Here is a 144,179-nt window from a genome sequence, read left to right as displayed (position 1 = left end):
ATCTCCGATTTTGACATTTTCACACGCCCACAAAATGGATTACTCACAAAACTGTGCGTAAAATATTAGCTGCTTGTGTCTCTTGAATGCTTTTTTTATTAAATCACATATATTCAAATTGCCTCAGTCGCCTAAATGGATGCTGAATTTTATTTCTCAGGAAAAATGAGCACGCCGCTGAATTGTATCTGTAATAGAAAAACACATTCTGATTTATTCGAAAAGAAATACTCAGGGTATTAGGCCCCTTGATTTAATTATGAGTGTAGAAAACATTCGGTGCAATTTGAAGTTCAGAGGGCCTTCCGTTCGGGGAATTATTTTCAGTGGTGGAGAGATCAGAATCTTTACAATCACACTTTCCCAGCCTTTAAATAGCCTAATAAGAATTTTCTTTCACATCGAAAGCTCACGAAACATTAATCTCCTGACTTAAGCGCTTGTGATTCGTCCTCCCCTCCGCCTCACGGCACTTTGATACGTAACCGTAATTTATTTCTTTGTTTCCCCCTCTAGCCTGTAAGCTCCTTGTGGTCGGGGATCCTGTCTACCCAACTCTTTTCTACTGTCCTCTCATGTGGTCAGTGCTCAATAATTACCACTGATGGATTAAAATATCCTCTAAAAGGACTTGCCAGCACAGAGAGAGGTATGTTGCCTCTTCTGTCCCCAAGGGCCGGATCGATGAATCCGTGATATTTATTGAGCGCTCAGTGCGTACGGAGCCCCGTGCTAAGTGGTGGGGAGAGTACAATTAAGCAGATGATTGACTATAAGTTGCTGAGTCGGCTGCCGTGTTGCACACGGAGCCGGTAAATGCTCCACTCTGAGCAAATTAAGCGGCGAGAACCGAAAGCTTCTCATTCTCACATATCACTCGTCATCCTGTGACTGTTTGTCTTTTCTCCCAAAGATTGAGGCTTCCCGTCATCCCATTTAAGCTACAGGCTAAGGCTTCTCCAAACACCGCCCTTTATTAAGAGTGGGAGGTGAGCGGTTCTTTTTCGGGCTCTGCTTTCACGGCTGATGATGCAAAATGTTTGGGGTTAATTCTTACGCGTATAGATTTTCCCCAGAGTTGAGAATGAAATGGAATAACTTTGTTGTCTCAGCCAACGTAGAAGGGACCCACGTAAGCTCCGACTGTGAGAACTTTGTCAATTATTCTCTTAACAATGATAATGTTGGTATTTGTTAAGCACTTATTATGTGCAGAGCACTGTTCTAAGCGCTGGGGGAGATACAGGGTCATCAGGTTGTCCCACGTGAGGCTCACAGTCTTCATCCCCATTTGACAGATGAGGGAACTGAGGCACAGAGAAGTTAAGTGACTTGCCTAGGGTCACACAGCTGACAAGTGGCAGAGTTAGGATTCGAACCCATGACCCCTGACCCCCAAGCCCGTGCTCTTTCCACTGAGCCACGCTGCTTCTCATTGTATGTACTGTATGCAGAACAGGCTACTAGGCACCAGATGTTTGATTATCTCATCTGTAAAATGGGGTTTAAGACTGAGAGCCCCAAGTGGGGCTACCTGATGACCTCGTATCTACCTAAGTGCTTAGAACATCGCTTGGCACATAGTAAGCGCTTAACAAAGGCCATCATCGTTATTATTATTATTACTATTAGTTGGCACGATCCCCGATCTCAAAGGGCATACGATCTAGCGGGAGACAGACACAGTGGAAACTAAAAGTGGGGAGATGAAGCAGGGTTTGAAGACTTATACTCAGGTCCACCTAATTCCTCTAGACTGTAATAATGTTGGTATCTGTTAAACGCTTACTATGTGCAGAGCACCGTTCTAAGCGCTGAGGTAGATACAGGATAATCGGGTTGTCCCACGTGAGGTTCACAGTTAATCCCCATCTTACAGATGAGGTAACGGAGGCACAGAGAGGCGAAGCGACTTGCCCCCGGTCACACAGCTGACGAGTGGCAGAGTCAGGTTTCGAACCCATGACCACTGACTCCCAAGCCCGGGCTCCTTCCACTGAGCCACGCTGCTTCTCCGTAAGGTCGTTGTGGACGGGAAATTAGTCTACAAACTCTGCAAGCGGGTACTCTCCCAAGTGTCCATTACAGTGCCCCGCACACGGTTTGCGCGAAATAAATGCCACCGGTAAACTGGTTGACAGATAAGTGCTACAAGGGTTTGGGGAATACCCGACCGCTTAGGTGAAAGAACGAGAATAATCAGCAAAGACCTCCTGAAGGAGGTGTGATTTCATTAGTATGGGAAGATGAGTGATTGATTAGGAATGACCTTCCGGAAGAGGTGTGAGTGATTTCATTAGTGTGGGGAGAGGAGAGCTTAATCAGGAAAGACTTCCTGGAGGAGATGGGATTTCAGCAGGGGTTTGATAATGGATAGAATTTGTATGATTATTATCGTGATGATTAGTGATCTGAGCCATTGATTTAGAAATCCAACTGAGGGTTTTAGAGGCAGGGTGGCTCGGTGGAAAGAGGCCGGGCTTGGGAGTCAGAGGTCATGGGTTCGAATCCCGGCTCCGCCACTTGGCAGCTGCGTGACTGTGGGCAAGCCGCTTAACTTCTCTGGCCCTCAGTTGCCTCATCTGTCAAATGGGGATGAAGACTGTGAGCCTCACGTGGGACAACCTGATGACCCTGTGTCTCCCCCAGCGCTTAGAAGAGTGCTCTGCACATAGTAAGTGCTTAACAAATATCAACCTTATTATTATATCCTCTCATAGAAGTAACAAGCCCAGGGTTTACGAGAGAAAGGGAATATGAATGTGACCGGGTATGTGTGTGTATGTATGTGAGAAGCAGCGTGGCTCAGTGGGAAGATCACGGGCTTTGGAGTCAGAGGTCGTGGGTTCGAATCTCAGCTCTGCCACGTGTCAGCGGTGTGACTGTGGGCAAGTCACTTCACTTCTCTGTGCCTCACTTACCTCATCTGTAAAATGAGGATTAAGACGGTGAGCCCCACGTGGGACGACCTGATTCGCCTGTGTCTACCCCAGCGCTTAGAACAGTGCTCTGCACATAGTAAGCACTTAACAATACCAACATTATCATTATTATGATTATTATGTGTGTGTTTGTGTGTGTGTGTGTGTATGGTGGGGAGGGGGGGACGGGGAGGGAGGGAGGGGAGAAAGATGTGGCACCTGAAAGTCCAAGATGCCTCCAAGTACAGACATTCCTGATTCCTTCTCAGAAACAGTGGCAAGTGGTGGAAAATAACTAAGTTAACTTCCAGGTATACACGGGGGGCTTAGTGTCTAGCCCTGGGAAGGCAGGGGAAGATCTGTGAAAGGTACAAATCTCCGTCAGCAGTGAACCACTCTTGGAAAAACAGTCTACAGACATTCAATGGCCAAAAAAATCCTGCCTGAAATACTGGGAAATCCTTGTGAGGTTCCCAGCGGGGCTGCAGCCCTAATTAGAGTTTCAGAATTCACAAAGCCCCAGTAGACCAAGAAATGGAAATCTAAATCAAGGAGGTCCGCAGACGTTCAGCAATCAATGGTACTTATTGATCACCTACTTTCTGTAGATCACAGCGCCGTGCAAAAGAGAGAAGCGGGGTTCCTGCCCTTAAGTGGGTTTGAAATCCAAAGAGGGAAGACAGACAGTGATTGACCAAAAAATCACCGATCTATATGTATACACACACGCATACGGTACATTCTCATCTATGGCTATGCTGTATATGAAGCCTATGGTTTGCACGGCTGTGTACGTGTGTATGTGTTTCTGCATAAATGCATGTTTGTGTACGTATAATGTAATATAAATACGTACACTTGTATGCTCCCGTGGTCCCGGAACGCCCTCCCTCCTCACCTCCGCCAATCGAATTCTCTCCCCCTCTTCAAATCCCTACTTAGAGCTCACCTCCTCCAAGAGGCCTTCCCAGACTGAGCTCCCCCCTTTTTCCCTCTTCTCCCTCTACCCCCCCCCCACCTCTCCGCAGCTAAACCCTCTCCTCCCCCTTTCCCTCTCCTCCTCCCCCTCTCCCTTCCCACCCCCTCGGCACCGTACTCGTCCGCTCGACTGTATATATCTTCATCACCCTATTTATTTTATTTAATGAGATGCACATCACCCTGATTCTATTTATTTGCCATTGTTTTAATGAGATGTTCTTCCCCTCGACTCTATTTATTGCCATCGTTCTCGTCTGTCCGTCTCCCCCAGTTAGACCGTAAGCCCGTCGAAGGACAGGGACCGTCTCTATCTGTTGCCGATTTGTCCATTCCATTTGTCCACTTAGTACAGCGCTCTGCACATAGTAAGCCCTCAATAAATACTATTGAATGAGTATACTTGTACACTTTAGATACGCTTGATTTATTGGTAGTGAGCATGATTACTGATCTCAAAGAGCCTGCCATCTAGCCGGAGACAGACACAATGTAAACCGAAAGTGTCCGTTTGTGTGTGTATATCCTGCTTTCTGCAGGATCGGGCAAAAATTCAGCCCTCGGGCTTACTGGCCTTGTGGAAAGAGTGTTGGCCTCGGAGAAGGCCCTCAGGTTCCGATACCAGCTTCACCACCTGACTGCTGTGTGACCTTGGGTAAGTCACTGCACATCTGTGTCTCAGTTATCTCTTCCGTCAAATGGGGATTAAGCCCTATATGAGATAGGGATCGGGTCCCCGCTGATGATCTTGCATCTAGCCTGATGCTTTGTACAGCGCTGGGCAAATAGTAAGTGCTTAAAAAATACCGCAGCCTCCACCTCCAGAAAAACAAAACCAAAAGCAGCGTGGCTCAGTGGAAAGAGCCCGGGCTTGGGAGTCAGAGGTCATGGGTTCGATTCCCGGCTCTTCCACTTGGCAGCTGTGTGACTGTGGGCAAGTCACTTCACTTCTCTGAGCCTCAGTTCCCTCATCTGTAAAATGGGGATTAAGACTGTGAGCCTCAGGTGGGACAACCTGATTACCCCTGTATCTACCCCAGCGCTTAGAACAGTGCTCTGCACAAAGTAAGCGCTTAACAAATACCGACGTTATTTTTTAAAAAAAACGAATCCCAGTGTTTCTTGGAACATTTTCACATTTTGTCAGTTATAAAGTCTCAGGACATTTGGTGGTCAGCGATCCTTAATGTCTTGTTGCTTTATTCTCTTCACATTCATTCATTCAATCATTTAATAGTGTTTATTGAGCGCTTACTATGTGCAGAGCACTGTACTAAGCACTTGGAATGTTATTCCCTTTAATTGCTTGTGCGCTTTTTTGTAGTTTATTTTGTTGTTGTTGTTGTTGTTGCTGTTGTGTTTTTTTCCCTTGGGCATCGTTTGATTTTTGTGCAATTTGAATGTATTGTACATTAAGCCTGTAATATCCAAAAGTCCCCAACGTGAAGCCAAGTTTCCCCGACTTACATTACAGAGTAAGGATTAAAAAAATCACCAAGGAAACGAGAGACTTCAGAGACAATTTATTCTTTTAAGCCAGACCAAAGTTTAATTTAGATTAAAATCCTGGAGGATATAATTCTTCACAAAGTCAGTAATGTTCTCCTCATTACCTGTTAATGATAGTCTAATTCTATCAAAAGGAATTCATAATAATGTAGCTGTATGTCTGAAATTCAACAATTTAGAGTGAAGATGACACTATCCCGAAGCTTAAGAAAACACATTAGCTAAAGCTTGAATAAATCACTTAAAAATCAGCTATTTTCGTGTCTAATACTTTACCACCGTGGCCAGTTCTCCCGGCTAAATCAAAGCTGAGGGTTCCTGTTATGCCTAGCGCGAGGAGAAGGTTAAATGTGATTGAGAGGCGAAGACACGCCCAGGAGAGGATAATCACGTTGATAGCAGGGTTTTTTTAACAAACTGAAAGGGCCTAGTAAGTTTGGAAAAAACCTGCAGTAGAGATTCCTAGCAGTGAAGTGAAAATAAATGAACCGATCAGTTTAGCCAAAACATGTTTTTTGGCTCTGTGTTTTAGGATAATAATTATGGTATTTGTTAAGTGCCGTTCTAAGCGCTGGGGTAGATACAAGGTCAGCAGGTTGTCCCACGTGGGGCTCGCGGACCTACTCCCCATTTTACAGATGAGGTAACTGAGGCACAGAGAAGTTAAGTGATTTGTCCAAGGTCACACAGCAGACAAGTGGCGGAGTTGGGATTAGAACCCACATCCTCTGTCTCCATGTTCTCTCCACTAAGCCACGCTGCTTGTCAATAATGGTATTTGTTATTGCTTTCTATGTGCCAGACACTGTCCTACGCCCTGAGGTGGCTACAAGTCAATTGGATACACAGCCCCTGTCCCATGTGGGGCTCACAATCTCATTCCCCATTTAACAGACGACTGAGGCTCAGAGAAGTTAATGGACTTGCCCAAGGTCACACAGCAGACAAACGGCAGAGGCAGGATTAGAACCTATGACCTACCGGCTCCCAGGTCTGTGCTCTATCCGCTACGCCACGCTGCTGCCATGGCAGGGGTGGTGAAAATTCCCCTGACCTTGTAGACCTGTCTGAAATAAAAACACAGTGCAGGGTCACAAGGAGAAGTTGTATCCACCGCCTCAGTGTGTGTGATCAGATTGTAAGTATCGGTGAACATGGGGTTCTATAAGAATGCAATCCCCAAGTTGTGGGAGAACTGATTGTACCTTCCTGACTCGGCCCGTGATCTCATCACCCATTATTCTAACTCTGACGTTGCTACTTAGGGACTCGTGGAGAAAGGGCATAATGGTGATTTCCTTCCTCGACACATATCTTCTTGGTGGAGATAAAACTAATAATAATAACCATGAGGGTAGTGTTTGTTAAGCACTTACTGTGGCCCCAGGTCCATATTAAACACTGGGATAGATACAAGATAATCAGTCAAGACACCATCACCGCCCCACATGGGGCTCATTGTTTTAATTAGAGAACCCCCATTTTACAGATGAGGAAATTGAAAAGTTGTGACTTCCCCAAGATCATGCAGCTGACAAATGGAAGGGCCGCTATTAGAATCCAGGCTCCTGATATCTAGGCCTGTGGTGTTAACACTAGATCCCGCTGAAGGTCGTCAGAGCTAATCAATCAATGGTGTTTATTGAGTGCTTACTGTCTGCTAAACACTGCACTGAGCAATTGAGAGAATGTAATGCAAAAGAACAGGCAGACGTGTTCTCTGCCCATAAGAGCTTATATCCTGACTGGATTATTGTGTCAGCCTCCTCTCTGATCTCCCTTCCTTCTGTCTCTCCCCACAGCACTCTCTTCTTCATTCCGCTGCCCAGATGATCGTCCTACAGAAACGTTCTGGGCCTGTCACCCCCCTCCTCAAAAACCTCCAGTGGTTGCCTGTCAACCTTTGCACGAAACAAAAACTCCTCACTCTTGACTTCAAAGCTGTCCATCCCCTTGCCCCCTCCTATCTCACCTCCCTTCTCTCCTTCTACTACCCACCCCGTACGCTCCGCACCCCTGCCGCTCACCTCTTCACGGTCCCCCTTTCTCGCCTATCCTGCCGTCGACCCCCTGGCCCACGTCCCCGCGCTGTCCCGGTACGCCCTCCCTCCTCCCCTCCGCCAAACTAACTCTCTTCCCCTCTTCAAAGCCCTACTGAGAGCTCACCTCCTCCAGGAGGCCTTCCCACGCTGAGCCCCCCTTTCCCTCTCCTCCCCCTCTCCTCCCCTCCACCTCCATCCTCTGATCTTCCCCCTTCCCCTCCCCTCAGCACTGTGCTCATTTGTATATATTTATTTCCCTATTCATTTTGTCAATATGGTATATATCTCCTTTATTCTATTTATCTTGATGATGTGGTCTTGTTTTCATTTTGTTCTGTTTTGGTTTGCTGTCTGTCTCCCCCGTTTAGACGGTGAGCCTGTCATGGGGCAGGGATTGTCTCTATGTGTTGCTGAATCGTACACACCAAGCGCTTAGTATAGTGCTCTGCACATAGTAAACGCTCAATAAATACTATCGAATGAATGAAATCTAGAGGGGGAGACAGATCTGGATATGAATAACTACGCAATTTATAATATATAAAGATAGGTACATAAGTGTTGTCGGGTTGGGGCAGAGAGGCAGCATAGCCTAGCACATAGAGCACGGCCCTGGGAATCAGAAGGACCTAGGTTCTAATTCTGGTTCCGCCACTTGTCTGCTGTGTGACTTTGGGCAGGTCACTTCACTTCTCTGTGCCTCAGTTTTCACGTCCGTGAGTCCCATGTGGGAAAGGGACTGTGTCCAACCCAATTTGATTAAATTAATCCCCGTGCTTAGTATGCTGCCCGGCACACAGTGAGTACTTAACAAATAGCACTGTTATCATTATTATTGTAGGGGATGAGGTGAATCCAAAAGCAAATATGACCCAGAAGGGAGATCGAGCCGGGAAAAAGAGGCCTTAATCGGGGAGATGCTAGAAACTAAAAATCCAGAAATTATTACTAGGAGAAAAACTCCTGCTTTTCATCGACGTGCCAAGAGAGAGGTATATTAAAGGAACAGAGGTCCTGGAGATATGGAGGAAGATGAAGACGACCATTATGTCTCCCACCCCTGCTGGGCATGGAGCCTCCTGACCTCGTGCCGCCATTTTGGGGCCAGATTTGTGGCTCAAAATGAGACTTTGGCCGGTCCCATCGGCCGTAGCCACTAAAGTGGCCTCCTTCACTTTGCAAGGGGCTTGCCCAAGGTGGGGTGTCAGAGACATGGTGTTGAGTGGGAAGAACAAAACCCAATTTCCACCCCGGCCCTTTAGATTGTTCCGTTTCATATCATCTCCGGGAAGTAATGTTCTGCTAGTAATACTTCTGGTATTTTTTACGTGCTTACTCTCTGTCAAACAATACCGAAACAGCATGGCAGAGTGAATAAAGCTTGGGCATCAGAAGGTCATGGCTTCTAATCCTGGCTCTGCCACTCATCTGCTGTGTGACCTTGGGTAAGTCACTCTACTTCTCTGGTCCTCAGTTACCTCATCTGTAAAATGGGCATTGAGACTGTGTCCAACCCGGTTTGCTTGTATCCACCCCCGTACATAGTACAGTGCCTGGTACCTAGTACTTGAATACTACAATTATTATTATTACGATTAAGCACTGCAGTAGATTCAAGATCATCAGCTCCCACACGGAGCTCACAGTCGAAGCAGGAGGGAGAAGAGTGGCGAATCCTCATGTTACCGATGAGGGAACCGAGGCACCGAGAAGTTGGGACTTGACCAAGGTCATACAGCAGGTAAATGATGGAACTGGGTTTAGAACCCTGGTGCTCTGGCTCTCCCAGTCCTGTTCTCTTTCCAGTAGGCCTCGCCGCTTCTAGCTGCCGGACCAGTGACCCACCTTCTCCAACCACTCACCATTTCGGATGGCTTCGGCCAGAGACAGAGGCTCCGTTGGAGGCAGCATCCCTTTTATGAATGCATATGGATAACCCTATAACAAGATAAAAATTTATTCTGTCATCATTTTCTTTCAAATATCATATTTGAGGATTAATGAGTGGCTTTTCGCACGATAGGAAAAACCACCCCCCTGTGCAGATAAACTTCTCTCATATTCAGCAGGTTCTTGACGTTTAAAAACAGCTTGTCACTCAGTCTCCTGACTTATGACAGGGTGAGATAGGGTAATTAAATGCACCATCTCTGGATCAAAGTCGAGTGAATTTCCCATAATTTAGAGTTTTAGCAGTGCAAACCAAAATGCTTTTTTTTAAAAAAAAAGTCTAACTATCCATTTCACTGTGGCTCTGGTGCATAGAAAAAAAAAGGGTGTCAGGTGGGGAAAAAAGAAATCGAGATGCAAGGATTTGCAGAATTTGCCCAAATTCTCCATACAGTGGGTTTAAAGACCCAAGGAAGCTCTTTGCTCTTCTCATCTGCAGCTCTCTGCACACTGTAAGTGCTCAATAAATACAATTGACTGATTGATAATCTTCACGACTTCGGAAATCCTATCGCCCCCATGAGTCTTTCCCAGATTGATTTTCTTCTGCCGAGCTCGGTTCTATTACCCCAGTTGCCATTTTAGCATTTAAGTATTCAAAGTCACCTGTGGCATCGTGATAGCTATTCAAGCGTGGTGTACTGGATAGAGCATAGGCTTGGAAGTCAGAGGTTGTAGGTTCTACTCCCGGCTCCACTCCTTTTCTGCTGTGTGACCTTGGGTAAGTCACTTTACTTCTCTGTGCCTTGGCTACCTCATCCATAAAATGGGAATTGAGACCAGGAATCCCACATGGGAAAGGGACTGTGTCCAACCTGATTTGCTTGGATCCAATCAAGTGCTTAGTTCAGTGCCTGGCCTGGCGGAGTTAGCAAATACCACAATGATTATATATAATAATAATAATGTTGGTATTTGTTAAGCACTTACTATGTGCAGAGCACTGTTCTAAGCACTGGGGTAGATACAGGGTAATCGTGTTGTCCCACGAGAGGCTCACAGTTAATCCCCATTTGACAGATGAAGGAACTGAGGCACAAAGAAGTCAAGTGACTTAAATTCAATAGTATTTATTGAGCGCTTACTATGTGCAGAGCACTGTACTAAGCGCTTGGAATGAACAAGTCGGCAACATATAGAGACGGTCCCTGCCGTTTGACGGGCTTACGGTCTAATCGGGGGAGACGGACAGACGAGAACAATGGCGATAAATAGAGTCGAGGGGAAGAACATCTCGTAAAAACAATGGCAACTAAATAGAATCGAGGCGATGCACATTTCATTAACAAAATAAATAGGGCAATGAAAATATATACAGTTGAGCGGACGAGTACAGTGCTGAGGGGATGGGGAGAGGGGGAGGAGCAGAGGGAAAGGGGGGAAAAGAGGGTTTAGCTGCAGAGAGGTGAAGGGGGGTGGTAGAGGGAGTAGAGGGAGAAGAGGAGCTCGGTCTGGGAAGGCCTCTTGGAGGAGGTGAGTTTTAAGGAGGGCTTTGAAGAGGGGAAGAGAATCAGTTTGGCGGAGGTGAGGAGGGAGGGCGTTCCGGGACCGCGGGAGGACGTGGCCCGGGGGTCGACGGCGGGATGGGCGAGACCGAGGGCAAGTGACTTGCCCACAGTCACACAGCTGACAAGTGGCAGAGCTGGGAATCGAACCCATGACCTCTGACCGAGGGCAAGTGACTTGCCCACAGTCACACAGCTGACAAGTGGCAGAGCTGGGAATCGAATCCATGACCTCTGACTCCGAAGCTCAGGCTCTTTCCACTGAGCCACGCTGCTTCCCGTATCATATATATATATATATATGTAGAGATATATATGTAGTATATATACACATTTGTAGATATATCTATATATGTAGATATATATATGTAGATATATACATGAGATGCACAATAAGAAAAATAATAATTGTCATATTCATCAAGCACTTACTTTGTGCCAAGGATTGTAATAAGTCATAGTGTAGGCAAAACATAATGAGGTCAGATATCATCTTGTCTTATGCCATCGAGTTGTCTCCGACCCATGATGACGCCACGGACACCTCTCTCCCGGAAAGCCCCACCTCCATCTGCGATCGTTCTGGTAGTGGATCCACAGAGTTTTCCTGGTAAAAATCCAGAAGCCGTTCACCATCGCCTCCTTCCACGCAGTAAACTCGAGTCTCTGCCCTCCACATTCTCCCGTGCCGCTCCTGCCCAGCATGGGGGAGTTTTGACCTGTAGCAGGTTGCTTCCCCCTCGCTAGCCATTGCCCAAGCTAGAATGTTGGTATTTGTTAAGCGCTTACTATGTGCCGAGCACTGTTCTAAGCGCTGGGGTAGACATAGGGGAATCAGGTTGTCCCACGTGGGGCTCACAGTCTTCATCCCCATTTTACAGATGAGGGAACTGAGGCACCGAGAAGTGAAGTGACTTTCCCACAGTCACACAGCCGACAAGTGGCAGAGCTGGGATTCGAACTCATGAGCCCTGACTCCAAAGCCCACGCTCTTTCCACTGAGCCACGCTGCTTCTCCAATGGAATGGCCAGGCCTCCGCTTGACTCTCCGTCCCATAGCTGAGACTGGTAGAGGACTGGAAATTCTCCAGATGTCACCCGAGAGGGGGGCCAGATATTAGGCCCCTAATAAATGCTGTCTGCTGGCAGCCTGCACTTAGGAAGGATGATTATCCAATAATAATAATGTTGGTATTTGTTAAGCGCTTACTATGTGCAGAGCACTGTGTATCCTATAGCTCTAGTGTGATGTTAATCATCTCTCCAGGTGTCCTAAAACACCTGAGAGATGGACTCACCTGCTGCAGATCTCAGCTAGTACTAATAATAACGTCGGTAATTGTTAAGCGCTTACTATGTGTCAAGCACTGATCTAAGCGCTGAGGTAGATACCGGGTAATCAGGTTGTCCCATGTGGAGCTCGCACTTTTAATCCCCATTTTCCAGATGAGGTAACTGAGGCACCGAGAAGTGGAATGACTTGCCCAGAGTCACACAGCTGACAGGTGGCAGAGCTGGGATTAGAACCCATGACCTCTGACTCCTAAAGCCCGGGCTCTTTCCACTGAGCCATGCTGCTTCTCTGCGACCTGAGGTTAGCTTAGTTGCTCTGGATTTCGGTAGTGAGCTGCACGCTGAAAAGACAGGTAAGCGGTGGAGTAGAGATTAGAACCCAGGTCTCCTGATGCCCCAGTCCCGTAGACCACACTGCTTTTTAGCACGTAATGTTTTGGCTATTGCTTGTGATCATAATGGGGGAAAAAAAGCATTTTATATTACGTCACTTTCCTTTATCCTCTAAACGCAGTAAGCCTTCTCTGTAGGAGAAGGGAAAATTAAAGAGGCATCTGTTGCAATTCGACTTGTTACTTCTTTTTTTAAAATCGATGAGACCTGGATTTTTAATATAAATGAAGTTCTGCTCTAGCATTGGTAACTCAAAGAAGAATCCATGTACATGGAATATTTATAAAGTCTCAAAGATATTAGGTAAGGAATAAATTATCCCCTAGAGATAAGTGGATCTTTAATGAAATCAGCTTTTTGTGTTAATTGTAGCATTCAATTTATCAGATAATTAATTGCAGAATAAGACCTACTCTATAATTACAGCATCAGTGCTGAACTTTTTTTTAATCTACTTAAAAGCATTATGCTATTTTACAAACAGCAACTATATGAGCCAAAGATTAGGAGTCAAATTGGCAGTTAAGTGTGTATCTGTTTATGACTGCTGGACTTTCAAGCCTGTGCTGATGGCTTTCTTTTATTAAAAAACAACCCCCAAAACTATGGGATATTCTTAACTCGGATCATAAGCTGATTTCAATTCTTCCAAACTGATAATCGTTAAGCGTGAAGAGTTTCTGCTAGTTTTGTAAATACAATTCCTTTCACAATCAGGTATTTTTTTTTTTTTTAATGGAAAGTCTCTCTCTCTCTCTTTCTTCCCCCCTCCGTCCCTTTCTTTTCATTCTATTTTCCCTATATTCAGTGGTAGGAATAGTGTTTACTGAGGAGTCACTTGATGTGTTGCAGCTTGGAAATACTGGATAATTAAGCATCCTTTCCTTTACCTGCAGGGTGCTTTCACGCTAATGGCAGTGACAAGCGTAAAAATATTTACAACTTAAATGGTAAAAAAATCCCAACGAAAACTGAGTATATAGGAGTTTATTGCCATTGTTCTCGTCTGTCCGTCTCCCCCGATTAGACCGTAAGCCCGTCAAAGGGAAGGGACCGTCTCTATCTGTTGCCGACTTGTTCATTCCAAGTGCTTAGTACAGTGCTCTGCACATAGTAAGCGCTCAATAAATACTATTGAATGAATGAGTTCTAAAAAGTTATACAAAGTCTGAAGATCTAGAGGTGGATAAAAGTATAATATGGTTTGGGGCTAGAAAAGAAGAACAGCTCCTGCTTCAGTGAGACATTGTCCAAGGAGATTGTGGGTAAATTTCCTTTTCTTATGATTTCCCTTCCCTTCCCTTCCCTTCCCTTCCCTTCCCTTCCCTTCCCTTCCCTTCCCTTCCCTTCCCTTCCCTTCCCTTCCCTTCCCTTCCCTTCCCTTCCCTTCCCTTCCCTTCCCTTCCCTTCCCTTCCCTTCCCTTCCCTTCCCTTCCCTTCCCTTCCCTTCCCTTCCCTTCCCTCCTTCCTTTTTCCAATACAGACCCTTACCACGTTGATTCATGTAACATATGTTCTTTTCTTGGAGTTACAAATGACACAGATGAAAACTACTGACATCAATTTAGACTTAACTTTTCTCATTACTGTTCAAGAGTCTTCCTGACAATTTGAAATTACTTTTGCGGAGACACCTACTCTGTGAAGTTCAGATCACAGGGGGAATATGGAATCCAAACTGCGAAGAAATGTATTTATTTATCCTTGCAGAATTTGGTAGTAAAAATTAAGGTTGTGAGATCTTATCCACAAAGGACTGTACTCCCCAATACACTTTTCTAAACTCCTATAGAATGAATCGTAATGATTTTTCTAACCTCTGCTGTCATAATGTCTCTTCCCGAAAGTAAAATAATCCTTTCCTATTCAACTCCATATATTTCTACCTGGCCAGAATTAAAGGAATTGGTTAATGCCTGAAAAGAATTTCTTAAACGGATTTAATTTTTCATATGACCATTTTTCTTTCTTTTTTTTTAATCTACTCCTCATGATTTTAATTTACTTTGATAATTTCAAATGATGGGATCGAGGTGAACAGGAGAAACGGCACAGAATAGTGAATAGAGCATGGGTCTGGGAGTCAGAGGATGTGAGTTCTAATCCTGCATCTTCCAGTTTCTTGCTGTGCGACTTTGGGCGAGTCAGTAAAGTTCTCCGTGAATTAGATACCTCTTCTGAAAAATGGGGATTAAATTCCCCTCCCTTCAATTTCTACTGTGAACCCATGGGGGACAGAAAACAACGTGATTAGTTTGATGAAGGATGTGTCCTGAGAAGTCCACCTTTATACTCATTACTGTCACTGGTGATGACCTAGCCAAGAGATAAATTTATATTGGGCAGAGGATGTCTCTCCCAATTCAGTTGTACTGTACAATTCCCAGTGCTTAGTGTGGTGCTCTGCACACAATGAGCATTCGATAGTATTTGAATAGTAGAGCATTCAATAGTATTCAAAAGCATGAAGAGCCTTTGATGCAGAAACCATTATTTGATAGCACGTCTTCTTGGAAGGTTGAGTGATCTGATCACTAAACCATATTCATTCATTCGCTCAACTTATTTGTTGAGTGCTTACTGTGTGCAAAGCATTGTACTAAGTGCTTGGGAGGTACAACACAACAACAGATAGACACATTCCCTGCCCACAGTGAGCTCACAGTCTGGAGAGGGAGACAGACATTAATATAAATGAATAAATAAATCAAATTACAGTTATATAAATATGTCCCGCGGGCTGGGAGGGAGGATAAATAAAGGGAGCAAATCAGACGGAGGCAGAAGGGAGTGGGAGACGAGGAGAGGAGGGCTTACTCAGGGAAGTCTTCTTCGAGGAGATGTGCCTTTAATAGCTTTGAGAGAAGTTCTTTGGGTGACGCATCCGTTCTAGAATAAAGCTGTATCAAATATAATAAAGCCTCATAACTTGGAGATCTGAGCATGGGTGACTTTTATTTTTTTTCCTCACGTATTTGGTTCTGTTCTCTCCTCTGTTTCATGGAGGATTTTAATTGATGTCATTATGATACTGTGAGTTGATTATTGTAACTTGCTGTTTACCAGATGCTAAACTTAATTGATCAGCCATATTTGCCTTATTCTGCATCTAACAGCTCGACTCCCATGTTAACGTCTGTCAGCACCTCCTTCTATTAAATATAAAATCTTATTTCTGAACTCTACCACTGTTTATAAAATAAGGTAAAAATCAAAATTAGATTACACTCCATACATCACTGTGCTATTTTTGTTCGAGAAACCGAGAGATTCGCTTTGCTATGTATTAAATTCAGTGCTCTCTCAGAATGCTGCACTCTTCATTACATTTTTTTTCTATTCAATCCAGAAATTGGTTAATGCTCTCTTTTATGAGTTATTTTGCAGAAACGGAATGATGAAACATTGCCTGCAAGTAGCACTATCTACTTTTTAAATTGTATGAATTCCCAGGAGAACCAATCATTTAAAAACTGGTACAGAAAAGTGATCATCTTGGCAAACAACATTTTTGGCTTTGGAATCTGTTTATTAGTTTGTAAGGATGGTTGCGGACAGGGAATGTGTCTGCATATTATTGTAGTGTACTCTCCCAACTGCTTAGCACAATGCTTTGCATCCGGTGAGTGCTCAATAAACACAGTTGAATTTGAGCAACCACAAAGGGCCATCCAGTGTGCTCAACTCTTGGGAAATAGACAACAAAGAGGAATCATAACCCAGCTCTCCAGGTGCTTTGACTTAAAATGCGTGAAGAAATTATTTTTTCCATGACTCCAATAGAATGGATTGGACAAAATATGCTCAGTTCTATTCTAATTTACATTTTTTTTCATTTTGGGGAATGAGGGAGCCTGTATCTAACATGCATCTGTCTGGATATGATGTGAGATAATGATAACAATAATAATAATAATGATGGTATTTAAGTGCTTACTAGCCAAGCACTGTATTAAGCCCTTGGTAGGTACTTCCTAAGTAGGAGGCAGAACAGAAATGGAATCCTTATTTTACAAATGGGAAAACTAAGGTATGGAGAAGTTAACTGACATGGCCAAGGTCTCACAGCAGGCAAGTAGCAGAGCCGGGACTAGAATCTAGGTTTCTGACGGCCAGGCCATTGCTCTGTCACACTAGGCCTCACTACATCTCTACTCATTGGGTGAGAAGAAGCAGGACACATGCTCCCAAAATTGGTATAATAACAAAGGATTTCATTAATGTGGCATGTGTAAAGGATTTTACCCCAGAACTCGTAGAGAACCACATGTGGCCTGGGAGTCAGAAGGTGATGAGTTCTAACCTTCTCCAAGAGGCCTTCCCACACTGAGCTCCCCTTTTCCCTCTGCTCCCTCTGCTCCCCCTCTACCCCTCCCTTCACCTCTCCTCAGCTAAGCCCTCTTTTCCCCTCTTTCCCTCTGCTCCTCCCCCTCTCCCTTCCCCTCCCCTCGGCACTGTACTCGTCCGCTCAACTGTATATATTTTCATTACCCTATTTATTTTGTTCATGAAATGCACATCGCCTTGATTCCATTTATTTGCTATTGTTTTAATGAGATGTTCATCCCCTTGATTCTATTTATTGCCATTGTTCTTGTCTGTCCGTCTTCCCGATTAGCACTCAATAAATACTATTGAATGAATAATTCTGGCTCTGCCACTTAGCCGCTGTGTGACCATGGGCAAGTCACTCCACTTCTCTGTGCCTCAGTTACCTCATCTGTAAAATGGGGATTGAGACTGCGAGTTCCACATGGGATCTGGACTGTGTCCAATTCGAGTTACTCGTATCCACCCCAGTGCTTAGTAAAGTGCCTGGCCCATAGTAAGCGCTTAACAAATACCATAATTATTATCATTATTATCCTGATAAAGTTGTGCTGTTTCTTATCATATACTTGTTCTTTCTCTTGCTCTCATAATTAACAAATGATTCTGATCTATCTCTCTCTTATGTTAGAACACAAGCTCCACGAGGGCATGAAATGTGTGTCTATTCTCAGTTTTCCCCTTCCACTTGCTTAGGAAAGTATTTCTCATTCAGTAAATTTCCCCAAAATAGCACTAAATGAAGAATGACAATTCCATGTATCCTTCATTTTGAGCTGAGAAAGTGACCTATGAATGAAGTACAGTTTCAGAAATGAATGAATCAATCCCTTTTTGGAGCATTTTCCTCAGCTTGTTGGTCAGTCTGTTCCTCTGACAATTCTAAATAATTAAAGTTGGACTTTTTTTACGTGGCATTTAAGTACTTACTATGTACCAAGCAATATGCCAAGCGCTGAGGTAGACACAGGCTAATCAGGTTTGACTCAGGTCATGTCCCAAAGTGGGGTGTTTGTGTTCTTAGTCCCCATTTTAGAGATGACGAAATTGAGGTCCAGAGAAGTCAGGTGACTTGTCTCCGAGGTCATAGAGCAGACGAGTGATGGAGCTGGGTTTAGAACCCAGGTCCTCTGACTCCCAGGTCTGTACTCTTTCCATGGGTCCATACTTTAGGTGCAGAACATATAGAACAGTGCTCTGCACATAGTAAGTGCTTAACAAATGCCATTTTATATATATATAGAGAGAGGGAGGGAGGGAGGGAGAGACCACTGTTCTAAGCACTGGGGTAGATACAAGATATTCAGGTTGCCCCACATGAGGCTCACAGTCTTAATCCCCATTTTACAGACTAGGTAACCGAGGCACAGAGAAGTTAAATGACTTGCGCAGAGTCACACAGCTGACAAGTGGCAGAGCTGGGATTCGAACCCATGACCTCTGACTCCCAAGCCCGGGCTCTTTCCACTGAACCACGCTGCATAAATCCCCTCCATCTATCTTGTCGGAGTCTTACACAAATCCTACTCTCCTCCATGCTGAGATAGGCCAGGAAAGGTGAGGTGATGGTGGAGGGGATGAAGAAAAACAGCTCTGGGAACAAGTGGCCAAAGTACAATTCCTAGAATGAGCCTATGTGTTCTCAACCCTGATTGGCCAAATGGATCATACACAGACTGATAGGTCTGAGATAACCAGAGAAGTTCATTCTACAGCACTGCTAGCATCTCTTTAAACCGCCAAGAGCGATAAAAGAAAATTACACTCAGGAAGTAATTTGATATTCTAGAGGACAGAAATAACTCCCCATTGTGTGAAGACAATTTTAGAGTTCAAGAATGAGTGTGTATAAGTGTGGTGAAAACTTGGGCCCTCAAAAGTGTCCTAAGTAAAGACAGATACACTTTGAAAGCAGTTCTCATTCAGATATATTCATTTAAGCCAGTCCTCCCCTCTTGCATGTGTACGTAAATAACTATATATATAGTTATAGTTATAAGTATAACTATAACTGTATACAACTATATATATATAGTTATAAGTATAATATATATAAACATAGTTAAGTATAATATATATATATATATATATATATATATATATATATATATATATATATATATAAAGAGAGAGAGAGAAAACCTCCTCATGGGTGGGGAGAATGATTTGTATCCTGTTTTTTTTTTTTACTAAGTGCTTAGAACAGGACAGTGTTCATTCAGGTGTTTAAAAAAAATGCCATCATTATTACGAGAATTGAAATATTTTTCCCTTCTAAATACAGAACAATTCATTCAATAGTATTTACTGAGCGCTTACTATGTGCAGAGCACTTTACTAAGCGCTTGGAATGTGCAAATCGGCAACAGATAGAGACAGTCCCTGCCCATTGACGGGCTCACAGTCTAATGGGGGGAGACGGACAAAAACAACAATGAGACTTTGGATCCAATGTCCCCTTTTCAGCAATTATAAAGAACTCAAAAACCTGTCAGTTTAAAATACAATGGTACAGTCTCTCATCATATCATTTCCTGGAATTCCCAGAAACACTGAAGAGCAGATTGTGCCCAGCCAAAAGTCAGTCTTCTCCTTACGCAAGCTCTTACAATCTGAGAGACGATCTCTTTAACTATGCCGACTCCAGTTCGTCATCAAAGGATTGGAAAACCTGCTCCAGACATTCCCGTGAATGACGGAACTCCATCCTGTTGGCTACAGTAAGGGAACCTGTTAGTTACAGAAGAAGAAATTAACCATTGTGTCATTTAGAAGTTTTTACAATTAAAAGTTTTAGTCCTGGAGGAGCGGCAAGACAATTAAATGAAATGCTAACAACAAATTAAATGCTTTATAGGTCAGTCATTCCATTAGGTCTCTTTGGGGAAGCTGTTCTCATATAAAGCATGCCATAACCTATTTGCATAATGATTCTATCGTAACGGTGCCTTCTGCTCTTTTATGGTGTGGTGTTTATCCTAGCGCGTGGCTGATATAGGAGGAGTGCAAAGGACGTAAAAGAAACTATTTATGGCTAAAATGTGCTGCTGAATTCTACCATTAAACCAGGTAGTATGCATTTTTTAAAAGAAATGTAAAATGCGACTGGACAGAAGGTGTTTCTGCACAGACAAAATAAGTATTGAGCCAGGGGTCAGATTGCTGAGACAAAAATAGCCTTTTCTCGAGGAGGAGGTGCTTAATCTGCACCGAATCACTCACTTAGTTCATCCCAGACAGTCCTCAGTCACTGGGTAATATCGTTCGTCCCTCCGCTTCACGGTGAGTGCCTGAGTATATCCGGACACCATGCAAGTCTCCCACAACTGATGTTCACAGACCTGGTAGACTCCTTCCCAGACAATTATAGAATCATTAACATGAGTCTTTCAGATTCAGGGACAACAACGATGATTTCAGCAAACTGCCTACATGTTGCTTGCTCTTTTTGTAGTGGCAAAATGATTCGAGTTAAACCGAGGATGTCCTGGCTCCTCAAGATTCAGCCCTTCCCATTTGCTCAGCTATTTCCTTCTCCAAGCAAAGCAATCATAACCGTTTACTGAGCACCCAATTTCTGCAAGACCTTATGAGGCAATGGTCTTGTGGAAAGATAGCCATGCCGCTTTGGCACACAAAAAAAATCATGTTTCCAAATGAGGAGAGGTGGTGGCCATGTCTTTGCTTGTATCTCATGCTCCCAAGTGTGGAATGCAGTGCTTAGAATACAGATGCTCAAATACCATTGAGGAAATGATTGTACTATTGATTATGCAAGGAGAAGCGGCATGGCCTAGTGGATAGAGCCTGGGCCTGGGAGTGCAGAACCTGGGTTCTAATCCCACCTCTGAAACTTGTCAGCTCTGTGATACTGGACAAGTCACTTCACTTCTCTGTGCTTCAGTTTCCTCATCTGGAAAATGTGGGTTAAGATTATGAGCCCCATGTGGGACATGGACTGTGTCCCATCTGATTATCTTGTATCTACTCCAGCATTTAGTTCAGTGCCTGGCACATAGTAAATATCCTAATAAATACCACCAAAAAAACCCTCCTTTCACTGCTCATAATTTCTTCCTTCATGGAATGAGTGAGAAAAAAATAAAGAAAATAGAACCTGACCCTGACATTGTTACCAGCTATTGAATTCATAGAGATAATAACAACAGTATTTGTTAAAGGATTTACTATTTGTCAAGTACTGTACTAAGCACCGAGGTAGATGGAAAATAATCAGGTCCCAAATGGGACTCCCAATCATGTAGGAGGGGGAAGAGGTGTTCGATCCTCATTTTGCAGGTAAGGGAACTGAGGCACGGAGTAGTTAAGTCAGTTGTCCAAGTTGACACAGCAGACAAGGGTTGGAGTCAGAATTAGAACCCGCATCCTCCTATTCTCTGGCCCATGCTCTTTCTGTTAGGCAATACTTTTTCTCTTACACCTTGATCTGTTCAGATTTCAGACGATGACAGTAATAATACTAATAACAATAATAGTGGTATTTAAGCTAATCACCCCAGCTCCTGTCCTCTTTAGCAAAGATGATTAAGATTTAGGCGAATGGGGATAGGCTATCAAAATACACTCTGCCCAACCCAAATTGTTTCTAACTGCCAGATGTGCAATTCTTCAATAATCAAAAGCTTGAGTCACCTGACATTTGCTTGGCAGGGAAGATTCTCCTTATTTAAAAAGTTAATTCTCGTATGAATTGAAGAAACCATCTTCTCTCAGAACAGGGAATGGATTACCTAAAGCCCCATTTCATTGGCCATTGGGGGCTAAATTGCTTAATTTGAAAGTGGATTGTCAGGAAATCCCATTTTTGTTCATTCAGCATCGGCGTGGCTCAGTGGAAAGAGCACGGGCTTAGGAGTCAGGGTTCATGGGTTCTACTGCCGGCTCCTCCAGCTGTGTGACTTTGGGCCAGTCACTTAACTTCTCTGTGCCTCAGTTACCTCATCTGTAAAATGAGGATAAAGACTGTGAGCCCTACGTGAGGCGACCCGATTACCCTGTATCACCCCCAGCGCTTCGAACATTGCTTGGCACATAGAAAGCGCTTAACAAATACCAACATTATTACAAGTAGGGATGAGGGCAAAGAAAGTGGGGTTTATCTGGGAGTCATCTATGTGATATATGTGATTCAGGTGATTTATTTATTTATTTGATTGGATTTCACACATCCCTGACACTGAAAACACCCAGATGAATGAAGCAAGTCACTGGACACGAAGGAGACCTGAGGAGAAGCTTGGAGCCTCAGGATCTCTCGAGTCAGATCTGATTTTCTGCGAGGCCCGAAAGGGGTCAGTCAACCTGCTGACCAGGTGGCTAGTAGCCGCTGTGGCCCTGAAAATGTAATGAGAGTTCAATATTAATCCTCCATCGCCTCTTGTTACCTACTTGTTTGTGATAGAATTAACTGCCGATAACAGAGGCGGAATTGATTCCTTCGAGCTTTCTTCTGTAATTACCTGAACGGGATTTGGAGCGGATGCAGGAGTATGAGCCCGGGGAAAGTCCTTGAGAAAGAGGTTTCGGGACAATATTGAAGTGAAATGTGGCCTGAAGAGACTGGGGGATCTCCACATCGCTCTTCTCTAGGTTTAACCGATCACTGTCCTACATGTGGCCCCAGAATCCCAGGCCCGTGATACAGGAATAATAATAATACATTTGGTTTTGTTAAGTGCCTACTATGTGCAGAACACTGTTCTAAGCGCTGGGGGAGATACAGGGTAATCAGGTTGTCCCACGTGAGGCTCACAGTCTTCATCCCCATTTTACAGCTGAGGTAACTGTGGCCCAGAGAAGTTACGTGACTGGCCCACAGTCACACAGGTGACAAGTGGCAGAGCCGGGATTTGAAACCATGACCTCTGACTCCCGAGCCCATGCTCTTTCCACTGAGCCACGCTGCTTCTCAAGACCTGGAAGTCAATCAAGGGCTCTACAAGGATCGAGGCCCTTTATTGATTAGGCAGACACTACCTCGCCCTCTTGACTGTAAGCTGACTGTGGGCAGGGAAAGTGTCTGTGACACTGTTATATTGTACTCTCCCAAGTGTTCAGTACAGTGCTCTTCACCCAATAAGTGCTCGGTAATTACGACTGACTGACCGTAGGAGTACAGTGGAAATAGAAGGTATACTTTCTACCCACGGGGAGCTTACAAGCCCAGAGAGGAAGGTAGATACAAAATAGTTTACAAAAAGAAAGAAAAGACTAGAAGGATTAATATGTAAAAAAGCAATTTGCGGTATAGCGTTCTAATTGATGGGCTCAAATGTGCTATGAGGGATTTGACTGCGTAGGTGCTGAGCTGGTAATTGGGAAGATATAATAATGTTGGTCTTTGTTAAGCGCTTACTATATGCAGAGCACTGTTCTAAGCGCTGGGGTATACGGGGTAATCAGGTTGTCCCACGGGAGGCTCTCGGTCTTCATCCCCATTTTACAGATGAGGTAACTGAGGCCCAGAGAAGTGAAGTGACTTGCCCACAGTCACACAAGCGGCAGAGCCGGGATTGGAACCCATGACCTCTGACTCCCAAGCCCGGGCTCTTTCCACTGAGCCACGCTGCTTCTCTTGGGGATTAGAATGATTTACTGGGAAAGCCTCCTGGTGGATCGGGAGCCATTTCTGGAGGCTTTTGGTGATGGAAAAAGCTGTTTAAGGTCTAAGATGGATCTGGGCAGGGCAAGGCTTGGTGGGTAGGCCAGCCAATCCACCACTGAAGCAACACCCAACATTCATCCATTCATTCATTCATTCATTGAATTATTCATTCATTCATTCAATAGTATTTATTGAGCGCTTAGTATGTGCAGAGCACTGTACTAAGCACTTCGAATGTACAAATTGGTAACCGATAGAGGCAGTCCCTGCCCTCTGACGGGCTTACAGTCTAATCGGGGGAGACGGACAGACAAGAACAGTAGCAATAAATAGAATCTAGGCACTAAATTGGGAGTCCTGTCAACCTCCTCCTTGCATATTCTCATGGGGAACACTAGAACTGAAAATGCCCCCCCCCCCCCCCGACAGATTTCCTACATTTATCAATGATCAGGCGGCTTCAAATGTGAAGAAAGAATTCTCAATTCAGCTAAATTATTTCTATAGCTTAAGAATTTTTTTATATATTTTCATGATTCAAATTATTAAATTTTCCTTAATCAAGGAGCTGTACATTGATTGTTGCGAATTTTCTAAGTTAGAAAAAGTGAAACACACTCTTAGATGGGAGTGTGAGCCCTCTAAAATCTAAAATAATTAGGAGACATTATTGTCTCGCAGCAGAGCTAACCTTTCTGAGCAAAGGGATGTTTTTTTCTGAAGACAACGCAGAATCGTTCAAGGTTCAGAGACACTGAAACAGTCGATCCTACAATGTATCAGGCAGATTAGCACATGCAAATTTTACAATCCAAAATTGCCTTTAAAACCAGCATTCTTGATAAAGAAATTCAATCCTTCATGATCTGATCTGCGTGAATTATGGCTGACGAGGGAGAGACCTGCTTTGTGGAAAGGTTACCTTGAGATAATTAGAGAGATTTTTGCAAAGAATCAAATAGATTTCATTTTCCTCAGGGTTTTTTTTTAAACAAGATTGAGTAAAATGGGCTTTACTGAATTCAAGGATGTATATTAAAATGAAACCTGGGACCTTGAACTCACGTGAGAGGAGAATTGGCTAAACCATTCCACAAAAGGTAAGGCAGAATTGTCTCATACACTACTCTTTTGGCAGTATGAGAAATAGTCCTTCCTCCTTGCTTTGAGAAAATTTCTTCATCAGGTAAGTTATTTTTTTTTTCCCAGAAATTTCCTTGATTTCCTTATTTGGATTTATGTCTTTAATTTACACTTAAAATCTGAAGAAGTTGCTTTTCTTTCTCCATATACATCAGGCTGGTGAGTTTATGGGGGCAGATAGTAAAAAGCCCTAAATACATAATTCAAGATACAAGAACAACTAGGATTAACTGGAATTAAACTCAACGTGGTACAGTCTGCTTAAAATACTCCGAAATTATGCAATCCTTCATCTTAACCAGTTGGGAACACCTAAGCAGTAGTGGGTGTAAATAGATTTGTGTGCATAAGATAGAAATAGATAATCTAAAGATCGGCTGCGAAGATGATGCTCCCATCGTCACTTAAGCCTCTCCTTTCCTCTTCTCCCACTCTTCTCCCTCTCCCTTCTGCGTCGTCCTGATTTGCTTCCTCGGTTCTTCCCCCCTCTCAGCCCCACAGCACTTAGAGAAGCAGCGTGGCTAGAGAAGCAGCGTGGCTCGGTGGAAGGAGCCTGGGCTTTGGAATGGGTTCCGTCATGAGTTCGAATCCTGGCTCTGCCACTTGTCAGCTGTTCGACTGTGGGCAAGTCACTTCACTTCTTTGTCCCTCAGTTACCTCATCTGTAAAATGGGGATTAACTGTGAGCCTCATAAGGGACAACCTGGTTACCCTGTATCTCCCCCAGCTCTTAGAACAGTGCTCTGCACATAGTAAGCGCTTAACAAATTAACAAATACCAACATTATTAAATGTAAATTTTTATTTGTATTTATATCTGTCTGCCTCCCTCTAGACTGTAAGCTTGTTGAAGGTAGGGAATGTGCCCATTTATTGTTGTATTGTACCCTCCCAAGTGCTTAATACAGTGCTCTGTATGTAGTAACGACAATAAATTCAGCCGAATGAATGAATGGAGCAGTTAGATAGGTGCCCATATAAGTACTTTTGCATACGTGACCCGATCAATCAATTGTATTTGAGTGCTTACTATGTGCAGAACATTGTATTAGCACTTGTTGTTGTTGTCTTATGCTGTGGAGTCGTGTCCGACCCATAGCGACGTCACGGAGAAGCAGCGTGGCTCATTGGCAAGAGCCCGGGCTTGAGAATCAGAGGTCATGGATTCGAATCCCAGCTCGCCTATGTCAGCTGTGTGACTGTGGGCAAGTCACTTCACTTCTCTGGGCCTCAGTTCCCTCATCTGTAAAATGGGGATTAAGACTGTGAGCCTCATGTGGGATAACCTGATTCCCCTGTATCTACCCCAGCGCTTAGAACAGCGCTCTGCACATAGTAAGCGCTTAACAAATGCTAACATTATTTATTATTATTTATTATGGACACATCTGTCCTAGAACAACCCACCTCCATCTGCAGTCGTTCTGTTAGTGTATCCGTAGATTTTTTTGGTAAAAATCCGGAAGGGGCTTACCATCACCGCCTTCCACCCAGTAAGCATGAGTCTCCTCCCTCGACTCTCTCCCGTGCCGCTGCTGCCCAGCACGGGTGAGTTTTGACTTGTAGCAGATGGCCCTTCCGCTCGCTGGCCACTGGCCAAGCTAGGAATGGAAAGGACGGGCCTCTGCTTGACTCTCCCTCTGAGACTGGTAGAGGACTGGAAGCTCTCCAGGTGTGACCCCGAGAGGTGATTAAGCACTTAGGAGAGTCAGATACAAGAGTCCACAGAGATTCCAGTTTAATAATAATAACTGTGGTATTTTATACGCACTTACTGTTTGTCAACCACGGTACTAAGCACTGGGGTAGATAATAATAATAATAATAATAATAATGTTGGTATTTGTTAAGCGCTTACTATGTGCAGCGCACCGTTCTAAGCGCTGGGGTAGACAGAGGGGAATCAGGTCATCCCACATGGGGCTCACAGTCTTAATCCCCATTTTACAGATGAGGTAACTCAGGCACAGAGAAGTTAAATGACTCGTCCACAGTCACACAGCTGACAAGTGGCAGAGCCAGGGATTCGAACCCATGACCTCTGACTCCAAAGCCCGGGCTCTTTCCACTGAGCCACGCTGCTTCTCATATAAGCAGGTTCCCCATGGGGCTTATATTCTAAATAGGAGGGAAGCTAAAAGTCTTTTCCTTTTCTATCAACATAACGTATTTTTCCATATCAGGAAGCAATATGGCCTAGTGGAAAGATCACGGGCCTGATATTCAGAGGACCTGGATTCTAATCCCAGATGTTCCACATAAATGCTGTGTGAACCTGAGTAAGCCACTTTATTTCTAAGTTTCCTCATCTACCAAATGGGAATTTTAAACCTGTTCTCCCTCCTACTTAGATTGTGAACCCTATGAGGGGCCTTATTATCTTGCATCTAACTCATTGCTTAGTACAGTGTTTGGCACATAGGAAGTTCTTAACAAACGCCACTATTGTTATTCTTCCTTTCAGTGGTAGTAATAGTAATACTATATTGTGAAGAATCTTCTGAAATTGGATTAGGCCCAATAATTGTCTTTTCACATTTAAGTCAGTAACCTCCCACATGCTGTAGAAAATTCTTTGGAAGTCGTTCTCACCTATTCTTGGTGAGAAGAAATGAAGAAGAAAGGGAAACAGTTAATTAATGAGGGGTTGAATGGAAAGTGTCACTCTGGGAATCAATAGACCTTACTATTAAGAGCTGACTATATGACAGTTACATTACTAAGTACGGGGATAGATACAAGCAAATCGGGTTGGGCAAAAGTCCTGTTCCTCATGGGGCTCATTGTCTCAATCCCCATTATACAGATGAGGTAAATGAGGCACAGAGAAATGAAGTGATTTGCCCCAGGTCACACATCAAAGTGGCAGAATCAGGATTAGAACCCATGACCTTTAGATTTCCAGGCCCAGACTCTATTTCCTATGCCATGCTGCTTCTCTAGCTGGCTGATATGGGAGAAAGCCACCTACTTAAGCAGCCCTGTCCTCCTATCGGTTTGTTGTTTGTTGTGGCCCAGTGGGAACATAAAGGGCAGAGACAAGAGAGAGCAAATAGGAAGCCCCGTGGCCTAGTGGAAAGAATACAGGCCTGTGAGTCAGATGACCTTATTCTAATTCCACTTTCACCGCTTGCATCCTGTGAGACTTTGGGCAAGACATTTAACTTTCCTTTGCCTCAATTTCCTCCTCTGTTAAAAGGGGATTTCAATATCTGTTATCCCTCATACTTAAGCTTTGAGCCCAACGCGGGATAGGAAATATGACCAATCAGGTTAATCTAGTAAGTGCTTAAGAAAATTTTTTTTTTATTACAATTATGACTATTTTCATTAATAATGTTGTTATTGCACTCTGCAAGTTACTAACTCTATCAGTTCCTCTGCAAGCATCCTACGTTCAGAAATTCTGGGCCTTTATTTTATTTTAAAGGCATTTGTTAAAAGCTTCCTATGACAGATAATTACTCTGCCCCAACTTCAAGGCCTTTATTGAAGGCCCATCTCCTCCAAGAAGCCTTCCCAGACCAAGCTCCAATTTTCCTCATCTCCTAATCTCTTCTGTGGCACCCTGACTTGCTCCCCTTGGTCTTCCCCCCTCCCAGCCCCACTGTACTTATGTACATATCTGTCATTTCTTTATTTGTCATTTCTTTATGTGTCTCCCCCGCACCCAAGACCATAACCTCACTGTGGCTAGGGAATGTATCTGTTTATTGCTGTACTGTAGTCTCCCAAGCGCTTAGGAAAGTGCTCTGCACACAGTAAGTGCTCAATAAATACTATTGAATGAATGAATGAATGTTCTAAACCTTGTGGTAGATACGAGCTAGGCCAGATATAATAATGATAATATCGGTATTTGTTAAGCGCTTACTATGTTCAGAGCACTGTTCTAAGCACTGGGAAAGATACAGGGTAATCAGGTCGCCCCACGTGAGGCTCACGGTCTTAATCCCCATTTTACAGATGAGATAACTGAGGCACAGAGAAGTGAAGTGACTTGCCCACAGTCACACAGCTGACAAGTGGCAGAGCCGGGAGTCGAACCCAGACGGGAGTCGAACCCAGCCGGAAGTCGAACCCTGTCCCTGACTCTGTCCCACTGGAGCTCACAGTCTAAGTAGGAGGGAGAGCAGGCATCGAATCCTCATTTTGCAGTTGAGGAAATTCAGGCACAGAAAAGTGAAGTGACTGGCCCAAGGTCACACAGCAGACAAGTGGCGGAGCCAGGATTGGAAGCCCGGTTTTCTGGCTCTCGGGTCTTTGCTTTATCCAATAGACCATGCTGCTCTCCATGGTTGAGGCTCATCCATCATTCAATCATTTGGTCATATTTACTGAACACTCACTGTGTACAAAGCATTGTACTAAGTGCTTGGAAGAGTAGACTACAACATCAAATAGTCACATTCCTTGCCTACAGTAAGGTCACAGTCTAGAGAGGGAGACAGACATTAATATACATCAGTAAAGTAATTACAATCGTCCCAGGTGGAAAACTCCAGGTTCCATCTTTATGAAAATTGAAGCCTTTTATCGAAATGTGGTTGAGAGTCACCAATGTGAATCCAAGAATAGTTAGAAGGACTAGATTGTAAATTTCTTGAGGGCCAGGGATCATGTCGACTCTATTGTGAATACTCCAATGCTTAATACGGTGTTTTGTACACAATAAACACTCCGTGCATGCTATTGATTGATGGGTTGAGATGCTCCCTAAATTTTGAACACACCAGTGACAAACAGATGAGGGTCAGGATTTTCATTTCCTTATGCTTTCCCCATAGCTAGTCACTGATTTTGTCCTAAGAATCACCCTGCATCGTGAACATCTTAGTGCCTGGATATTTTTGGAGAAGTGTCATTGCAGAATGTGACCACGCCATGGGTTTTGTGCCCTGGGAATGTAGACTGTGTTTTGTTTTGTTTTATTGCCCTGCTGTGAGACTCGCTGACAGGAGATATATCTTACAAAGAGGTTCTAAGAAAATATGGCATTTTGGTCCGAATCCTGGAGGGATGCTGGATCTGAATTTGCTAATAATGCCAAGCAACAGAAAACACTCTTGAGAAAAAGAAAAGCTCAAAGAATATTCGGAACTTTCCTAGCTCCTCCTAGTCCCTCTAGGTAGAGGGCCATTTGCCCACTTTTAGATGGGACAGTTTGGTTTGCAGCCGGTTTGTCCCCTCTCTATTACAGAGCCATCCCCCGATGCCTTCATATCCGTTATGTTTATTTTCAGCTCCCTGCTTTCTTCTGCCTCAGCTCCTGCCGTGAAGTCCCATGGCCCGGAGTGGGTTCTGTGTTTATAAGGATCTGAGGGGATGGAATGTGGGCCTTGGAACCAGGGGGAGGGAGATCAGAGGTTTCCCTGGGGGATCCAAAATGAACTGGATTTCAAAGCAATGTCTATAGCTTCATTTACCCATATGAAATCCCAAAGAAACCCACCATTTTTAGGACCAGGGAATGGTGCCTGTGCAAAAGAGATGAATATTCTGGCATTTGTGGTTTGAAATTTTGCATTACCGGTGTGAAAAGAAACTCTCAGGAAGAAGGTTTAAATAATTACATAGAAATCATCGGATCGAAATGCAGGTCTGCCTTCTGTTCTGTCTGAAGCATTTTCAACCTTCAATGGAGTGGATTTTTTTAAAGCATGAAACCAATCAAGAAATAGTAGTTATTGGGCATCAACTAAGTATTGAGCACTGTACTAACTACTAGAAGAGTACAGTAGTAGACATGATCCATGACCTTAAGAAATTTACAGTCTATCGGGAGAGACAGACACTAACATAATCTACAGAGAGAAGGAAGAAGGATAAAGGGATGGCCACTTGATTGAGTGGTAAGGAAAGAGGTACATAATTGAGATATGTGCTCAAGTGTGATAAGATGTTGTGAATACAGAAGCAGCGTGGCTTAGTGGAAAGAGCACAGGCTTGGGAGTCAGAGGTCGTGGGTTCTAATCCCACCTCTGCCACTTGTCAGCTGTGTGACTTTGGGCAAGTCACTTCACTTCTCTGTGCCTCAGTTACCTCATCTGTAAAATGGGAATTAAAACGGTGAGCCCCACGTGGGACAACCTGATTACCTTGCATCTCCCCCACCTCTTAGAAAACTGCTTGGCACATATTGAGCACTTAACAAATACCATTATTATTATTATCATTATTTAGTTGACTGTAGTCTCTTAAACACTTGGGGAAGCAGCGTGGCTCAGTGGAAAGAGCACGGGCTTGGGAGTCAGAGGTCATGGGTTCAAATCCCCACTCTGCCACTTGTCAGCTGTGTGACTGGGTAAGTCACTTAACTTCTCTGTGCCTCAGTTACCTCATCTGTACAATGGGGTTTAAGACTGTGAGCCTCACGTGGGACAACCTGATTAACCTGTATCTACCCCAGCGCTTAGAACAGTGCTCTGCACATAGTAAGTGCTTAACAAATACAAACATTTCATTAAACACTTAGTCTATCATTCCCATCATCATCAGTGGTATTTGAATGTTTACTGTGTACATGCCCCACCCACAATGAGCTCATAGTCTAAAGACGGGGAGAAAGACAGGGGAATCAGGTTGTCCCTCGTGGGGCTCACAGTCTTCATCCCCATTTTACAGATGAGGTCACTGAGGCACCGAGAAGTTAAGTGACTTGCCCAAAGTCACACAGCTGACAAGTGGCCGAGCCGGGATTTGAACCCAAGACCTCTGACTCCAAAGCCCGTGCTCTTTCCACTGAGCCACGCTGCTTCTCATGAATTATAGATATAAGTGAAGTGGGCCTGAGAGGTGGGAGAGAACAAGGGAAGCAAGTCAGGGTGAAGCAGAAGGGAATGGGAGAAGAAGAAAGGAGGGGGTTAGTCTGGGAAGGCCTCTTGGAGGAGATGGGCCTTGGATAAGGCTTTACAAGGGGTGGAAAGTAATTATGGGATTTGAGGAGGGAGGAAGGACGTGGGCCAGGAGTCAGTGGCAAGACAGGCGAGACCCAAGCTCAACGAGAAGGTTGGCACTAGAGGAGGGAAGTGGGTGCACTGTGTTGTAGGAGGAGAGTAGTGGGGAGGTGATGGAGTGCTTAAAGCCAACGATGAGGAGTTTTTCTTTTATGTAGAGGTGGATGGGCAAACACCGGAGCTTTTTCGCGGAGCGGGGTGACATGTCCCGAACGTTTTTTGTACAAAGGTGATCTAGGCAGCAGAGTGAAGCATGGACTGGAGTAGGGAGAGAAAGGAGGCTGCTGCAGTAATCCAAGGGGGATAGGATGAGTGATTGGATCAGTGAGGTATCAGTTGGGATGGAGAGGAACGGGCAGATTTTAGCGATGTTGTGAAGGTGGGACCGACAGGATTTACTGAGGGATTAAATATGTGTGTTGAATGAGAGGGAGGAGTCAAGGATGACGTCAAGGTTACGGGCTCGTGAGATAGAACGGAAGGCGGTGTCGTTTACGGTAATGGGAACGTCAGGGAGGAGGACCGGGTTTGGGTGGGAAGACAAGGAGCTCTGTTTTGGACATGTTAAGCCTCAGGTGACGGGAGGACATCCAAGTAGAGATGTCTTGAGGCCAAGAGGAAATGCAGACTGCAGAGAGGGAGAGAGATCAGGGCTGGACATGTAGATTTGGGTATCATCTGCACAGAGGTGGGAGTTGAAGCCGTGGGAGCAAATGGGTTCTCCAAGGGAGTGAGTGGAGATGGAGAATAGAAAGGGACCCAGACTGAACCCGGAGGGCCCCCCACAGATAGAGGGTGGGAAGCAGAGGAGAAGTCCACGAAGGATACTGAGAATGATCCACCAGAGAGATAAAAGGAGAACGAGAAGATGATGGAGTCAGAGAAGCCAAGTTTGGTTAATGTTTCCAGGAGAAGGGGGAGGTCCACAGCGTCAGAGGCAATTGAGAGGTTGAGGCAGATTAGGTTGGAGTAGAGGCCATTGAATTTGGCAAGAATAGTTAAAGCCGTGGGACTGAGTGAGTTCTCCAAGAAAGTGGGTGTGGAAGGAGAATAGGCCCACTCCTTGCTCTTTCAGTAAGCCATGTACCTCCTCCTCAATCCTTAGGTCTTAGATGGTTAGCACCAGAGTGGGGCAAGGACTTTCTGACCTGAATATCCTAATGTGGCATGTAGTAAGCACTTAATAAATAAGGTAATAAAATATTCAAACATGAAAAATAATGTTGGTTCAAACATTATCATTTTCCAGGAGGAGAGTCAGGAATCCAAAGCAATTCTGTGAAAAATCTGTCTCAGCTAGGCACCTTGTCGTGTGGGAAGGGAAAGTAGACAGACAGAGACCAAGGTGACCCTACTCGGTGTCATTTTGTCTCACTTCCCCACAACTTCTTTGCTCTCATGATGTTAAACTGATTTGAAAGGAGGAGATAAGGAATAATCTCTGAACATTTCCCCCTACAGTCATTCTCATTCATACTTCATGGCCCCAAAATACAGTCAGGTATCATCTCACTCCTCAGGGGAACGAAAGTGTAAAAGCATCAACCATTAAAAGCGATTTTTCTCCCCGGACCTCATAATAAGAGGCATTGGGGAAAAAGCATCTGGAATTATCTATGAATCGAAACTTGAAAACCTGAAAGCTTCTGTGCAGGCTCATTACACCCATTATCTGTCTTCATTTCCTGGCCTTTTTCAATGGTATCATTCACCATCTCCTTCTGGACTCCTGTTAGTCTCTGCTTCATTAACTGCTAATGAGTTGAGATACAATACGACATGTCTTTCTTCTATCTTCTTACACTTGTTCCTTGTATTTGCAAGGGAGTCGGTGGAGAAAAAGCCGCCGAGTTTATTAAGATCACTTGGTCTGATATCGCCGCTGTGGATTTGGTTGTGTGGCCATTTCCAGTATTAAAAAAGCCATATCTCGATGATAAAACAACAGGCTTTAAATCAGTAGTCTCATGTGGAGAATGTTAATTAGGGTGGGGGTTGAGGACTGAAGATTTAGTGCATCTCCTCCACCTGAGGTGCAACCTGATTTTATTAGGTTTTCCCCCCAAGCTGACAGAGGAGATGATTATCATTATCAGATTTCTAAGCACAATTATTTATACTTCACAGAATCTTCCAGCAAAGTTAGGTTTATTACTTTTCAATCCCATTCCCGAAACTCCAAATTCTCGGCAACATTTTCCTTAAGTCCATCAATACCTGCTTATTTTAAGTTTTTTAAACACACACCAAAAGAACTCCCTTTCGGCCTGCAAAGTTCCCAGACCTGCTTCCACTGTATTTTGAAATAAATGATGAGGCCAGAAACCACGCTTTTTTCCCATCTCAGCAATTGAGAACACATTTAGTTAGCTTTCTCATTGCCCCTCCAGTGCTCCCGTAGAGTTGAGAAGGTCTATTGTCTTTAGTTACATATAATCATGATAATAATAATTATGGTATTTGTTAAGCTCTCACTACGTTCCAGGCACTGTACTAAGCGCTGGGGTGCATACAAATAAAACGGATTGGACCCAGTCCCTGCCCTACATGGGACTCACAGTATTAATTCCCATTTTACTGAAGCGATAACTGAGGCACAGAGAAGTGAAGTGATTAGACCAAGGTCACCCAGCAGACAAGAGGAAGAGCTGGAATTTGAATCCAGATCCTTCTGACTCCCAGGCACGTGCTCTTTCCATTAGGCCAAGCTGCTTCTCTATGACAATCATGTTGTCATTAAGATAATGGGAGGCTATTGCTTGGCCACTAGGCTGACAGAAGATTGCTCTAATGCTTTTCCAGTCAGCCTTTAGTTGTGTCGGGACCTCCCCGGTCAAACCTACCACGTTGTTTTTCCAGATTGGAGACAGTAATAATAATCATGGCAATTGTTAAGCACTCTTCGTGTGCCAAGCACCGTACTAAGTTCTGCGGTAGATACAAGCAAATTGGGTGGGACACAATCCCTTGTCCCATGTGGGGGTCACAGTCTCAATCCCAATTTTAAAGATGAGATAACTGAGGAAAAGTTAAGTGACTTCCTCAAGGTCACACAGCAGACAAGTGGGAGGGCCGGATTTAGAACCCGTGACTGTCTGAGTCCCAGGCCCGTCCTCTAACCACTTTGCCAATCTGCATCTAGTAGGAAGAGCAGGGGTTTGGTAACTAATCAATCAGTCGGTTCTATTTATTGAGTGCTTACTTTGTGCAGAGCACTGTATTAAGCGTTCCTGATATTTGTAAGCCCCAACAGATTATGGAAAATTGCACTGGAAGGAATCCATCTACCAGCTCTGCTCTGTTGTATTCTCCCAAGCTCTGCGTACAGTAAGCGCTCAATAAATTTGATTGATTGAAGAGCAATCCCAATAAGGGGAGGAGGGAAGGGTAGGGATAGTTATTTGTCTCCCTGTTCTTGCAATTTTTCCACTGGCCCTACCAGAGACAGAACTCTGGGTAGTTGGACCCTGGGCTTAAAATCCTTAATGACATTGCTGATGTTTATGTAGCCGAAGATAGCTATCGCTTTCGGTTTTCCCTATCCTCACTCTGAGTAAATACCCCTATCCCTTGCCAAGCTGAAGGTCAGAAGTAAAGAATAGCCTTAATACTAATCTTAACTTGGTCAGTTCTCTTCCTTCAGGGGATATTTATTCAGTCCTATTTATTAAGCACTTAATGTTTATTTTAATTGAGAGCTCTGCACAAGAATTCTTAGGAACTGAATGCCTCAGCCGTTTCCTACAAGTGATTCTGATTACTGTTCCTGAGAAACAGAGCACTCCTCCGTCGGCCCAACCGCTTCAGCCCCGAGTGGTTCTGACTATCAGGTTAGCGTTACAGAAGCACAAGGCAAATATTCCTTGTAGCCTACTGAGCCCAGCTTCATTCAGATTTTCTCCCGGTGTTGTATTATCTTCCCAGCAAGGGGTTTGAATCTTTTCCTTTTTTTTTTAAAGAAAATAGTTTCTCAAATCTGCATTACCTGATAAAGTAGAATCATTTCTTCAATTAAGGGTGGATTATGCCTAAAGACTCCTTCTTGAGCACTGGTTAAAACGCTACAGTGGGAGAATTTGGGAAGTCTTCAGGGAATCAAGTGATTGAGTCAAGCCCCAGACTTGCTTTTTCTGCAGATATTTCCCCTACAACTGTCTCATCGGTTCTTCCTCCCTCACTTAAAGACTCACACCAGCCCCTCTCTGTTTCCCCCACTGGATTGTAAGCTCCCTGAGGCTAGGGATCATGTGTATTCCTTCTAATTTGCTCCACCATTTGCTTAGTACAGTGATCTGCACCAAATAGGCTTTCAGAAAACCCTGGAGGATTTACTGAGTAGATAAAGTCCTTAATTTGTAAATAAACTGAATGTTAAATTTAAAAAAAAAAAAAACTTTTGTAAATTGCAGTGAATGCATTACTCATTTTTTGCTGATTTTTTGTTGATTATATTCTATGAGAATTTGAATAATATGTGTTAACTTGGGATTTCCAGATCACTACCTGTTAAATCAGGAGCCCCATGTGGGACAGGAACCGTGTCCAACCTTATTAACTTGCTTCCACCCTGGCACATAGAACGATGCTTGACACATGGTAATAGCTTTCCAAAATACCACAATACAGCATTAATGATAATCATCATCATCATACTTTCAGTGTGTATGACTGACACAGTGATATTGTGTTCTAGGCCATGCTGTTTCACTGTAGGGAAGCAGCATGGCCTAGTAAAAAGAGCACATACTTGGGAGTCAGAGGACTTGGGTTCTAATCTCTGCTCTGCCATTTGCCTACCTGTGTGACCCTGGGATACTGAATTCTCATTTCCTATTCAAATCCCAACCTGTCCGGTTGGGCAGGGAAGGCGTCTCAACTCCTTTCCCTATTTCCCCTCCCACAGCCACTTTAGCTCTTCCGGCTCACCTAAGCACTCATCACCAGCGTGATCCAACGTGGCTCGGTGGAAAGAGCCCGGGCTTGGGAGTCAGAGGTCATGGGTTTGAATCCCGGCTCTGCCACTTGTCAGCTGTGTGACTGTGGGCAAGTCACTTAAACTTCTCTGGGCCTCAGTTACCTCATCTGTCAAATGGGGATTAACTGTGAGCCTCATGTGAGACAACCTGATTCCCCTTTGTCTACCCCAGCACTTAGAACAGTGCTCTGCACATAGTAAGCGCTTAACAAATACCAACATTATTATCAGCATTTTCAGTGATATGTATTGAGCGCCTATACTCTCCTGTAGACTCTCTTCCATTTCCTACCTCCCCTAAACACACTTATGTACACATCTATAAACTATGTTGCTTCCTCCCACTTGTGATATATTTTAGTGTCTGTCTTCCCCTCTAAACTGTCTCTATCTGTTGCCAAACTGTACATTCCAAGCGCTTAGTACAGTGCTCTGCACATAGTAAGCGCTCAATAAATGCTATTGAATGAATGAATGAATAATTCATGAACTCTGAGTGCAGGGATAGTGTGTATTGTATTGCCCTCTTTTAGTACAGTGCTCTACTCGGAGTAATCCCTCAGTAAGTACTATTGATACATCATCAGTGGTATTCATTGAGTGCCTACCGTGTGCAGACCACTGTACTAAGCGGTTGGGAGAATACAATATAACAGAGTTGGTAGACATATCCCCTGCCCACAGTGAGCTTACAGGCTAGAAGTATAGAGACATTAATTTAAATACCTAATGCATGATTTTTGATATGCACCTAAATGCCCAAAGTGCATAGATGACACAGAAGAGAGAGGAATCAAGTTAACACCAAGACCAGTGTTCTTTGGTTTTGTTTTTTTTAAGTGGTATTTATTAAGCACTTATTACGTGCCAGGCACTTTACTAAGCACTATGCTACAAAACTACTATTCAAAGCTAATAGTTTAGATGGGTGTAGCTAAACATTTGAATAAACTGAAACATTTCCCATTCCCTTAATAATGATGACCTTTACTGTGAGTTGGACACGGTGCTAAACCCTATGGTAAATGCAAGATGATTAGGTATTATGCAGTCCCTGTTGCTCATGAGGCCCACAGCGTAATATAGAAGTAGGACATGCATTCCGATTGTACAAATGAGGAAATTGAGCTCAGAGAAGTTGTGATTTACCTAAGGTCATACAGCAAGTATGGAGTGGAGCTGGGAGAAGAACCTGATTCCAGTCGCATGCTCTTTTTTTTTTTTTTTTATGGTATTTGTTAAGTGTTTATTATGTGCCAGGTGTTGCATTAAATCCTGTAGTAGATAAATGCCAATCAGGTTGGACACAGTCCGTATCCCACTCGGGGCTCAGATTTCATCCCCATTTTACAGATGAGGTAACAGATGCCCAGAGAATTTAAATGATGTGCCCAAAGTCACACATCCGACAAATAATGAAGCTGGGATGAGAATCTACACTGTTCATTCATTCATTCATTCAATCGTATTTATTGAGTGCTTACTGTGTGCAGGACACTGTACTAAGCACTTGGAAAGTACAATTCAGCAATGAAGAGACAGTCCCTGCTCACACCTGGCTTTCAGTTGAGAAGAGGGGTGACAAATGTCAAAACAAGTAAACAGGCATTAATATAAATAAATAGAATTATAGACATATACATACCAAAACAAGCAAACAGACATCAATATAAATAGATTATTTCTCCCCCTCCCCGTCGCCCCGACTCACTCCCTTTGCTCTACCACTCTCTCCCCGCTCCACAGCACTTCTGTATATGTACATATCTATAATCTATTTATCTTGATGCCTGTTTGCTTGTTTTGATATGTATATATCTATGATTCTATTTATTTGTATTAATGCCCGTTTACTAGTTTTGACATTTGAGGAGGGAGGGCGTTCGGGTCCAGAGGTAGGACGCGGGCCGGGAGTCGACGGTGGGACAGGCGAGAACGAGGCCCAGTGAGAAACTCAGCGGCACCGGAGGAGCGGAGTGTGCGGGCTGCGATGTGGAAGGAGGACAGGGATGTGTGGTAAGAAGAGGAAAGGTGATGAAGAGATTTGAAGCCTAGACCTGTGCTCTTTCCACAAGGACACACCTCCTTGTTCATTCCTTGTTGATTATTCACGTGAGGAATCTCATTTAAAATATGAACCAAAGCAAATCATTGGCTTTCCTGTTAATATGGCGCTTCCCTCCTCTAAGCAGCAACCTGGTGCTCATCCTAGAACAGGTCTAGATAGCCCACCTGATCCAACCTGATTGATGCCCCCAGTAATGCTCACGAAAACACTGAGGTCATTCTGTTATCCTGGTCACAGACGCCCTGGCTCCAGAATTAAATAGTGGAAGCAACTACTCAGCGCTAGTCCGCAGAGGAAAAATCTGGCCGAACAGCTGTTCAGTAGGCGCCTGAGAAATGAGTTGCTTCTTTTACCTTTCCAAAGATAGGGGTCTCAGAAGAGCCGGGCAGGTAATGAAACACCCATAATTGCCTGTTAGCGCTCCCAAAGCAAACAAACAATTTGCAGGTACATTGGCTTCACGGGTCCCACGGTCATTCTAGGGCCTACCCGGCTGCCGGGAAGTAGTCTTATTAGGAAATGAGATCACGCTCCGTGATGGGCTTAATACTGTTTTGCAGGCAGGGGTGTTGTTTGCATACACGTTTTTCACCTCAGCGAATTTCACACTGCATCTTTATGTCTGGGGTCCCACTGGTTTCCTTCATTTTGGTCAACCTCTATCCTTCGTTGCCATTTAGTGAGGATGCATTTTTTTCTTTTTTTTTATTTCTGAGAATCGACTCCTTGGGTCTCAGTTTCTCTTTCTAGCTGATATGTATAGCCGATCTGCTTGAAACCAGATTGTAGTCTTTCCTGAGAAGACAGGCGTTTAAAGGGGAAGTGAGGGCTGACTTCCTACTGGCCTGCAGATATTAATCCGGACTTCGTGGCAGAAATTTAGGCTGGAAAGCTATTGCAGATAGAGGGTTTGAATTTTCTCCCTTGGCTGTCAAGAGGCTACCCGTCGGCGTACGTCTGTCTCAAAGCACGTCTTTCACTGTTAAAGTCTAAATGACCCTTTGTGGTGATCTCAGCTGCTTTGTGGGAAGGGAACTTTTCTACCAAATCTCTTCCGTTACACTCTCCCAAGCTCTTAGTACAATGCTCTGCACACGGTAAGTGTTCGATGAATAGCACTGATTATTTAAGGAAATGCAATGTTCAAGAAATACCTGGGAGTGGGTAAAATTGATCACCCAACTGAACGAAAATCAAATTATTTCCAATTTACTCAGTGTGGGCAGGAAATAGGACTGCTTATCATTATATTATGATCTCCCAAACACTTATTATGGTGCTCTGCACACAGTAATTTCTCAATAAATACAATTGAATGAATAACTGGGAAATAAGAAGAGAATCAGGGTGACTTAGACCCTGGGCTTGGGAGTCAGAGGTTGTGGGTTCTAATCCTGACCCTGCCACTTGTCAGCTGTGAGACTTTGGGCAAGTCACTTCACTTCTCGGTGCCTCAGTTACCTCATCCATAAAATGAGGATGAAGACTGTGAATCCCACGTGGGACAGCCTGATTACCTTCTGTCTACTCCAGCGCTTAGAAGAGTACTTGGCACGTTGTAAGCGCTTAACAAATACCATCATTATTGTAATCAGTAGTATGTATTGGGCCCTACTCTGTGAAGAACACTGAACTAAGTACTTGGAAGAAAACAATATAGCATTAATGAGCACGATTCTTGCTCTCATGACTTTAAAAGAATAAACACTTCACAAAACCCTATTATGTTATAATTTAAATGAAATCTCTTTACTTCATATCCTTTACATTTTCCAATTCCATCTCAATAAATAGTATTGATTAAGTGCCTATTCTGCACAGAGCACTTAGTACAATAGAGGTCAAAGACATAATCCATTCCCTTTAAGAGTTTACAGTCTAGATGGGGAGAAAAACAATTAAATATTTACACATGAGGTAGTGCATACATCCTAGAATACGTAATTTTTTCCAAAATGCTGTGGGTGTTTGCGAGTGTCTAAATGCTGAGGTGCGGAAATTGACTAATTGGTTGACTGATGGCCTGAGGAGGTAGCTGGGGGGATATGACTCAGGAAGGAGGGAAATTAATTAGGGAAAGCCCCCTGTTAGATGTGGAATTACAGAAGGGCTTTGAAGGCGGCTGCCTAGTGGATGGAACACAGGCATGGGATGCAGAAGGACCTGAGTTCCAATTCTGCCTCTTCCACCTGTCCGCTCTGTGACCTCGGACAAGTCACTTCACTTCTCTGTGCTTCAGTTACCTCATCGGTAAAATAGGGATTAAGAGTGTGAGCCCCACGTGAGACAGGGACTCTGTTCAACCTGACTATCCCGTATCTACCGCAGTGCTTAAAACGGTGCCTGGCACATAGTAAGTTCTTAACAAATACCATTTTAAAAAAAGCAAATGTCGGGGTATAGCTGTGGCCTGGGAAATTTAAAGTCAGGAAGAGTTTCAGGAGGGAAAAGGGAGTGAACAAAGGTTGGGTGGCAAGTAAGTAAATTTGAGTAGTGAATCTATATCTTCAATGTTAGGGATTTTTTTTCTCCTACAGATTCCATCCACTATTTTTCCCTGTGGTCTCTTATAAGCATATTGTTTTCAAAGACGTGTGGGGCATTGAGGAGCGACTCAGAACTCTTAGAAAAATGTGTAGCTCTGGTGCCACGTTACCTGTAGAGATTTAGAGAGCCAGAGCAGGAACTGTCAGATGAATCAAAACATTTTCTTTGTGGATGCCAGAGAATTCATCTTCCAACGCTTCACGATGACCCACGATGAGAGGTAATTGTTACATCCTAAGCCCCCCACCTGCACTTTTCAAACAGAAAACAGGAATCGTGAAAGGAAAATGGGGAACATTTGATTGCATCTCATCTTTAAGAGCCCCAGAGGTTGCTCGATCCAAAGGGGGCTTTTTAAGGTTTGGATTTTACCTGGATGTGTGCTCCTTTGATGCATTTCAATTGGTGTGAAAACGTGTGTGTTTATCCAAAGATGCATTGCAGCCAAAAGCCAATTCAATAGTGATTACATTTACACCTGTTCCTGCGCCAGGAAGGTAACATCCTAGGGGAACTATAAATAATCTGGTTTGTAGTCAAGCACCGCTAAATATACTTATTGGGAAAGAAAGCTCAATTAGTCATCCGGAAGATTATCAGCTATTATTTGCAAGGTTCTAATTTTTAGGTTCTGGGATAATATGAAGTATTCACCTTTATCAATGTGAAAAATGTGTTTATATTTTGTGTAGCACATATGCTTATATGGCAAAAGGGTTACAGCACGTTCGCTTGCTATACTTTGAATTATACATCAATGAAGGGGCAGGTCTTGAAATAAATCAATCTCCTCATATGTGAATGTGGATGAATCTGCTATTTTCCTGCATGCTATTTCTGAGTACTGTTTGTGTGAAATAGGTAAAGCACCACTCTAATAGCAGAATCATTTCAGCTCAGAGTGGTTTCTATCATCTCGTTTTTGTTATAATCACACGAGGCCAATTTACTTTCTATCCTACAGAGCCCAATTTAATTCATTTTTTTTTTCTCCTGGTGCTCTACGCTCTTGATTCCAAAATATTTCTAGAAGGCACGCTCGTGCAGGGTTATATTTTGGAGAGCCTTTTGGGAGAGTCACACCAATGATAATGAAAACCCAGAGGGTTACTCCATCATTCTAGCTCTTAATTATCATCAAACACTCCTTAGTGGAATTACAAGGGAAGTTGGAAATAGGTTGTGGGCAGGAAATGTGTCTCTAGTCTGTAAACTTGTTGTGGGAAGGGAATGAGTCTGTGATATTATACTCTCCCAAGTGCTTAGTATGGTGCTCTGCACACAGTGAGCACTCAGTAACTACGACTGACTGACTGTCTGAAATGTGTTATACGAAGCTCCCAAGAACATTGCTGTGCAAACAGTAGGCACTCAAGAAATACGATTGATTGATCGATAATGGGTGATAGCCTAAAAGAGAAATATGTGCATTTCCATCTCTTAGAAACCGAGACAGTTGTAAGCATTCCAAAATGTAGAAAACATCTGTCATGCTGAGAATGAAATTGAAGAAAGGCCTTTTCCAGCCCGTAAACTCCTTGAGGTCAGGGATTGTGTCTGCCAACTCTAATGTGCTCTCTCTCAAGTGGTCCGTGCAGCGCTCTGCCCACGGAGTGAGTAAGCTCTCAGTTAATACTAATGATTGATTGATTGAAAGTAATTATCCTAGGGGATGTAAATCTGTACTAGTGTCAACAAAATGACCACCAGAGACACAGACTTTGGACTCAGGGGAACAGAGATCTATCCGCTGAATGTAGCAATCATAATAACGGCACTTGTTAAGCTCTTCCAAAGCATTCCATCGTTTCACCCCCTCTTACCTTACCTCCCTGATCTCTACTCACAGCCCAGCCCACATATTTTGCCCTTCTAGTGCTGGCTTACTCACTGAGCCCCGATCTCGTCTATCTCTCCGCCGACCTCCTTTTCATGATGTCCCTCTATCGTAGAACTCCCTCTCCCCTTATATTTAGCAGGCCGCCAGGGTCCCCACCTTCACAACCTTGATAAGGTTACATTTCCTCCAAGAAGCCTTCCCTGATTAAACCCTATTTTCCCTGACTCCCTCTCCCTTCTGTATCATCTATGCACTTGGATCTGTGACCTTTGGACATTTGATTTTCATCCCACCCTTAACCATGCAGCATTTCTGTACATATCTACAAAACCTATAAGATACCTTATTTATACTAATAGCTCGTTCCCTCTCTGGACTGCCAGCTTGTTGCGAGCAGAGGATGAATCGGCAACTGTTGTACTCTCCCAAGCACTTAGCACAGTGCTCTGCACATAAGTGCTCAAAAAATCCCACTCTTGATGTTGATGTTGATTCATTCATTCATAGAGAAGAAGCGTGGCTCAGTGGAAAGAGCCCGGGCTTGGGAGTCAGAGGTCATGGATTCTAATCCCGGCTCTGCCGTTTGTCAGCTGTGTAACTTTGGGCAAGTCACTTAACTTCTCTCTGCCTCAGTTACCTCATCTGTAAAATGGGGATGAAGACTGTGAGCCCCACGTGGGACAACCTGATCACCTTGTATCCTTCCCAGCGCTTAGAACAGTGCTTTGCACATAGTAAGCGCTTAACAAATGCCATTATCATTATTATTATTATTATGTATAGAGAGCTTACTGTGGGCAGAGCACTGTACTAAGCACTTGGGAGAGTACAGTACAACAATAAACAGTACTATTCCCTGACCACAGTGAGCTCACAGAATAGAGCTGGAGAGACAGACATCTATACAAATAAATGAAATTACAGATCTGTACATAAGTCCTTTGAGGCTGGGATGGGGGAAGGAACAAAATGATAAATAAAATGCCAGATATGTACAGAAGTGCTGAGGGGCTGGGAGTGGGGGAAGATTAAGGGCAGTGCAGAAGGCAGTAGGAGATGAGGAAAAGTGGGGCTTAGTCTGGGAAGGCCTCTTGGAGGCGGTGTGCCAACCACTGTACTGAGCCAGAGTCAAGATAATCTGATTGGATAAGTCCCTGTCCCTCATGGGCCTCACAGCCTAAATAGGAAGTAGTAGGTGGTAGATAATGAATTTTCTCCATGTGGCTTCACTGCAGAAATGAACCCATTAGCTGTATGAATGGTGGAGCTCTTCATTCAATTCAGCAGCTCTGAGTTGTCAGGAAGGATAGATATGGAGCTGTCAATCATGAAAATAAGTTCTTGACTGGGATTGGTGTTCTCTGAACTCTACGTAATTCCTCAAAATTACTGAAAAGCATGTGATAAGAAGCAGCGTGGCTCAGTGGAAAGAGCACGGGCTTTGGAGTCAGAGGTCATGGGTTCGAATCCCTGCTCGGCCACTTGTCAGCTGTGTGACTTTGGGCAAGTCACTTAACTTCTCGGTGCCTCAGTTACCTCATCTGTAAAATGGGGATTAAGATTGTGAGCCCCCAGTGGGACAACCTGATTCCCCTGTGTCTACCCCAGCGCTTAGAACAGTGCTCGGCACATAGTAAGCGCTTAACAAATACCAACATTATTATTATTATTATAGCCAGGTACCGCCTCACAAAATGCTATACCCAAACTGTGCTGCTTTTTAAATGTTTCTCTGGACAAATCAGAAGCTGTCAAAAACCCTGAAGGACTTGGGCTACTGCTAAAGGTATCAAGCTGGTCTTCTGAACCTCAGTAGTCAGGGAAACAATATCTCTGTGAAACTGGTAAATTCCCTCTAGACCACGAGCCCCTTCTAGACTTTAAGCTCTCTCTAGACTATGAGCTCCCTCTAGGTTGTAAACTCTTTCTGGACAGGGGATGTGTCTGCCATCTCTGTTATATGTACTCTCCCAAGAACTTATTGCAGTGTTCTTCACAAACTAAGCGCTCTACAGATACAATTGATTGATTGTTCATTCATTCATTCAATAGTATTTATTGAGCGCTTACTATGTGTAGAGCACTGGACTAAGCGCTTGGAATGAACAAGTCGGCAGCAGATAGAGACGGTCCCTGCCGTTTGACGGGCTTACGGTCTAATCGGGGGAGACGGACAGACGAGAACGGTGGCGATAAATAGAGTCGAGGGGAAAAACAAGGGGAAGATTGTGGGGTAGACTGGTAGAATCAAAACCATAGAGCTGCAAGGCTTATAATGATCATTCCTCCTTCACACCCATAGGGGAATTGCAATCCAAAGACCCGCTTTCTATTTGTGTTTCCTTCCCAGTCACCTCACTGCTATCTTGGGCATCTTGTCTAATTTCTCAAGGCCTCAGTTTTCCCTCATTTGTTTCTTTGGAAAAATTGACTACATTTAGAAAAAAAAAATGGATTTATTTTTACATATAACAGATCTTTTTTACATGACAGAAATATTACTCTTTATATAAGCCTGAACTAATCAGAGTTTCATAGCATTTCTGTGCTTTTTCTTTTCACTCCAATATATATTAGAATTGGAAAGTACTATTTTTGCCAGAATTGACACTAACCACAAAATATAATATCAGAAAGCGATAGTGTTTCCATTAAAAAAAAATCCAGGTCTGGAAAGATCAATAAATCTCAGTTTTGAAAACAATTTAAAACTGTAATGAAACATTTTGTACTCTCATTGAAAGTATGTGTTTTGATGGCACAGGGTCTTGATCAAGTAACCCAAGGTAGATACGTTTCTCTAGAATGGGGCCCAGTGGTTCACAATGAAAAATTAATAAGTCATGAGTAGAGTAATGGTCAAAGGAAGAATGATATTTTCCTGATAGGATTATATGTGTTTTCTGAACTGTTAACTTCCTTAAATCTGATTGTATATTATATATAAATTAGTTTAGCTTGGCATTTTCCTGGGGGTGAAAAAGAATTCATATATTTCCCCTGTCAACCCATTTTTAATATTAGCGGTCTTCTTTTCATCTTCACTTCATCTCACTGTAAAAGTTTTAAGCATCTTTTCTTTCTTTTTTTTTTTTTTTATTTCCAAGAACTTCATCGCTGGCACAAATGTTTAGAGCAAAAAGAAGAGATTAAGAGATATTAGCTGCAGTGGTATGTTTTCCATAATGGAGTAATTGGGGGTATCATGAAAGTTCATCCTGGTAGGGATATAAGAAACCAAACCTTGTGATGAGCTCCTTTTATTTCCTGTTGAAAAGCTGATCAGGCCTAGCACTCTCATGAGAATAAGGGCAGTCATGGACTGGATAGTGTGGAAGAGAAGTGAATTGAAAAGGTGAGTGGGGGTCCATGAAACTATGGAGGAATTGGGTTGAACAAATACCTGAGTTGGCCTATCAGATTCACTCATCCCAGGTCTCAGAGATTGAAAGCACCCAGAATGGTGGCTTCCTGGACTGGCTACCTTGCCCCCTCCTACTTCACCTCCCTTCTCTCCTTCTCCAGCCCAGCCCACACACTCCACTCCTCCGCCACTCACCTCTTCACTGGGCCTCATTCTCACCTGCCCCACCGTTGACCCCTGGCCCATGTCCTACTTCTGGCCTGGAATGCCCTCCCCCCTCATAGCCACCAAACTAGCACACTGCCCCCCTTCAAAACCCTACTGAGAGCTCATCTCCTCCAGGAGGCCTTTCCAGACTGAGCTCCCCTTTTCTCTGCTTCTCCACCCCTCCCCATCGCCCCGACTCCCTCATTCTGATCTACCCTTTTACCCGCCCCACAAATATGTGTATATTTGTATATGTTTATTATTTTATTTATTTTATTAATCATGTGTACATATCTATAATTCTATATGTCTATTTTGCTGCTATTGATGCCTGTCTATTTGTTTTGTTTCTTTATCTTTCTCCCCCTTCTAGACTGTGAGCCCACTGTCGGGTAGGGATTATCTATCTGTTGTCAAATTGTATTTTCCAAGCACTTAATATAGTGCTCTGCACACAGTAATAATAATAATAATGTTGGTATTTGTTAAGTGCTTACTAGGTGCAGAGCACTGTTCTAAGCGCTGGGGTAGATACAGGGTAATCAGGTTGTCCCACGTGAGGCTCACAGTTAATCCCCAATTTACAGATGAGGTAACTGAGACACAGAGAAGTGAAGTGACTTGCCCACAGTCACACAACTGACAAGTGGCAGAGCTGGGAGTCGAACCCATGACCCCTGACTCCGAAGCCCAGGCTCTTTCCACTGAGCCATGCTGCTTCCCCCAAGCGCTCAGTAAATTTTAGTGAAAGAATGAATGGGAGCTCTTAGAAACCCGACCTTTCCCAATCCCCATTCTCCACCCCTCACCTAAAAAACCTGCTCCTTTCCTCCCACACCGCCCCCACCCCGAGTCTGCCCTCTGTGCGGAACCAAGGGTGGATGGGAGAAGGAGGTGAGCTGAACCAAGCGATAGTGGGCATCAGAGAAAGAGGATATGCAAGCCCCGCGTTCTAAGAGGGAGGGAGAACCAGTATCTTCTCCCTATTTTACAGATGAGGAAACTGAGGCATTATTAACCAATCAGCCTAATTGGATATTGCAGAGGCGATACTAGGCCACCAGAGGTTGATTACTGACAGGAACCCGCATTACCCACCCTCCAATCCACTGCCAAGAGCAGGTTAATCCATCACTCCAGATGCCTTCAGAGCCACCCCTGATCCAGCGACCCCAACTTCCCAAGCCTACTTAAACCATTCACTGCCTCTCCTCCCTTCTGGCCGTCTATCACTGCAGAATTTAAAGTTGGCCCACAATTCCGTTCCCTGAGGTGACACTGATGGATGCCCGGTGAGGATGCTAGCTCAACCGATAAAATCCAACTCTGTGCCCCTTGGCCTAGCTCACCTGACCTGAACAAGACATTCAGCTTGGTGACCACCCATCAATTAATCAGTGTTATCTATTGAGTGCTTACTGTGTCAAGAGCATTCACCTTTCAGCATTCTGATTTTCAGATCCTTATAAAAAGTCATCTTCTCTCTGCATAACACTTAACTTAGGCGGTGTGGTTTTTTTTTTCCTGATGAAAAGTAATGCTTTATGCTTTATAATTTCCTACAGATGAAGATATAGCTTTCCCTATTGACTGAGCACTTCAGCTTCTCAGCTACTGAACACAGTTTTTCCACTTATATGCACAGATTATTTTATTGAGCCATACAAGAATACATTTCCTACCCTAGAAACAGGGCTCAGGCAGACAAAAGCCGGGCAACATCATATATTCAAGGAGTCATAGAAAAAAATCAATAAGACAATCCTATAAATCCTAGGAACATAAGGGCATCATTGACTTACTACAAATATGCCATGGAATTAAGGAAGTTTTTGAGGCCAATTTGCCATGATATTTTTCATATGTGAAGGTGGAACTTGTCTCTCTGAATTTGGAAATGCCGTATGGTGGAACATATGTGTGGCAATTAGTCTTAGAAATGTTCTGAGAAGTCCATTATATGGATCCCAAAGAGTTTCAACCCAACCTTTTCATTGGATCTCTGAGGGGGCGAATTCTTCTATCCTAATGAAATGTTACAATTTCCGCTGGAAAATGAGAAGAAAAGACCTGATCGCGACTTGATAGAGCCAGCTGGAAAAAAGCAGTCAGAAACCTGGTTTCACGTTCCAGATCTTTCTGTTAATTCATCAGGTGACCTCGACCAAGCTATCTTACCATTGCTCTACGTTCTGATTAGTAAGTAAAGTAAAACAAATACCACAGTGCATTGATTTTTTTACGCTGAGCTGCCAGTCTGTGTTCTCTTTTAAAAACGCAGTATTATAATTGGTTTGATTCATTCCAGTTTTACACTTTTAAAATGCTTATCCCCCTTTAGACTGTACACTTTGTACTTCCCCAAGAGTGTGGAACTGCAGAGCACGCTCAGTAGCTATCCTAACTACCAGTATGGCGATATTCTGAATAAAGGCATTGGAGGTAGTAAAACCTAACTCAGGATTGCGTTAGGGCTCTGTTGGAATCAACAAGGAAGAATTCCATTGGCCAGTGTCTGTGCAGGAAGGGAGAAATTGATAGCTGGCAATCAATCAATTGCATTTATTCAATCTCAACATCGTTGGTATTTACAGAGCACTGTACTAAGCAATTGGGAGAGAAGCATGGTGGGAGGCTGAAGGACCCCCCTCACTAATCTGCTCTGTGACCTCGGACAAGCCACTTAACTTCTCTGGGCCTCAGTTACGACATCTGTAAAATGAGGACTCAGACTGCGAACCCCATGTGGGACATGACCTGTGTCCATCATGATTACTCTTTATCTGTCCCAGTACTTAGACATTTAGAACAGTCCCTGTTGCAGAGTAAATACTTAACTAATGCTAATATATCTATAAGAGCTGGTAGACAGGTTCCCTGTTCGCAATAAGCTTAAATTCAGAGGGGAATGAATGATCATATAACCATTAAGTACACCTTTATATGTCAGACCACTGATTCTCTAGCCAAGAATTCAATTTTGACTGTATTCACAGGATGCTTGGAGGAAAAGTGTCAGTGTTGTCCACCCAGACATCCATTTAATATTTAGGAATGGATTCATTCATTCAGTTTCATTTATTCGGCACTTATTGTGTACTAAGCACTTGGGAGAGTACAGTGCAACATCAAACACATTCCCTGCCTACAACAACTCACAGTTTTTTTCTAAATTCCCCCCTCTCCATCCCTAATTTTCATTCTCCTTTCTCTCTGTGGATTGCTCATCTGCGAATTTCTCCAAATACCTCTTGAATCTACCAACCCTCCTGAATCTGCTATTGCTATTGTGTTTCCCTCTTCCTCAGTACATTGTTTTGCTCCCATGAAAGACCATCCTCCATCTTTTAGCTGGTTCATTTAGTTCCATGCTGTCACATGGGTGCCTTCCCATCTTCTTTGCTTTTGCAGTGCCTGAAGACGTTAGCGTCATCTCCGGACTTGTAGATTTCCCTGCATACTTGCTCTCCCCAGTTGATGTAGAAAAACGTGAAACGAAACCACCCTAAAACAGGGCCTGGGCAATCCCAATATCTGTCATCTAGAGCTGTTAATCTTATATTCACCTCTGCAAATAGCACAGTGTTCGGCATAGAAAATGCTAAATAAACACTTTCATTATTATCCTAGGCACTAAGGGATTAGTGGCTGCTTAACCTCCATTTACTATTTTCCTCATCTATAAAATGGGATTTAGATACCTACTGTGATAGCAAACCCTATTTAGGTGTGGGAGAGGGGCTCCGTCTAATCTGATCAACTTGCACCTGACCACTTCTGAGCACATTCCTTGACACTTGGTTAGCACACACCCTCTCTCTCTGTTGTAAAGTAAAGACAACTAAATCCAAATATAGTTTAGGGGGGAGAGGGAGAATTGCACATAAGGAAACAAGACCAGATTCCCTTTAGCGGTCTGCTGAAAATTGCCATGGTCAGGAGAAGAGATTGGGAACCCTTTTCCGAACAAATATTAGCCAACTGTAAACTGGAAAGAAGGTAGTTCATCTCTGTGTTCCTCCACAAAAACATGATAAAGGACTCTGACCCAGCTCTCTTTCACAACCACCGCCAAAGCTAGTCTCACCGCCCAAAGGATCTCCCACATTTTGTCAACTGGAAATTCACAGTAGTATATCGAAGCCCTCATTTTCATAGGAAAAATATCCACGTTCCATATTGTCTGCCGCGATGTAGATTTACTTTTCACTTAACCGATATTTAGAAAATGTAGGCAATGATATACTAGCTGCAGCTTTACAATGTAAGTTAATTCCTGAGCAATTTCAATATCCATCAAAAGGATAATCAGTAAATATCAAATTGCACCATGGTGACAGGATTTACTAATTATTTAAACTCCGGCTGCACGTTGCCAGTTTGTAATCTGTGGAGAAATTAAATAACTGTGGCTTGGACCTATTCATTTTGATTCAGCAACAGATAAATAAACAACCCCGAGAGCCAAGTGTTCATTAAAACTGATGAACTGCGATATTTTTCCCTTTTTGCCTTTGATTAATAGGATGTACATCTATTGACAGTGCATGTTTTTCCCACAGTGTCCTGTCACTTCAATGTTGTCAATAAAATCAGATTTTCATTGAGAAACGAATGCACTTTGAAGTACTCTCGGAACATTTGTAAAACTTGGCCCTCTGATTCCCCCACCCCCACAGAGAATGGATTTAATTCAAGAATATTTTTTTTTTCTTTGCTTCTAAAGTCCCCAGGTTCCATTCACACACTACCATTTACAATTAGTTTATAGCATTATCACCATCTGACTTATTCCTCTTACCCACCCCCCACCCCCATCCCCAGCTGTTGAAAATGGGGTTTTGAAGCTGTTATTTTTCTCTGACTGTCTTGTTTTTGTGTTGCTGAGGAAGGGAACATTTTATTCGCAAAAATGCAAGCTCATAAATAGAAGTGTGCTATGTGAAGTATCCCAGAGAGAAGAAACCCTCCACTCAGGCTATTTTCTTCATCTCTTGACTTTCATCGGTTTAAACCACTTCCACTTTTGAAACACCTGAACAGGTCTGATGATGATCTATTACTACAAATAATGACAATTATGGTCTTGCTTATGTGCTTACTAAGAACCGAGCACTGTGCTAAGACCTAGACTAGATAGAAAATAAACAGACTGGACACTGGCCATGTCCCAGGTACCTAAGGGGTACTTTACCCCCTTTTTACAGATGAGGAAATTGTGGCTCTGAGGGGTTGTGACTTGCTCAGGATCCCACAGCAGGTGAATGCCAGAATTAGGACTAAAACGAAACCTAGCAGTAATAACTGTGATATTTGTTAAGGATTTACAATGTACTAATAATAATTATGATATTTGTTAAATGCTTACTAAGTTTCAGGGACCGTGCTAAGTCCTGGAGGCACTGTCCTAAATGCTGGAAGCACTGGGTTGTAACAGGATAACCGGGTTGGCTACATTCCCCGTCCCACATGAGGCTCACCATCTAAAGGGGAGTGCGCTGTGGGCAGGGAATGTGTCTGTTTACTGCCATACTGTATTCTCTCAAGCGCTTAGTACAGTGCTCTGCACACAGTAAGTACTCAGTAAATATAATGAAATGAATGAATGAACGGGGAGGAAGAGCAGGTATTCAAATTCCCATTTTACAGATGAGGACAATGAGACACAGAGAGTTAAAATGACATGCCCAAGGTCTCATAGCAGATAAATCACAGGGCTGGGATAAGAATCCAGGTCCTCTAAATCCCAAGCCTGTGCTCCTTCCAGGAGTCTGTGCTGATAATAATCCTGGCTTCAAGGCTTACCGGCCCATGCTCTTTCCATGACTTCATGCTGCCTCTTCTCTATTCACATATTGGTTTCACAACTGGTTCCCACTAGAGGATATTACATGTTACATGATATGAAGGTGTTACATGCCTGATGTGTATGCATCGATTATACACATTTATGCGTGCCCGCAGGCACATACCTAGATTTTATATAGATACACAGATATTGTCTGTCTACACACACACAAATATATATGTTCTACTTTGCATCTGTTCTTTAAATTCAGGTCATGGCCACCTTCATTTCCCTGGTTCCATTCACTCGTGCAGAAAAGCAGTCCAGAGGTGACTCCACTTCATTGCCCATAATGTGATTCTGTCGGGCAGAGTTTGTAAAACCTTTTGCGATTCACTGTGGATAAACAAACGGTACAATATAAATGCAAATAGTATTCATTCATTCCTTCACGTTTAGGTCTTGGAAAGAAGGAAACGGAAGGGATGACCTCAAACTGTATCTTGCCTTGGAAGTTATTTATTCATTTAGTTTTGGGTGGAGGGGAGGGAGGGTGGATCACATGGTGTTTCATTCTCATGGAGGTTAGCTGGTTTAACTCTCAACTATTTTTCCAAGGATCGGAGTGACTATTTGCAGATCCTCTGGCATGGAATTGTTCTTATCGGAGTTGGTCGGTCCCTTTCTTGAACAAGCGATGTCAGAGCTCCAAGACCCTTGCCTCGAAAGCGCCGTCCAGTCAGATACACAACTCCATTGTGATTCCTTCTTTGTAACTCACTCATATTCATCTCACTGTTTAAAGGAAATATATTATCTAACTTATAGCGGCATAACTGTGCTCCCAGGTCTCTTCAAAAGGCATTTAGGCTGATATATGGGTAGACTCTAATAGCCACAAAGGAGGAAGATTTGTGTGTGCAGTTTAAAGCCAGAATATTTTAAAACAGAAATACAATTGAAACGACAAGTAAAGTACCATTTACTCATGTCATATAGTGTGGGCGGAAGGGTAGTTACATGACAAGCCATAAAGAAAAACTCTGAAGTCCTTCTAAGCGATATAAATATACTCAGTTATAGGATTAAGATATTAATACATTCTTGACGGTATCAAGGTTGAAGATTAACAATCCAACACATGTTACTGATTTTGGAGACCAAGATATTAGATTATGTTTTGCTTTCTTAAATGTGACATGTCAAACATTTGGGAATAGAAGAAAGTTCCATTCTGATCGATAAAATGGGCTAAATTTGGGAATCAGTCAATCACTGCTATTTAGCGAGCACTAGCTGAAAGAACAGCACCGTACTGAGAGCTTGGAAAAGTACGGTACCACTACACTCTTCCTATTTGTACTAGATTACTGCATAAGCATCCTTTCTGATCTCCCAAACTCCTGTTTCTCCCCACTTCAGTCTATATTTTACTCTGCTGCCAGGATTATCTTCCCTCAGAAACGTTCTGGGTATGTCACCCCTCCTCCTCAAAAATCTCCAGAGGCTGCCTATCAACCACTGCATCAAGCAAAAACTCCTCACTCTTGGCTTCAAAACTATCACCTTGCCCCCTCCTACCTCACCTCCCTTCTCTCCTCCTCCATCCCGCCCCACACACTCCACTCCTCTGGTGCCGCTAACCTTCTCTCTGTGTCTCATCCTCGCCTGTCCTGCCGTCGACCCCCTGCCCACGTCCTTCCTCTGGTCTGGAATGCCCTCCCTCCTCAAATCTGCCAATCACACTCCCTCCCTTCAAAGGCTTACTGAAGGCTCACCTCCTCCAGGAGGCCTTCCCAGACTGTCTCCTTTTCTCCTCAGCTCCTCCTCCCCTCTCCATTTCCCCAACTCGCTCCCTTTGCTCTAACCCTCTGCCCGCCCCACGGCACTTTTATATATATGTACATATCTATAATTGTATTCATTTATATTAATGCCTGTTTAGTTGTTTTGATGTGTATAAACACATATATATACACACACATATATGTATATGTGTATATATATTTATTTGTATTGGTGCTATTGATGCCTGTTTACTTGTTTTGTTGTCTGTCTCCCCTCTTCTAGACTCTGAGCCCAGTGGGGGCAAGGATTGTCTCTCTCTGTTGTTGAATTGTACTTTCCAAGCATAGCAAAATGAGTAAACAGGCATTACTATAAATAAATAGAATTATAGATATGTATATATATATATATATATATATATATATATATATATATATATATATATACTAATGTTGTGGGGTGGGGAGGATGGGTAGATCAAAGGGAGTGAGTTGGGGTGTTGGACAGGAGAGAGGAAAAGGTCTGGGAAATCCTTCTGGAGTAGGTGAACCTTCTGTAGGGCTTTGAAGTGGGGAAATGTGATGGTTTGAAGGGAACAGTGCTCTGCACACTGTAAGCACTCAATAAATATAATTGAATGAATGAAGTAATTAATTTGGTAGTTGCTGTCCATCCAAAAAGCAACTCTGTTGATCCAAGCACTTGGTCCTATCCCAACCTGACTACTGCTTCCACCTCTTTGCTGACTTCTCTGCCTCCTGTCTCTCCCAACTCCAATCCAGACTTCACTCTGTTGCCTGGATCATTTTTATTTTTTTAAACACATTCAGTCCATGTCTCCCCACTCCCCACAAACCTCCGTTGGGTACCCATTCACCTCCGCACCATCAAATTACATCATCGCTACCTTTAAAGCATCAGCTTGTCCCCTCCTACCTCACCTCGCTCATCTCCTACTACAGTCCAGCCTGCAGACTTCTCTCCTCTAGCACCAGCTTCCTCACTCTGCCCTGATCTTGTCTATCACACTGCCCTCCCCTTTCCCATACCCTCTCTCTTGCCTGGAACTCCCTCCCCCTCCATGTATGCCAGCACACCACCTGCCCCATCTTCAAAGTCTCATCGAGGTCACATCTCCTCCAAGAAGCATTCTCTGTTTAAACTCTCTCTTCCCCAGTTCCCTCTCCTGTCTGCATCATCTGTATACTAGGATCTGTGAACTTCAGTCATTCGATATTTGCCCCACCTTCAGCCCCACACGACCTATGCACATTTGTGTAAATTGTATGTTATAAAATATTTATACTAATGTCCGTCTCCCTCTCTAGACTGCAAGATCATTGCAGATGGGGAAATGACCCTAATGTGTTGAACTCTCTCAAGTGCTTAGGACATTGTTCTGCACACAGTAAGCACTGAGTAAATGGCATTGATGATGATCACTCCCTTCCCACAAGGGGTTCATCATCTACAGGGGGAGACACGTTGTAATAAATTACCGACAAGGAAAAGAGGAGAGTACCAGAATAAGTATAAAAGTGTGGTGTTGTGTTTCCATTTGAAAGTTTGCAACATTACTTCAGACCTAAAGCCATCGATGATCTCACTGCTAATTTAGCACCTTCATTCAATCATTTATTCATTCATGCACGCATTTACTGAGCACTTACTGCATGTAGAGCACTGTATTAAGTGCTTGGGAAAGTATAATACAGCAATAAACGGTGATTCGAGCTCATATACCTTGTAAGGAAACGAGGGTCAGAGATTTTGACCCTAGGCTTGTAAAGAGGTTCAGAGGATTTCAGCATCTTATCCATACACACGCAGGTTCAAAGTCAGTGTTCTGAGAATTCCCCTCTCCAACTGCAAGATTTTCCAAATAATCATTCCCAGAGGCATCAGCCCAACAAGAAACTTAGAATCCATCTAAGGATTAGATTCCCTATCCTCGGCACTGATGATTCTTTTTCATGGGGTTTTTGTATGCATATTTAACTGCTTATTTTGCCCCCTTATCTTGAAATACATAACCAATTCCTACAGTATCATTCTATGCACCTTATTTGGGAATTTATTTTTTTTTTAATCTGTCTCTTCCCCTTCAGATGGTGAACTCCCTTAAGGGAGGGAATGTGTCTTTGTTCTGCTGAACTCTCTCTCAAGCGCTGACTACAGTTTTTTGGGTTTTATTGTTACTAGGTAGGCACTCAAAATGCACTGGCCCCAAGGGGTTGACACTGTAATAGGGATTACACATAAAAAAGTATTTACAAATCAGGTCATCAAGCAAGTATCTTATACAAGTGACTGTGCTTTTATACAAAAGTGTTGCTGGGTATAGTAAAAAGAAGGATGGCATATTTTCAGAAGATAAGATACCCAAATGTAACTGGTCAAATTCATAAAATTATGAAATGAGCCATGTCTTAGTTTATCCACCAGTGGAACAAGTGATTAGTCATTGGTTTTGGTTATTCATTTACACCCAGAAACAGAAATATATTTGAAGAAACAGCATCCTCAGAAGTGTGACGTAGTGGATAGAACATGGGCCTAGGAGTGAGACGATGTGCGTTCTAATCCTGTCTCTGCCATTTGCCTGCTGTGTAACCTTGGGCAAGTCACTTAATTTCTCGATGTCTCAGTTTCCACACCTGTAAATGACAATTAATACCTGTTCTCTCTCCTATTGAGACTCTGAGTCCTATTTGGCACAGGGACTGTCAGACCTGGTTATCTTATGTCTATCTCAGTTATTATTATTATTATTATGTTTCATTTTCCTTTATTGTTGCACTAAACCTCCTTAAAGGAGTTATGCTATATAACTTTAAATCAACAGCAAAAAAGCTACTTGGGATTTTAGTTGATAATTCAGGTCATTTCCTGCTGTGTGAAAGAAATTATTTTTCTGTCCCTAACTATATGCTTCATAGAGAGAGGGTTTTGACAATTTAAACTCTTGACCTCTCACATTTAGTTCCACTGGTGGGGTTGCTTTCAATCTTAGGCTAGAGCAGAAAACAATTATTTGCCCCTATGACTTCTCAGCTGCCGGACTGTTAAGAATAAAATTATTTTTTAACACATTATGGGAATCGCTCTATTGAGTTTCATGGAAATGTAAGTATTTTGGAGATCAGATGTAAAAGTAGGAGTAGTTCCCCATAGTCATCGTTTTTATCCCATCCCCTCAACCTCTGCCATTTCTGTGCTTTGGGCCACAGTGTGCCTTAGTGGAATGAACCCAGTCTTGGGAGTCAAAAGTTATGGATTCTAATCCCATTTTTGCCACTTGTCAGCTTTGTGATTTTGGGCAAGCCACTTAACTTCTCTGTGCTTCAGTTACCTCATCTTAAAATGGGGGTAAAAATTGCAAGCCCCACGTGGGACAACCTGTTTACCTTATATCTTCTCCAGCACTTAGAACAGTGCTTGGCTCATAGTAAGTGCCTAACAAGTACCAACATCATCATCATTATTATCATGATTATTATCACTTGGCTACTCATAAGTACAAGAAAGGTATTATCTTACATGTCCTATTACTGAAACCCTAATTCATGTTCATATCCCCTTTTTCCTTCTCCCTCCTGTCTGTAATGCTCCTGGTTAGACAACGAGCATTTTCAAGATTAAGATAAGTTATTCTAATTGTATTCTACTCTCCATTCACTCCAGTAGGTCTGCTCTAGAGAGGCTTCACAATTGGATGCAGATGGGTCAAAAGGTTTTGTACAGATGCAGAGGGGTTAAAGGGCTTAATGAACGAGTCAGCAGGCAACCGTTAATTTAAATAAAACTCCAATGGATGCAAAGAGAGGCAGGCTCTTGCCCCGCCTACTCAAGTTCTAGAAACTATGTGAATCAGAGCTTTAAGTTCTGATGATCAAATTTTTCACCATTTATTTGAGTGGACAAGTCACCTTCTGCAATGGATTAGAAGTCTGGAGCAAGACATCTTTGTGATAAATTTATGAAATCCTCTAATATCTCATATAAATGCAATGATATTTTAATTATACTTTTAGCACTTTAGCATGTTAGAGTCAGATTAACCCCAGTTCAATCAACAGTATTTGAGTCCTTACTGGGTGCAGAACACTAATCCCAGCTCCTCCACTTGTCTTCTGTGTGATCTTGGGCAAGTCACATCACTTCTCTGGGCCTCAGTTTCCTCATCTGTAAAACGGACATGATATAGTGTGATGAATTGGTTAGAGTATGGGCCTAGGATTTAGAGAATGTGTGTTCTAATCCTAACTCTGTCACTTGCCTGCTGTGTTAACCTTGATCAAGTCACTTAATTTCTCATTGTCTCACTTTCCCCACCTGTAAATGACGATTAATACCTGTTCTTTCTCCTGCTGAGATTTTGAGTCCTATTTGGGACAAGAACTGTTAGACCTGGTTATCTTATGTCTATCTCAGTTGTAGAGCCCCATGTGAGCCCAGTGCGGGACAGGGACCAGCACCGTGGCTCAGTGGAAAGAGCCCGGGCTTGGGAGCCAGAGGTCATGGGTTCGAACCCCAGCTCTGCCACTCATCAGCTGTGTGACTGTGGGCAAGTCACTTAACTTCTCCATGCCTCAGTTACCTCATCTTTAAAATGGGGATTAACTGTGAGCCCCAAGTGGGACAACCTGCTTAGCCTGTATCTCCCCCAGCGCTTAGAACAGTGCTCGGCACATAGTAAGCGCTAAACAAATACTCACATTATTATTATTATTACTCCGGTGCTTGGCACACCGTATGCCCTTAACACATACCATAATTATTATTATTAAATTCCAGGGTCACTTGGACATGATTCCTGCCCTCAAGGGACTTACAGTCTGGAGTCTGGACTTTAGGTTGGACTGACTAAGCCCCTCTCCAAGAGAGCAGGAAAGGACCACCAATCTACCAAGTCTTTTATAACTGGGTCAGGTGAAATATCCTGACCCAGCAGCTGAGCAAACAGGAAATATCAGGTAGTTCCTAACTTGTATCTTCCCCAAAGCTTGGAACAGTGATTGGCATATAGTAAGCACTTAACAAGTATCATTATGATACATTCCTGGGTGCAAAGTTCTTAATGGATTATTAGAGGGAAAGGTGTGAATGTTAAAAGATTCATTCCCGATGATACACTTGAAAGTCAAGGAGGATCATATCTCCTTGAGGCCTAGATCTAAGCTCACAGCACGGTTGAGGCCTAGATCTAAGCTCACAGCACTTATGTCCATATCTGTAATTAATTTGTGTATATTAATGTCCACCTCCCGCTTGAGACTGTAAACTTGTTGTGGGCAGAGAATGTGTCTGCTTATGGTCATACTGTAACCTTCCCAAGCACCTAGTACAGTGATATACACACACTGTAAGTGCTCAATAAGTATGACTGGAGGAGGAATGAATGAATGAACAGTCAGGGCAACGATGGGCTTGAGGGGTCGGTTGTCTAAATCAATACAGCATTGCTTAGGTTCTTAGGTATTTATAAAACTAGCAGCATGAATAGCTTCTTAATAAACTATCCATTTATTCCAAAGTGTTTATAATCAAGAATTCTTTTTGAGTGGAGTTGCACTGTCATTAAAATCTCTGCAAATTGATTCATTTATACGGGAGGGGCAGAGTGGCCAATTGGGTGGATCATGTGCCCAGGAGCCAGAAGAATCTGGGTTCTAATCCCGGGTTCATAGCTTGTCTGCTGTATGATCTTGGGCAAGTCACTTCTCTGTGCCTCAGTTACCCCTTCTGAAAAATGGGGGTTAAGACTATGAGACCCATGAATGGGACATGGACTGTGTCCAACCTGATTAGCTTGTAAGATTGTGTCTGCCCCAGCACTCAGCACAGTGCTTGGCACATAAAAAATGCTTAACAAATATTGTAAAAAATTACATATGTTTAGACATGTATTTCTTCCCTCTGGACAGTTTATTCTTGACATACCCCAATTTATCCCATTGTCCAGAAATGCAGTTTACCACTATTGTATTCTCTACAAAATAGAAAACAGTGCCAGACACTCCAGATCTTAAAAATGACAACATAAGGGGCAATATTTTGGGTTTCCAATGTGGCCAGGAATCATATTGTATTCTCAGCCACAACACTTGTATGTAAATTTCTTCATGTTGTTGTCTTTGAATAAGAATGCCAACTATATATTCTATGAAATTGCCAAACTATTTTTTTTGTTTGTTTTTCAAGAATAACAGCCATATTTACTCACCCAGAAAAACAAAATCAAATCAAAGAACCCAAGTCCTTCTCCTCTATTTCATATTTAGAACTAATTTCCTTGCGTTTACTTCACAGTGATTTTCCTGCAATTATAAATTAAAACAACAAAATGATTTCAAGGAGAGGTGTCCTAGCAACAGCTTCCCATTCACAGTGACACTTAGGTTAAAGGAAAAATAAATAAAAAAATATGAATTGTATTTTCTCTTTACCATAATGAACCTCAGAGTGGGTAAAGATGGGATGGTCTTACATCAGTGACTGAAGGAATAAGCCAAATGTGTCAATTTGGATTAAAAAAAAAAAGCAAAACATCCATGTTCAGCCCAGCATTTCAGATTAATTGTCAGCACAAAAATTATGTAAACGTAATTAATGTTCAGACTTGGAGTCACTTGAGTAACACATTTGCCTATCCACAAAACAAATGTGTTGTCAACTTTTGTGCAAGGGCTGGAATTTTAAGATTGCCATTACATATGATCCAATCAGCCCATCTTCAGCTTATCAGCTAAATTAAATGATTAATGTTTATGACCCTGGGGTTTTTTTGATGTTTATCACTTGTCATTTTTGTAAACCCCTTTTATAGAATCTTGACTTTTTTTTTCTCTTGGTTGCATGCTGCCTTATCAACTTTGTCTCTAGCCTGGCAACCACAGTATCTCTCCAAATTCAAATTTGCCGCAAAAATTGGTCATTTCTATCCAAAATGGCAATGAGGATATGTCAAACCCTGCTGTCTGGGAGTATCCTTGAGGGGCATTTTGCCTGTAAGGGTTTTGATTAACAAACTGACCCTCCATCCCGTCACACTGTGGGTAATATAACCAGTGGGAGTAATTGGACTCTGAACTTTGAGAAGCAGCAAGGCCTATTGGAAAGAACACAGGCCTGGGAGCTAGAGGACCTGGATTCTAATCCTGGCTCCTCCATTTGTCTGCTGTGACCTTGGGTAAGTCACTTCACTTCTGTGAGCCTCACTTTCCTCAACAGTAAAATGGAGAGTAAGACTGCGAGCCATATATGGGACATGGACTCTGTCCAACCTGACTAACCTATATCGACCCCAGTGCTTAATACAGTGCCAGGCACAGAGTAAGCGCTTAACAAATACCGTTAAAACAAATAGTCCTCCTGAAAAACAATACAGTTTCTCAATCTGTATTAGAGCGGTTGTCGAGGCCAAATCATTCCCCAGAAAGAGGGTAAACCAGACATTTGGGAACGGAAGAGAAGAAATTAATGGCAAGGATGGTGATGTCAAGAGAGCAATGTGGTCTAGAGGAAAGTGCATGGGCCCGAGAGTCAGAGAACCTGGGTTCCAATCCTGCCTATGTCACTTGTCGTCTGTGTAATCTTGGGCAAATCACTTAAATTTTCTGTGACTCACTTTCCTCAGCAGTAAAACTGGGATTAATTCCTACCCTCTGCTATTTGACTGGAAGCCCCAGGTAGGGCAGGGACTTTGTCCAACCTCATAAACTAGTAACTACCCCAGGGCTTATGGCAGTACTTGATACTTAGTAAGCACTTAACAAATACCATGAAAAAAGCAATGAATTAAGTAGCCCAGAAGGGCAGACACAGACAGGGATCAATCACTCAAGCCAGTCAACTGCTAATATTGAGTGAACACCTACTGAATGCAGAAGACTGCATTAAACACTTAGTAGAGAGCAGTAGTGTTTGAAATCACTATTCCTGCCTTTGAGAATCTTTACAACCTCGTGTTGACATTCACTCTCACATTCTCAAGGCCCTTGATTCGGTAACACTGAAAGGAAGGGAAAAGAAAAACCCAGTCAGTTTGTAAGGATACAAGTAGGTAACTGTTCACACAATTCCAAGTTATAATAACAAAGTGCTTCTCCCATGGAATGATGTGACTTGGGAAAGACTTTGAGACAGTTAACGGGAATTCACTCTCTCTCTCTCTCTCTCACTCTCTCTCTCTCTCTCATTCACACAGACACGCACACACATGCTCATTTAGCTAGAAGGCAAGTTTCCACCACCCAATTTGGGTGGACTGTGATGGCAGGATTAGCAAATGCTTCTCTGAGTTCACAAGCCTACCTATACATAGCACATTAACCCTTTAGTTATAGCCATTAAGACATTCTGCTTTTCAAATGTATAACATTTCCATCTCCCATCTCTTCCTGCCTTCAGGACATCTCTACTTGGATGTCCTCCCATCACCTCAAACTTAACGTCCCCAAAACAGAGCTCCTTAGCTTTTCACCCAAATCCTGTCCTCCCTCTGACTTTTCCATTACTGTAGATGGCACCACCCTCCTTCCTATCTCACAAACCTGTAACTTTGGTTTTATACCTGAGCCTTCTCTGTCATTCAACCCACACATTCAAACCATCTCTAAATCCTGTCAGTCCCACCTTCGCAACATCGCTAAACTCTGCCCTTTCCTCTCCATCCAATCCGCTACTGCCTTAATACAATTACTCACCGTAACCCCCCTGACGTACCGCATCAGTCTCCTTAATAAACCTTTCATTCATTCATTCAATAGTATTTATTGAGCGCTTACTATGTGCAGAACACTGTACTAAGCACTTGGAATGCACAAATCGGTAACAGATAGAGACAGTCCCTGACCTTTGATGGACAATTTGGCAACAGATAGGGACAGTCCCTGCCCATTGACGGGCTTACAGTCTAGTCGGGGGAGACAGACAAAAACAATAGCAATAAATAGAATCAAGGGGATGTATATCTCATTAACAAAATAAATAGGGTAATAAAGATATATACAAATGTGCGAATGAGCACAGTGCTGAGGGGAGGGGAAGGGAGAGGGAGAGGAGCAGAGGGAAAGGGGGGAAAAGGCTTAGTTGAGGGGAGGTGAAGGTGGGGAAGGGGGACCTCCCAGCTTCCTGTCTCTTTCCACTCCAATCCATACTTCACTTTGCTGTCGGGATCATTTTTCTACAAAAACGTTCAGGACATGTCACTCCGCTCTTCAAAAAGCTCCAGTAGTTGCCCATCCGCCTCACATCAAACAGAAGCTCCTCACCACTGTCTTAAAGCACTCCACTACCTCACCCTCTCCAACCTCACCTCACTTCTCTTGTACAGACTCAGCCCGTACATTTTGCTCTTCCAGTGCTAACGTTCTTACTTTGCCTCCATCTCACCCGCTGATTAGCTGCCGACCCTGGACCACATCCTGCCTCTGGCCTAGAACGCCCTCCCTCCTCAAATCCGACAGACAATCACTCTCTCCCGCTTCAAAGCGTCATCGAAGGCACATCTCCTCCAAGAAGCCTTCCCAGACTAAGCCCCACATTTCCTCATCTTCCGCTCCCTCTAACGTCGCCCTGATTTGCTCCCTTTGCTCTTCCCCCCTATCCCCGTCCCACAGCGCTTATGTACATTTATTTGTATTGATGTCGGTGTCCCCCACTTTAGGCTCGTTTTGTGCAGGGAACTCTTTTTCCAATTCCAAGCACTTAGTACAATGCTCTGCACACAGTAAGCACTCAGTTGGTGCCACTGATTGATTGAACCTACTGCATGCTTAATAGTATAGAAGCAACGTGGCTCAGTGGAAGGAGCTCGGGCTTGGGAGTCGGAGGTCATGGGTTCGAATTCCAGCTCTGCCACTTGTCAGCTGTGTGACCTGGGGCAAGTCATTTAATTTCTCTGTGCCTCAGTGACTTCATCTGTAAAATGGAGATTAACTGTGAGCCTCACGTGGGACAACCTGATTACCCTGCATCTACCCCAGTGCTTAGAATAGTGCTCTGCATATAGTAAGCGCTTAACAAATACCAACATTATTAGTATAGTAGTGGAAAAACAGTAACAGTCATATTAACAGCAGGACTTAGGAAGTGCCTACCCAGTGCAGTGGTCTGTTCTGGGAGTTTGTGAAGAACAGAATAAAGAGACATTTTCCCTACCCTTGCTCTACTGAGGGAGACAAATATAAAAATATTTATGATTAGGGTAGTGAAAATTAACAACTGAGCATACATATACACATGAGTGCTGGGCTGTGTATTTCTTCAATTCATTCAATTGTATTTATTGAACGCTTCCTGTAGTAGAGAACTGTACTGAGTGCTTGGGAGAGGACAACGCAACGGTTGCCTGCCCACAACGAACTTGCAGTCTAGAGTATATAAATGAGGTATATTTATATAAATATATGAATGTCAAGAGGTTATGAATAAGTTCCTAAGTTGCTAGAGTTGGCTGAAAGACTATTACTGCTGAAGGTGCTGGGAAATCTGGTTGGAGGAGAGGCTAAAATAAATAAATAATGATAATGACGGCATTTGTTAAGCACTTATTATGTGCCAAGCACTGTTGTAAGGACTGGGGAAGTACAAGGAAATCAAGTTGTCCCACGTGGGGCTCACAGTCTTAATCCCCATTTTCCAAATGAGGTAACTGAGGCATAGAGAAGATAAGTGACTTTCCCAAAATCACACAGCTGACAAGTGGCGGAGCCAGGATTAGCACCCACGACCTGGGACTCCCAAGCAAGGGCTCTTTCCACTGAGCCACGCTGCTTCTCACTGAGGCACGCTGCTTCTCTGTGTCTGATGTGAGCAGGGAGGAAGTTCCAAGATGGGAAACAAAGCGAGTGAAGGGATAGAGGGAGGAGAATTGAGAGCGAGGTCAGATTGGGAGGAGGGAAGACTATGAGTTGGGGAAGAGTGGCCGATGGGAGCGGATAGATAAGGTTGGGCTCGATGGTGGAGACCCTTGAAGCCGCCTGTGAGATGATTTTATTCGACGTGAAGACATAGAGGGAGCCAGTGTAGGGGATTTGAGACGAGGAGAGATGTGGACCCTGACGGGTCAGGAAGGTGGTGGGTTTAGCGGGGTGAGGTGTGGATTGGAGTGAGGAGAAGCTGAAACTGGGAACCCAGAGAGAGGAGACCATCACAGCAGCCTAGCCGTGGAAAAATCAGAGCCTGCACCAAGATGGCAGCCGCCTGGGGGAACGAAAGAAGCAATGGGTTGAACCTGAGACTTGAACAAGGGTGTAGAATTGAAGATGCACCAAGGTGGCTGGTTTCTTGGATGGGGAGGATGGTGGTGTTAAATATCATACTATTACATTTTAAAATCTGCTCTGTCTTGCATCAACCTGTAATTTCAGGACAGATAATTAGCATTCCTGTGTGGTTTTAGGCAGTCTTCCTGCCTACTTGATTACATTAGATCTTCAATGTCAGTGCTTGCCCTCCGTAGAGGGGCAGCTGGAAACGGGTCTTAAGAGCTTCTCTGTCTCACTTAATTTTTGATTTATGGATCGAAAAAACTTACAGGAAGGAATTAATGATTTTTTCATAGCTGCTAGTATTAAAGTTAATAGGAACAATTGTAATCTTATTTATCCATTTCAAGAAGTCATTAATAATTGATTATCCCAACCCTCACCCCATGATTGTTCTCTAGAGTACCATATACATCCAGAGTATGTTTTGAAATACAATGAACTGCATTCATTTCTAGCTGAACCGGTCAAAGGCCTTGAAATATGAGTGAAGGTATCACTCTTCTGTTGGCAGAAGGATGCATTACTTGATCTAATGATTTTCTCTGTGTTTATGAATTGTACAGATTTGAGCATCGATATTATGATGTTTAACAGTATATTTCTACATTTGAAAATATCAGAGTATTAACAGTAAAATCACAGCAGTAACTACTTTTCCCAGTTGGTATTTTCCACTGGGAAAGGCAGAGTGCTACACTTTATGTAAATTAAAGCGAAAAAAAAAAAAAAGTAATAGACTGTAAGCCTGTTGTGGGCAGGGATTTTTTCTCTTTATTGCTGAATTGTACTGTCGAGTGCTTAGTACATTGCTCTGCACACAGTAAGTGCTCAATAAATACAGCTGAATGAATAGCACTTACAATGTGCCCAGCATTGTACTAACACTGGAGGTAGATAGAAGATAACTGGGTTGGACACAGACCCTGACCAATATATGGCTTATGGTCTTAATCCTCAATTTCTGGATGAGGAAACTGAGGCATAAAGAGATGATTATTTATATGACTGTCTGTCTCTAGATTCTCTAGACCCTTTTCTTTCTGTTTGCAGGGAACGTGTCTATCACCTCTGGTATATTGTAATCTCCTAAGGGCTTAGTACATTGCTCTGCACACAGTAAGTGTTCAATAAATATGATGGATTGACCGATTAAGTGACTTGCCCACGGTCTCACAGCATACAAGTGGCAGAGCTGGGATTAGAACCCAGGTCTTCTGATTCCAAGGCCCATGCTCTGGTCATGCTGCTTATTTTTACTGTTTTTTTCCTGTTTCCTTTCTCCCCTTTCGGGTGATTTTCTGCCCTCTTCTCCTTCCTCCTTCTCCTTTCTTCTCTTCCCCTTCATCTACCTACACACCCCTGGCCCATTGTGTACTCTATTTTATTTGAAACAATGTTGTTCCATTGAGAAGTGAGCATGAGTATTCTATTGATCAATTAATAGTATTTATTGAGCACTTACTGTGTTCAGAGCACAAACTAAGCATTTAGGAGAGTACAATACAACAGAAGTGTTGTGCACATTCTTTGTCCACAAGTAGATTACAGTTTACAGGGTGCTCTGTGGAGAAATGAATTGTTCTATTTCATTATTTCCAACTTAATAGAAGTGACAGTATTTAATGAGCATACCTTCTATCCAGCAATCTTTAGTAATAGATTCGCCTTGATTCTACTTAGTTGCCATTGTTTTTACGAGATGTTCTTCCCCTCGACTCTATTGTCATTGTTCTCGTCTGTCCGTCTCCCCCGATTAGACCGTAAGCCCGTCAAACGGCAGGGACTGTCTCTATCTGTTGCCGACTTGTTCATCCCAAGCGCTTAGTACAGTGCTCTGCACATAGTAAGCGCTCAATGAATACTATTGAATGAATGAATAGTAATAATAATAATGTTGGTATTTGTTAAGCACTTACTGTATGCAGAGCACTGTTCTAAGCGCTGAGGTAGATACGGGGCAATCAGGTTATCCCACGTGAGGCTCTCACAGCCTTAATCCCCATTTTACAGATGAGGTAATTGAGGCACAGAGAAGTTAAGTAACTTGCCCACAGTCACACAACTAAGTGGCAGAGTGGGAATTTGAACCCATGGCCTCTGACTCCCAAGCCTGGGCTCTTTCCACTGAGCCATGCTTTAGTATTTACTGAGGTATTACTCTGTTTGAAACACCTTACTAAGCATTCCCCAAGGAGTTTACAGTATCACTATACAAATTATGTATCATTTATTCACCCCCAACCCTCAACCCCACAGCACTTATGTACTTATCTGTAATTTACTTATTTATATTATTATTTAGATCATATTATTTAGATTAAAGTCTTTCTGCCCCCAACTCTGGACTGTAAGCTCAATGTGGGCAGAAATATGTTTGTTAAATTGTTACATGGCACTCTCCCAAGCATTTTGTTCAATGAACTGCAAATATTGAGTGCTCAATAAATATGATTGATTGATGGCTATAACAATAAGAAGACCTATTTCCTGCCCAAGGAACTTGCACTTGAATAATAATAATAACTGCACCTGGGTAGATGCCAGAAAAGAGAAGCAGCATGGCCTCCTAGAAAGAGCCTAGGCCTGAAAGCCTGAGGACCTGAGTTTTAATCCCAGTTCTCCCACTTGTCTGCCGTGTGACCTCGGACAAGTCACTTGACTTCCCTGGGGCTCAGTTGCCTCATCTATAAAATAGGGATTTAAGACTGTGAGCTCCACGGGTATGGATTGAGTCCAACCTGATGATTTCACATCTACCCCATTGCTTAGAGAACAGTTCCTGACAGATAATGAACTCTTAATAAATGCCATAAAAAAAAAAAAGACACAGGTTGTACACAATCCCTGCCCGATATGGGTCTCACTGCCTAAGTAGAAGATAGAATGTATTTTGAATCCCCGTTTTACAGGCGAGGAAACCGAGATGCAGTGAAGTCAAGGATTTGCCTGGACTATCTTTCTATAGAAACATTCTGGGCATGTCAATCCCCTCCTCGAAAAGCGCCAGTGGTTGCCTCTTGACCTTCACATGAAGCAAAAACTCCTCACTCTTGGCTTCAAAGCTGTCCATCCCCTTGCCCCCTCTTACCTCACCTCCCTTCTCTCTTTCTACAGCCCAGCCCACACAATCCACTCCTCTGCCACTCATCTCCTCAATGGGCCTCGTTCTCGCCTGTCCCACCTTTGACCCCTGGCCCGCGTCCTGTCCCTGGCCTGGAACGCCCTCCCTCCTCACATCCACCAAACTAGTACACACCCCCCTTCCAAACCCTATTGAAAGCTCACCTCCTCCAGGAGGACTTCTCAGACTGAGCCCCCTTTCCCTCTGCCCCTCCTCCCTTCCCCCTCACCCCAACTCCCTCCCTCTGCTCTGTCCCCTTCCCCTCACCACAGCACTTGTGTATATTAGTATATATTATTTATTACTCTATTTTATTAATGATGCGCATATATCTATGATTCTGTTTATCTATTCTGTTGTTATTCATGCCTGACAACTTATGTTTTGCTGTCTGTGTCCCCCTTTTAGACCGTGAGCCTGTCGTTGGGCAGGGATGTCTCTTTCTGTTGCCCAATTGTACATTCCAAGTGCTTAGTGCAGTGCTCTGTACACAGTAAGCACTCAATAAATACAATTGAATTAATGAATGAATGAATTTGCCCAAGGTCATATGGCAGGCAGGTGGTGGAGGTGGGATTAGAACCCAGACCTTCTCTCTCCCGTGCCCCTGCTCTTTCCAATTTAGTTATTACTTCCCCTCTTCAAAAACAAATTATCACCCCCTTGTTCAGAGTAATCCTTGCCAACCCTAATAGCATATTGATTACCACAGGACAAATGGACATTGCCTGTGACATTCTTTCTAGAAAAGTTGATAATGCCAATATCTGTTCACCCTCCTACTGACACGATGAGCCCCATGCAGGTAGGGATTGTGTCTGACAATTATTTTTAACATATGTTGTCTTGTTTTCGTCCGTCTCCCCCGATTAGACTGTAAGCCCGTCATTCGGCAGGGACTGTCTCTATCCGTTGCCGAATTGTACATTCCAAGCGCTTAGTACAGTGCTGTGCACATAGTAAGCGCTCAAAAAATAATATTGAATGAATGAATGAACTCCCCCAGAGCTGAGAACAGTGTTTGACCAGTAGTGTGTGCCTAAAAAATATTAAAAAATTCTCACTGCTGTAGAGCTGAGGAAATGCATTCCCTACAGAGGTCCACAGGATGCCATGTGGTGTGAGAATAGTTGCATTTTCGTTATCATTATCACCCATGAATACACTGAAATAAACTTACTTAAGAGAGTTTAAGGCTGGCACAGAGTTCAGTGATAGAGAAAAATGTGTGATGATTGAAAAAAAAAATTGAAAAAAAAATTCCTTCACCCATTTCAGGAGTGACAGGACCCTTGTAGTGTTTTCTTCGTCACATTTGTCTGGGTTTTTTTATTAAAATTTGCCAAATGGCTTCTAAGTTTTACCTGCAATGTTCAAAGTTTCTCGCTTCTCTATAATTCAATCCTCCTATTTTCATTCAAAATAACATTCCAGAAAGGTTGGGAAACTTCTGACCATATTTTAGAAGATGAAGTGATTCTATTTTTGATCTAAATGTCAAATCTAATTAGGATTCATTCCTCTTTTGACCTACATAAGTAAAACGTGCTTTTCCTATTTGACGGTGAATTATTTTAGTGAACAATGAAACTGTTCTCTAATGGAAGGTTAAACCCAGGGTCATAATCTCTTGGAAATGCAGGTAAATTTAAACAACATGTTTGTTTGGGTTTTAATTCAAAGAATAATGGAGATTGGAAATAGCACTGGAATCCTAATCAAGTTGAACTTATGTAGATGTCTGGATCACATGATGATAATGGTATTTGTTTTGTTAAGCGCTTACTATGTGCAAAACACTGCTCTAAGCGCTGGGGGGATACAAGGTAATCAGGTTGTCCCCTGTAGGGCTCACAGTTTTAATCTCCGTTTTACAGATGAGGAAACTGACACACAGAGAAGTTAAGTGACTTTGCCCAAAGTCACATAGCTGACAAGCGGCGGAGCCGGGATTAGAACCCATGACCTCTGACTCACAAGCCCGAGTTCTTTCCTCTGAGCCAAGCTGCTTCTCTAATCATAATGTCTTAAACGTGAATTTTCTTCATTTATAAATTGTTTATTTCCATTAATGTTTCTCTCCCCCTCTAGACTGTAAGCTCACTGTGGGTAAAAAAACCTGTCTACCAACTCCATTGTGTTGCATTGTCTGAAGCACTTAGTACAGTGTTCTGCACACAGCAAGCCCTCAATAAATGCCCCTGATTGATCCAGACAAATTTAAACAAAGAAATATGTTTGTTCGAATAATGGAGACAGTGTGCATAATTCTCAATTTGCTCTCTACTTTTTGCTCAGAAATATCTACTTTTTTGACATTGCTTAGGGTTTGGAGTAAGGAGGAGGTACAATTTCACTGAGTAAAAGCTACAGGCTTGGGCAAGAACGAGGAAGTGTATTCACTAGCCAGTGAAATAAGCATTTGTTTGGAGAAGCAGCGTGGCTCAGTGGAAATAGCCCGGGCTTGGGAGTCAGAGGTCATGGGTTTGAATCCTGGCTCTGCCACTTGTCAGCTGTGTGACTGTGGGCAAGTCACTTCACTTCTCTGTGCCTCAGTTCCCTCGTCTGTAAAATGGGGATTAACCGTGAGCCTCACGGGGGACCACCTGATTACCCTGTATCTACCGCAGCGCTTAGATCAGTGTCCTGCACATAGTAAGTGCTTAACGAATACCAACATTATCATCTGTTCCCCCTCGATCTAGCGTTCACTTTTCCACAGACCTTTTGTCTCCACAGGTACCTCAATCATCCAGTTAATCAGTGGAATTTATTGGTCACTTACTGTGTGCGGAGCACTCTACCAAGTGTTTGGTAGACTACAATACTACAGAGTTGATAGACACATTCCCTGCCCACAAGGAGTTAGCAGTTAAAGGAGTATAATTTGATAATAATAATAATAATAACTGTGGTACTGGTGAACTGCTTACTATGTTCCAGGTGTGGTACTAAGCAATGAGGTTAGGTATAATATACTCAAGTTGATGATGATGTTGGTATTTGTTAAGCGCTTGCTATGTGCCGAGCACTGTTCTAAAGCGCTGGGGTAGATACAGTGTAATCAGGTCCCACGCGGGGCTCATAGTCTTAATCCCCATTTTCCAGATGAGGTAACTGAGGCCCAGAGAAGATAAGTGACTTGCCCAAAGTCACACAGCTGAGAAGCGGCGGAGCTGGGATTAGAACCCATGACCTCTGACTCCTAAGCCCATGCTCTTTCCGCGGAGTCATGCTGCTTCTCTAAACGGGACCTAGTCCCTGCCCACATGGGGCTCACAGTCAATCCCCATTTTACAGATGAGGTAACTGAGGCACTGAGAAGTTAAGTGACTTGTCCAAGGCCACTCAGCACACAGCGGTGGAGCTGGGCTTAGAACCTAGGTCCTTCTGACTCTCAGGCCCGTGGTCTCTCTAGTAGGCCAGAAGTGCTAGACATGCTATTTGCCCACAGGGAGCTTACAGTCTACCGGGAGAGACGGACACTGACATAAATTACAGAGAAGGGGGACGTGAGAGGGTATGAGGATATTTACGTACGTGGTGTGGGCCTGAGGATGAGGCGAATATCAAATACTGAAAGAGTAAAGTGTTTTGCACACAGTAAGCTCTCCATAAATATGGTTGAATGAATGAATTGAGGAGAGGAAGAATAATGATGATAACGTTGGTATTTGTTAAGCGCCTACTATGTGCAGAGCACTGTTCTAAGCGCTGGACTAGATACAGCGTCATCAGGTTGTCCCACGTGAGGCTTACAATCTTCATCCCCATTTGACAGATGAGGTAACTGGGGCACAGAGAAGTGAAGTGACTTGCCCATAGTCGCACAGCTAACAGGTGGGGGAGCTGGGATTCGAACCCATGACCCCTGACTCCCAAGTATAGTGTTCTGTAACTAACAGTATAGCTTCTCATGCCATTCTTCTTTCCACCCCATTTATCTTTCTACTGAAACAGTTACTTGCAAATTTTCAGCTTTCTCCCTGTCATAGAATATCTTTCACCTTAGAGTTTTCTGCCTAGCGTCCACACAGAGAATAACCGGTGGCTTTCATCCTGTGCACATGTATTATTCAGTGCCGGTTTAAATGTTACGTGGTTCACAGACTTGATACGGTAAACTTTTAAACCGTATTAGGTCTCCCAATTTCCTAGAACAAATGTGGGGACGTCTTAATTGTAATATACCAGGATTTAGAGGTGTATCTGCCATTAATATTAACGGACCTTTTAGATTTAATTTCCATGCATCATGCTAAATAGGTCCCCCCTAATGCTCAGAATGGATAGGCTTGTATCTACTATTTATTCCTTGGCTTGTTTAGACTATAGAGTGGTTACTGGCCTTGCAATAATAACTTTTTTCCACTGTTGAATGTTCCATGTAATTTAAGATTTGGTTAAACAGTGATAAATATTTTACACTGTTATCAGGGTAAGACATTAAACACAACATCGTCCTCGGGACCGCTCCAGAAAGGGAAAAGGATTTTGCTATCTCCTGAGGAAGGAGGAATCAGCTCAAATAGTCTTGAGTAACTAGTTTTCAGGAGGGAAATAAAATGATCAAGAGGGATAATTGAGATGCAAAGAGAAACAGCATTCATGAAGAGAACCCACGAGCCACTAGATTACCACATACCTCTCTATCCTGTACGTCAAAAAATGTTCCCAGGCTGTAAATATGGGGTGGGAAAAATCACCACCTTTTCCAACAGAACTCAAGGACCAAATGGAATATTGCATTTATCTTTCAGTTTGCTGTGTCCCGTGACTTCAGTTTAACTCCTAAAACTGTGGTATCTCTCTTCCCACCCCCATTCTTCTCCACCCATACTTGTCCTCTTCATTGCCTTTTTACTCCGTCGCCCTTCACGAGGGCGATCGTTTTGTTCCGATAGACCTCATCCCACCAGTCAATCGCTTCACCTCTGGAGGTGAATTGCTTGCCGCTTCCCATTACTATGGTCCACTAAAATGCAAATTAGCTCATACGCACCTTGAGAGCAGACTAAGGTTAATTCATCTCAGAGAGGTGAGACCTCTACTAATAAGATTACGTCTGTAAGTTATCGGTTCAGTTAACGAGTCAGGGTCTGGAAAGGACCTTGTGAAATCTAATCCCTCCCCTGACTACCCCCTGCCCATAGCTACAGACACGATCCTCTAGTTCATAGTGCAAACTCTCTCTAAAAAAAAAAAAAAAAAAAAAAAAGGATTCTAAGGCCTTTGGGGTGACCCTTAGAGAATAATTTTCCCCTCCATTCAACCTCAAATCCTTTAAGAACAGTTAAATCCGTTGCCACTTCTGTCCACGTGGTGAGATGCTGCCCGTCATCTGTTTCGAAGGCTTTGTTGACTTCCTTCCACGGTGCGTTCGTACCGTGTGCGGGGTTCTGTTTTAAATGAAATCAACAACAGATTCAGATCAGGGCCCCGACCACAGGGGACCACAACCAGGGACAAAAGCACAGGGAAAACATGTTTTCTTGAAAACATTTCAAGAAAAAGCAAAAATTCAACAAGAGCAGGCAGAGTTGGAACAGTGGTGAGACAAACTCTCCCCATTCACCCAATCTCTATTTCTGGGAGAGAGGCAAAACCGGGAACTTGGATGGAGGAGGTGAGGATCTAATGTTGTGGACCACCCACGGCATAATGATTTCACAGTATGAGGCTCTCTCCTTCTTCACCCCTCCTCTCCTTTCTGGTGGGTTGTGCATGACGAGCCACGTTGAAGGAGAAGCAGCATGGTCTACTGGAAAGAGCACGGACCTGGGAGACAGAGGCCCTGGGTTCTAATTCTGCCTCTGCCAAATGTTTCCTATGTGAGCTTGGACAAGTCGCTTAATTTTTCTGTGCTTCAGTTTCCTCTTCTGTAAAATGGGGATCCTCCTCCCTCCAAATGATAATGTGAGCCCCATAAGGGACTAGGATTGTCTTCAATCTAATCAATTTATATCTACCTCAACAGTTGACACATAGTAATACCATGAAAAAGGGTAAAACATGGGACTAAAAACTATTCTATCTGGTACTCAGCCAATGGATCACCGAACCTGGTGTGACTACTTCTAACAATAATACCACAGAACATTAGGAGGAACAGTGAAGTGCCTATTTCCCTTGACATGGGGATGGAAAATGTCTTGAATGATTCTCCCATGCCCTTTTCATTCCTAAATTTATCCAAACCTTGCTTGGCTGTGCTCCAAGACTTGTCTTGAGTCAGTCCATTCTCATCTCTCATCAAAATAATCCAGGAACTTTATGTTTGATCACAATTTTCTGGTGCTCTCGTCAGCGGCCTATTTGTTGCTAGACTGAATTACCTTCCAAGTGAATCTCTGGATGGAGGGAAGGGATTGCTCAATCAATCAGTTCTCTCCAACCTCCCTAACCTCACTCCCCTCTCACTACAACTGAGCATAGGCTGACTGGAACTCCATCCCCCTTCCTATCAGACCGATGGCCACTCTCTCCGTCATCGAAGCCGCACTCAAATAATATACGGTCCGGGAAGTCTTCCTTGACCAACCTCTCATTTCCCCTCTCTATTATCTCCACCTTTCCACCACGTCTATTCACCTGTCCCCTTGAGCTCTTTGATACCCCTCACCGAACCCCATATCGCTTCTGCGCATATCCTTGTACTCCGCTGCTTCCTCTATCTGTAATTTATTTTAACGTCTGTCTTCCCCACTAGACCGTAAGCTTTTTGAAGCTTGGGTTCGTGTCTTTCATCTCTATTGCACTGTTCGCTTCCAGGCGCTTAGTAAGCACAGTTAGCACTCGGCTAAACATGATGGATCGACTGATTCCTCCCACCGCTGGAATCTGTGAAGATCACCCGGAATGGAACTGATGGAATTTGGGAGGGTTCTTGCCCGTATGGTTATCTTCACCCAGGGCTCAACATGAGGGACTTCTATAAATCACAGGGCTGGTCCTCTAAGATGACACATGCGTACATCAATGCCGCAGAGCCTCAACATCAATCAGGGGAGTCACCACATAGAATGTCTTTGAAATAGATCAAATTCCCCTTGTAGACTGCAAGCTTCACGTAATGATAATTATTATTATTATTTTGGTATTTAAGTGCTTACTATGTGCCAAGCACTGTTCTAAGGGCTGGGGTAGATACAAGGTAATCTCGTTGTCCCTCATGAGGCTCACCGTCTCAATACCCATTGGACAGATGAGGTAACTGAGGCACAGAGAAGTGAAGTGGCTTGCCCAAGGTGACCCAGCAGACAAGTGGCTGGGTCTGGTTTAGAACCCAAGACCTTTGACTCCCAAGCCCGTTATCTTTCCACTAAGCCACGCTGCTTCATGGGCTGGGAACCTGTCTACAAACACAGTTGTATTCATAATGATAACAACAATAATAATATCATTGTGTGATTTGTTAAGCACTTAGCATGTTCCAGGTACTGTACTAAGCAACGGGATGGATACAAGCAAATGGAGTTGGACACCGTCACTGTCCCACGTGGGACTCACAGGCTCGTTCTCTCCCCAGGTGCTTAGCGCAGAGTTCTGCACACAGTTTCCCGCCTCCGCCATTTGTCAGCTATGTGACTGTGGGCAAGTCGCTTAACTTCTCTGTGCCTCAGGTTCCTTATCTGTAAAATGGGGATTAACTGTGAGTCTCACTTGGGGCAACCTGATTACACCCTGTATCTGCCCCAGCGCTTAGAACAGTGCTCTGCACATAGTAAGCGCTTAACAAATACCAACAGTATTATTATTATTATTTGCTCCAAAGACACCACTGTTTGATATTCATTGTGCCCTTCATGTTGGCCTCTGGGAGATTTGAGTGGTGAGTGCTACAAACGTCAGCTGCAGAATACAACTGTAAAAATTGGTTTTAAGCTAGAAAATGAATATCAGGGTTTGAAACTCGGGGCGAAATTTTGAATGCTATTTGCTTAGGCCTTTTAAGGAATTTTAAATCACATATTGTGGGATCTTATTTTTATGTGTTACCCCTTATCTTGATTGTAAGCACCTTCTGGCCAGGGAGCCTGCCTACCAACTCTATTGTATCGTACTCTCCCGATCATTTAGTGCAGCATGAGAAGCAGCGTGGCTCAGTGGAAAGAGCCCGGGCTTGGGAGTCGGAGGTCATGGGTTCGAATCCCAGCTCTGCCACTTGGCAGCTGTGTGACTCTGGCAAGTCACTTCACTTCTCGGTGCCTCAGTTACCTCATCGGCAAAATGGGGATAAAGACTGTGAGCCCCATGTGGGACAACCTGATGACCCCGTACCTACCTCAGCGCTTAGAACAGTGCTCTGCACATAGTAAGCGCTTGACAAATACCAACATTATCAGTATTATTACAGTGCTCTGTATATAGTAAGTGCTCCATAAATGCCGCCGACTGATTGATGGATCGCTAACTCTTCTGTCCTATTAGTAGTAATAGTTCACTGTGTGGATACCATATTCAGAAGATCTAATCAGCCAAAGGATCTAAATTCCTCCGATTTCTTGTTATACTTGCTAACCCAACAAGATGGAATTGAATCGAGGTTACTGCTTGAAAAATGAACTGATTTTGGCTTAAGGAAAAGAACATATGATGTGAAAGGCGTCGTCTGGCTCTCCAACCCAAGACAGATGTTAATGATTTGAGCATCTCTGGCGTTCTGAAACGACAGCTGGAGCCAAGTTAGGCATGAAATGAAGCGTGATCAGTGGGTGGGAGAAGGTCGCGGTTGGGATGGGAGTAGAGCAAACCGGGTTGCCAACTACTCGGGGCAACCCCGACTTTTAGTCCTCCTTCTCTGTGCGGCTTGACTTTTGAAGGGCGTTTGAATCTCACCGAGTTCGATTTCAGGAACCGTTCGGGGTAAGAAGGATGCGAGAGAGTTTGTAGCCTTAGGATGATATGCTGCCGTTAAATGGATGAAGATGAGATTATCTTCACGAGTCTGGAATAGTTACTACTCTAACAAGAAATTAGATTAGGTTGCTATCAAAACAAAGGATTCTTAGGAAAAGAATGCTTCATCTAGATTAAAGGGGTGTGCGGTGTCCACGACTTATATCGTGTAGATGTTTGCAATATCATCTTTTGATAGAGTAGCACAAGCAGGAATATTACCTTGGAATAAATCAGTCAGTGGTATTTACTGAGGACTTATTCTGTACTGTTACCTCATCTGTAAAATGGGGATTAACTGTAAGCCTCACGTGGGACAACCTGATGACCCTGTATCTACCCCAGCGCTTAGGACAGTGCTCTGCACATAGTAAGCGCTTAACAGAGACCAACATTATTATTACTGAACACTGTACTAAGCAGTTAGGGGGAAGACAGTAGACTTGGTAGACATGATTCCTGCCTTCCAGAAGTATATGCATGCATAACCTAAATGCAATTCATTTCAATTTTTTTTCAAAGCATTTTTAAGCGATTTCAATAAAGTAAGTTAGGTAATTTAAAGAGGTTTGGAGAGTGTGACTCTGTCTGACAAAGTAGCCTGGTCCAATAATAATAATGATGTTGGTATCTGTGAAGTGCTTACTGTGTGCCAAGCACTGTTTTAAGCACCGGAGTAGATACAAGATAAAATCAGTTTGCGGGGAGAGTACAACAATAAACGGAAATATTCCCTGCGTATAATGAGCTTACAGTCTCTGAGCACAGGAAGCCCTCAGTACCTACGGCTAATGGATTGATTGATTTGTCCATGCGTCAGCTCTAAACCGTAAATTCCTTCCAGCACTTAGTACATTGTTTTGCACATAGTATAGTAAGCACTTAACAAATACCATTATCATTATTACTATTAATGTTAATAACAATCGTAGTATAGAACCATCATTAATAATTTTGGGATTTGTTAAGTGCTTACTAAATGCAAGACAAATATCAAATGCCATTGTCATTACTATTAATGTTATTAATAATGATATGATATTATTATTCATAATGATAATTATAGTATTTGTTACCATGTATCAAGCACTCTTCTAAGCGCTGGGATAGATATAAGGTAATCGGGTTGTCCCACGTAGGGCTCACAGTCTTAATCGCCATTTTACAGATGAGGTGACTGAGGCCCAGAGAAGTGAAGCGACTTGCCCGGAGTCACACAGCTGACAAGTGGCGGAGCCAGGATTAGAACCCATGGCCTCTGACTCCCAGGGCTGAGCTCTTTCCACTAAGCCACGCTGTTTCTAATGGAGTGTTCTAGTGGAAGGAGCACAGGTATGGGAGTCAGAGGACTTGGGTTCTAATCCTGTCTCCACCACTTGCCCATTGTGTGGTCTTGGGCAAGTCACTTTACTGTTTTGTGCCTCAATTTCCACATCTGTAAAATGGAGATTAAATACCTGCTCTGTCTCTTACTTGATCTGTGTACCCTGTTATGAGATAACCTAGTTATATCTATCCCAGTGCTTAATACAGTGTTTGGCACATAGAAAGCATGTAACAATTATTATTACTGTTATTGTTATTATTGTTGTTCATTCAGTAGTATTTAATGAGCGCTTACTATCTGTGGAGAACTGTACTAAGTGCTTGGAATGTACAATTCAGCAACAGATAGAGACAATCCCTGCCCAGTGACGGGCTCACAGTCTTATCGGGGGAGACAGACGGCAAAGCAAAACAGAACGAAAGGAAAACAAGACCATATCATCGAGATGAATAGAATCAAGGGGATGTACACCTCACTAACAAAATAAATAGAGTAATAAATAATATATACAAATGAGCACAGTGCTGAGGGGAGGGGAAGGGGGAAGGAGGAGGAGCAGAGGGTGGAAGGGGAGCAGAGGGGAACTCTCAGATGAAGGAAATATAGGCAAAGAGGGGAGGGAGGGAAAGAGGATCATCTTTAAAGCCCTCCTAAAACTTCACTATTTTCAGGAAGCCTTCCTTGATTCATTCCCAATCCCAGTCACATCAACACAACAGCTGTCCTAAGCACAGATGGATTTTAGTCTCATCCTCGGCATTTATGTGCATTTTTCTGGTTATCTGTGTAACCAATCATTCATTTGGTCATTTCATCATGAAATATTTTCATTGTTGTCCTTTATACTCCTGTTGTTCGTCTCCTCCTATTATTGGGAAATCATTATTGTCTCTCCCTTCTGTTAGATTTCTCTTCCAGGGTAGAGAACATGGGCCTCGCTGCTGCCTCTCAACCACTTAATGAAGTGCTTTGCACTCAGCTAGTACTTAATAAGGATTGTTAATGATTGACAAAGCAACGGGAAGAAAAGATGACACTGTAGAAAGGAAAGTGCAGCAAGGACAAACCTTTAGGAAGCGGAAGATGTTAAAGAAAATAGATAATAATGTTGGTATTTGTTTGTTAAGCGCTTACTATGTGCAGAGCACTGTTCTAAGCGCTGGGGTAGATACAGGGGAATCAGGTTGTCCCACGTGGGGCTCACAATTAATCCCCATTTTATGAGGAGGGGAAGCATTTCTAAAGCAGAAGAGGCAGGAAAGCCGGAAGTCCGTGAGGAAAAAGGATAGAAAATAAGCCAAAGACAATGGAAAAGGAGATGAGAGAGGAAAGAAACCAAACTGGATGAGGAAGGGATCTAAGTTAAAATCAGGTAGATTTGGAAGAGAGGCTGTGGAGGGGTTGAGTGGCAAAATGAATAATTGAGTACACATATTTATGTGTGTTCTGCGGAGGGAATATATATGTCCAGCCACTAAATATGTTTATGGTGCAGAGGGGATCTTGGGCCATTTTATACATTAACAACGTCCAGACAATCTCTACCTCAAGTGCCGCCTCGGCTGTCCCTTTGGCTATTAAATTATTTGGTGGCCACTTCTATGCTCCGGAAATCTTGTGATCTCTCATTAGTCCCCAAATATAATGCATTAGTCTTCCGGTAATGATCTAATTGGAGGGCCGTGAGATGCTCGAAGTTCGCCAAGTTACTCCGACGGTCTTCTCCTCAGCCCGCCCACTGTACCCAGGATATCGAATGCTATCAGGGTGAATGGTGTTTGTAGGGATTTGACAGAGACCCTGGAAAACGCTCCTTGGTGTTTTCACAAAGGTCTCAATTATTAATGAAGGAAGGGAAATCTATACTGGAGACGGAGAAAAGAGCAGTAGGAAAAAACCAGTGGGCATTTGTTATCCCAGCACCAGGATGAAACCACAGACCTGCAAGGACTATAAATGTTGACGGGATATGTAGGAAGAGGCGAAAATATGTCCACCAAATCGGAGAATCGTTATTAAAAATATATGGGCCTTTAGTATTTATTTCTTGAAACGTAAAGGCCCGTAACATCCAAGAATAAAAGTTGTGTTATCTTTAAATCATTTCATAAGATCACTTTCTATAATCCAGTGAAACTGATTTCCATTTTTATCTCTCTGAGACAGAGAGAGAGAGACAGAGAGAGATGTGGAGATGGTTTCAGGGTGACACTACACTGTGTCAAGGTGTATGAGTGTTTTCAACAGGATCAATACAGGTCCAGCAATCTGTTTCACAGTGTCCCCATAAGATGATTAGCCAAGTCTTTTCTGGGTCATACCATTGATCTATTATAGATAGATCTATATCTATATCTCTATACACATTCTTCATTGGTGCATAATATCCTAGTTGTTGTAGTTTACTCTCCCAAGCACTTAGTACAGTGCTTTGCACATAGTAAACTCTCGATAATAATGATTGAATTGATTAGGTGCTGGGGAAGATACAACCATGTGCATGTCCCACATGGGGCTCCAAGTTTTAATCTCCATTTTGCAGATGAGATAACTGATGCACCGATACGTTAGTGTCTTCCTCAAGATTACAGAGCAGACAAGTGGCAGAGCTAGGATTGGAATCCAGGTCCTTCTGTCTCTCAGACCCGTATTCTATCCACCAAGCCTCACTGCTTCTTCAGTCTAGGGTTCCAGTGGAAACGATGGGGTGCTTGGAATGAATGCGAATGATTACCTTCCTGGTCATCATTATCATAATTAGGGGTAGAACATGCAATATCCCCGACTCTTTCCTCAACAGTCTTCTTGTTCTACTAACCCACTGTGGGCATCTCCTCCATTTTAGCCAAAGTCCTCTTAAGACTGCTGATTTTTTAGCTAGCTCTGTTTCCTGTAGTTTCCAATCCAATAGCTTTTCCAGCCACTTGTCAGCTGTGTGACTGTGGGCAAGTCACTTAACTTCTCTGTGCCTCAGTTACCTCATCTGTAAAATGGGGATGAAGATTGTGAGCCTCACGTGGGACAACCTGATTACCCTGAACCTACCCCGGCACTTAGAATAGTGCTCTGCACATAGTAAGCGCTTAACAGATACCAACATTATTATTATTATTATTGTAAAGTGTTTCTCTTTGTACTCTATGCACCTATAGTCTTCAATAGATGTTCTCATGTCATTCTGTAGACATTACTATTTTACTCTACACTATTTTGTAGGCTTCAGCCTCTATCCTCCCAGACTGGAGAATCCTATCTTAAAAGGTTCAACCCATATATTCTTTTTCTTTTCTTTTTACTCTCAGCAGTGAGCATAGATTTCTGTGTGTCTCAATCCTCTAAGAGTCTGTCCTACACTTGAAGACATTTCCGAATGGTTTAGACGTGGGTTCTAATCTTGGCTCTGCCATTTATCTCCTGTGTGACCTCGGCCAAGTCACTTAACTTCTCTGTGCCTCAGTTACCTCATCTGTAAATGGGGATTAATATATGAATCCCTTGTGGGATATGAACCCCATGTGAACCTCATGTGAGATGCAGCGTGGCCTAATGAAAAAAGAGGACCTGGGTTTTAATATCGGCTCCACCACTTGGCTGCTGTGTCACTCTGGGCAAATCACTTAACTTCTCTATGTCTCAGTTACCTCATCTGTAAAATAGGGATTAAGACTCTGAGCCCCATGTGGAACATGAACTGTATACAACTTGATTAGCTGATATCTACCACAATCCTTGGTACAATGCTTGGCAAATAGTAAGTGCTTAACAGATAACACTAAACAATTAAAAAAAGCAGTCCCTCAGTCCTTATTTCTCCTGGCTAAATAACTTTTCTTCCAAGTCCTAATGTTCCAATCATTTACTCACCTCAGAAGCCACTTTCTGAGTCCCAAGTCTCCTTTAAATGGGTCACCCAGACCACATCTACATCAATCAATCAACTGAGGCTAACGAGAGTTTACTATGTGCAGAACATTGCACTAAGCACTGGGAAGAGTACAATGGAGCTGATAGGCATGTTGCCTCCCCTCAAGGAGCTTACAGACTAGTGGGGGGAGACAGACATTAAAATAAATGACGAGTAGAGGACCGGTCCATTCAGGGCTGATAACAATAGCAGCAGAATTCCAAACACTAATTTTCCTATTTTCGTTTCTGCAGTGGAATTTGTTTTTAGTTTATCCTTCCCTCAGTGCTATATTGCTGTCTGGGGCAGCTTTCCAACCTCTATCTGTACCTCTCTCTGTGTGTGATACTTACCCATAGGTGGGCATTCAGTAGCTTCCATTTGCACAGTTTGCTTTTCTTTCCTACTGTGCTAAATGGCCTCGTCTAGCTGAACTTCATTCCGTTGTTTGCCGGCCACTTCTACGATTTTCCAAGGTCTTTGTCACAATTCAAAGACTCAGCATTCATTTGTGCTAAGCGTCGGTCCTCTTTGTGTTGCTGGGAGGAGCGTAGGTGAAATTATTCTGTGATTTAAATTTTTAATTTTATCTTTCAACTTTGTGTTCTTGATATAATTGCATTGTTAATTGTCACTATTTTTAGCTTATTGAAGCGGTTGGTTTCTTTTCATTTTCACCTTTTTCCCCCTTTTGAATTAAAGAAATGCTTCTTTGGCAGAGGGGAGGGAGAAGGTGAACATTTTATTTCCCCAAAGAGGAACTAATTTAAATACTACATCTAAATGTAAACTTTCTCCAAGAAGGTCTTGGTCTGTGCATACGGCAACACTCGACAGCATAAATGATCATGAGAGACGGAGATGAGAAAGAAAATGGCAGTCCCGGGGAGTGAAAGGTATCGAGCCAAAACTCCTCACTTGGCTTCAAAGCTTTCCATCACCTTGCCCCCTCCTACCTCACCTCCCTTCTCTCTTTCTCCAGCCCAGCCCGCACACTCCGCTCCTCTGCCCCTCACCTCCTCACTGGGCCTCATTCCCGCCATTGACCCCTGGCCCACGTGTTACCTCTGGCCTGAAATGCCCTCCCTCCTCACATCCACCAAACTAGCACACTCCCCCCCTTCAAAACCCTACTGAAAGCTCACCTCCTCCAGGAAGACCTCTCAGACTGAGCTCCCTTTCCCTCTGCCCCTCCTCCCTTCCCCCTCACCCCGACTCCCTCCCTCTGCTCTACCCCCTCCCTGCCCCACAGCACTTGTGTATCTATGTACATATGTATTATTCTATTTATTTTATTAATGTCTATAGATCTACAATTCTATTTATTTATATTGATGCTGATAATGCCTATCGACTTGTTTTGATGTCTGTCTCCCCCCTTCTAGACTGTGAGCCCATTGTTGGGCAGGGATTGCCTCTATTTGTTGCTGAATTGTATTTTCCAAGCTCATAGTACAGTGCTCTGCACACAGTAAGCACTCAGTAAACACGATTGAATGAATGAAGTGGATGAATGATTGAAATCAGTCAATTAATAGTATTTATTGGGCACTTACTCTTTTCAGATCAGTGTACAAAGCGCTTAACGAAGCAGAGTATAACAAAGTTGATCAATAAAATTCCTTGCTCACATGGAGGTTGTAATCTACAGTTTGAAACTAATGGTGTTAGTGAGATTTCTTCGCAGAGTGCTTATCTCCTAAATTGATTGTGTGTATCGTGACAGCATGACTTGCCGATATAAATTTTGCAGTCGTTTCTATTTCTGTGTTTTCCCACTGCTAAATGATGTCCCTTTATCCCTTTCAGGTCTTTTCTCACCAAGAACTGGAGTGTAGCTCATCAGATGTGTATTGGCTTTAAAGCAACAACTGTGTCGCTTAGATACACCTCTGGAATTTAAGTTCTTTGAGGGCATAGAATGAATCACCTTTCTATTCTGTCCTTCCCAAGTGCTTAGCACAGTTCACCACACCAAGTGGGTGCTTAATAAAAGCTTCTACTACTATCAGTCAATCGATCAGTCGATGGTATCTATGAATCAGGGACATGTTCCTTGCCCGTATCAAGCTTAAAGTCCACTGCAATTTCTCCCCCTAAACATTAGCGAATGATGGCTTGATTCCATCGTGTTTCCCCTCGATCTCTTTACGAGTAATATTTGTAGGACTTTAAAGATGAAAAGCCATAGTACAACTAACTTTAGCTCTCCCAAGTCTGCCTAGGATGTTTAATTTTTATCGAGGATTAGAGTCAGCCTGGAGTACGACTGTATCTAGTCACCTCTTATTTTCCATTATCGCCTAACTGTGACTCCGCATATCAATCTGTTGGAGTAATGGGGCTTTATATGAAATGATTTATTTATTTTGTCATTTCTAACACTGAGAGGCTGAATCTGTCCTTTGTGATGTTTAGTACAGTCCACATTTCCAAATTCCTAATGGCACACGTATTAAACCGGTATAACAGATAACATGCCGGAGACAAATATTGCCAAGAGGCACTGATGAGCTTTGACATTCTCTGCTTCTCTTAATCTGCAATCTATTGCTTTTTAATATCAGAACCGACATGTCTTTCTTTTCTTTTTAATGAAAGACCCGAAGACATTAAAGCCAAAATAAAGTAGCCTGCAAAGCCCCCTGGGAAGGCCCACATTGGTGCCGTTTGGCGTTTCGTGAATTCGAATAACCCAATCGCGTTGCCAGAGGAAGGAGAGAGAAAGGGCGGGAATATCGGAGTTATAAAGTCACCCTAACACCAACTATAAAGTAGAACCCCGTTTCCAAGAGAAAATGGTGTAAATCACCTTCTGATATTCGGTGGTAGTTAAACTAAAGAAAGGGTTACAGTGTGGAATGCGACTCCTGGATTGATATTTTCAGGTAGAAATAACGGAATAAAACGGAAAAGCCAGACCGGTTGGAGAAAGCCAGGCATGATCTTCTATTTTAGATTTCATTCAGTACAAAAGGTTATGCTGCACATAATCTTTAAAAGCATAAAAGCAGTGTGTATCGAGGCTTACCTTGTGGAGACTAAATCCTTTTGCATTACAAGGTTTTTACAGCAGTGTCCCAACCTTGCCTTGAATATCCGAAGATTGCATTATAATATACAGCGTCCAATCACACAGGCGAATGTGGGTAATAAAACCTGAGGCTCATAAACTGTCTCAGACTCTGTACCTGGACTGCATTTTAATATGATCTCTCTACTTTCTGTATCATTAAATCTGACATACCAAATTTTATTCTCTTTAGTCGTGTTGTTAGGATGACTGCTCACTAAATATGAACCTTAAGTGAAGATGACTTCCACCTTGGTACTGTACTTTCTTTGCTTCAATTAGCTTTAATGCTTACCCTGATTCAATTAACTTTGTAGCATCTGTTCTTAAGGTCTTCTGATTAATGGGGGAAATTTTTCTAAGGGAGCAACTGCATATTTGAGGGAATAAACCTGGTTTATTTTCCAAGAGTCCCATTTTGTCGTGGTGGAAGGATGGAAGGTGAGGAATGTATTTTTAGAAAGGTCCGGCCTTCCCTGCACCCCCATTAGTCTGTTCCCTAGGAGCGATCATGTGACAGACAAATACTACCACTAATAATAATAACGAGTAATAAGAAGCAGCAGCATGGTATAGTAGGTAGAGCATATGCCTGCGAGTCAGAAGGTCATGGGTTCATTCATTCATTCAATAGTATTTATTGAGCGCTTACTACGTGCAGAGCACTGTACTAAGCGCTTGGAATGTACAAATCGGCAACAGATAGAGACGGTCCCTGCCCTTTGACGGGCTTACGGTCTAATCGGGGGAGACGGGCAGACAAGACCAATGCCATTAAATAGAGTCAAGGGGAAGAACATCTCATAAAACAATGGCAAATAACTAGAATCAGGGTGATGTACATCTCATTAAACAAAATAAATAGGGTAAATAAATAGGGTTCTAATCCCAGCTCAGTCATTTGTCTGTCGTGGGACCTTGGACACGTCTCAGTTACTTTATCTGTAAAATGGAGATTGAGACTGTGAGCCTCATGTGGGACAGGGACTGTGCCCATCCTGATTTACTTGTGTCCATCCCAATGTTTGATGCAATGCCTGCCCCATAATAAGCACCTACCAGATACCTCAATTATTATCAAATATTATTAATAATAGTATTGGTTAAATATTTACTATGTGCCAAACACTGGGATGTAAACAGTCTTTACATCACAGCCTTTCTTCCAGCTGGGACTCACAGTTAGGTGAGAGGGAGAGCAGATAGTGAATCTCCATTTTGCAGATGAGACAACTGAAGTCCGGAGGAGTTATGAGACTTGCCCAAGGTCACCCAGCAAGCAAGTGGCAGAGCCGGGATTGGAATCCAGGTTCTCTGACTTTTAAGCCCGTGCCTTTTCCACAATGCTGTGGTGCTTCTTGAATTTGACTGTGACCTTGAACATAATTATTAAGGCATAGAATTACGAATGCAAGAAATTATCCGGTAATAACTCCGCAGACTTGGAAGGAATGTCGAGCTGGTGTTAGAAATGAATGAAAGAAAATAATAGGTGCAATGGAAAATGAGCTAATGTATCACAGAGCATGTTTCCAGAAGCTTAGAGTAACAAATGTCTAAGGAAGTAAATAGAGCTTAAAAAAAATGCATAGGAGTTCATTAGCCAAAGAGATGATTTTCTTTCATTCCAAGGAAGATTAAAGAAAGAAAATGCTTGTCTTTTGTGACTATATCTATATATATAGATAGATGTATATATAAAAGTTTAAAAACAGCAGATACCTTAAGCATATATCACTGTCATGGGGGGCATAGAAAATATCTTCCAAGTAAAATGGCATCATTTAATGATGAAAGATCATTTAAAGCCAAGTCAATTGCCAATTAATCATAAATCCATCAAGAAATGGCATTTGGTGGCTACTTAATACAAGGAGAGTATAATGAAATACATAGATAAGTAGACGGGAACCCTGCCCTCAGGAAGCTTAGAATCGAAGGAAGGAGATCTTCTTTAATGTCATAGAGTGGTTTCCGATTCATGGTGACTTTATAGACTTTTGAACAGAGTTTTCTTGGTAAAACCACGGAAGTGGTTTACCACTGCCTTCTTCCACGCAGTAAAAACTTATGTCTCTGCCTTTTTCTTTGATCAACATTTTGAACAAGAGCTTTGGTGCTTACAGAAGGGAACCGAGATTTCCTTTGCCTCTTTCCCATGCAGTTGCTGCCCAGCACAAGTGAATCAACTCTGTGTCTTTGGCTTTGACCTTTCCATTATGGGTAACCCTGGGGATAGAATATCTCTCTGGGGCACAGCTCTAAACTTCGTTGGCGTACACACATGCTCCCACCACGGGAAGGTGTTGATTCATAGGAGAGAGGGAGGGAGATAGTGATTCAAAGGTGGTACAAATAAAGGTTCAAATGAAGAAGGTAAAGACTTAAGTTCATGGGTGACCCAGAGTGGAGAGAAATGGAGTTTCAAGGTGGTCCTAAGCCTTCCTGATGGACCTATCATATTTGCCGGGCTTTGAACCTGGAGAGAATGTGGAAATGGGACTTACTGAGCTCATACTCTATGCAGAGTACTATGTTAAATGTTTGGGAGAGTACTGTGAAATCAATAGCCATGATGCTCGTTCTCTAGATGTTTATATTTTAGGGGGGGAGACAGACCAGACAGTAAAATAAGTTACGGGTAGGAGGAAGCACTAGACTATAAAAACTTGTATGTAAATGCAACTGTGGGCGATAGTTCCCAAGTGTTTATGGTGATTCAGAAATGATCAAATTCTGCGAGATGCTATGATTTCAGGACTTTGAAGACAAGGAGACCTAGAGAAGTAGCATGACTTAGTGGAAAGAGTGCAGGATTGAGAGTCAGAGGATGTGGGTTCTAATCCCAGCTCCATCACTTGTCTGCTGTGTGACCTTGGGCAAGCCACTTAACTTCTCTGGACCTCAGTTACCTCATCTGTAAAGTGGGAATTAAGAATGTGAGCCCCACAAGGGACAACCTGATTACCTTGTATCCACCCCAGATCTTGAAACAGTGCTTACTACCTAGTAAGCACTAAACAAATACCATTATTATTCCTACAATATGGTCTTCCAGATTTGAAAGAGGAAGCAGTTCCAGTCAGTCATATTTATTGAGTGCTTACTGTGGAGCAGAACACTCTACTAAGACCTTGGAGAGTACAATGTAACAATAAACAGATACGTTCCCTGCCCACAGTGAGCTTACGGTCCAGAGATAAGCTGGATTTAGGCAGGAGAGAGGGTGAGAGCAGGGGGTCAATGGGGAGAGAGGCAAGAGTGAGGCACAGTGTGTAGGTTGACTTTAGAGGAATAAAGAACGCGAGCTGGGGTGTAGTGGGAGAAGAGAGTGGCTAGATAGCGGGGAGACGATTTGGAATTTCTGCTTAATGCAGAAAGGAATGGGCACCCATTGAAATCATACTGTTCTCTTCTGCTTTAAGAGCATAACCAAGACAGCAATTGGGGAACATCCATTGAACTTTTTGGATGGTAGCTTTGGTTCTATATAGTCACTTAAAACTGAATTTTGCATCATAGATTTAACTTTAATAGCTCTGCTAATTGCTTTTCATCTCCCTAGGGTTCACTGCCATTTGTCGTAATTTGACAGTAACACTTTGGTAGATAGTAATTTTATATGCTTTTATCAAGGTGCTTGATAAGAATCTTGACCAGTAGAATTAGTTTGCTATTTGGCACTTGAGGTATTTGAAAATGTTTGGTGAAATAATACAATCACTGAACAATAAGAATCACTGTGGTATTTCTTAAATGCTTTCTATATGCCAAGCTGCATACTGAATGTTAAGGGAGATACGGGATTATCAGGTCATACGGAGTCCCTGTCTGACAGTCTAACTAGGAGGGAGGACAGAATTTGATCCTCATTGTACAAATGAGGAAACTGAGGAACAGAGAAGCTAAGCGACTTATCCAGGATCACACAGCAGGCAAGTGTGGGAGCAAGGTTTAGGACCCAGATCTTCTGGCTCTCACGCCTGGATTCTTTCCACTAAGCGACGCTGGGCTCATGAGGGGAATTAATGGCTTCCCATTGGTCCCATTATTCCAGAAATAATTCTAGGAATCCCTTGTACAACAAAATGGGAAAACAGTTTGGCCTAGTAGAAAGAGCACAGACCTCTGAGTCCGAGGATCTGAGTGTTAATCCCGGCTCCACCACATACCTGCTGTGTGACCTTCAACAAATTGCTCCACTTCTCCACGCCTCCGTTTCCTCAACTGTCAGAATGGGGATTCAATCCTATTCTCCCTCCTACTTAAAAAAAGGAAACTGTACACCCCAACTGGGACAAGGACTGTTTCCAACCTGATTAACTGATTACCCCAGAGCTAAGAACAGTACTTGAAGCATAGTAAATGCTTAGCAAATACTTTAATAAAGAAGTGAATGAATGCATAGAAATATTTGTTGAGCACGGGAATCTATGCTGACCACTGTACTAAACTCGAAGAGCGCAGTAGAACTAGATGACATGATCCCTTCCCCGGAGGAGCTTAAATTCTGGTTGAGAGAACTTTCAAGATAATGGTGCTTTTCAAGGAAGCAAGTCATCTTAAGCTCACACGAACTCTGCCCAATGGACGCCATGTTGATCTTTGGCTTTCCCTTGCCCCCATTTCCTTCCTGAGTACACCTCGCTGCATCTTCTCCTTCCACCATTAGCTCTGCCAGTAGGCAGCTGATTCAGGGGTCTACAGTCGGTCCAACAGGCAGTGGAGTCGTGCCCATACGGTGGTAACATCCCTGTAGCTGTAGCTTGATGGGGGATCATGGGAACAGGGCAGGTAGGGGGAGATGGGAACAATCAGTGGTTGGGCATATGGGGTGTTGGAGAGGGTTAGCAGGTGCCTGACTCGAGTCACATCAAGTTTTCCCCGTCTTTCTTTCAGGGGATCTTCAAAAAGACAAAGACATTTCCCGAGAATGGATCCATAGAAAGAACAAAGGACAGTGAGGCAGGAGGCCTGGATTCAAATCCCCGCTCCGCAACTTGCTTACCGTACAAATCGACTTCTCTGTGACTCATTTTCCTCACCTGTGAAATGATGGTTAAATGTTTCTCCTTCTTTCCCTCTTGGATTGTGAGCTCCACTATGGGATGGGGACCGTGTCTGACCCCGGTGGTTTATCTATCCAAGTACTTGCCTCATGGTAAACACTTAGCCAATACCAGAGTTGTGATTGTTACTATTGTTCTTTTTCTGAAACAGCTTACAATCCCTGGTACACTACGACGCCCCCAGCTAGGGCTGAAACCTGATGATAATAAAACAATAATAATGACCACAATGACAATAATAATAGTAGTAATAATAATAATAATAATTTGAGTTCTTTCTACTGTTCTAAATGCTGGGGTAGATCACCAGGTTCCCCATGGGGCTCAGAGTCTAAGTGGGAGGGAGAACAGGTATCGAACCCCCATTTTTCAGATTAGGGAACTGAGTCACAGAAGAGTTAAATGACTTGCCCTAGGTCACACAGCAGGCAAGTGGAGGAACCGGGATTAGAACCCAGTTGTACTGACTCGCAGACCCGTGCTCTTTCCACTAGGTCACGCTGCTTTCCATTCTGGCCGCCCGATGGTTGACTGACTGGCCGGTTTCCTCTTCGGCCATCATTCTTCACCCTGCAAATTATCTACCTGACTTTATTCCAGTTCTACCCGGAGGAAAGCGTAACGTTAGGTTGTACAATACGCTTCTCTTGGCAATCCCGGACAGGCTCTCCTTCTGGGCTAATTGTGCACTCCTGGTCCACGGGTGGGTAACTCCTGAGCTCGGTAGCTAAGGGAGACACTCATGCCCAGATCTTCTGTTTTTTTTTTTTTTTTTTCCCCCTCTCGCCCTCGAAGGGATCAGCAATAAAGCTAATGAGCTGTTCCTTCAAACAGCTCTCTGCTAATCCAGTCAAAGTTGCTCCACGATCTGTGCATCAGTAGTTCCAGTTTTAATTAGCTTTGATCAAAAGTTGTCAAACTCACCCAGAATGGCCCATCTGATATATTTCAGAAGATCACATCCGCAAACATCTTCTGAAATACCTTTTACTACCGCACAGAAAACGGCAACCCCTCGAAGCCAACATCTCGTGAGTTGAAAACAGTTGAATGCCAACATTTTTTTTTTTTTTTGCTTTTCCCAAGTGAAGTGTTCTTTTCCCAAGCTATAGCTAATAATATTGTAATTTATTTAAGAGCCATCTGTGTCTGGAGGAGGCAGCTGTTGAAATGAGGAGCCGAGTGAATGGCAAGAGGGTAAGATTTAGGCCTCGTTAGATAGTAAACCCATTGACAATTCTTTTTTTTTTTTTTCTTTTGTCTTGTTTTTTGTCAGTGAGGAATCGGAGTGGTTATCACGTGGGAACATTTGATTATGTCCAGCGTATTTTCCCAAAAGCATGTGCCATGTAGCCTATCAATTTGACTAGAGTTAATTGTATTTTTGGTGGGAAAATTTTGATATTCAAATCCCCCAGATTCACTCAAACACATTAAATAGGGGCTAAACATACTATCGGAGAGAGGTGTAAAAGTGGCTTTGCCATTGTTGGTAAGTATGTTCAACTACGTTGGCTCAAAAGCTTGTATTTGGGGGGCTGGAAGAAGTCAAAATCCTTTGCTTCACAGCACCATCAGGTGAATGACATCATGAAACTTTCCCTGGATAGACCATCTGGAGGGAAGGAAGCTCACCCGCAAATCCAATTCATTGCTCCAAAAAACCCCGAGAAATTTCCTACGGCATGATCATTTTTTTTCTGAATCCTGTTTGTGTCTGTTTTTAAAGAGGTATTGCCACCACCCTTGCTGTCATTTGAGACGAAGGGTACATGTTAACATCTGTATTGTAAATGTCCTCTGATGCAAAGAGATGGGAAATTATTTTGGGACTTCAACTTAAATGCTTTTAGGGAAATGTCGGGAAAGGCAAGCTGAAGGATGCATTTTGGATCCCAGTGCCATCACCCTAAAGCTACTCAGTCACAGTGTAGAATTGTTTGGTTCGGGGGAAGTGGGTTTTGCCATGGAGCCAGAGAGCCTGTCTTCTCCTCTGAAAAAATGTTGAATTTATTTTGAGCATTAACAGGGTTGGAGTGGTTAGAAACGTGAAGACCTTCATTTACAGGAATTGATGAGTAAAGTGTGATAGTATGAATTTTATGCTGATTTAACTAATTGTTTGACTATTGACACACTCAAAAGTCAGCGTGGCGCAGTGGAAAGAGCCCGGGCTCGGGAGTCAGAGGTCATGAGTTCGATTCCCAGCTCTGCCACATGTCAGCTGTGGGACTGTGGACAAGTCACTCAACTTCTTGGTGCCGCAGTTACCTCATCTGTAAAATGGGGATTAAGGTTGTGAGTCTCACGTGGGACAACCTGATGACCCTGTATCTACACCGGAGCTTAGAACAGTGCTCTGCACATAGTAAGCGATTAGCAAATACCAACATTATCATTATAGTTGTTTTACCTAGTACCATTATTTCTGTTACAGTATGTTTTCCTTTGGAAATTTGGGTAGGGCATGGTGAAAAATGGTCGATCAGTGGTATTTATTGAGCCCTTACTGTGTGCAGAGCACTGTAATATGCCTTTGGGAGAGTACCACACAGTAGAGTAGGTAGACGTCATCCCTGTCCACAAGGAACTCCTTATTCAGCTCCTGGAGTATGTGTGGGCAAAAAGAATAATGCATTCTCCACAGTGTGCATGTTAAGGTTCCCTTGTTGTTGTTATGGCATCTGTTAAGCACTTACTATGTATCGAGCACTGTTCTAACAGCTGGGATAAAAACAGGTTAATCAGATTGGATACCATCCCTGTTCCACCGGGGGCTCACAGTCTAAGGAAGAGGGAGAAGGATTTAATCCCCATTTTCTGTTGAAACTGCAGCCCAGAGAGGTGCGATGACTCGCCCAAGGTCGCAGAGCAAGCAATTAGCAGAGCCAGAATTAGAACTCAGGTCCTCTGACTCGAAACTTCTTCCTGATGGCACCACATGTTGGCCCAATGAGCCACCCGATTTCTTCTTCCTTCCTTTCTTCCTTCCTTCCTTCCTTCCTTCCTTCCTTCCTTCCTTCCTTCCTTCCTTCCTTCCTTCCTTCCTTCCTTCCTTCCTTCCTTCCTTCCTTCCTTCCTTCCTTCCTTCCTTTCAATATACTGAGTGCTTAATGTGTGCAGAGCACTGTACTAAGTGCTTGAAAAGTACAATTCAGTAGGTTTTTGTCTCTCAGTATTTTTCTGTTCTGTCACATGGTTTGATGATGATATCTGTTAAGCACTTACTATGTGCAAAGCACTGTTCTAAGCGCTGGGGAGGATAAAAGCCGATCAGGTTGTCCCACGTGGGGCTCATAGTCTTAATCCCCATTTTACAAATGAGGTCACTGAGGCCCAGAGAAGTGAAGTGACTTCCCCAAAGTCACACAGCCGACAAGTGGCAGAGCTGGGATTTGAACCCATCACCTCCGACTCCCCAGCTGGTGCTCTTTCCACTGAACCACGTTGCTTCTCTAACATGTTTCTCTAACATGCTCAAATATGGTTTGCGATTGAACTCCAGGATAACCTGAGAGGAAGTGACATTTAGGGGAAGGAGTCTGGGCCTGAGAGACAGGTGACTTGGATTCTAGTCCCAACTCTGCCACTGGCCTACTGTGTGACCCTAGGTGAGTCACTTAGCCTCTCTGAGGCTTGGAAACCTCATCTGTAAAATAGGGATTAGTACAGAAATCTACACACAGGGATTAGTGAATAATATAGATTGATTCATTGATTGATTGTTAGATCGTCCCTGGTCCATCACCGTTCCCGAGCATCAAATGTATGTGACTGTGCCATCTCTCAGGAGAAGGGTTATTTGTGGAATATTTTTTGTTCTTGTGGACAAAAAATCATCTCATCAGGTCCCCGGTATATCCAATATATATTGACATTCTGTGTTTTGTGAATGTTTCTTTCCCTCTCTCTCTCTCTTTTCCCCATCTCATGCATTCTGAAAACATAGGTCAGATCAAAGGTATCAATTTTAACATCAAGTGCCTAGAAGTGGTAGCTGAATTCATGTGAAGAGCTGAAGAGAAAGACTCTATATGGAGTAGAGAGAAACTTGAGGAATTAATGGTTAAAGCACATTAATAACGTATTCAGAGCCTGTAGCCTTCCTTCACAAGCGTCGTGGCTTACGGAATGATTTTTGGCCTCCATTACTTCTTTCTCTTGTGAGTTTCCCACCAGCCTTCATAGAAGAGTCTTTTTAAGCAGGTAGATTTTCTATTCCCTCACCTTTCATTAATTAATTGATTGATTGATTCATTCATTCATATTTATTGAGTGCTTACTAGGTGCAGAGCACTGTAGTAAGAGCTTGGATTATTGTGTATCCGATTATTGTGTATCAACCCCATTGCATAACACAAGGCCTGGCACACCGTAAGCTCCTAACTCTCAACATTATTCCCCGTGTCTAAATGAGATCCCCAGATGCCATCACCGTTTGGTTTTTGAAAGGAAATTTTTTGGTTCTTTTTTTAAGAATAGGTAATGAAAAAAAAAAGATGTACTGAGAAGAGTTTATTGGAAAAGCTCTAATTTCAGGGTACCTCCGCATTAGTTTCTGTCATGAAAAAAATGGATTCCATTTAGAACACCGAGAATCTTAAGACCTGTCATGTTAAAATATGGCTTCCCCCTCTTCCAACCCAATAGGCTGAAGGTGGAAGTCTCTGGAAGAATTCTCCCGGCCGGCAGGGAGAAGCAATTTTTAAAGTGACAGGTCTAATTTAGAAACGGAGACTCCGTGTTCTAAATGGGACCATTATTTTGATGACTGACCCTAATATAGAAGTACTGTGCAGCCCCATCCGTAGCCTTTTTCAATAAATTGTCTTGACCCAAAACTGCAGTCAGGTAGAGCAGGAAGTCTGCTACAGAATGCAAGAAGAAAGGAGCAGGAGGCAAGTCAACTTCTGCTGGATTTCATAGAGCGAAACACCGGGGAAATCTACCCGGTGAAGAACACTTGACCGCCACCACTCTCCCCTCCTTCAAAACCCTACTTAAGTCATATCTTCTCCATGAAGTCTTCCCTGTCTAAGCTCTCATTCCCCATGCACCCTCACCTCTGCATTGCCTACTTCCTTGGACCTGGATTCCTTAAAAACTTCCTTCCCACCCCTCTGAAGTAAACCACAAGCTTTAAAATGGAAACCTTACCCATTTCTTATGGGCATATACCTACTTTCTCCCATTTCCCCAATCTGTAATTTATTTGAATGCCCGTTTCCCCCTCTTGTCTGTAAATTCCTCGTGATCAAGGAAGAGGCATGACATAGTGGATAGAGCACAGGCCAAGGAGTCAGAAGGTCAAGGGTTCTAATCCTGTTTCTGCCACTTGTCTGCTCTGTGTTAGGCAGATCATTTCACTTCTACCTCAGTTACCTCATCTGTACAATGGGGATTGAGACTTTGAGCGTCATAAGAGACAGGGACTGTGTTCAACTTTATTTGCTAGGATAAACCCCTGTTCTTAGTAGAGTATCTGGCCCCTAGTAAGCACTTAACTAATGCCTTAACTTTTATTATTAATAATTATTATATGATCAATAATAAAGGAACTAGTAGCCAAGAAATACGCCAAAGATTAATGTTAGGAAGACTCGCTACAAAGAGTCTGGAAAAAGATCTGAAATGTGCTAAGGTAACCATTGCCACAAGACAAAAAAAAAGGTCAACTCTCTGGTGTTTCCAGGGACAGTGTATGGACCCGAAAGCTGGTCAGTGAAAAAACAGGATAGAAACAACATCGATTCTTTTAAAATGGGGTGTTGGAGAAGGCTTTTGTGAATACCATGGACTCCCCCAAAAACAAATGAATGGATTTTGGAGCAAATTAAACCAAAGTGGTCTTTGGAAGGCCAAATGACTCGACTTAGATTAGCATATTTTGAACACATATTCAGGAGGACTAAGTCTCTGGAGAAGATACCCATGCTTGGAAAAGTCCAGGGAAAGCGTGGAAGAGGCAGACCAGCAGCTAAATGGATAGGGATCATAACAAAGAGAACGGAAGAACCGTTAGAAAGGTTGTGGATTATGGCAGAGGACAGGACGTTCTGGACAAAAGTCTATCCATGGAGTCACTATGAATCAGAAATGACTCAAGGCACTTAATAATAATAATGAAAAATGCCATAACTTTTATTATCATCAGTAAACACAATAAGTATGGGATTTGTTAAGCACTTATGATGTGTCAGGCACTGTCTTAAACACTGGGATAGGTACAAGATAATCAGTTTGGACACAGTCCCTGTCCCACATAATAATAATGATTACTATTACTGTTACCAACTTTATTATACTGTACTCTCCCAACTCGTCTGCGCCTAGTGAACATTCAATAGTTGCCTTGATCTGTTGTTGAATTGATTGATCAGAATGAGCATGGCCTAGTGGAGAGAGCAAGAGGCTGGGTGGGAGTCAGAGGACCTGAGTTTCAATCCCAGCTCTGCCACTTGTCTGCTCTACGATGCAGAGGAAATCACTTAACTTCTCTGTTCCTCAGTCACCTCTTCTGTAAAATGTGGATTGAGAATCTGAGTCCCAGACGGTACATGGATCGTGTCCAAGCTGATTAGTTTGTACCTCCCCCACGGTTTTGTATAGTGCCTGCCTCGAAGCTTAATAAATTCCCAAGAACAAATAAGATCCCTGCCACCAGGGCTTCTGACAGTTGGTCACGGACTCCCGCTTGCAACGAACATGGTTTCTTCCACCTCTCCTCCCTTCTCTATCCTCACTGCCAACCTCTCGGTGGGAAAGGTCGGGGTTGAAGACAAACCAAGTAGGCAAGGAAGCCAACATATGTATATATATGTATAGATATATAGATATATTACCTTATTTATTTTGTTAATGAGGTGTACATCCCCTTGATTCTATTTATCATGATCATGTTGTCTTGTTTTTGTCCGTCTGTCTCCCCCGATTAGACGGTAAACCCATCAATGGGCAGGGATTGTCTGTATCTGTTGCCAAATTGTACATTCCAAGCGCTTAGTACAGTGCTCTGCACATAGTAAGCGCTCAATAAACACTACTGAATGAATGAAATGAATGATATGCCCTTGGCTTCCCTCCCGACTGCCTCCTTAGTCTAGCCTGATTGTTGTGAAAAGATCCGGTTGAAGTCGCTGCTCAGTTATGCATTTTAGAAGTCTTAAAAGCGTGCCTTTTCTCTTCTGTTGATAAATCTCACCAGATGATTATGACTTCCTGGATTCATTGAGGTGTGAGATTTGGATCGGGAAGCGATAGGAAGGACTGCCAATTCAGTTGGTCAAGACTGTGCGCTTTATGATGGAGGACAGTGAGATGGTCGTTTGGTTGAATGGCTTGCCCTCATGTTCCTGTTATGAGCCGTCATGTTACACTGTGGTATTGTACTCTCCCAAGCGCTTCGGACAGTGCTCCGCACACAGTAAATGCTCAGTGAACGTGACTGACCGACTTCCCTCTCTTTTACACAGACGCAGTGGTTCACCCATCCTGCGGCCCCGAATCAACACTGTAACGGCAAACGGGAAAGCAGAGATGGGAGACGATCTCGTTCCTGTCTTGCCACCGTCTCTCCTTCCGTTGCAAAGGGCAGATCCTCCTCGAAGGCATCCAGGCGGTAGTCGGTCACCGAAAAACGAGTCCATCTTTTGAGTCTGTGCCGGAGGAGAGAGCGATAAGCACCCGTCCTCTAGAAGCAAAATAGAAAAACATCAACCTGATGGGACTCAAATTGTAAGTCTATCAAGTATATATTACAACCCTTCAACATGTAAAATGCGACTGAAAAAATGTACATATGCTAGGCTTCTCTGGGACAAATTGAAATCGAAATTTATTTCTATTAACCGAACCGTAAAATATGCCAATTCTCCAGCTTACGTGAATCATGTATTTAATATATGCATTCACAGTTGAGATAGGGTATGTGGGAGTGTGGGATAAACACTGCTTTTTTTGAAGGTGCATGGCAATTTAAATAAAGCATGAGACTAATGTTTTAAGGCAATGAGAGTGAGAGGAGGTGGAGAATATAAATAATCCTCAATTATATTTTCCTTCACTTTGCTCAGCGTTTTACTCCTGCGTATTCTGTGTACCTAGCCTACGTGTGTTCCTTCTGCACTGATATCGTAAAACACATTTTCCGCTGTAAAATATTGTCTTTCGTGTTTTCTCAATTCTTGATCAATTAAAGAGCATATTATCCCACGCCACTCTGTACACCTGGTACAGTCAGTACATATAAGACATTTGAAGGAAAAACAGTAGGAAGCGTCGATTTGGTAAATGAGCACGAAGCCATAGATGATATCGCAAAACAAAGATGAGGTTCACAGGAAACGTGTCAGTTGGAGCTGAAGGAAATCAGGGAATGGCAGCCTGAAGAGAATTTCCCTAAATCTTTATCTCCAATCTATCTCCTGGTTATTCAGGGATTCTTTCAAGGATTAGTTTTAGGAGATTTATTTATTTTTTTAATGGGATTTGTTAAATGCCAGGCACTCTAGGAAGTGCAGGGTTCGATACAAGTTAATCAGGTTGGACACAGTCCCTGTCCCACATGAGGCTCACAGTGTTAATTTCCATTTTACAGATGAGGTAGCTTGAGCCACAGAGAAGTGAAGTGACTTCCCCAAAGTCACCCAAAAGACAAGTGATGGAGCCGGAGATAGAACCCAGGTCCTTCTGACTCCTGGGCCCTTCTGACTCCCAGGCCTTTGCTCTATTTACTAGGCAACGCTGCTTCCCTGAATTTTGTGTTGGCAGAGATCTCTGAGAGAGATTTGGGTTTTATTAGCCTGGAGGTACAGACACTGGGACTAGTTATGGTTGTGTTGGCATCAGTCCCTTTACAGAAAAAAGATGGTGATTAGTAGTACTAATAATAATAACAGCGGTATTTGCTAAGCACTCACAGCCCCAGACTGAGCCCAGGCCCCCTTTCCCTCTGCTCCTCCTGCCCTCCTCTCCCCCGCACCCTCTGCTCTTCCCCCTTCCCCTCCCCTCAGCATTGTGCTCATTTATAGATATTATTTATTACCCTATTTATTTTATTAATGAGGTGTATATCTCCTGGATTCTATTTGTCTAGAGGATGTGGTCTTGTTTTGTTCCGTTTCGCTTTGCCGTCTCCCTCGTTTAGATCGTGGGCCCGTTATTGGGCAGGGATCCGCTCTATCTGTTGCCAAATTGTACATTCCTTAGAACAGTGCTCCGTATGTAGTAAGCGCTCAATAAATATTATTGAATGAAAAATGAATGAATGTGAGCCAACTACTGTATTAAGTGCTCGGATAGATACAAGAAAGCAGGTCCTGCGTATTACTCACAGTCTAAGTAGGAGGGAGAATAGTTGATGTGGCTTCCCATGAAGGCAGGCACTATTTATTTTCAAAGGAACAAGCTTTGATCATAAGCTGAGGAGTTTTGTGGGGGAGAAGATCTATGACTTAGGCAGTACATTCATTCAATCGTATTTATTGAGCGTTTATTATCGGCACTGTACTGGGAGCTTGGGAGAGTACAGAATAACAACGAACAGAAATATTCCCTTCCCACAACGCAGTCTAGTCCAATCCAATTATTCGGTACCTACTCCAGCACTTAGAACGGTGCCTGGCACATAGTAAGCGCTTACTAAATACCATAGTTATTATTTGTGCACTGTGGGTTATTCGCCAGGAATTGCTAGCAGCCTACATTCAAAGCCACAGCTCCACCCCAAAACTGAACTTGTTTATTAAAAGCAAATGTGGGCTTTCTCTCCTGGATACTGCTTTGCTTCTCTGATTGGATGTGAAAAACAAAGAACACAATTCATTAATAAAAATAATAATGATGGTATTTAAGTGCTTACTATGTGCCGAGCGCTGTTCTAAGCACTGAGGTAGATACGAGGTAATCAGGTTGTCCCACGTGGGACTCAGAGTCTTAATCCCCATTTTCCAGATGAGGTAACTGAGGCACAGAGAAGTGAAGTGACTTGCCCCAAGTCACACAGCTGACAAGTGGCAGTGCCGGGATTAGAACTCACGATCCCCGCCTCCCAAGCCCTTTTCACTAAGCCGTGCTGCTTCCCGAATGCAGAGCACTGTAGTAAGCACTTGGGAAAGAACGGTAGAGCTGGAAGAAAGAAGCCCCGCCGGCGAAACTCGGAATTCCATTTTATTCACGGTCCACGTGTGCTCTGCGGCTAAAGAAGTGGTTTGAGCAGTGCGTAGGGGAGCTGAGCCACACTATAACCCAGTAAGATCGGAAACGTTTAGACCACAGACATCGGCCTCTCTTCGCTGAACCCTTGCAAGCACAAGGTTTAGCACTTGTCACACCCAATGTGAGGTCACGGAGTTTCAGCAATTCCTTTCTGATGCCCCATCCTTCCTTTCGATTAGACCGTGCGCCCGTCAAACGGCAGGGACCGTCTCTATCTGTTGCCGACTTGTTCATTCCAAGCGCTTAGTACAGTGCTCTGCACATAGTAAGCGCTCGATAAATACTATTGAATGAATCTCCCATCGAATTGGACCTCCAAGCGCATTTGGGAATTTTCCGTGTGTTTGTGGGGCTGCTCCTGGTTGAACTGTGTTAGTGACTATCTTTTAGCTCTACAATCCACCTGTGACATAAAATAATAATGTTTGTATTTGTTAAGCCCTTATTATGCGCAAAGCACTGTTCTAAGTGGCGGGGTAGATACAGGGTGATCAGGTTGTCCCACGTGAGGCTCACAGTCTTCATCCCCATTTTACAGAGGAGGTAACTGAGGCCCAGAGAAGTGAAGTGATTTGCCCACAGTCACACAGCTGACAAGTGGCAGATCTGGGATTCGAACCCATGACCTCTGACCCCCAAGCCTGGGCTCTTTCCACTGAGCCACGCTGCTTCTCTAACATACACAGACTATGAGCCTTCTCCATCCACCCCTGTCTTTGAAGACCTTCTCTCATCAGCCGTTTTTCTTTCTCCCTCTCCCTCTCTTCTTTCATCCTTTTCTCCTTCTCCCCATCTCCCTACCTTCGCTCACGATCAAAAGGTAGTGTGTGTTAACATGCACATTAATTTCATTTTCCTCCTAATAATGAGGACCCTTGTTGTACACCGTCGCTGCCCATCAAGGGGCTCCCAGTCTAAGAAACAGAACGTTCCGATGTTTCCTCCTTTGGAAAAAGTCAAAACCAAGAACTTTTTTTTTTTTCTAATTATCAGGATTTATCAGGATATCTGCTTCTTTGATTTGTCCCTATTCATCTGGGTATCTTTTTCTTTTCTTTTTTTTTTTTTTTTTGTTTTTACCCGTTCTCATTTGGCATGTTTAATAGAATGGCTGGATTTTAATATTTGATGAAACACCCTGAGATCATTGTTCTGAGTGCAGTAATAGCATCTGGACTCTATCATGCGTGGCTTGTTACATTCCGTTTTTTTGCAGATTAGTAAGGAAAATCAACATAGTTAATGGGTTTGATGATATGTAAACCAAGCAGAGAAAATTCTTTTTTCAGATCCTACTTGTTTCAAGCATTTGTCTGGTGCTTGTGCAACCCTAGATATCTCCTGTTAGATAAAACCAGCACCAACGGAATGGTTTTACTACCTACCTGAATTTGCAGACAATTTAGGCATCGGTGAAAGATATAATAATGTTGGTGTTTGTTAAGCGCTTGCTATGTGCCGAGCACTGTTCTAAGCGCTGGGGTAGACACAGGGAAATCAGGTTGTCCCATGAGGGGCTCACAGTCTTAATCCCCATTTTGCAGATGAAGTAACTGAGGCACCGAGAAGTGAAGTGACTCGCCCAAAGTCACACAGCTGACCAGTGGCCGAGCCGGAATCTGAACCCGTGACCTCTGACTCCCAAGCCCGTGCTCTTTCCACCGAGCCACGCTGATATCAGAAATCGTCCTCTAGACTGTATTCTCCTTGTGGGCAGGGAACATATATGCTGACTTTTTATGATGATATTTCAACACTTAATAACGTTGGTGTTTGTTAAGCGCTTACTATGTGCAGAGCACTGTTCTAAGCAGGGGGGTAGATACAGGTTGTCCCATGTGGGGCTCACAGTTAATCCCCATTTTACAGATGAGGTCACTGAGGCCCGGCGAAGTGAAGTGACTTATGTGTCAGACACTCTTCTAAGCGTTAAGGTAGACAGAAGTTAATCAGCCCAAATATAGTCTTGCTCCCTTTTGCTCTTCCCCCCTCTCCCCGTCCCACCTCATTTATAGTACGTATCTGTCACTTTATTTGTATTGATGCCTGGCTCCCCTCCTGTAGACTGTAGGAATATGTGTGGTCTTTCTTGTGTTGTACTCTCCAAATCTCTTAGTACAGTGCTCTGCACACTGTAAGTGCTCAATAAATAAGACTGAATGAATGAATATAATAATAATAATAATGTTGGTATTTATAAAGTGCTCACTATGTACTGAGCACCGTTCTAAGTGCTGGGTTTGATCCATTAATCCATTCCTCTCCTCCGGTTCTCAGTCCCGGAGTCGTTGCTGATGGGAGACTCCATCAATGTACTGATTTCTTGAGCGATTGCAACAGAAGCAAGAATAATAATGATGATAATTATTGTAATAATAATTATGGTGCTCACTGGGTGCCAAACACTGTTCCCAGCGCTTGGGTGGATGCAGGGTAATGAGGTTATCCTACATAGAGCTCACAGTCTTCATCCCCGTTTTATAGATGAGGTAACTGAGTCACGGAGAAGTGAAGTGTCTTGCCCAAGGTCACCCGGGGGACAAGTGGCGGAGCCAGGATTCAAACTCACGTCCTTTGACTCCCAGGCCCGGGCTCTTTCCACTGAGCCACGCTGCTTCTCTCACAGGATCGATCTATCGTATTTATGGAGCACTTACTGGGAGCAGTGCTTACTAAGTGCTTGGGAGAGTACAAACCATTTTTTACTCAATAAATGTTATCTGTATCAATGTCTATCTCCCCTTCTAAACTCTTAGGTCATTATAGGCAGGGAACGTGTCCGCTAATTCTGTTATATTGCACTCTCCCAAGTGCTCAGTACAGCGCTGTGCACGTAGAGAAGCAGCGTGGCTCAGTGGAAAGAGCCCCGGCTTTGGAGTCAGAGGTCATGGGTTCGAATCCCGGCTCGGCCACTTGTCAGCTGTGTGACTTTGGGCAAGTCACTTCACTTCTCGGTGCCTCAGTTCCCTCATCTGTAAAATGGGGATGAAGACTGTGAGCCCCACGTGGGACGACCTGATTCCCCTGTGTCTACCCCAGCGCTTAGAACGGTGCTCGGCACATAGTAAGCGCTTAACAAATACCAACATTATTATTATTATAGTAAGCACTCAATAAATAAGATTGGTTAATTGATAAATATTTTGGGTACAAAGTTTGCCATGAAATACCGTCTCACGTGATGTATGTTCACCGAAGACGTGTATGCTCACTGAAGGATGTGACTAAGATATTTTGTGGTCTTTTCATCTTTGGATGTATTAATCAATCAATGGATCAGTGGTATTTACTGAGCACCTACCGAGGGGAGAGCACTGTCCTAAGCTCTTGGGAAACTACAGTGCATTGGAACTGATCGACCGGATCGCTGCCCAAAAGGAGCTTACGGTCTAGATGGGGAGACAGACATTAAAATAAATTACATGCAGGGGAAATGGGAGAGTATAATGAGAAGCAGCTTGGCTTAGTGGAACGAGAATGGGCTTGGGAGTCAGAGGTTGTGGGTTCTAATCCCGACTCTGCCACTTGTCAGCTGTGTAACCTTTTGTACTTAAGGGCAAGTCACTTAACTTGTCGGTGTCTCAGTTACCTCGTCTGTAAAATGGGGATTAAGACTGTGAGCCCCATGTGGGACAACCTGATAACCTCGTATCTACCCCAGTGCTTAGAACAGCGCTGGACACATGGTAAGTGCTTAGCAAATGCCATTATGATTTTGTTTTTATGTGATATGTACTTTAACCATTCAGGATTGAGCGTTTAAGTGCAAAGGCAGTGCAGAAGGAGGGACGATTAGGGGAAAGAGGGTTTAGACGAGGAATGCCTCTTGAAGGAGTTGTGATTTTAGGACGGCTTGGAAAGGAGGGTGGTCCATCAGGCATGAAAGGGGAGGGAGTTCCAGGGTGAACTTCAAAAGTGTCACTTCTGTTCCAGAGTGAGAACTTAGTTCATATCCTATCACCATTTACTTCGTTTTGGGTTCGATTAAAAAAAAAAACTCTTTTTGCCCCTCCAGTCCATTAGAAAATTCCACTTTGGGGTTTTTATATATTTTTTTTAATGGTATTTGTGAAGCACTTACCGTGTGCCAGGCATTGCTCTAAACACTGGGGCGGATACAAAATAATCAGATTGGACACAGTCCATGTCCTTCATGGGTCTCCCAGTCTTAATCTCCAGTTCACAGATGAGGTAAATGAGGAACGAATAATTTAAGTAACTTACCCAAGGTCACACAGCCAAGTGGCAGAGTTGGGATCATAACCCACGTCCTTCCGACGCCCAGGCCTGTGTTCCATCCACTAGGCCCATGCTGCTTCTCATCACCCTTGGGAGATAATATCGAGCCACTGCTTGGATTATTTTAATACACCCAATCATCCCGGTGATATAATTAGAGATCCTCATTGAGAGCCATCCAACTGTGCTCTGGGCATCAGGCAGAGAATCGCAAACACGACTGAGAAGTTTCTGCCAGCCCAGCTGGTTTGAAACCCAGAAGATGCTGGAAGAAAGCTGAGGGAGAATGTGACAGAAGAGTGTGACGGTGGGGTCTTAACGGGATTGTTTTTTGAAATCTGAAAATAATCCTAGAGATTTTTTTTTTTCCCTTGACCTTCACCCCAGGAAATTTCTGATGAGTAACTTGATAACAATGGTGGTATTTGTGAAGCGCTTATTATATACAAAGCACTGTTCTAAGCACTGGGGGGATACCGGGTAATCAGGTCGTCCCACGTGGAGCTCACGGTCTTAATCCCCTTTTTAAAGATGAGATAACTGAGGCACAGAGAAGTTAAGTGACTTGCCCTAAGTCACACAGCTGGCAATTGGCGGAGGTGGGATTCGAACTCATGACCTCTGACTCCCAAGCCCGGGCTCTTTCCACTGAACCACGCTGTTCCTCTTAAGGTTCACCCCCTAAAAGCCTGGAAGCCCCGCCACTCCAGGGGTCGATGCCTTGTGGAAAGAGCGCAGACGTAGAGGCAGAGGATCTGGGTTCTGATCCAGGCTCCATCACGCGTCTGCAGTGTGACCTGGGCAAGCACATAACTTCTCTACCTCACCCGTGGAAAGCTCAGTGGAAAGAACCCGGGCTTGGGAGCCAGAGCTCATAGGTTCGAATCCCAGCCCCGCCACTTGTCAGCTGGGTGACTGTGGGCAAGTCACTTCACTTCTCTGTGCCTCAGTTCCCTCATCTGGAAAATGGGGATTAACTGCGAGCCTCACGTGGGACAACCTGATTAGCCTGAATCTACTCCAGCACTTAGAACAGTCCTCGGCACATAGTAAGCGCTTAACAAATACCGACATTATTATTATTATTATCTGCAAAATGGGGATTCAATACCTGTTCTCCCTCTTTCTTAAACTGTGAGCCCAATGCGGTCAGTCAGTCAAACTGTATTTACTGAGTGCTTACTGTGTTTAGAGCACTGTACTGTGTGTTAGGGAGAGTATAGTATAACAGACACATTCCCTGCACAGAATGAGTTTACAGTCTAGAGGGGTGGAACCTGGCTATCTTGTCTCCTGGCTTTGGAGTCAGGGCTCATGAGTTCGAATCCCAGCTCTGCCACTTGTCAGCTGGGTGACTGTGGGCAAGTCACTTAACTTCTCTGTGCCTCAGTTCCCTCATCTGGAAAATGGGGATTAAGACTGTGAGCCCTGTGTCTGTGTCTACCCCAGCGCTTAGAACAGTGCTCTGCACATAGTAAGCGCTTAACAAATACCAACATTATTATTATTATTATTGTCTCTACCCTATCACTTAGTAAAGGGCTTGGCACACAGTAAGTGCTTAACCAATACCATTTATTGCTGTGTTATTATAAATGTTGTTATTATTCTGACAGAATAACCTAGAGTTTTCTAAAACATGCCACAGCTCACTCCACCTTCAAAGCCTCTCCGAAATCCCATTTCCTTCAGGAAGCCTTCCCTCGTTCATTTTTAATCTCCCCACCTCCTAATAATGATTACGGCACTTGTTAATTGCTTACTTTGTGTCAAGCACTGTTTTAAGCGCTCGGGTAGAATCCCAGCTAATCAGGAGGCGTACAGACCCTACCCCATATGGGGCTCGCCGGATAAACGGGGGGGAGACCGGGAATCGAATCTCCGTCTTATAGCTCCATTTTATGTCCTGATCATTTTGTGTCGATCCCAGTCCTTAATACAGTGTTTGCCCAACAGGTAGAGCCTACTATAGGTTTCCTTCCCACACTGAGCTTCCCTTTTTCCCTCTGTTCCCTCTGCTCCCTCTCTGCCCCCGCTTCACCTCCCCTCAGCTAAGCCCCCTTTTCCCCCTCTTTCCCTCTGCTCCTCCCCCCTCCCTTCCCCTCCCCTCAGCACTCTGCTCGTCCCCTCCATTTGTATATATATTTTATTACCCTATTTATTTTGTTAATGAGATGTTCATCCCCTTGATTCTATTTATTGCTATTGTTTTTGTCCATCTGTCTCCCTCGCTTAGACTGTAAGCCTGTCAATGGGCAGGGACTGTCTCTATCTGTAGCCGATTTGTACATTTCAAGCGCTTAGTACAGTACTATGCACATAGTAAGCGCTCAATAAATACTACTGAATGAAAGAATGAATAGTTAGCGCTTAATAATGTTGGTTTCTGTTGGTATTTGTTAAGCCCTCACTAGGTGCCGAGCACTGTTCGAAGCGCTGGGGTAGACACAGGGGAATCGGGTTGTCCCGCGTGGGGCTCACGGTCTTAATCCCCATTTTCCAGATGAGGTCACTGAGGCACCGAGAAGCGAAGTGACTCGCCCAAAGTCACACAGCTGACAGGTGGCCGAGCCGGGATTCGAACGCACGACCTCTGACTCCAGAGCCCGGGCTCTTTCCACCGAGCCACGCTGCTTCTCTAACAGATGCCATCATTATCATCATAAGTAGGGAGGGAGAACAGTGCACATTTTACAAAGGACGAAACTAAGCCCCAGAGAAACTAAACAACTCGTCCATGGCGGCACAGCAGACAAGTACATTGTGGGCAGGGACTGACTCTCTTTATTGCTGTATTGTGCTTTCCCAAACACACAGTACAGTGCTCTGCACACGGCAAGTGCTCAATAAATACGAGGGAATGAATTAATGAATGAATGAAATGGTGGAGCTGGATTTAGAACCCAGGTCCCTGGATTCCCAAGCCTGTGCTTTTACCCACTAGGCCATGCTGGCGTCCCTGAAGGGAACTGCGCAGATTTCATCGGGTCCAGGTAACATTTTCATTTTTCCGGTGTGGTTCTACCTTGGAACGCTGTAGCTGTTCTCGCAGCCATTTATTGTCATCTCGGTACCTCATGTTGCTTGAGACGCTCTGCGCGTTCACGGATGAATCCATTTCTCCTCACAGCCTTCCTCTCGGGTGTCCCGCAGAAAATGAGGCAGAACCCGAGTTGGAGGGAAGTTTCCGGAGATAGTTCGAGCGAGATCTCCAGCTGCGCTCTCACTCTCACAAAGTCAAAGTTTTTCTGGAGATGAATGTTTAATCATTTCCGCCGTAAAACATTAATGCAGTTAAGCCAATCAATCAGTGGTTACCTGAACTCCCTTTCTAGCATTAAAAAAAAAAAATGTATTCTGTAGCATATAAATGGCTTAATACCACCATCTTCTGGCGATTTGAAAGGCCCACAATAAGGTTGCAACAGATACATTCCCTAGTGGTGTTTATTTTACCATGAAAGATGGCTCTTTCACTGAGTTCGACCTTCTCGTCCCCCCGCCCATGCCCCAATTAAATCAGTAAGCACTAATATATTACAATGGGTCGCTAAGTTTTATCTTGAAAATCAGAGTCGCCTCAACTTCGAGCGCTTCGCTTTCACCGCTCTCCCTAAGAAAATGGCACAGTCCTGCCCCAGGAGGATCTCGGATAAATCCTTGCTGCGCTTCCTCCCGTAGAGCAGCCCCGACCCCGGGCCCCTGCCCGGCCACGGTTAAAACTGTGAAAAATGACTTTTCCTGGACCCCGCAGAAGCACCAGAACTGTGCCGAGCGCTTTCCGACGTTGTGCGTTTGAGGGATTCGGAGCTACCCCAGAGTGACAGGCAGAGGGGGGGACTGAGGAATACGAGATAGTTTGGATGGTCCGGGAAGAACAGTTCCATTTTCAGCTGGTCTGACCCCTTTCGATGCTGTAGGGCGGCAAACCCATTTGCGTTCAATAATCTTATTTTCCGGGCCCGGTCTCTCTCCTCATTTGCTGTCCAGAGCCGGTGTCGGTGTTGTACCTGACCACCCGTGGGGGACGGAGAGATGGAGAAAGGGGAGAAGAGGGACGCGCGGAGTCTCCTGGGAAAATCTCCAAGCTAGCTGGGACCGATGCAAAGCGTTCTACATAATGTCATTAAGTTGCATTACGTACCCAGTGCCACGCGCCGAATGAAATGGACATCAGGGTATGACACTCTCCGGGAAGGTCGTCACTGGCCACGCTAGAACAGGCGAAGGGGGAGGTCCGGATGAGACGGTCAAAGACGAAAAAGAAACAAACCATCGATGGTAACCGAGTTTGACCCAGGTCATTTATTCATTCATTCAGTTGAAACCATTGAGCGGTTACTGTGTGCAGAGCATGTCCTAAGCACCTGGGAGAGTAAAAAAAGAATGATAAGTAGACACATTCCCTGCCCACGGTGAGCTTACACTCTAGAGAAGGAGACAGACATCGATAGGAATCGATAAATTTCAGCTATCTACGTTAACTGTTGTGGGGCTGGGAGGGGGAATGAATTCAGGGAGCAAGTCAGGGTGAAGCAGATGGAAGTGGAAGAAGAGGAAAGGAGGGCTTGGCCAGGGAAGGCCTCTTTACTTTGGTCTACAGGGCACCTTGCAAACCACCAGCCGGAGCCTTTCATGGACAATGCCTCGATTTTTGCGTTGGGGGAATGGGAAGTCAGCATCAAAAGTATTCTCCCCATTCATTCAATCAATAGTATTTATTGAGCGCTTACTATGTGCAGAGCACTCTACTAAGCGCTTGGAATGGACAAATGGGTAACAGATAGAGACGGTCCCTGCCCTTTGACGAGCGCACGGTCTAATCGGGGGAGGCGGATAGACAAGAAAATAGCAATAAATAGAATCAAGGGGATGAACATCTCATTAAAACAATAGCAAATAAATAGAATCGGGATGATGTACGTCTCGTTAACAAAATAAATAGGGTAATGAAGATATATACAGTTGAGCGGAGGAGTACGGTGCTGAGGGGAGGGGAAGGGAGAGGGGGAGGAGCTGAGGGAAAGGGGGGGAAAAGGGGGCTCAGCTGAGGGGAGGGGGCGTGTAGAGGGGGAGCAGAGGGAAAAGGGGAGCTCAGTGTGGGAAGGCCTCTCGGGGGAGGTGAGCTCTAAGTAGGGTTTTGAAGAGGGGAAGAGAACCGGTTTGGCGGAGGTGAGGAGGGAGGACGTTCCGGGACCGCGGGAGGACGTGGCCCGGGGGTCGACGGTGGGATAGTCGAGAACGGGGGACGGTGATAAAGAAACTCAAATGAGAGGTGCCGTGGGATGGGGTGGAGTGGGGTTTAGCAGAGTGCATTCCACGCCGTTAACACTATTACTGCTATTGATCCTCCAATCGTATTTATTGAGCACTTACCTTGTGCAAAGCATTGTACTAATCACTTACAGGGACACATTTGCATTTTCTTCTGGTCAGCACATTACGTGGTTTCCCCCTATTAGATTTTTAAGCTCCTGAAAGGGATTGTGCTTATTAAAGCTCTTGTACTCTACCAAGTGCTCGGTATTCAACAGATGCTCAGTAAACTCTTACTCTGTGCTCCCAGGAAAATGTACCTCTGAACTACAGTCATATTCATTCATTCAATCATTCAATAGTATTTATTGAGCGCTTACTATGTGCAGAGCACTGTACTAAGCACTTGGAATGTCCAATTCGGCAATAGAGACAGTCCCTGCCCAGTGATGGGCTCACGGTCTAATCGGGGGAGACAGACAGCAAAGCGAAACAGAAAAAGACAAAAACAAGACATTATCACAATAAATAGAATCAAGGGGAGAAGCGGCGTGTCTCAGTGGAAAGAGCCCGGACTTGGGAGTCAGAGGTCATGGGTTCGGATCCCGGCTCTGCCGTTTGCCAGCTGTGTGACTTTGGGTAAGTCACTTCACTTCTCTGTGCCTCAGTTACCTCATCTGGAAAATGGGGATTAAAAACTGTGAGCCCCACGCGGGACAACCCGATCACCTTGTAGCCCCCCAGCGCTTCGAACAGTGCTTTGCACCTAGTAAGCGCTTAACAGATACCTCATTATTATTACATCTCATTAAGAGAATAAATAGGATAATAAATAATATATACAAATGACAGTGCTGGGGGCGGGGGGAAGGGGAGGAGCAGAAGGTTGGGAGGGGAGGGGGAGCAGAGGGGAGGGAGGCTCAACTGAGGGGAGGTGAAGGGGGAGAAAGTCACTTCACTTTTCTGGGCCTCACTTACCTTTTCTGTAAAATGGGGGTGAAGAGTGTGAGCCCCATGTGGGATAGAGATTATGTCCAACCCGATTTGCTGGTATCCACCTCAGCACTTAGTAAGCTCATTCATTCGATAGTATTTACGGAGCGCTTACTGTGTGCAGAGCACTGTACTAAGCGCTTGGAATGAACAAGTCCTTCATAGTAAGTATTTAGCAAGTACTATGATTAGTGGTAGTATTATCACTGGACTTTAAAACGCTCTTCCTACCTCTAAGACTGTGAATCACATGTGAGAGGGACACTGTGTCTCATCTGATTATCGTGTATCTATCCCAGAGCGAAGCGACGGGCTTGAGACACGGCGAGCGCTTAATAAATCTTTCACATAATGGGTAGCCCCTGCCTTCAAGAAGTTTGGAGCCTAATGGGAAGGGCATGTCGGCATATACTGACAAATTGGCAATAGTGTGAGGAGTAGTGAAAGAATGTGAGAAAGGTCAGGGTGTAAATCTCAGCAGGGAGAACTGAAAATAAAACAATGAATCATCTTCACCCTCCTGGAGAGGAGACAGTATCTTTCTGCCGTGCATCAACATCATAAGAAAGGCTTTTTCCTCTTTTGTTTGGTCTCGTTCTTTTGTGTTCATTTTTCGGTGTGCTTCCTTTCATCCCGGTGCTTTAATTTCTGTCATGACTGTTATGATTATAATGCCACTGGAGGCGTCAGGGCGGTGCGAGCTTTATTTTGTCAGATGCGGTAATATTAAATGTCGCTTGACAAGTTTTTATGAAGCGTCACTGAGTCTCGTTAGGAGACATGTCTGATGGTGGACATCAGGTACTCGAAGAGTTTAATGAAATGGAACTTTTGAGGAGCAACTACCCAAAATATAAACCTCTTTGGTGAATATGGGATTTCTTTCAGGAGTCAAATATAAACCATACCTTAGGTATATATGTGTGATGAATTATAGATCACTGCCCTTCACATTTGATGATGGAACATCGGATGGCGTGTGGAGGTGATCGGTAATACAGCTGCGGTCTTGAAAAGATTCTGAACTAAGTACACATAGCCCATCCTTTGGACCGTTCGAAGATACGTCTCATTCAATTTTGGTGCTTGAATATGCACTGAAACACAGTCTCTCACCTCAGAGAGATCGCAATCCATAAGGGGAGACGTGGCAGGCAAATAAAAACGTGCATAAATTTTGAAAACTCCAGTCTGAGTCAGGTGGTGCCGGATGGGTGGAAAAGGAGAAGAGGATGTGGGATTAGGTTGAAGAAGGGGAAGGAGGAATTGGAGAAAACTTCCTGGAGAGGTCTGGGAGCCATTCAGAAGCCATTGAGAAGCCACTGAGCCATTGAGAGGCAGCGTGGCTCAGTGGAAAGAGCACGGGCTTTGGAGTCAGGGCTCATGAGTTCGAATCCCAGCCCTGCCACTTGTCGGCTGTGTGACCGTGGGCGAGTCACTTCACTTCTCTGGGCCTCAGTTCCCTCATCTGGAAAATGGGGATTAAGACCGTGAGCCCCACGTGGGACAACCCGATTCCCCTATGTCTACCCCAGCGCTTAGAACGGTGCTCGGCACATAGTAAGCGCTTAACAGATACCAACATTTAGGGAGGCAGAATGGGGTCCTTGGACCACCATCTGAGATTGCCGGCCGTCTGTGTTGGAGTTTTGTTCCGTTGTTTTCCTTTTTATGTAGAACATCATGTGAGGTTTGGTCCAGCTGAAAAGGAGGCGCTGGACTTGTGATTTCAGGCCAGGGGGATATTACGCCTCTCTATCTCCCTGCTCTAGACATTAAAGGCAAAGCAGCATGGCCTGGTGAAAAGAACTGGGGCGCGGGAGTCAGGGCACCCGCATTCTAATCCCAGCTCTGCCACTAGTCTGCTGTGTCTGGTCTGACTTGACCTCGGACAAGTCACCTCACATTTCTGTGCCTCGTTTACCTCATCTCTCAAATGGGGATTAAGACTGTCAACCCCATTTGGGACATGGATCGCATCCAATCTGCTTAGCTTGTATCTATCCCGGCATTCAGTACAGCGCCTGGCGCATAGTAAACGCCTAACGGATACCATAAAGCAAAAAGAAACAGTCCTCGTAGAGGAGGTCTGCAAGTGAGTCGGCCTAATTCTATGTATTGCCGTCGTTCCTGTCTGTCCGTCTCCCCCGATTAGACCGTAAGCCCGTCGAAGGGCAGGGACTGTGTCTATCTGTTACCGATTTGTACATTCTAAGAGCTTAGTACAGTGCTCTGCACATAGTAAGCGCTCAACAAATGCTATCGAATGAACGAATGAATGAATTTTCCTTACCGAAAGAAATGGGTCTGGCGCCGAACGCAGTAGGTCTGTGGAGTTGGTGACAGAGCATCGACACAGGGCAATCCTGCGGCAGGGTTGGGTCACTCAAGTTGGGAGAGCAAAAAGAGTAAGAGGGAGTTGACCTGAGTTTCAGTCCCTCCCAGCTCCACCACTTCTTTGCAGAGTGACCTTGGACAGGTCATTTAACTCAATAAAGAACTGCGGGTATTTGTGCTCCTTGTGGTCAAGGACTGTGTCCATCACCTCAGTGGCCTCGCACTTTCCCAAGTGCTTAGTGGAGCGCTCTGACTGCAAGGAGCGTTCAGTAATTACCACTGACTGTTTGACTGACGTGTGTCAAACTCGTCCCAAGCGCGAGGGTAGATACGGTGCAATCTGATGAGAAAGAGCCCCTTTGTAATAATGATAATCATAATAATGATGATGGTATTTGTTAAGAGCTTACTATGTGCAAAGGACTGTTCTAAGTGCCGTGGTGGATACAAGGTGATCAGGTTGTCCCACGTGGGACTCGCAGTCTTAGTCCCCATTTCACAGATGCGGTAACTGAGGCACAGAGAAGTGAAGTGACTTGCCCAGAGTCACCCAGCTGACAAGCAGCGTGGCTCAGTGGAAAGAGCCCGGGCTTGGCAGTCGGAGGTCATGGGTTCGAATCCCAGCTCTGCCACTTGCCAGCTGGGTGACGGTGGGCAAGTCACTTCACTTCCCTGGGCCTCAGTTGCCTCATCTGGAAAATGGGGATTAACCGTGAGCCTCACGTGGGACAACCTGATGACCCTGTATCTCCCCCAGCGCTTAGAACAGTGCTCTGCACATAGTAACCGCTTAATAGATACCGACATTATTATTATTATTATGAAGTGGCAGAGCCGGGATTAGAACCCATGACCTCTGACCCCCTAGCCTGGGCTCCTTCCATGGAGCCACGCTACTTCCTGACACGGGACTCGGAGTTGAGGGGAAGGGAGAAAAATGATTCAAACCCCATTTCCCAGATAAGGAGACCGAGGCACGGAGAAGTCAACTGACTTTCCCGAGGTCACACGGAAGGGAAGTGGCATAGCCGGGATTAGAACCCAGGTGTCCTAACTCCCAACCTGCTCTTTCCATGAATCCATGTTGCTTCTTCAGCTTCTCTGAACTTCTCTGTGATCTACCTGTAATTTGTGGTGGTATCTGTCCTGGGCAGGGAATGCGACAGTTAACGGTCTCATTGTACTCTCCCAAGTGATCAGTACAGTGCTCTGCACACAGTAATTCTCCTCCCTTTCTCCCCCCCTTCCCCTCTGCTCCTCCCCCTCCCTTCCCCTCCCCTCGGCACTGTGCTCGTCCACTCATTTGTATATATTGTTATATCCCCTATTCATTCTGTTATGGAGATGTCCGTCCCCTTGATTCTATTTATTCCTATTGTTTTTGTCCGTCCCTCTCCCCCGATTAGACCGTAGGCCCGTCGGTGGGCAGGGACCGCTTCTGTCGCCGAACTGTACAATCCAAGTGCTTAGTACAGTGCTCTGCACATAGTAAGCGCTCAATAAATACTATTGAATGAATGCATAATTGCTCAATAAGTACAATTGAGCGAATGAATGAATGAAGATGGCAGTGCTCAGGGAAATGATTGAACCTTTTTTTCCCTCTCACTTTTAAAGAAAGAAGGCTATGCTGGGTAAGTATATCTGATTACATGACTTCTTTTTCTTTTTCTGGGTGAAAGCTTTCACGAGCCTTCTGACCTTTGCTTTCCTATAGCAAATACGGCCTGCATAATTCCCTTCAATCTTTGAACATCCTTGTAGCATCCAATAGGTAAGACTTATCCGCTAGAGTTCGACTCTCCTTTGCCCCTTCCGGTTTAAGTCCTCAGACGGTTTAAACTTAAAAAAAAAAAAAAATTAAGTTTGCAAATGAGTTGGGTTCTTCTGAGAAAAAGAAAGACACGCAAGATCAATCCCAGTGGTGGAGCTTGAAAAATTAGGTTTGTGTGGTTCAACCCTTTTGAAAATTCTATAAAGCAGCAGGAGACATCGTTCTATTCAATTTCCGGCTATTGATCCATCCGAATGCTTGTCTGGAGATTTGCCTTTGCGGCATCGCCGGGACATCAGAAAGACTTTTGTCTTTAGAGGAACCTGTGTGGAGATTTTTGTTTACATGGGACGCACCTCGTGTATACAGATTTTCTCCGCCGAGGACGACGTGTCTTCGGCTTTTCGCGGGGAAGCTGGGGCGCCGCCAAGCACTGCTGCTCAAGCGTGCTTTCGCTGAGGAGCGGATAGTCTGCGGCCGACCAGAGGCCCGTGCGAAGAATAATAATAATAATGTTGGTATTCGTTAAGCGCTTACTCTGTGCCCGGCACTGTTCTAGGCGCCGGGGGAGACACGACACAATCAGGTTGTCGCACTTAGGCTCACAGTCTTCATCCCCATTTTATTCATTCATTCAGTAGTATTTATGGAGCGCTTACTGTGTGCAGAGCGCTGTACTAAGCGCTTGGAATGTGCAAATCGGCAACAGATAGAGACAGTCCCTGCCCGCTGACGGGCTCACGGTCTAATCGGGGGAGACGTATAGACGTAATCGAGGGAGGGAGGTATAGACATCTCTCGGGGGATTGGAAAGGAATGGTGGGAGGGATGGGGTGGTAACTGGAGGGAGTTGTGGGGTCAAGCAAGGGTTTCTTTTCCTTTTTTTTTTTTTTAAAGGAAGGAGATAGGTGAGCAGGATTGAAAGTAGGGGGAAAGAAGCCCCTGTAAAATAATCAAATAGCTGAAATGCAAGTCCCAAACTGGTGAAACCAAAAATGAATCTGTTTATTTTACAATGAAACACCTTAAAATGTAAGAATTATTTTACAGATGAGGTAGCCGAGTCACAGAGGAAGTGAAATGACTTTCCCAAGGTCGCGCAGCTGACAAGCGGTGGAGCCGGGATTAGAACCCGTGACCTCTGACTCCCGAGCTCGGACTCTTTCCACTGAGCCACGCTGCTTCTCGCGGAAGGAGATTATCAAGATTAGAGTCATTTCCCGGAAGCTACTCTCCAAGTTCTGTCCTCTTTACAATGAGATGGTTTTGGGGGACGATTTTAGGGTTATCCCAGGGCGAAGAGATTGATTTTGGCTCAGTGGAAAGAGCCCGGGCTTGAGAACCAGAGTTCATGGGCCACCTGTCAGCTGTGGGACTGTGGGCAAGTCACTTTCCTTCTCTGTGCCTCAGTTCCCTCATCTGTACAATGGGGATGAAGACTGTGAGCCTCACGTGGGACAACCGGATTCCCCTGTTATCTACCCCAGCGCTTAGAACAGTGCCCTGCACATAGTAAGCGCTTAACAAATACCAAGATTGTTATTATTATTGTTATCTTTATGGGTGTAATGTTTTCTTTAGTGCGTCTGGAACCCGCCTCCTTCCACCCACAAGTGTCCTGTCGTGGGGAGTTAGAGGTTGCGTTTGCTCTGTCCTCCCTCTTCGGGGATTTGTTGGTTTCAAGCATGACCCCTCTCAGCCTTTGTCAGTTTCAAGTCCGACCCCAGAGATTCTTTCGGAAGGATCTCCATTCTGTTGGACGCCTTAACTGTCCCAAGGGGTATTTTCACCGACTCTGACCGGTCCCCCTCTTCTACTGTTATATTGTACTCTCAAGCGCTTAGTAGCGTGGCTCAGTGGCAGGAGCCCGGGCTTAGGAGTCAGAGGTCATGGGTTCCAATCCCGACCCCTCCACCTGTCGGCTGTGTGCCTCTGGGAAAGTCATTTCACTTCTCGGTCCCTCAGTTACCTCTTGGGTAAAATGGGGCTTGAGACCGTGAGCCTCACGTGGGACGACCTGGTGACCCTGGATCTCCCCCGGCACTTAGAGCAGCGCTTGGCACACAGTAAGCGCTTAACAAATACCGACATCGTCGTTATTATCGTCATCGTTATTAGCATTATTATTACAGTGCCGTGCGCACAGGAGACGCTCAGTAAATACGACTGACTAACCGAACTACCAGACGGCTCCACAAGAGAACGTGTGGGCTCCGTGAGAGGAACGGAGCCTAGAGGCTAGAAATCAATCAATCAACTGTTTTTATTGAGAGCTTACCGCGTGCAGAACACTGTACTAAGCCCTCGGGAGAGGACAGCGCAGCGTGGCTCAGTGGAAAGAGCACGGGCTTTGGAGTCGGAGGTCATGGGTTCGAATCCCGGCTCGGCCACTTGTCAGCTTGTGTGACTCTGGACAGGTCACTTAACTCCTCGGTGCCTCAGTGACCTCATCTGGAAAGTGGGGATGAAGACTGTGAGCCCCACGTGGGACAACCCGATTCCCCCGTGTCTACCCCGGCGCTTAGAACGGCGCGCTCGGCACACAGTGAGCGCTTAACGGATACCGACATTATCATCATCAACAGAGTCGGTAGACATAGTCCCTGCCCACAAGGAGCTTCAAATCTAAAGGTATACATATCAGAATACGATCAAAATCGATTCAAATAGTGAGTGGCTAAGAGGAATCCATGCACAGATAGAATAATTGGAAACTCACTCTTGGAAGTGGACAATCGGGGAAGGCTTCTCGCGGGAGTTGTGACCTTAAGCGCTTGCTACGTGTTACGCACTGTGCTGAGCAGTGGGATAGATCAAATCCTGAGAGGCAATGCCTTGAATATGTGGGACTCTCAGCCTGAGGTGGAAGGAGAACCAGGAATTTAACCCCCGTTGCGCAGGAGAAGCGGCGTGGCTCAGCGGAAGGAGCCCGGGCTTTGAAGTCATAGGTCATGAATTCGAATCCCGGCTCTGCCGCGCGTCAGCCGTGTGACTGTGGGCGAGTCACTTCCCTTCCTCTGTGCCGCAGTTACCTCGTCTGTAAAATGGGGATTAAGACCGCGGGCCCCACGTGGGACAACCTGATTCCCCCGTGTCTACCCCGGCGCTTAGAACGGTGCTCGGCCCATAGTAAGCGCTTAACGAATACCGACGTTATCATTATTATCATCATATGAGGAAGCCGAGGCGCGGATAAGCGAAGAGCTCGGCAGGCAAGTGGCGGACGGGGCTGGGATTCGAATCCGGGTCTCCCGATTTCCGTTTCTGGCCTCTTTCAACTAGACCGTGCTGCTTCTCCCGTCAAACGATCCGTTAATCGGAGGTATTCAGTCAGTCAGTCGTATTGATTGTGTGCTCACTGTATGAAGGGCACCGTACTAAGCAGTTGGGAGAGTACAGTGCAACAATAAGCAGACAGGTCCCTCGACCGCAATGGGTTTTGAGCACTGGGGAGAAAACAGAAACACCAGAGACAGACTTTCTAGGGAAATTGGCCAGGACCTGCTTTTTCCCAGCCTGCAGTTTCTGAGGGCACGTGCGTAGCAAATAAATGGCTCCAGTCTTGATTTCGCTCCTCTTGCATGTTCACTTAGTCGGTAATGATGTGCAATTTTCACCTCCCTTGTATGAGGCCTGTGGTCCTTTCGCCTTGTAGTTCTGCCTCTGGCAGTGACAGCGGGATGCCCGGAGGAGTTATAAGAATAATGATTACGGCATCTGTTAAGCGCTTAACTATGTGCCGGGCAGTGTACTAAGCGCTGGAGTAGATACAAGCGGATCGGGTTGGACGCGGTCCCTGTCCCAAGGGGGCGCTCACAGTCTCAATCCCCATTTTCCAGATGAGGTAACTGAGGCCCAGAGAAGTGAAGTGACTCGCCCGAAGTCACACAGCTGACAAGTGGCAGAGTCGGGATTAGAACCCATGACCTCCGACTCCCAAGCCCGGACTCTTTCCAGCGAGCCACGCTGCTTCTCCCGAGCATGAGTTATGCGCTCTTTGCTCCCTCTATATGGACCATATTAATAACAGTAATGATGTTAATAATTGTGGTGTTGGCTAAGCACTTACCATGTGCCAGGAAGTGTTCTAAGTGCTGGGATGAATACAAGTTAATCGGGTTGGACGCAGCCCCTGTCCTACATGGGACTCACGGTCTTAATCCCCACTTCACAGATGAAGAAACTGAGGCACAGAGAAGTCAAATACCTCGCCCACGATCAGACCGCAGACCAGCTGACTTGTTGATGAGCACCAAACTCCGAGTCGGGAATCACTCGGGTCATATTTATTGAGTGCTACCTGGGTGAGGAACAACTGGGCAGGGATTGTCTCTCTCTGTTGCCGAACTGTACATTCCAAGCGCTTAGTACAGTGCTCTGCACATAGTCGGCGCTCAGTAGATACTGTTGAATGAACGAATGAATGCTAAGTGCTTGGGAGTGTTCAACCTAACAGCGTTGATAGGTTTCTTGCCCACAAGGAGATTTCAGTCCAGAAGGAAGCACAAGGAGCAAGGCTTAGTGGATGGAGCCCCGGCCTGGGAGTCGGAAGGCCATGGGTTCTAATCCAGTTTCTGCCACTTGTCTCCTCTGTGACCTTGGGCAAGTCACTTGACTTCTCTGTGCCTCACTTCCCCTCCACTGTAACATGGAAATCAAGACTGTGAGCTCCACGAGGGACCCAGACTGTGTCCAAGCTGATTAGCTTGCATCTAGCCCAGCACTTGGAACAGTGTCTGGTATATGGTAAGCGCTTAATGAATACCATTATTATTATTATTATCAATATTGTTATTGCCCATCCTAAGACATCTTCCCCTGCCCACGAGGAGCTTACAGTCTAGAGGGAGTTTACAATCTGGAGGGATCCTTTGCGGTCTAATCTGAGAATGGAGTCACGCTGGCGGCTCCGCTGGGAGGAAGCGGTTTGAGAATTTAACTAGTACGTTATCCACAGACTGGAAAATTCCACGAGGCAGGAACTGTTTAGGGTTTAAATCTGAGTCTGGATTTTCTAGAGCGTGATCGTGACGTGGTTGGGAGGTCCATGGGATTGGTTGTTTGGTTTGGGCCAATCCTGATCATCTCCAGTCTCCCGGAGGCTGTTCCCTGAAACCAAAACTCGCCGGTCCCTCTGTCGAGAGCCGGACAGAAAGCGAGCACGCGAGCAAGCCTCCAGACGCGTCTGTGGATGTCGATCGGGTTCCGGTCCGCTCCTGAACTCGCTCCCAGCCCTATCTGATGTGAGAATGGACCTACTGAACAACCCCTAGGCAAGCGAGGGACCCGGAGGTTCCTTCGTGCTGCATCTGCGCCTCTGAATGGGTCTAATAATAATAATGACGTTTGTTAAGCGCTTACTATGTGCAGAGCTCTGTTCTAAGCCCTGGGCTAGATACAGGGTAATCGGATTGTCCCACGTGGGGCTCACATTTTTACAGATGAGGTCACTGAGGCACAGAGAGGTCGAGCGACTCGCTCATGGTCGCAAAGCAGACATGTGGCGGAGTCGGGATTAATAATGATAATAATGTTGGTATTTCTTAAGCGCTTACTACATGCAGAACGCTGTTCTAAGCGCTGGGGTAGATACAGGGTCATCAGGTTGTCCCACGTGAGGCTCCCGGTCTTCATCCCCATTTTCCAGATGAGCGAACTGAGGCACAGAGAAGTTGAGTGACTCGCCCGCAGTCACACGGCTGACAAGTGGCAGAGCTGGATGTCAAACCCATGACCTCTGACTCCCAAGCCCGCGTTCTCTCCACCGAGCCAAGCCGCTTCTCAACGTGTGAAGAACGTGTCTACCCACGTCGTTGCCTTCTATTCTCCCAAGCGCTTACTGCAGTGTCCCGAACACGGTAAGCTCTCAAGCAATACCATTAATCGATTTATGGATTGAATGAACGGTGGCCTCACGATGCCTAATCCCATTATGTTCCATATTTGCAGATCTTATAGGGAAACAAACACCCTTTAACCATCGTGTGAATGTTTTGACATAAATCTGGTTCCGTGTGCCTGCCCAGTCAGGGTTATCTGATGGGACATAGTGTTACATTACCCTAAATTACTAACGTGGTGAAAACGGAATATCGACGGAGCATTTTCTACAGTCTTATAGGCTTTTGAAAAAAGGATGGATTCATTTTTGAATTAGGTCTGCCTAAAATCTAAGGGGGAAAGTAGACGCAGAGAGAAATTATTAGTTACCTCTCAAAGTATCCAAATATGAAAAAAAATCTGTATCACCTCTTCGTATAAACGTTCCGTCTCTCTTCCAGCTCTCCGGTGATCTGGCTCGGTTTGATTTACAGTGATGAGAACAAGCGGCGAACTGAATGGTTCTAGGCCGCGTGGATTGTTTTCTTATAAAATCTTAATTATCTTGGTTGGTTCTCTGTCATCTAGCCGTCGTTGTATTCAAATGTCCTTCGAGATATTTTTGAAATTACATGAAAACATACGACTGAAGAAAAAAAAAAAAGAGTCATTCTCATTCTGAAGCGCAAGCCCCACATTACGCCACCCGGATTAGAGGAAGTCAATCAAAGGAGGAAGTAGGAAAATTCAGAGGAGGATTTTGTATCGCATTGCAGTGGCTTGTCATTCTATTTATTGCCACTGTTCTCGTCTGTCCGTCTCCCCCGATTTTGACCGTGCGCCCGTCAGAGGGCAGTGACCGTCTCTATCTGGTACCGATTTGTCCATTCCAAGCGCTTAGTACAGTGCTCTGCACATAGTAAGCGCTCAATAAATACTATCGAATGAATGAATGAATGAAAGAAGGAAGGAGATTGCTTCGGAGTCTGTTGCACTTCTACTAGGCTTTTGTTGCAGCTTATCGGGACCAAATGTGAAGTGTTAGATGAGAAATTGTGTCAGTCAGTCATATTTACTGAGTCCTTACGGTGTGCAGGGCACTATATTGAGTGCCCCTTAAGGACAGGGATTATGTTTCAAACTCTCTTCTACTCTCCCAAACCTTTAGTACAGTGCTCTGTACACAGGGATTCAGGAAACCGTGTTGATTTTTTTTAATCTCATAATGTGTGCTTTCTCCTTTATTTTCGGCAAAACTCCACTGGCGCCCAGTACGTAGTAACTGTTTGGTGAACACTGTAATAATTAGAGAAGCAGCGGGGCTCAGTGGCAAGAGCCCGGGCTTGGGAGTCAGAGGTTGTGGGTTCTAATCCCACCTCTGCCGCTTGCCAGCGGTGTGACTTTGGGCAAGTCACTTCACTTCTCTGTGCCGCAGTTACTTCATCTGTAAAATGAGGATTAAAACTGGGAGCCCCACGAGGGACAACCTGATCACCTTGTATCCCCCCGTGTTGAGAACAGTGTTTTGCACATAGTAAGCGCTTAACAAATACCAACATTTTATTTTATTTTATTTTACCAAGCACTGGGACACTGTACTGAGCCACGGGAAGCAGCGTGGCTCAGTGGAAAGAGCCCGGGCTTCGGAGTCATAGGTCATGGGTTCGACTCCCGGCTCTGCCACTTGTCAGCTGTGTGACTGTGGGCGAGTCACTTCACTTCTCTGGGCCTCAGTTCCCTCATCTGGAAAATGGGGATTAACTGGGGGCCTCACGTGGGACAACCCGATGACCCTGCATCTCCCCCAGCGCTTAGAACGGTGCTCTGCACATAGTAAGCGCTTAACCGATACCAACATTATTATTATTATTATTATTACCGTTACTCCTACCATCATTCCTAAATCAATCCGGTTTCCTCAACCTTCCGTCATCTCTGTAGGGGAAATGAGGGAAATTCTAGTACGAATAAGGATGACCTTTCCATCATATCTTCTCCACCTCCTTGGTCCCGTGGGCGTTTCAGTGGCCATCAACCCGTGGGTGACGGACAAATGTATTTTCTGGCCTTTTTGGTCCTGGTCTTCGTTTGAAACTCTAGGGTGAGTTCTTGGATATTAGCTTTTTTTTTTTTTTCCTCCGCCTGACGGTAAGGGAGCCCGCTGTTATACGAAAGGATTCCCTGACCCCTACTTGCCCATGTGGGACAATTAGACCGGTTCCTTCGTTCTCGGAACGGCAATTAAAAATAATCTCTGAGTAGTCTTGCGGCTTCTTCAGAGTAGTCTCGGATGTGTTCAGAAACTCCACAACCTCACAGCTGAGGAAGCTAAAGTAAGCCTGCCCCTGTCCTTGATTAAAACAATCTTCTTAATGCCAACTATTGTTAGCACAACCCCGTGCTCATCGAAGAAATCTTTGAAAGGGTAGACGAGCGTTTCAAGCCAAGAGAAACATTGCCACTTAATTATTTTGAGGGTTATGTTGACAGCTTATTCAAAATAAACTTAAAAATCCCCCCTTCAAGCGAATGATTTAGTTTTTCCCTTGCCACGTGTATACTCGGGAAGCTTTTCAGTTAACATCAAATGATGATGAAAAATAAAACGACTATGGTAGCAAAATGATACTGCTGTTAAATCACACACACTAAATCCACAGGTAGTTTCTATTTTTTTTTGCTGGGGTTTCTTTCAAAAGTTATTGCAGATTCGTAAAGGCAGATGTCTATAATGATGCGACGCACAAATTGTTGAATAAATACATGGAAGATCGATTGCTTTGTTTTCAACCACAGAGCTCCACTTTCAAAACAGACTACTAAATATCTGTGATGTTGTAGAAGTGGAACAAGAGAATAAATCAACTTAGAGTAATGCTAGGTAGCTAGCCGGGTTCTATTTCTGAATAATAAAGCTGAAGTAAAACGTAACCTTTTTTTTTTTCCCTGAATATATTGAAAATTGTCACCGGTGTCAATGACAATATGTCACTCGCTTGTTTTTAGAAAAATCACGTGTGCGTGAGCTTTTAAATTCTGCCTGCTCGGTGTAGAGCCCCGAATCTCCAGGCCTGGAATCGGGACGGGAAATGAGAAACTGGCAATTAGTGTGGTTTTCTTTTCGTGGAATGAAATAAGGCTTTCCGGAGTCTGAAATAATGAAATATGCCTCTGATGAACCAGTGAAAAATTCCACGATATGGCACTTGGTGTGTTCATCCGCACCTAGACACAAGAAGAGGTGAAAACTATGGTAGAGGAGGGGACTTTAAGAGTAGTAGTAATGCCATTTATTGAGCACCCATTGGGTACAATGCACTGTACTGAACTCTGGGGATGGATATAACATAGATATTAAAAAAAAAAAGGGACACTTTCACTGCCCAACGAGGAGGTTTACATTTTAGCGTGTGAGGCAGACATAAGAATAGAGAGAGAGAGAGAGACCTTAAAGTAGAAGGAGTCATTGAGATGCATCGTGGTCTAAAGGATGGAGCACAGACCTGGAATGAGAAGGTCATGGGTTCTAACCCGAGCTCTGCCACTTGTCTGCCACAAAGACTCTGAGCCCTACGACGTACGACAAGAAATGTGTCCAACCAGATGTGCTTGTATTCTTCCCACTGCTTATTACAATGCCTGGCACATAGTAAGTGCTTAACAAATGCCATCATCATTATTAATATTGACCAGAGGTATTACTGGAGCAAGGAGGACTGGCTATTATTATTTTTTTTTAATTTCATTATCTGTCACGGGGACATTGATTAATGCAGGGCCTGGTCCATAGTAAGTGCTTAACAAATACCATCATTATTACTAATATTGACCAGAGGTATTACTGGAGCAATCAGGACTATTATTATTTTATTATTGTCTTATTAATTCATTTTTTATCATTTTATTATTTTATAATGATTATTATTTATATTATTTATTTTTACTATTTTTTTTTCCATTTTATTATCTGTCACAGGGACAGTGCTTAATACAGTGCCTGGTACGTAGTAAGCGCTCAACAAATACCATCATTATCATTGATATGGACCAGGGTACCACTGAAGCAAGGAGAACTGTTTATTATTTCATTTTATTATCTGTCCCAGGGACAGTGGTTATCATAGTGCCTGGCACATAGTAAGTGCTTAACAAATACTATTATTATTATTAATATTGACCAGAGGTATTACTGGAGCAAGAAGGACTGTTTTTTTAATCATTATTTTTATTTTATGGTATTTGTTGACTGCTTTCTATGTGCAGCGGGGCTTAGTGGAAACAGCCCAGGCCCGGGAATCAGAGGGACCTGGATTCTAATCCCAGCTCTGCCTACGTCTGCTGTGTGACCTTGAGCAAGTCTCTGAGCCTCAGTTACCTCAACTGGAAAATGGGAATTAAGAAAATGGGCTGTGAGCCCCACGTGGGACAACCTGATTACCTTGCATCTACCCCAGACCTTCGAACAGTGCTCGGCACATAAGTGAGCGCTTAAGAAATAATAATAATAATAATAATGTTGGTATTTGTTAAGCTTATTATGGGCAGAGCACCGTTCTAAACGCTGAGGTAGATACAGGGTAATCGGGTTGTCCCACATGAGGCTCACAGTTAATCCCCATTTTACAGATGAGGTCACTGAGGCACAGAGAAGTGAAGTGACTTGCCCACAGTCACCCAGCTGACAAGGGGCAGAGCGGGGATTCGAACCCATGACCTCTGACCCCCCAAGCCCGGGCTCTTTCCACTGAGCCACGCCGCTTCCGTCGTTATTATTAGAGGAGCAAAGTGTGCTGGCTGGGTTGTAGTAGGAGAGCAGTGAGGTGGGGAAGGAGGGGGCAAGCTGATTGCTTTAAAGATCCTAACCGCTCGCTTTTCCTGTTGATAAGGATTATGCCGGGCCTACGGATTATCTCACCCACCGCCTCTCTGGGTGTCCCAGGGGCCGGAATCTGTTCCATCAGAGGGGGAACTGAAATGAAGTCAGCTCCACCACAGCCCCGGGTAATGGCTAACACGAATCCCTCCCGAGAAGATGATCCAATCAATCAATGATATCCCTTCGGCACTTACTATGTGCGGAGCACTCTACTGAGCGCTTGGGAGAGAGCGACGGAATTAGCAAACGTGTTCCCTACCCATAACGAGCTCAAATCATTCATTCGTTCAATAGTATTTATTGAACGCTTACTATGTGCAGAACACTGTACTAAGCGCTTGGAATGGACAAATGGGTAACAGATAGAGACGGTCCGTGCCCTCTGACGGGCTCACGGTCTAAGCGGGGGAGACGGACGGACGAGAACGATGGCGGTGAATAGAAGCAAGGGGATGAACATCTCGTTAAAACGGTGGCAAATGAATAGAATCGAGGCGATGCACATCTTATTAACGGAATAAATAGGGTAATGAAGATATATACAGTCGAGCGGATGAGCACGGTGCTGAGCGGGTGGGAAGGGAGAGGGGGAGGAGCGGAGGGAAAGGGGGGAAAAGAGGGCTTAGCCGAGGGGAGGTGAAGGGGAGGGTGGGGGGAGCAGAGGGAGCAGAGGGAAAAGGGGAAGCTCAGTCTGGGAAGGCCTCTCGGAGGAGGTGAGCTCCAAGTAGAGTTTTGAAGAGGGGAAGAGAATCAGTTTGGCGCAGGTGAGGAGCGAGGGCGTTCCGGGACCGCGGGAGGACGCGGGCCGAGGGTCGACGGCGGGACGGGCGAGAACGGGGGACGGCGAGGTGGTGGGCGGCGGAGGAGCGGAGCGTGCGGGCTGGGCGGTGGAAAGAGAGGAGGGAGGAGAGGTAGGAGGGGGCGAGGTGATGGACGGCCTCGAAGCCCGGAGTGAGAGATTGAGTCACAGTCCAGAGACACATCTCCGTCTGCGAGGAGATGAGCTGGAGAACCTCTCTCTGTGGGAGGGAATCGCTCAGTATGGTGCATCCCCTATCAAGCTAGAATCTAAGGAGCGGGGGCTGTCTACAGACTCTCCTGTGTGTCGCACCCCAAGTGTTTCGACAGTTCTCTGCCCGCTCTAAGCGCTCAGGAAATATCGCCTACTGACTGATTCTGCCCACATTAGATCGGAAGTTCCTTGAAGGCAGACTACGACTTTGATGCTCCCCCAAGGGCTGAATGCAGAGTTCGTTGCAAAAATAAAGTATGAGCTTCTTGAGGTCAGGGATCACGTCTGCTCATTCCTTCCTACGCTCCGAGCGCTCAATAAATACCACGGACTGAATAACGGCTCGCGTTCATTCGTCCGTCCAGTCGTATTTATTGAGCGCTTACCGTGTGCGGAGCGCTCGGCCAAGCGCTCGGAAAGTACAGTTCGGCAACGGTAGGCTGTAAGTTCCTTAAGGACGGGGATAGTGTCTACCAGCTCCACTGTACTCTCCCAAGCACTTAGTAGTTCTTGGCACCCTCTGTGTGCTCAATTCGTAACAGTAACAATAGTAACGTGTTTTGCTGAATGCTTACTCTGTGCCAAGCATTCTAGTAAGCATCTACCGGATTATCGTAGCGGCCTCCTCTCTGATCTCCCTTCCTCTTGTCTCTCCCCGCTCCGGTCTATTCTTCATTCTGCTGCCGGGCTCATCGTCCCGCAGAAACGCTCGGGGCCTGTCGCCGCCCTTCTTAAAAACCTCCAGCGGTTGCCTATCGAGCGCCGCGCGAAACAAAACTTCTCACTCTCGGCTTCGAGGCCGTCCGTCCCCTCGCCCCCTCCTCCCTCTCCTCCCTTCTCTCTCTCCACCGCCCACCCCGCACGCTCCGCTCCTCCGCCGCCCACCCCCTCGCCGTCCCCCCTTCACGCCTATCCCGCCGTCGACCCCTTGGCCCACGTCCTCCCGCGGTCCCGGAACGGCCTCCCTCCTCACCTCCGCCAAACTCACTCTCTTCCCCTCTTCAAAGCCCTACTGAGAGCTCACCTCTTCCGAGAGGCCTTCCCAGACTGAGCTTCCCCTTTTCCCTCCGCTCCCTCCTCCTTCCCCCCCTCACCTCCCCTCAGCTAAGCCCCCTTTCCCTCCGCTCCTCCCCCCCCCCTTCCCCTCCCCTCAGCACTCTGCTCATTCGTCTATGTTTTTATTACCCTATTTATGTTGTTAATGAGGTGTCCATCCCCTTGATTCTATTTGTCGTAATTATGTTGTCTTGTTTTTGTCCGTCTCTCTCCCCCGATTAGACCGTGAGCCCGTCACTGGGCAGGGATGGTCTCTGTCTGTTGCCGAATTGTACATTCCAAGCGCATAGTACAGTCCTCTGCGTATAGTAAGCGCTCAATAAATACTATTGAATGAATGAATTCTAAAAATCAGTGAATACGTAAATAGATCAGAGTTAGTTTACAGATTACAGTTTCAGCCAGGCTTTCCGACACCGAGGGGTTACTCTGGGCAAGAGCAGGGCCAGAAATGCCGAGGCCGGGGCAGAGGCCTCCTGGTGCTCTCCGACTCTGCCTCCGTCGGCTCAGGTTTGGCCCCTTCTCCTCTCTTTCGGGAGCTGCGACCCCCTCCGGCCTCCATTCCCGGACCTCCCTCCTCCCCCGGCACAGGACGGGTCCATTTCGGGTCCCGCCTCGGTGCCACCGGAGGAAAAGCTGGAAGTTCTGGGCCTTCTGGGGCGACTGCGACCGAGAATCTCAGAACGGCGCCCCGCTTCCGTCCGATTAAAATCTGACGTGACTTAATGACTCTTTTTCATTATTAAGGAAGTCTGTTTTGTCCTTGACTCTTCTGCCACCACCAGTCAAAACTCTCCCTCCCCGTGGGCATCTCTTATGAGCTTCTCAGATTCAGAATAATTTATAATGAGTAAATCAAACAATCCGCTAACATGTTAATAGCCTTAATTTCCTTCTTATCCTCAAGGTCTGAAGATCCGATTGCTGTGTTGAGAATAGAAATATGAGTATTATAAATTGGAAGCTGTCAGAGATGGTCACGGGGAGAGAGACGCCGATATTAGAAACAGTGAAGAGTGGGCAAAAATGAAAGGTTTGCCGACGCTGAGGGATCAAGAACGATAGTCGGAGGCTAAAACTGATGTCTGATGATATGGGGAAGAGCGGCAGGGAGATAGGAGGACCTGGGTTCTAATTCTAACCCCGTCACTTGCCTACGGTCTGCTGGGTGATCTTGGGCGAGTCGCTTCACTTCTCTGGGCCTCAGTTACCTCATCTGGAAAATAGGGATAAAGACCGTGAACCCCATAAGGGAAGCAACGTGGCTCAGTGGAAAGAGCCCGGGCTTCGGAGCCAGGGGTCGTGGGTTCGACTCCCGGCTGTGCCGCTTGTCAGCTGTGTGGTCGTGGGCAAGTCACTTCACTGCTCTGTGCCTCAGTTACTTCATCTGGACAATGGGGATTAACGGTGAGCCTCACGTGGGACGACCTGCTGACCCTGTATCTACCGCAGTGCTCAGAAAAGTGCTGTGCACATAGTAAGCCCTTAACAAATACTAACATTATTATTATTATCATTTAACAAATACTATCATTATTATTTTTTATTACTTACCATATCCCACGCCGAGCTCTCGGCCTCGAGGGGGAGACGAGCATTAATATGAATAAATAACAGTTATGCAGGTGAGTGTCGTGCGGCCGAGAGGAGGGATGAATGAAGGAAATAAAGTGAAGGATACGCAGAAGGGAGTGGGAGAAGAGGAAAAGAGGGTTTAGGATTGGTCAGGCACCTTCCCGCACCCAAAGCCCATCTACTTTTCCAATTGGAGAACTTCTCTGTGCCTCAGTTACCTCATCTGGAAAATGGGGATGAAGACCGTGAGCCTCACGCGGGACAACCCGATGACCCCGTATCTCCCCCAGCGCTTAGAACGGTGCTCTGCACAGAGTAAGCGCTTAACAGATACCAACATTATTATTCAATCTCCTTACCTAGCAACCTGCACAGACTAACGGAAGCTCTCTGCAGAGGACTGCCCTAAATGCTTATACTAATTTCCTTCAGTCTGTGAGCTCCTTGGCAGCGTGGCTCAGTGGAAAAAGCCCGGGCTTGGGAGTCAGAGATCAAGGGTTCGAATGGCGGCTCTGCCACCTGTGTGACCGTGGGCAAGTCACTTCGCTTCTCTGTGCCTCGGTTCCCTCATCTGGAAAATGGGGGTGAAGACTGTGAGCCTCACGTGGGACAACCCGATGACCCTGTATCTACCCCGGCGCTTAGAACAGTGCTCTGCACATCGTAAATGCTTAGCAAATACCGACATTGTTATTACCAACTCTGTTTCATTATAATTTCCCAAGTGCTTAGTACAGTGCTCAGCACACGGTACGTGTTTAATGAATACTATCGATTGACCGATTGATTGCAATACATTGGTAGACTCGATCCCTGCCCTCAAGGAGTTTAGAATTCAGTGAAGGAGACAGACATTGAAATTGCAGATAGGAGGAAGCGAGAGTGTTTAAAAGTATGTATGTACATTCCACCTATCCCTGATGTTCTACCCAGCAATACCTTTAAAATGAGTTTTACCTTTTTAAAAAGGAACAATGAATCCATTCCCCAAAATATGCTTTCTCTAGAACAGTTTGAAATCCCTTTGAATTCACAGGAAAAGACCAACTGCCCTTCTACATTTAGTGTTAGAACCTTCTAGTGTCTTGAAGTGTTTCAAGTAATTCCATATATTCTTTGAAGATTTTGTTTTTCCTCTTTGAATGTGTCTGTTGGACATAATCCATAATGAACTGGGCGTGGAGACTGTACTCTCCCAAGTAAACCAAGCTAAGAAAATCAAATCTCAAAGGCTGTTTCGGTGAACGTAGGAAAGAAATCATTCATTCGCTCAGAAAGTGTATTTCTCCATAGAAATATACGGAGGCAAACTCCTAGACTTTTTTTTTTTCTGTTATTCTATTATTTTTGATGGGGCTATTGACCTCTATTTACCACACCATGGCTCAGTAGAGCGTATTTAATCTCGCCCCGTGTTGTACTGGAAAGAATTATGACACACGTCACCACTATATTAAGCAAGTGTAGCACAAGTCGGATAGCTGGAAGCTCGAGCTCCGTTATTAGGAAGAGACGAGAGAGAGAGAGAGAGAGATACCAGTTAACTCCGGGAGTCGGTAATACGATCTAGTTTGCGGCCTCGCTGCTCAGATCGTGGAAGGGCTTGAGGGGTGATTGGGAAATCTTGAATCCTGGTTGGGTCGGATGGAAAGTAGGCTAATGTCTGATACATAGTAAGCGCATAACAAATACCATGAAAATATTTGGAGATATATGTATATATATATATACATATATCTCCAAATATATATATATATATATATCTCCAAATATTTTCATGGTATTTGTTATGCGCTTACCATGTATCTATATAAAAAGATATCTATGTAATAATAATAATGTTGGTATTTGTTAAGCGCTTACTATGTGCAGAGCACTGTTCTAAGCTCTGGGGCATATACCAGGGTGATCTGGTTGTCTCGCATGAGGCTCACAGCTAATCCCCATTTGACAGATGAGGTAATTGAGGCGCAGAGAAGTTAAGTGACTCGCCCACAGTCACACAGCTGACAAGCGGTGGAGCCCGGAGTCAAAGCCATGACCTCTGACTCCCAACCCGTGATCTTTCCACTGAGCCACGCTGCTTGATATCTATATTCATTCAATTCTATCGTATTCATTGAGCACTTACTGTATGTATAGCACTGTACTAAGCACTTGGAAAGTACAATTCGGCAATAATAATGATAGCGATGATAATGTTGGTATTCATTAAGCGCTTTCTATGGACAGAGCATTGTTCTAAACACTGGGGTAGATACAGGGTAATCAGATTGTCCCAAGTGAGGCTCACAGTCTTAATCCCCATTTGACAGATGAGGTGACTGAGGCACAGAGAAGTTAAGTGACTTGCCCAGAGTCTCACAGCTGCCAGGTGGCGAGGCCACGATGAGAACCGTGATCTCGGACTCCCAAGCCCAGGCTCTTTCCACTGAGCCGCACTGCTTCCGGAAATCCGTGGCTCTTCTGGATTTCAAAATATTCTAGAGAAAGTATATTTTGGGGAATGGATTCATTTTTCCTTTTAAAAAATAAAAACTCCTTTTAAAGGTACCGCTGGGTATAACGTCGAGACAATCCCTGCCCACAACGGGCTTACGGTCTAGAACGGGGGAGACAGATATCAAAACAAGTGAACTGGCACCAATAGCATCAGTATAAATAAATAGAATTATAGAGATATTCACAGAAAAACAAGGCATTGATGTAAATAAATTGAATTCTAGGTATGGACGCATAGACCCAAAAGCTGTGGGTTGAGGGGATAGAGCCAAGGGAGTGGAGGTAATGGGAAGGGGGAGCTGAGAATGGGGGGGGGGGGGGCTCATTCGGGGAAGGCCTCCTGGAGGAGGTGAGCCTTCAGGAGGGTTTGAAGAGGGGAAGCGTGTTAGTTTGGTGGATTCATCCATTCATTCAATAGTATTTCTTGAGCGCTTACTATGTGCAGAGCACTGTACTAAGCGCTTGGAATGTCAAATCGGCAACAGATAGAGACGGTCCCCGCCCACTGACGGGCGCACGGTCTCATCGGGGGGAGACGGACGGACCAGAACGATAGCAACGGATAGAATCGAGGGGATGACCATCTCATTAAAACAATAGCAAATAAGGAGAACCAAGGTGATGTACATCCGTGAGGAGGGAGGGCGTTCCAGGCCAGAGGCAGGACGTGAGCCGGAGGTCAGGCGAGAACGAGGCCCAGTGAGAAGGTTAGCACCGGAGGAGGGAGATATAGATCGCTAGAGCGATAGATTTTATATTGGGCTCTCGGTCTTAGTTGTAGTCTCAGAACCCCCCATTACTATTTTTAGCTCATTCCCTCAGGTGATCCCTCCCGACCCCCTGCACTTCAACCCAGTGACTGTGTGTACATATTTAGCGCCACTTAATAGACTGCCTCTTGCAGTTATCTTTATTAGATTGCGATTTTATTATCCTTATGAGGACTCCCTTTCGGCCGAGGTGGTACAGCTATGTCAACTTAATTCTTGCCACGCTATGTGAGATCAGCCCGCCTTTCTCGTGCTTCCAACGGTGCCTACGCGAGAAGCGGCGTGGCCCAGTGGCAAGGGCACAGGTCAGGGAGTCTGCGGGCGTGGGTTCTGAGCCCGACTCCACTCTTCGTCCGCCGTGTGATCGTGGAAAGGTCACTTCACTTCTGTGGGCCTCAGTTACCTTCTCTGTAAAATGGGGATTAAGACTCCGCGCCTCACATGGGATAACCTGACCCCGGCGCTTAGAACGGTGCTTGGCGCATAGTAAGGGCTTAACAGGTGCCGTGATCATTATTATCAATATTGGAAAGATCATGAGCCTGGGAGTCAGAGGTCATGGGTTCGAGGCCCGGCTCTGCCACTTGTCAGCTGTGTGACCGTGGGCAAGTCACTTCACTTCTCTGGGCCTCAGTTCCCTCATCTGTCAAATGGGGATGAAGACTGTGAGCCCCACGTGGGACGACCTGATGACCCCGTATCTCCCCCAGCACTTAGAACAGTGCTCTGCACCTAGTAAGTGCTTAACAAATACCAACGTTATTACCTTTCTATTATCATTGCCCTGTTTATTTTGTTAATGAGTTGTATAGCTCCTTGATTCTATTTATCTTGATGATGTTGGCTTGTTTTGTTCTGTTTCGCTTTGCTGTCTCCCCCGTTTAGACTGTGGGCGGGGGTGGTCTCTATCTGTTGCCGAATTGTACGTTCCAAGTGCTTAGTACCGTGCTCTGCACATAGTAAGCGCTCAAGAAGTAGTATTGAATGAAAAAATTGTTGCATGATGTCTCCATCTCACCGGAGAAATTCAGGTGAAGTACTGCTGGGTTAAAATAGCCTAGAGGTGTGTGTAAATAGTAGTCACAGTGGTTATAGTGACGGAGCAGCATCGCCTAGTAGATAGAGCCCGGGCCTGGGACTCAACAGGTTGTGGGTTCTAATCCCAGCCCGGCCACTTGCCTGCCGTGTGATCTCGGGCAAGTCACTTCACTCCTCTGGGCCTCAGTTACCTCATCTATAAAAGAGGGATTGAGACTGTGAGTCCCGGGCAAGAACGGGACTGTGTCCAACCTCATTTACTTGTGTCCATCCCAGCGCTTAGTACAGTAAGTATCTAACAAATAACACATTATTATTATTCTTATCATTAATAGCAGTGGTAAGAGTAATAGGAGTAGGAGTAATAGACATGGTAGCGAATGCCTACTTAATGCAGTGAGAAGGAGCATGGCCTAGTGGATAGAGCAGGGGCCCGGGTATCAGAAAGAGCTGGGTTCTAATCCCTTCTCTTCCACCTGTCTGCTGTGGAACTTTGGGAAAGTCACTTCACTTCGCCGTGGCTCAGTTACATCTTCCGTAAAACGGAAAACACGGACCGAACGTTTTTGTGGAAAAATGATCCGGGCAGGAGAGTGAAGTCTGGACTGGAATGGGGAGAGGCAGGAGGCAGGGAAGTCAGTGAAGGGGCTGATTCAGAGATCGAGGTGGGATAGGATGAGTACTTTCCACCTGCTGTGGTTGGAAATACCATTTAGACCGTGAGCCCGTCACTGGGCAGGGATTGTCTCTATCCGTTGCCAAATTGTACATTCCGAGCGCTTAGTACAGTGCTCTGCACACAGTCAGCACTCACTAAATACTATTGCATGAAATCTCGCTAAGACCAGGGAGGTCACCATGTTCACTGAATTTCCAGCACATCAATCAATCAATCGTTTATTTATATTTATATGATAATGTTGGTATCTGTTAAGGGCTTACTATGTGCCAAGCACTGTTCTAAGCGCTGGAGTAGATACAAGGTCATCAGGTTGTCCCACGTAGGGCTCACGGTCTTCATTCCCATTTTACAGATGAGGGAACTGAGGCACAGAGAAGCCAAGTGGCTTGCCAGGGTCACGCGGCTGGCAGGCGGCGAAGCCGGGATTAGGACCCGTGACCTCTGACTCCCAAGTCCCGGCTCTTTCCACCGAGCCACGCTGCTTCTCCTAAAATCAGTAGGGGGCACCCGGATTTGAATCAGGGACCTCTTGATCTGCAGTCAAATGCTCTACCCCTGAGCTATGCCCCCTAGTATAAGTATAGTATCGTATTCATTCATTCGATAGTATTTATTGAGCGCTTACTAGGTGCAGAGCACTGCGCTAAGCGCTCGGAATGGACAAATCGGTAACAGATACAGTCCCTGCCCTCTGACGGGCTTACGGTCTAATCGGGGGAGACGGGCAGACGAGAACGATGGCGATGAATAGAATCGAGGGGACGGTATATTTGTATATTTATTTATATATAGTATTTATTGAGCACTCACCTTGTGCAGAACATCCTTCTAAGCACTTGGGAGAGTACAGTTACAAGAGACTAAACGGACGTATTGCCAACATATCCTGCGGGAGCTCAGTGAATGCTCGTCGACCCTACGGACACTTAGTACAACTTGTTTACGATATGGTAATGCTATCTGTTGAATGATTACTCTGTGCTAGACGCTGTACTCGGTGCTGAGGTAAAAGATAATCAGGTCTGACGCGGTCCCTTTCCCTCAAGAATGGTGGTATTTGTTAAGCGCTTACTCTGTGCCTGGCACTGTACTAAGCACCGGGGTGGGTACAAGCAAATTGGGTTGGTCACAGTCCCTGTCCCACATGGGGCTCACGGTCTTATTCCCCGTTTGCCAGATGAGGTAACTGAGGCACAGAGAAGCGAGGTGACTTACCTAAGGTCACGCAGCAGACAAGAGGCGGAGCCGGGATTAGAACCCACGCCCTCCCCACTTCCCAGCCCTCTCTCCATCCACCGCACGATGCTGCTTCCCTTATAGATAGGTTTAGCAGGTAACCATTTTATTTCATAGATGAATTAAGTAACTCGCCCAAGTTGTCACAGTAGTCAGGTGGCGGAGGCAGGATTAGAATCCAGCTCCTCCGACCGTCAGGCCAGGCTGGATTGGGAACCAGGGCCACAGATTTCCATTTCGGCACACGGTCACGCAGTTATCTACGCGAAAGAGTTGAAGAATGAAACCCCCTGTCGTCCTTCTCGCCGAGAAACTGCTTTGAATTTTTTTTTTTTCCCCCGCCTGCCGCGTTGTCAAACGCGGGCTCTCCTCCTATTTTTAATTAGAACATTCCCCCATTAGAAGCTCCTCGAGTTGTCATTACTTAATGAGAAGACCGTCAGGAAGACGGACCCGGATTTCATCCTCGCGTCAGTTCTCTCTTGGGGGACGAAAGCGTAGCGGGCTCGGGACGCGCCGTAATTCCACCCGTGGCAGGCACGTAAAGGGCTGAATAACAGAAATGTCTTTCGATCTCTGATTTTGCTTTTTAATAAGGAAAGCAGAGGTTGTGACGGGCCTCTGTGTAGGCACCTCATCCTTTGACAGACGGTTGACATTTGCACCTAACATTCAGGTAGCAAAGGGACTACAGAAGCAGAGAAGCAGCGTGGCGGAGTGGTTAGACCCCAGGCCTGGTCAGAGGGTCACGGGTTCCAATCCTGCCTCTGCCACCTGTCTGCTCTGTGACCTGGGACAAGTCACCGAACTTCTCCGCGCCTCGGTTCCCTCACCTGTCAAATGGGGGTTAACGGTGAGCCTCACGTGGGACGACCCGATGACCCTGTATCTCCCCCGGCGCTTAGAACGGGGCTCGGCACATAGTAGGCGCCGAACAAATACCAACATTATCGTTTGAACTTCTCTATGCCTCAGTTATCTCGTCTGAAACACGGGGATCGAGACGGTCAGCCCCATGTGGGACAATAATAATAATGATAGTAGCGTTGGTATTTGTTAAGCGCCTACTATGTGCCGAGCACTGTTCCAAGCGCTGGGGGAGACACAGGGGAATCGGGTTGTCCCACGTGGGGCTCACGGTCTCGATCCCCATTTTACCGATGAGGGAACTGAGGCACCGAGAAGTGAAGCGACTCGCCCAAAGTCACACAGCGGACAAGTGGCAGAGCAGGGATTCGAACCCGTGACCTCTGACTCCAAAGCCCGGGCTCTTTCCCCTGAGCCACGCTGCTTCTCGTGCGGACGCGGACGATGCCCGCCCCGATTGGCTTGTATCCACCCCAGCGCTTAGAGCAGTGTCTGGCACAGAGTGAGCGCTTAACAGGTACCATAATCGGAATCGCCGTTACTACAGTCTATAACCAAGAGGAAACTCAAAGAGAAATCAAATCGCGTCCACACTATAGCCCCCCCCAAAATGAAGGTGAAGAGATTTGGTGGTAAATTTGAAATGGGCAGGAATATAATAATGATAACCATTTTAATGTTGGTATTTGTTAAGCGCTTACTATGTGCCGAGCACCCTTCTAAGCGCTGGGGGAGATCCAGGGTCCTCAGTTTGTCCCACGTGAGGCTCCCAGTTAATCCCCATTTTCCAGATGAGGGAACTGAGGCCCAGAGAAGCGAAGTGACTCGCCCACGGTCACACGGCTGATAAGTGGCAGAGCCGGGAGTCGAACCCGTGACTTCTGACTCCGCGGCCCAGGCTCTTTCCACTGAGCCACGCTGCTTCCCCACCGTGCTCCGACTCACTGTAACTGTCAGCAATTTTGCCGGGCAGCTACGAGTGAATCGTGTATGTTTCACTACGCCAAGAGAAATGCTTTTACGAGGTGGTTCATTGGAAACTTAGTTACTTGAAGTTCCTTTTGTCTTGATTAAAAAACAAACAATGTGACCGGATACTAAATTGTCAAGGTACAGAACTGTACCTCAGGAAAAAAAAAATATATATATATATCCAACGGTCTCCACCTGTTTGCTTAATAGCTGCATCGCTCGAGGAAACATTATTGTCTTAATAGGTGACGTCCGCTTCCAGAGGAAATCGAATTGCGCGGCGTTGTACCCAGAGTCAGAGTTGGCAGACGTTACAGAAAATATAAACGGAAATCTCTCCTGGCCTACGGGCGTTTCAAGGAAATCTGATGATCAGTGTAATCTTTTAAAGCAGATCGTGACGGCGGAAACAGGCGGAGTTGAAGACGGCATCGGTCGCGATCTCTGAATGTTAAAAATGCGAGGATTCGATCCACTTTGCGTCACGTTTTCCGCGCTGACGTCCTATGGGTGTTAACTGTGTGCATCCTCTTCTCTAAAGGGGGCTTATCTGGGGCCCTCTGTCTCTGTAGCGAGATCAAAAAACACTTACGTTATTGAAGGCGAGTTATTTTGAAAACTTATAAGGAGGCAGTAGGAACCTCAGTGGACTCAGATCCAACAGGTCCAACTCCTTCAAATGATAGTTCGAGTGAGTGATGACCCAGAGATCAGTCTCTAAATTTAGATTTATAATGAACATAGGCGGTTTTATCATCATTTCTAATACAATGCATTTCTATCTAATCGAGACTTAATTAAGAAGCCCACTTAGCGGGGACATTTCCGAAGCAACTAAATTAATACCAATTAACAACAGGGACGGCGGCTTAATCGGGACGGTAATTCTGCGTGATTGGGAGAGCCGCTGGTGACTGAATGGGGCTCAAAAGGAATATTCTGCCTTCGTTCAGAAAGCCGGCTATAGTTTGTCTTCCCGCTAAAGATCTCTGTCAGCGCTCTCCATCTGCATCTGAAATACCCTCCCCCTTGCAAGGTGTCAAACGTTTCACAGACTCAAGTGTGGGTGGAAACCTCTGGGTCGTTGGAAACCGACGCAACCGGTGTCGGCCCGTTGTCTTCTACGGTGCTCCCCTGAGGGGTCGATCCAGTAAGACGTTGCGAGGACTTGTCTCTTTTTTGGTAATCTCGCCGTTGGTTGGATGGCTTAGTGGAAAGAGCCCGGGCTTGGGAGTCCCAGGTCGTGGGTTCTAATCCCGGCACCGTCACTCGTCAGCTGGGTGCCTCGGGGCATCTCGCTGACTTCTCGTGGCCTCGGTGACTTGGTCTGTAAAATGGGGATAAGACTGCGAGCCCCACGCAGGACAACCTGATGATCTTGTATCTCCCCCAGTGCTTGGCACACAGTAAGCGCTTAAATAATGGGAAGCGGCGTGGCTCAGGGGAAAGGGCCCGGGCTTGGGAGGCAGAGGTCATGGGTTCGAATCCCGAACTGCCGCTGGTCAGCTGTGTGACTGTGGGCAAGTTACTTAACTTCTCTGTGCCTCGGTGACCTCATCTGTAAAATGGGGATTAACTGTGAGCCTCACGTGGGACAGCCTGATGACCCTGTATCTACCCCAGCGCTTAGACCAGTGTTCTGCACATAGTAAGCACTTATTTTTTTTTTTTTTCAATTAGACTGTCAGCCCGTCAGAGGGCAGGGACAGCCTCTATCTGTTGCCGATTTGTACATTCCAAGCGCTTAGTACAGTGCTCTGCGCATAATGAGCGCTCAATGAATGCTATTGAATGAAAATGATAACATTATTATTATTATTATTAGTCATTCTGTTATTGTGGTCCTTCCGGTTTTTTTGTTGTTGTTTTTTTTTTTTCTTTTCCTGAAGAAATTCCTTCTCAATCAGTCAGTCAGCTAATCCATCGTATTTACTGAGTACTTACTGTGCGCAGAGCACTTTACCAAGCACCTGGGAGAGTACGATATAATCGAGTTGATAGACATATTCTGCTCTGGGCTCTGCTTTAGTTCCAGCAAACTGATTGCAAAGTGTTTGCTAATTCTGTTGCATCGTACTCTCCCGAGCGCTTAGTAGAGTGTTCTGAACGTGGCAAGCGTTCAATAAATACCACTGTCTGATTGATTGATTCCAGAACCAGGCTATCGGTAGTCTGTCTTTAGAGGTTGGGTCTACGGAAGCAGAATGGCTCAGTGGCTCTGCCCCGTCTCTGTCTTCTGACCTTGAGCAAGTCGCTAAACTCCTTGTGCCTCAGTTTCCTCCCCTGTAAAATGGGGATTCAGTACCTAGTCCCCCTCCTCCTTAGACTGTGAGCATTATGTGGGGAAAGGGATTGTCTCCGACCTGATTGCTTTGTATCTTCCCCGCCGCTCAGTTCAGTGCAAGGCACATAATAAATATCGTCGTTGTGGTTAATTGGTCCTACCTGATCCTGATGAAATTCCCCGAGCAGGTCGAGTCTTCTGGGTTATGTCCAGGTCTACCAGCAAGACGCTCCTTCGATGGAGAGGCAGCGTGGCTCAATGGAAAGAGCCCGGGCTTTGGAGTCAGAGGTCATGGGTTCGAATCCTGGCTCGGCCACCTGTCAGCTCTGTGACTGTGGGCGAGTCACTTCACTTCTCTGTGTCTCAGTTACGTCATCTGGAAAATGGGGATTAAGAGTGGGAGCCCCACGTGGGACAGCCTGATTCCCCTGTGTCTCCCCCAGCGCTTAGAACGGTGCACGGCAGATAGTAAGCGCTTAATAAATACCGACATTCTTATTATTATTATCTCATTTTGACTATGAAGCAATAGAGCCATAATCTTCCCATTTTAGCTCTTCCTTGCCTTCTTTTTTTGGTTTTGTCGGGGGTTTTTTTTCAAGCAAAATTCAGACGTAGTTAGTAGAATGGGTAACCTTTCCCGACATCTGGTACTATGACATCAAATCCCTAGTCCCTCCTAGAGAGTCATATCATAGTAAATAAAAATAGAATGTTTGGCAGACAAACCTGGGAGACCTTATTAAGGCACCGTTACGGCGGCGTTTCGAGTTGCGGTTATACGGTGTGGCCATTTCAGCCGTCTTTTAATCCGTGGTCTTGTGTAAGAGCCTTAAATTACTATAGCTGGGTCAGAAGTTCCTCCGGGAGTCCGGGTATGATATCTTTATATGAGGTGAACAACACAGGCAAAATAATTTTCCCACAAATCTACGAAGACCTACTTGTTCTACCGGCATTATTTGCAACTACTGTACAATGGAAAACAGAGAAGCAGCGGGGCTCAGCGGAAAGAGCCCGGGCTTGGGCGTCAGAGGTCGGCGGTTCTAATGCCGGCTCCGCCGCTCATCAGCCGTGTGACCGTGGACAAGTCACTTCCCTTCTCTGTACCTCAGTTACCTCTTCTGTAAAATGAGGATTGACTGTGAGCCCCACGTGGGACAACCGGATCACCTGGTATCGATCCCAGCGCTTAGAGCAGCGCTTGACACGTAGTAAGCGCTTAACCAGTACCGTTATTATCATTAATTTCATCCCCCATCTGTGGAGGTTTACTGATGTTGACAGAATGAAATGAAATACTGCCCAGGCAAGGTCTCCTGCCAGGAAAGAAGTGAAACGGGAAAAGCCTACATTCGAACTGCACTAGGTTAGAGGCAAATAAGCAGCCCGACGAGGAAATTTTGAGTCAATCTCAAATCCATTGTTTCCTGTTTTCCGGTGACGGAGCACTGTAGAGTGAAGGGGCCTTGTCCAAGGATGTACAACCACTGCAAGCAGTGGATTGGCTGTGTTCTTGTCTGTCCGTCTCCCCCGATCAGACCGTGAGCCCGTCAGACGGCAGGGACCGTCTCTATCTGTTGCCGACTTGTTCACTCCAGGCGCTTAGTACGGTGCTCTGCACATGGTAAGCGCTCAATAAATACTATTGAATGAATGAATGAATGAATGGAGGAAACAGTCATTCCAATGGGATGTCATCTGATGGAGAAATACGCTATTGTGCGCACCACTTAAAAGCAGGGAATGTTCATCTGACTTAAGGTGGGTATCGACTTCTCGTCGCTCCGATAGGTTTACAGAATGGTGGAACGAGAACTATTTCACCGAGCTTCCAGGTATCAATCAGTCAGTTGTTTACTGAGCACTTCTTGTGCGCTTACTGTGCGTAGAGCGCTGTTCTAAGTGCTTGGAGAACACAACGCAATCGTCATGATACTTCTCTTCTCTCTGATAGAATGGTGGAACGATGAATTGTTTCACCAGGCTTCCCCGTATCAATCAGTCAGTTGTTTATTGAGCACCTCTTGTGCTGTTACTGTGCGTAGAGCACTGTTCTAAATGCTTGGAGAGCACAACGCAATCGTCATGATACTTCTCATCTCTCTGAGAGATTTATAGAATGGTCAAACTAGGAGCTATTTCACTGGGCTTCCAGGTATCAATCAGTTGATGAACTGTTTCACCAGGCTTCCCCGTATCAATCAGTCAGTTGTTCCTTGAGCACTTCTTGTGCGCTTACTGCGTGTAGAGCGCTGTTCTAAGTGCTTGGAGAGTACAACGCAATCATCACGATACTTCTCTCCTCATCTCTCTGAGAGGTTTATAGAATGGTGCGACGAGGAACTATTTCACCGGGCTTCCAGGGATCAATCAGTCAGCTATTTATTGAGCCCTTCTTGTGCGCTTACTGTGTGTAGAGCGCTGTTCTAAGCGCTTGGAGAGGACAACGCGATCGTCATGATACTTCTCTGAGAGTTTTATAGAATGGTGGAACGATGAACTATTTCACCGGGCTTCCAGGTATCAATCAGACAGTTGCTTATTGAGCACTTCCTGTGCTCTTACTGTGTGTAGAGCGCCGTTCTAAGTGCTTGGAGAGTACAAGGCAATTGTCATGATGCGTGCTCTTAAGGAGCTTACGGTGAAGCGTGGTTCTGTGGCTTTATTACCTAGTCTTAAATAAGGGTTATTCAGTCAAACAAGATGGTGCCGTTTAATTGGGTTTATGACTACACTTCTGAGATGTGAAAGCTTGCAAGAGAGAAGGAGACTCAATTTTTGCTCACTAAAGTCCAAGTTGCAGCTTGCACTTGTTTATGTCTCTCGGGCTATAAAGACATTTTCCATTACTTATCCGGTCATTGTGATGCCTCCTTCACATTGCTTTAGAAAATCAGTAGTGTTGAGGGGAGGAAAAAAAAAATATTCTCCACAATAAATCATGAGAATGGATTTCTCCGGTCTAAATTTAATCCAAAAACGATGGAAACACGGCAAATATCACTTGACTAGTTTCTAGCTTATTAATTTTTTTTTTTAAGAAATCTATTAACATCATAAAGTGTGAGCTGGAGTTTGATCAAAGGTCAGACTAAATGTCCTGAGGGGGAGAGCCAAGGTTCACAGCACTGGAGTGTCATTTCTGTGCTACCCGATTTAACATTCGAGTCCATTTTCCTAGAAAAAAATCACATTCAGATAGGATTTTTCCACTGGGTTTTCTTGTTGCCGCCTGCTATCTGTGAGCCGGCGTGTCCGTCTTCAGTCTCATAGCTTCTCTTCCTTAGGTGAGTGAGTTTCTATTCTCTTAGATGAACTCAGTTCTCATGTCACGGGGGGGTTGCGTTTTCAAAGAATCCCACCTTTGGGAAAACTCGCCTACTTGCCCTAGAGAACACACTCCCTGATTGACGCTGCGCACATAATAATCATTAATATTATAAGGGGGATATTTATTAAGCACTCATGTTAAGCAGTATGCCAAGTGATGGGTTCAATAGAAGGTAAACAAATCAGAACCTGTCCATGTCTCACACCGGGCTCACAGTTGAAGAAGTCGGGAAAGCAGGTATTTTATCCCCATTTTACAGAAGGAGAAACTGGGGCGCAGAGAAATTCAGTGGCCTGCCTGACAACACACAGCTGGCAAGTGACAGAAGCAACCCTAGAACCCGGATCTCCTGATTCTCTGGCCCGGACTCAGTGGCATTTATGGAGCATTTACCACTAAGCCATGCTTCCCCTCCATTGATTCAGCACCTACTGTTCGCGATATACTGTATT

At 44.5% G+C, this 144,179-nt stretch overlaps 1 non-coding gene across 1 annotated transcript; it reads right to left on the bottom strand.

Moving 5' to 3' along the window:
• Positions 1–135,532: 135,532 nt before the first annotated feature.
• TRNAC-GCA lies at positions 135,533–135,604 on the bottom strand. Its single transcript has one exon. It is a non-coding gene; the product is annotated as a tRNA-Cys (tRNA).
• Between the last annotated feature and the right edge of the window lie 8,575 nt (positions 135,605–144,179).

The sequence above is a fragment of the Ornithorhynchus anatinus genome, chromosome 6 (assembly GCF_004115215.2).
Source record: "Ornithorhynchus anatinus isolate Pmale09 chromosome 6, mOrnAna1.pri.v4, whole genome shotgun sequence".
In the NCBI taxonomy this organism is placed as follows: Eukaryota; Metazoa; Chordata; class Mammalia; order Monotremata; family Ornithorhynchidae; genus Ornithorhynchus; species Ornithorhynchus anatinus.
The sequence above is the reverse complement of the archived record's forward strand: the minus strand, read 5'-3'. Positions and strand labels throughout refer to the sequence as shown.